General features: G+C 36.8%; 1 protein-coding gene across 5 annotated transcripts; it reads right to left on the bottom strand.

Annotated features, from left to right (window-relative positions):
• Positions 1-3,156: 3,156 nt before the first annotated feature.
• EML5 (EMAP like 5) lies at positions 3,157-105,515 on the bottom strand. Of its 5 annotated transcripts, none has more exons than XM_062638736.1 (42): positions 105,043-105,515; positions 84,903-85,062; positions 82,450-82,548; positions 81,819-81,887; positions 80,328-80,513; positions 72,477-72,612; positions 69,365-69,566; positions 68,353-68,490; positions 67,361-67,617; positions 65,433-65,645; positions 63,443-63,610; positions 61,193-61,299; positions 60,684-60,802; positions 53,991-54,177; positions 52,085-52,190; positions 50,763-50,856; positions 48,780-48,880; positions 46,725-46,927; positions 45,546-45,657; positions 44,402-44,529; positions 42,463-42,604; positions 40,908-41,060; positions 39,942-40,073; positions 38,878-38,966; positions 37,936-38,112; positions 36,799-37,000; positions 35,079-35,205; positions 23,528-23,606; positions 22,303-22,432; positions 21,880-21,978; positions 18,710-18,730; positions 15,696-15,869; positions 14,180-14,388; positions 13,113-13,270; positions 10,827-10,941; positions 10,155-10,343; positions 9,799-9,968; positions 8,471-8,633; positions 7,503-7,606; positions 6,168-6,321; positions 4,580-4,680; positions 3,157-4,266 (listed from the first exon to the last, which is right to left on the bottom strand). In XM_062638736.1, exons 1-42 carry the CDS (start codon positions 105,237-105,239, stop codon positions 4,230-4,232), a joined length of 5,907 nt encoding a protein of 1,968 aa, XP_062494720.1. In that variant the 5' UTR covers positions 105,240-105,515; the 3' UTR covers positions 3,157-4,229. The 5 variants fall into 5 exon arrangements, 4 of the variants coding, with proteins under 4 accessions (XP_062494720.1, XP_062494710.1, XP_062494728.1 ...); XM_062638726.1 differs by having other exon boundaries at positions 3,158-4,266; positions 9,799-9,971; XM_062638744.1 differs by lacking the exon at positions 18,710-18,730 and having other exon boundaries at positions 3,158-4,266; positions 9,799-9,971.
• Positions 105,516-117,935: the final 12,420 nt, after the last annotated feature.

Raw genomic sequence — 117,935 nt, 5'->3', positions numbered from 1 at the left:
GGGACGCTGCTGCACCTCGCACCGCAAGTTCAGGAACGGACTCCGATGCACAGGTCTGGAGTGAAATCCATGTGCAAGGGGAGATCTGAGCACTGCAGGGTGCAAACCAGAGGGAGCAGGGTAGGTGCTGCACAGATGGACACAGGGGTGGTTGGAAAAGGGCACCATTTGCCTGGGCAAGCCTGCAAGACCAAGAGCGGAGTGTAGGCAGCAGCCACGAGGAGTGGATCATGGTTTTAAACTAAGTCATTCCTGAATGCTACCCAAGCCCTGCTCTTGGTACTGAAGTCCTTTTTTTTGATCTAATTTCCAGATTCAGAAGATAACTGCAATGTGTCTGCTTTCTGATACTAAGAGTCCAGGTCAGCATCAACTGGACTTGTCCGAAGTTCAGAGTTATGCTGAAATGAATCTTGCTAATATTGAAACCCTGATACTGAGCAAAGTCAGAAGTTACTCTGAATGCCTGCCTGCCTTCAGCTGTCAAACTGTGATAAAGTAACCTTAAAACTTTCTGAAATGCTTTCTTTATCCTTAGTTTCACATCATCTCTTGCCTCCCTGTCATAATCAGAAAGTCAGAATATGCAATGACTGCCTCCTTAATGATAAAAAAAAACCTAAGATTTCAAGTCTAAATGATTGAATATATTTGGCCAATTTGTTCTCCCTGACCTAATCTCAATGATGCTCCTCAGTTCCTGCACTTAGAGCAACTTTCAGTTCTCAGTGTGCTTATTTGTAACTTTGGTTTGCTCCTAGGAACTGGATTTTCTGTCTCTCATTCTCTTTTTCCTAAGCATACTTCAGTAGCTTTCAAGGGCAATTTATTTCTGTAAGTGAGATGTCATTTTGCTTTTACTGTATCGGTTCTCTAGTTTCTTTCTTTTACACAAAAAAGACTGCTGACTAAAGATCCCACAGATGTCAGGAAGACAATTAAGCTAGAGAACAAAGTCATCCGTAAGTGGTTAAATCACACAAAGAGCTTTTGCCTCCCCTTCCTTTGTGCTGTATTATCACAGAAAAGGCTTTCTCCAGCTTCAGAGCAAGCCCTCCTGCCCCCAGTTCTTCTCTCTGATGCTCTGAAGGAAAGGCTGTCACTAGTCCCTCCACATCCCAGCTTCTCCCCTGACTTAGCCTACTGGGTTATGTCATCCTCTGACAGGAGCTCCTATGGCCCACCACAGCAGACAGTCTGTTCCTGAATACATGCGCTTCATGCAGGGATGGCAACAGTTAGCAGGTTACTACAGTAGCATTTAATGTAAACAGCAAAGGAGGCACAGTAACAAGCATCATCACAGACGAAGACCAAAAAGCCCACAAAGCGGCCACCTTTAACCACGTGCACAGCCAGCTGTTCAGCAGGGAATGCCACTTGTCCTACAGAATATGCTCCAAATTGTCCCCAGAAAGAAGGCTGCAACTGAGGCTGTACTCCCTCCTCTCAATGTACATGACCATTCCCAGCTGCTGACCCCATTTTACTTGGCAAACCACCAGCAGTTTGCCAGGAAAAAAACACCAGGTACCCATACCACCTACAACAGGAGGAACAAGGCTGGTAGTTTTGCTGTTAAATAGCTCCTCAGCTTCCAGCCATTCCAGTCCCCATTCCCATCCCTTCACCACAGCGGTGAGGTCTGGAAGGGAGTGGAGAAGCAAGCAGATCTGCAGGCTCAGACTCCAGCACTGCAGCTATCAGCCTTGCACTGAGACAAGTCACCCATCAGCTGTCCACAGGTATTTCACCGCTGGGGCGGTGGCATTTGAGATTCCTCAGGGCACAAGAACCAATGGACACATTATAGGTGCAGGGGCACAGCATTAGTGAAAGGCGTAGAGGGAGGAAGAAGAGGACATTACCAGTGACAGGCACAGAGAAACAAACCCCTTGACAGTCCACATATGTCCTTCATGGGGTAAAGGCCTATGGAAGATCATGAGGCTGGGAGACACTGAGTTTAGGATTTTGAGGGAAAAAAATAAATCAAAAAGAGGCAGAAAAATTTGGCCTTTGATCTTGCAGTCTGAGTAAGTAAGACCATGAGGGAGGGAGCTCTCAATAGCCATCCAACTTGAACCAATGAAAGGCAACCTTAAAAGAGGCAGGACAAATCTTACTGCGAGATAAGAAGTCCTGCAGAGATGTGTGTAATAAGGGATAGAATCACAGCTACCAAATAGCCTACTGCAACTGATTTCTCTGTCACAGGTAAGATTTAAGTGCTAGATAGTACTTTCCACACGAAACAGCTGGGCAGGCAGCAAGGTTACAAGATATATCAGGTCTAATCTCAATTCCCAAATGCAATTCTGCTAAAGTCAAAAACATAACCAGCAAGATCTCCCTGTACACTCCTGACCAAATCCACAGGTTTTGCTCCTGTAGCTCATGCAGCTGCACGACTGGAAAGAATGTGCTAAGAACCATCATGCAAAGAAACCTGATAATTGATTAGCTCTTCACTTCTTTAAAGTAAGTATTTGTTATAGCTTGATATATAGAATATACTATTGAAGACCATTGGGTAACTAGCTTCAAACAGAACACAAAAATTATTTTTAGACCTAGGAGAGCCCAGAAGGCTGGCTCATTAACTTTTCTCCCCCTTCCTTCCACACGCAAGCGCTTCCATTCCCTGTATAACCACCATGCACACAAGATGCTTACAAGAAGAGATGAAGTTTATTTCTTTTTTACTTTTATCTGGCATTGGAGAATGCAAGGGGTCGGTAACATCAAAGCCTACTGACTGACCTACATAAATGCCATTGTTAAAGCACTGCTGGCTTACACAGAGAAAAAGCTTTATGTTCACAGCAGAACATCATGATGAGAGTAGTGCTGAGAATTAGTGACTTCTGTTCCCTTCCACACTGCATGAACATGAACTGCACTGATTGAAAAAAAAGGTTCAGCCTGTAGTACATCTCTATGACATGATTTAGACAGACAGCTGAGATCTTCCTCACTTGTACCCAAAACACAGCTTTGTTCAGGTTTTCATTATCACTGAAATCTTTTTCTCAACTAAGAGGCTCAGTTACGTTGCAGGATAGCATAAATGCACTTACACTAGAGGTGACAGCAGGTCCATTTAAAGAAGCATATGACCGACACTTTTTACATCAGGAGAGACATCTGAGACATCTCCCAGCTAGTCCTAACTCCGTTAAAAAGTTCAAATGTACAAAATACAATGTTTGGAAAGTTTATATTTTCTCTGAATTCCCCCCCCCCCCCCCCGATGCTGAGAAAATAAAATCAATTCATATTGCTATGAAATTCTATTTTTGCAACTGGTGGCATCCCAAGCTTTATCTATGAGCTATAAAATCCTCAGCCTCATCCACATTTCCAGCACAGTGGCTAACAGCCCAGCCAAGTAACACAGCAATAATCTCTCTTCCACTGAGAATACTTTTATTCACAAGGCAAAAACTGGAGTTAGACTTTTAGGTTGTGGGCAAGGCACTCGCAAAGTGAGCAAATCTATTTTTGCTCACAGAACTAATTTAATGTTTAAGTGCAACAAAAACACTAAATTAGCCATGAAGATCATGCATATCCAACAGTTTTCACCAGACATGACTGTGACCCAGGCCTCTAAATACAGAAACATTAAAGTCCTAAGGAATCAGCTCTATTATTTTCTGCTTCACCAGGTGATGTTTCCTTTTGACCAGTCATAGAAATATAATTTCTATTATAATAATTAAACATTTAATAAAATACTATATATTTAAGAGTTAATAAATGGTTTCTTTCTGTAATAAAATATGGAATACTCTTTTTTCAATGATATTCAGACCCCAAGACTTAAAGGAGAAACATTCATGCTGAAAATGGATCAATGTACAGCACTAGGTCAGGAATCACATCTCTTGATTAAAACCCCAGGATCTCACTGTGAAACTGTACATTGATTAACAATTCACTGTTTCCTTTTATCCACGTGTTTCATTTTCAGCATCTGGCAGTGAGTGAAATACAAACCCAGATTATCCAACACTGAAGCAAATCTAACAGCCTCAGCATATTTGTTACGGTCCATCCTTTTGACAAACTCTAGACACTTGTCTTTCAGAGATAGATAGCTCTCTGTCTTGGATCAGCACCATTTCTTACTCATGCAGGGCACAGCAGAATGTCACATCACAATCCTGGGTTTTTCATGCCTGGTACTTCATTCAGTGTCCTCTTTGCAAGTCTCCATGTCTCTCTCAATGAGGCATATGCACACATTTCCAAACAAACAAGCTGTGTTCCCAAAGAGATATTAAATATGAGATATAAAATACCACAATATTGGCAAAAGAAATGGCCAAGAGTCAAAAGAAAAAATTAACCTCTATAATGTTCTGAGTACATATTTAAGCATATTTTCTTTTGTTAAATCTTAACTTGTTCATATTAACATCTGGGCTATTTATTGTGCTTCAAATACCCATTTCTTCATATGCAAACAGAAAAGCAAGCACACAGACAAAAAGATGAATACCCTGAACTTGAACTTTATACTGTTCTGGACTGTCCATGTCCACTGCTGTGTACTAACAGGAAGGATACGTACCTGCAGTCATCCCCTCCAGCACTGACCACGTATCTATCTCCACTTGTGAATCGAATATTGGTTAAGTGGGCAGAGTGACCTAAAAATCGTTTGTGTTTTGCCTGGAAAAAAGACACAACACAACAACAAAATGAGGGTCTAAATACTTCATGTCCTTCTCAGCCAAACAAGGCATGCATGTTTTTATCTACCTTTTTATTGCACATCATTCAGAATGTTATATAGGTTTTCAAACATGAAAGATCTCCTGAAGGAGAGCCATTACTGTGCTGCAGCACAGTTGAAATGTCACTGAGACAGCACCTGCAAATTGGGAACAATGCTCAAGCTAACACAGCAAAATGAAATATAGCTTGTCACAAGAAATATATCTTGTACAAACTCTAAATACTGTGCACAAATTCTTAACACTGAAAAAATTATTTTGATCCTAAGGTGTAAGGAGTTTATACTGTGCAGTCTCAAATCCTAAAACTGATCAGTGCTAGCGTTAGTGAAAAATCTGTAAACTCTCCATCCACGGAAATACACAGATGGGACTAAAATTACCAGCTGTCTTCCTTATCTGTCAAATGGAGACTGTGGATAAATAAAGCTAAGGGCTCTGAGATTTTTATTGTGAAGGCACTATGCTAATGCAGGCTGCCTTGTGAGGTGGGCTGATGACAACCTTACGAAGTTTAACCATGGCAAGTGCAAGGTCCTACACCTGGGTCGGAGCAATCCCAGGCACAGCTGCAGGTTGGGCAGAGAAGAGATTCAGAGCAGCCCTGCAGAGAAGGACTTGGGGGTGTTGGTCGATGAGAAAATGAACATGAAGTAGGAGTGTGCGCTTGCAGCCCAGAAAGCCAACCGTATCCTGGGCTGCATCAAAAGGAGCGTGACCAGCAGGTCGAAGGAGGTGATCCTGCCCCTCTACTCTGCTCTTGTGAGACCTCACCTGGAGTATTGTGTGCAGTTCTGGTGTCCTCAACATAAAAAGGACATGGAACTGTTGGAACAAGTCCAGAGAAGGGCCGCGAGGATGATCAGGGGACTGGAGCACTTCCCATACAAAGGGAGCTTATAGGAATGCTGGGGAGGGACTCTTCATTAGGGACTGTAGCGGTAGGACAACAGGTAACAGGTTAAAACATAAACAGGAAGTTTAGGCTAGATATAAGGAAGTTCTTTACTGTGAGGGCGGTGAGGCACTGGAATGGGTTGCCCAGGCAAGTTGTGAATGCTCCATTCCTGGCAGTGTTTAAGGCCATGCTGGACAGACCCTTGGGTGACATGGTCTAGTGAGAGGTGTCCCTGCCCAGGGCAGGGAGGTTGGAACTGAATGGTCCTTTCCAACCCTAACTATTCTATGATTCTATGATTAACACCTACAAGAGCTTATAGCTTATAGCAAGAGCTACTGCACAAAATAGCAAAAACTTAAGAGACGAAGCATACTTGTGAGACTACAGAGATGAAGTTACACAGGTGCATTAAAAAGCTACAAATTTAGAGAAGGAAGTATTTCCATTACAGGTCTTCTAGAGAAACAGCACAAGACCATAATATCAACAGTATTTGTAATAATTGAAAAACAAGTTCTTACAAATTTCTCAGGACATGGGAAGTCAAACAGTTTGACCATGCCAAAATCATCGCCTGTTACAAGATTGATTCCCGAGTGAGAGACACAGGCACAGTTCACATCAGCTTTTTCAGCATGCCTCGACCAGATTCCAATTACTTCATCCCCTAGAACACTGCAACAGAAGAACAACAGATTCTTCTTCTGAAAACTACAGCAAAAAGAATAGAGTAAGGAAACAGTGAGCAGCTCTCATGTTGTAACTGATTCTATAGAATTGTACTTTTTACATTTTATTCTTACACATACACATCTCAGACAGGCTTCACTCTGTAATTAATTTTTGTATCACTCCATAATTACTTCTGAAAACGATTCAGTAATATACTTCCCAAAATAAAGTGGCCCATAACGACACTAAGAAGCAGAGGTGAAATCAATGGTACTTGTATTATCCAGTGAGGTATTTGCCAAAAAATTGAATGAAGGAAAATTAAAAATCATCCTTCTTCGTTATAATCAGAGGCAGAGAGAACTGTTCAAACCAGAAAACATAATTATCTTAAGATTCCAAAACAGACATTTATAGAAAGTTTCTTTCACCAACTGTTGTGAAAAGTTGCTTTTTCATTCAGCTCTGCTTACAACGTATGTGAATACTTCCAGGAATGCACAGAAAAGAAGCACTTTATCATTGGTTAGAAGGTGAATGATTTGGGAATTCTTCTGCAACTCTTTCCTCCTGAATCAGAGCACAGTACACCACATTCATAAGGAATGATTTACTTCAGACTGAAATAAAAGTAAGATATAGCGATTTCTAAGTCTGTTTAAGGAACTATAACAACTTTAAGGTATTTAAAAGTACTTTTGTATATCTTTTGATATGCAAATGTTAATAACAACTTTAATACACAGATACTATTAGTGTAATACTGTAAATATAACCCGAATCATCACAGTCTTCCATTTTCTTTTCATGTTTTGATATATTTAATATTACTTGTACTCTTATCCCTATGTTGCCATTTTGAAGCAAAAATTCCAAGTATTTGTGCAGTGCCATGAAAAACTACTGAGGCTGCTAGAGATATAGCAAAGCAAGCCAGAGATAAACAGCAAACAGAAAGGCATATGTTGAAGAGATCAGTTGTTACCGGATGTGCTCACCAGTCAAATTCATGTTCTGTACTATCTTTTGCTGTACTGTACTTAACTGATCTGATGCCAGAGCAGATGGGTGCATTAAAAGAAATTATCTGGCTCAATGAAGGAATGAAATATGCTTTTAAACAGTAGGTGCTTCTCCTGGAAGTTACAAGTGTTTTAACAGGTACAAATGTGTGAATCATTTACCTTGTCCAAGTCGCCCATGTTATTCTGTCAATCACAGCCTGGTCCACAAGCTGTTTTCCTGAAGGCACTTCATAGACTTGCCTTTTGTAAGACCCAGTAGAGACCTTTGAGTTGATGACAGACAATTTAGAATACACAAACTTTTTTTAGAAGATGAAAATATAAATCTAAAGAGCTTTAAAAAGCATTTTCTTGATCGTTACCTTTTACTCTGTAACTTAGCTATTAATAAGCTTCCTTAATGAACTGAAAATGCTCATAACTCTGTACAAGCCTAAAGCAACAGTGAGAAAGTGTACGAAATCTTGAATTTTAAAATAATCAATTGATAAAAAATAATTGAAACATCTCACAGTCTGCACATGAATTCTATATATACAGATACTGTGTGCACTAGTATGTGTGTATGTAAATAAGAAAGGCAAAATAAACTCCTATTTTAAAACTGACAGAAAGATATTTCTTTGTTGATTTTATTGTAAAAGAAGCTTATTCCTCCTCCCAGATATGAACAAAATACATGTCTATTTTATTTTGTTTTTAAGAAATGTCTTAATCCCTGTGCCTGGGAATTGTAACACCATGATTCTGGTGCAGCTCTGCCAAGGCTAGCACCAAAACAGTGTGTAATGCTAGCATTTTGGTCAGGGATATAAAAAATTCCCATGTCCCTGGGGCTTACAGAATAACAGACTACTAATTTGTTTAAGACAGCCCATCAGCATCACAGAGGTAAAAGGGCTGGGAGACACGGATTTTGAAATCCGTTTCTCATTTCTGTGCTTATTCTTTGTATTTTATATCTAGGATAACTACTTTTATCACCCATTTATCACAAACAGCCCAGGGACAGTAACCTACTGAACATTTTATTACAAAATCTAGCAGTTGTCAAAGGAGAATACTTGAAGAATCTCCCTCATGAGTATGTTTTACATTCAGTAATTTGAAAAATTAATGACTGATACCTGGAGATAGGAGCTATCTGCAGAGAAGTCCATCTGGATCACAAAACTTGGGATATCTTTGCAATAGCTGACTCGATTCAGTGTGGGACCCAAAGTCAGATCATAAAAATCCACTGCGTTCTCACTGGAACCAACTGCCAAGTAACGAGAATCTGGGCTAAACCTGAAGACACAAAAGAGTCTGCTAAGCAAAACAGTTTCTGAAATAATTTTTTTTCAGTGAACATACATGCAACAGAATGTGGCAATAACTTTGGTACAGTTGTCACATATAAGGGAAATGGGAACACTTCTGAATAACTGTGTTCATTATCTGATCTCATTACCATTTCCATGGTCTAACTTAGTGACATGCCTTGACACCTGATTCTCTAATGCCATACTTATAAGGCTAAAAACCAGAAAAAACAGAAAAATTAATTGCTGTAAATGAAGAAAAGCCAGACCTTCTAGATGAAACATACTGAACAAAAATGTATGAAATCAAACCTTTCATCTGCCCAATGTATTTCTGCACAGTGGTTTCCTCCTTCCAGTTTTTCTTTCTAGTCTTGAAACTCAGCAGCTTCCTGAACTGAAAAAATTCCTCACAGCCCCTTTTGTGTTACTAAGGAAATACCTTTATTATCATTATCTCTGAGATATACACTGGGACAGGTTTCTGATTCCAGCAATCCCCTAACTGCTAACAGGGCTCTCCTGCCTCCTTGCAGCAAGGTCCTTGTTTGCTCATATTTCTCCCACAAATCCCTCTTTACCCTCCAGAATCTCTCAGCTTATCACAACCAATTTATCTCACAGAAGGAATCGTCTTGTTCTCCTCTCAGGAAATGGAAGCAAAATTTTACTTCTAACTCCTTTCTAACAAAACACAACAAAGAGCAAACTGACATACAGGCATTTCCAGTGTCTCTCACAATCCAGTCTGAATCTGTAAACTTCTGATCTGATTTTACACATCATCTCAACCTGCTCCTTTTCACACCTTCTCATATGCCCCTTGATTAGGACAGTCTCTTCCTATTGTCCATTTACTTTCTCATTCACTCTTCATTTTAACTAATTCTTGACAATATCATCTGAACCCCCTATGGTATGGCCCAGGTTTTGAGTGATTGTATTCTCATGTCTTCATGTACCTCCTCCTTCCTTTTTATTCTTGCTATCAGAGCAATCACACAAACTCCACAATTCACTTATTGATTCCATGACTCTGAAATATCATTGCAATGCTTCCCAGAACACAAACTTGTATTTTAAAAAATCAAAACATTACAGATTTCTAGAATACTACAATAGAAAAAAAAAAAAGCATTATATTTTCTGACCTTATATCTTGAATTGCTGATCTTCTGTCCCTTTTCTTCCCCCAGATTTTTAGAGAGGTTACAAGCAAGATAATAAATTCTCCATTTTTCATGCCAATAGCTACCATATCACCTTCTGGGCTGTAACAAACAGTACGAGCTGCATGTCCTAAGCTGACTTTGTTCAGCATCTTCTGTGAAGAAATAAAAAAACAGAAGAGTAAATATTTTTATTTGTTCATACTTCAAAAGAACCTTATGCTAACAGATTGGCATTATCAGATGGATTATTCTCAAAACACATTAACACCACCAAAAGTCTAGAATTTTTTTTCTTATAATTTTTTTCCTAAAAACAACTGTGCTCCAACACCTACCTTTTCTCCAATATCCCAGAGTCTTACTGTGCCATCTTCTGCAGCAGAAAGGAAAAAATCTCTGGAAGGATGTGCTGCTAGGCCCCAGATCGGTCCATCCATATGACCATTAATTAGAATGTTACATGCAGCATTTTTCTCTCCAACTTCGATTATTTCGGCATTTCTTGTCCCAACAAGAATTTTCCCCTTCAACAACAGTGAAAGAATGATCTCTGATGTAACACATTAACTACTCCTGATAAACAGTAATAAAGATATAATCCAAAGCTATAGTTCTGACAAGAAGGCTTGCTGAGATCCAATGATTATTTAATCAAAGATAATTTATTTCTTAAACTCATCTATGACTTATTCAAGTACAAAGCTGTACACAATCATAATGCCAGTTGAGCTACTGCTTGTACATCAGATATTTGAAGTGTGAAAACAGAAAAGAAATACTTAGTCTTTAATAAAAACATATAGAGAATATTACCCTAAGTAAGACTAGGACCTCCTGAAATACTTCTTTTTTTCTGCTGTAAAATCAGTTGCAGAAACCTTCTATCTCAAACTTTAATTTCAAATACTAATTATAGGAAAAAGAGGAAGCAAATTACCATATATTCAATGCTATAGATCAATCCACAAATTCTAAGCGTCCTTTTAAAGTCATGAGGCTTTTTTTACCTTGCCTCTGCAAACAGAGCGAACACAGTCCGTCATTTGTCCTGTCTCTAGTCTGAAGGCACGGCATCGTTTCAGCTCTTGATCCCATAGCTTAACTGCTCCTCCTTCCTTTGAACTATGAAGAAATCAGGAACAACCATGAGTGTAATGGCTGGTACAAAAAAAAAAAAAGATGATTAACGTTTGAAAGAACTGTATTACTTAACATAAAGTATTATAAATGAGGCATTTCAGTATGTTTTAAATCATTAAAGGCTCCATTTGTTTTTACTGAACATGTGATGTTAATATGCTGAGCCTCCTAGCCAAAGAAATTCTGATACAAAGTCCCCATTGTACTTCTTTACAGAGCAATTTGAAAGACGGTTGCTGCCAAGCTTGGTCTGAATTAGTATCTCTTAGGCAATTTGCCTAGTCAAAGGAACAGTAAGGTGAACAAACTGCCATATTATTAAGACAGGCAGAAATTATCAAAAATATAGTTGGGGAAACAGGAAAGATACAAGATCCATATTGTACTACTGTGAAATAAACAACAACAAAAAAAATCACTTTTGTGAAAATTTCACTGGTTTCATTGATGTGAAATAAATGACAAAGATATTGTAGAAAAAACACTCAATATTCATTGCACAAGATACCCAACTAATCAGTACTAATCATGAAAGCTCTCAGTATTTCCCACCCACTTTCAAGAGAACTCATATTTTGGTAAAGAACACATTAAAAGAAGTTTCTAAAAAGGAGATAATGTTTAATGAAACTGTTATAAATATGGCATTTCCAGTTGAGCAGGGACATGTTTTATCTGTCTTCAAAAATAATCTCCCCCAACAGGAAATACAATGTTCCATGACATTGAGCTGCCATTGTTACAACTTTGATTACTGATTGAACCCTGACAAAGAACTCCAGAAAGTTTAATCACAATTACTGCTTTTGTACTGTTATTACTAAAAGAACTGTAATGTATTATAAATTGTTAGTTCTTGCAGTGCAATATTCTTTGCTTCCCAACAGCAGTGCTTTCACATACTCAGCAAAAAAGATTTTATCAAAAGATGCTGGAGAACTGCAGTCAAGAATGCCAAGGCAGAAGCAAACATACAATTTTCCTAATTGTAGCTTTTGTTTTGCATATTTTCAATACTCCATTTTCTTACAGGGGATGGATTATTGTTTCTTACTGTTATTCATTACCCTTTCTTTCAGGTCAAATACTAACAATTTAAAGGCTCTGACAGTAAAATCATGGTGGCATTTCCTAAATACTAGAAGAAAATATTTCAAGCGAGAAATAAATTTTCAGCTGGGCTTGAGGATGTTTAAGGACTGTTTAAGGAAAAGGTAATAAGTGGCCAGACTCCTGCAAAATGTGGCATTATCATGCCATCAGGTGGACTGTATTGCAGCTTAATGAGGAAGAACTGTAATACAGTCCACCTGAAAGAAAAAATAGCTTTTTTTTTCCCCTTTTATCATCAGCAAGGCACTAAGAAAAAATTAAAATGCTTGAAGAGGTATTTTGCTTACAACCCCAGAAACAAAGGATGTTGCTGTACCTTAGATTTGAGAGAAGAGAGTTTGCCTCTGCCATCATAACTAAACAGATTTTTCCTTTAAAAGAAGTTGCGCATTACGATGTTATAATATTTATCATTCATTTATTTAACCACAATTGTGCAAATTACTTAACAACCCCAGCTCAACTTCAGAAAAAGAAGTAACCACCAAGGACTAGGTGACTTTTTAATGCTTAGAACTATATTTTAAACTAAATGTTTTTGCCTTCTCTTTCAAAAGTAATACTGTTGTGATAAATACCACTGAATCATTTAGTAGCATAATAACATGATCTCAAGGCTATTTTTTATTATGATAGTTCAGCCATTTTCAGCTCATTGATAACTGTGACTGAAGAAGCTTGTACACATGCTTTAGAAACATGACTGTTACCTAGAATTTAAAATTATGAAGAAGTACTTGTACAGCACTTAGATTCTGATTCATCCCCCTTGACTTTAGGTACTTAGGGTACCCACGTCACGATTGTAGTGACTTTAGGCTCTCTTAATCAATGGAAAAAAATAAGTAACCGAAGTTCATATGGACTTACCTTCTCTTTGGAGGTGGTGGCTACTTTTTTCCTACCTAATCAGGAATCACAAAATTACTACTCTTCTAACTTTGATATCTCAACTGCCTAGTGTTAGATGGGATGAGTCCAAACAATTTTTAAAGAATACATGTACATGCAGAAAAAAAACGGAACAAAAGATGACTCACGGCCTTTCTTTGCCTCCTGTAACGATCAAACCATCTCTTAACGTAGTATACATTGTGAAAACTGGTCCATTGTGAGCTTTGGCCACAATTCGTATCAATACATGATCTTTCCAAACACAAACATCTCCACTGATAGTACCTGTAAATGTCAAGTTATTCTGAAAAGGGGAAAAACATATTCATCATCTGATTCTGAGTAAGACAGGAAGAAAACCATTCAGATATAAAGATCATCACCATTTGCATTTAGGTTAGATTACTTTTATTTGCTGCTGTAGAGGAGCGAAGTGTAGAAGGGGTAATAACAACCTGTAGGGAAAAAACAACGAGCTACTATATTCTTTCTTGAAGTCCGAAACATGCTTTCCTGTAGTTAATAGGCTCTGCAATACAGGAAGAAAGGCAGCCACAGGGCTGTCTGTGTTTTCAGCCTACAAAGTGCACAAACTCTTGTGAAAAAGTACAAAAGCAAGAGCTTTGGCCCAGGTGAACAGAATGAGTGCTGCTCATACAGAGCACTTCCTGAAATGGCAAAGACATGGAATTTAGCAAAGAGGCCTGTATCTGTCAAAAAAAAACCAAAGCAAAACAAAACAAAACAAAATCCCACCGCGGTTATCTAACAGTCACAGACTTAACAAATGCCCCACGACAATGCTGTTCTTAGGTCACCCATGAGTAGTAAATGCATACAGATTATAATACAATCACACCCAGGCGGGCATAAAATTAGCCTCATTTCTACTCTTTGATTCCTGCAGTACAGCGTTGGCCTTGTTTTACCTGGGTTAAATACCAAGCAGTATATTATCTGTACAAAGCATGCACTTTTGTTTCTCTTGAAAAAAACACAAATCCACAGTCTTTTTCTTTTCTGCTCTAAAGAAAGCTGGTATTCATTCTAACTAGCAGGCAAGTATTAGAAACACTAAACTGAGTTTAATAAAACAAGCAACATATTCGTTGAAAAACCTCATTAAACTCATTGAATAAAAGCAGAAATGAAAAAAAAAAAAGAATAAAATATTATTTGCATGCATTCAAAAATCAGTTCTTAACATACATACCGCTCCAAAGGCCACAGAGAGCATCGTTTGCATTCGGGCATCTTCTATGGAGCTCAACAGCCCTTTTTTACTGAGAAGAGCTCGTCCAGCCAGTGTCCAGAACCTCACGTGTTTTACTCCCACAGAAACAAACTGGGTATCTGAATCTGGTCTGAATTCTGCTACAAATATACGCTGGTTGTGACCAGCTCGGCTGGCAATTTTGGCACCTGGCAGAAAGAAAATGGACATTCCGAATTCACTGATGAAAAATACACATTTATAGTTAAAAAATCCCTAGTTATGGGAAGAGTCACCCAAGACCATACAGGTCAGGAAGAAAAGCACAAACTGCTCCTAGTGAAAACTAAATCAAGATGCAGATAAAAAAACCAAACCAACAACCACCATATTAAATCAGTCCCTCTAGCAAGCATAGCACCTAATGAGTTAAGATCTCAGATCCAAGTTCCCATCTCCTCTTACACTCCTGTGACTCCTCTGAAAACCCCAAACTCTGGACAAATTATAGAGACTAATGAATTACTTCTCTTTAAATTTCGCCAAGGTTAGAAAACTTCCCACTTTCTGCAGGAAATTACTTGGTTACATATGGTCTTAGATTCAAAGCTAATGCTTTTCCAGTCTCTCCAAACACGTTAAAATCAGGCCTTTTGACCCATACGAAGATTCCTCAGTCTAATTCCTTAGCTGCCACATTGAATCTGTATAAACTCTTAAGGAGACTTCTGACTGACAGCAGTGAATTGCTGCATGACCTTTTACCACACATCCTCCATGCTACGTAAGATTGTATAATACACATTTGACATTGCATCCAGCTCAACAGGATCTAGCAGACAAGCTGTAAAGGATCACTTTTTCTTAACTTGGGAGCTGATCTTTAAACTTCTGAGAGATACTAGCTGATCAGTGGATATAGCCAAAGAGAGAGGAAATAAACCCCTAAGATTAGAAAATCAGTTTCATGGTCTGGGCACGGTTTTGCCAGACAGAAAGGAGATGAGGAAAGGAGCTGATCAAATTGCTTTAGCCTAAATCCTGAACTCCAATCAAAGCACATCTGAAAACATGCAGTGTTAAGACACCAACTATATAGCTGCATAAAGGAGCTATACGAGCATCACATTTCTGCAACTTGCAATTTTGCAGGGATAATTTTAGGAGCATAACAAACTAGTCAGCAACCAGACTTTAAAGAAGAAAAAGAATGGAGAAGAATTTCATAAGCAAAACAGATTTTATAAAGAGTTTTTACCAAGCAGCAAAGAAATGCCTGAAATTTAAAAAAAAAAAAAAAAAAAAAAAAGAAGAGTACAATTTTCTTTAATTATTCTACTAACTGGAAACCTTGGTCTTTACACAACAGTTCCAAAGGATATTTACTTAGCAGTTAGTAGAATGGGCAACTGCATTTATATTACCTCTCCTATATTTATGTTACAACTGCTCTTGTCTCAAGCTAACATTCCTCTAACAGTACAAACATATTCTACAGAAACAATTGCTTTCTTACCTTCCTGCCACTTCCAAATGGTAATGGTGTGTTCGGGATCCAGCCCTACTGAGAGCAGCAGTTTGCCAGTGGCACTGAAACTGACTGAGCACACGCCCTTTGAATGGTAGCACCGAAGCACGGACAGAGTCTGTTTGTTCATTGCATCCCACACATGAATAGAAGGAGCTGTAGCTACACAGATATAAAAACATGTAAGTGGCATGTGCTTTGAAAATGTCTAATAAAGTCTTACTGAAGAATTCTTATTGAAGCAGGTAACATTTTTTAATCAGACAAACAGAACTGTTCTGGGCAGAGAAAAAAAAAAGGAAACAAAAAAAAGGAGATTTTGGCCTTCCTTTGGCAATCAATTTAAGGCAAACAGGATCATTAAATAGGACTAAGAAGTTGGCTTTTGGCCTCCTTACACTACTGGAGATGAAAACTTTGCTTACCCTGTTACTGGACTTCTAGGCACAGCACACATAGAGGCTCTGAAAGCAAGCTGTCTTCTTGTTTTCTCCTAAGTAAAACTTAGTTCCACATGCTAACTCAAAAACCTTCATAACTATTGAACAGGTTATCAAGAATGTAACTTCTACATCAGGCTTTTGACAACTGGTAGCAACAGAGAAATTAGTTTACACTGCAAGGCCAGAATCTCCTTTTCTACAAAATGGCCATCTGTCTGAACTGCATGCTCTTAGAAGAGCGTCAGCTGAATAATCAGCTTGCTTACTGATGCAGAACTAGAGTATTTATTTTAGCTTGCGCTGTTTAGACTGCAAGCTCTTTGCAGTAAGAACCATTTTTCCATGCTATTAATATATGTGATTATATCTATTATGATGACAGCTAGGGTTTTTTTCCAAATGCAATTCCCTCTCCAACAGCCTTGCAATTCATGTATAGTTTGCAATCCCTAAATAGCATTTGGGGCATTTCCAGGACAGTACGATTCTCTCTCAAACTTCCTTACTTCTGATCTCTAATAAATGTGACTGCAGAGTCTGGACATCACTGATTATTGTTGTAGACCCAGATTCATTTAAACTAAATTCTATTTCAGCTCCATATTTTGTGTTTCTGATCAGCTAAACCTAGTCCCTCAAAGGCAGACATGTTATGGAAAACAGTAGGTGCTGGGGCCTACGTGAATTTTATCAGCATGAAGCTAAGCACAGTTCCACAGCTGTTCCAAAACAGTCTCTAGATAAATCTTCTCATTCCTATTGGAATTTCTTCTCATGATACCAACATACTGTTATTATCACCTTTCAAGAGGCACCATAGCACTGTACAGACATGCCATTAAAACAGAAAGGGCAGGGGTTGGGGATAACTGGCCTATGTCAAAATTGTTGTCTCCAAACTCCTTGCTGTCCTTATGGAAAGCTGAGGCAAGAAAGAGCTTTCTTACAGCTTTGAACTGTTTTTTCATCTTCAGCACTCCCCTGGGTAAAACTCTGCATTGCCCTTTACCTGTGCACCTCCCACATAACCTTGGTGAAAATTTATCTTTTGGGTGGCAAACAGAAATTTTCACATAGGTTTTATGAATAAGAACCAGCAAAATCTTTCAGAACAAGATTTGCAGGACAGCAAACATGGACTCTGTCCTGACACTGTGTCCTGCTTATGGAGTACTCCAGCTGCTCAACATCTGCTCTCACAAGAGAGATTTTCATCTCCTTCTGGATAAGTCAGCTACCACGGGCTGGCAGGACAAAAAAATACCTCCACTAAGATGAAGGAAATCTATACCAAGTCATTATGAAACTTAATTTGCCATTCCAGCCTATTGCAAGCATTACTGCTTCAAGAACCCCTGCATCACTGTAGGCAACATAAAATTGGAACAGGGAAAGTAAAAGCTGCTGGTGACCAAGGTGCCAAATAGCTATCAATAAATTTTAAGTGAAACTATGCAACTTTCTAATGAAGGCAGGCAGCAGCTTGGATTCCAGACTAGTGGTTCCATAAAGAATAAAGCAAGAGTGCCGGTTTTCAGGCAGTGACAAAAGAATTTAGTAACACATACAAGGTCAAACTAAACCTTCAGTAGGAAGAGGGCAGGCGAGAGAGGGAAAGTCTCTAGGCATTATATGCAGGACTAGAGATTTTCTTTCACATAAACAACCATATCACCACTTCTTCTTTTATACAGTTTAAAAGTGTGGGAAAAGGTACCTATATGCTTCCTACCATCCTTAAAGCAGGCACAATATGACATATTTAAAAGAAGTCAACACACATTAAAAATGCCATTGTACATTTGTTCTTCACAGAAAAAGCTTTAGATCCACATGAAGATTATTATACTTTCTAGGTATACATGAACACACATTTATGCATCTCTGGAAGATGTGTCACAAAACAATTATGGCTGTTTAACAATGAACTCACTCACACATGATGGTGATGAATTTTTTAAGATTGCAGTTCAGAAAACAGCATAGTAATAAAAAACGGCTCAGTCAAGACTGTCAAGCTGTCAAAGACCCAAAATGATAAAGAAAAAATTAAACTGACATCATAACCAGCATTTTGGATCAGTGGTAATAACTGCATGACAATCATACATAAATGTGAAAGGTGATTGTTTTTTTTTTCACTCAGTCACCTCGGCCTCCTCAATGGAATTTACTGTAGAAATGCATATTTAAAATTATACTCAATTGAGTGTCTTAAAAGAATGTTAGTTGTCAGCCCCAACATGTCTATAAAATCTGCAGGTGTATGTAGGAATGCTACAGCAGGAGTATATATTAGAACTCACTGATCACTGGGCAGCGAGAAGGGAATACGTTACAACAAAAGTAGTTTTTGAGTGTGTTCTAACATTTTAATTGGTTCTATACTTACAATCTGCTGAGCTGTTGTGGTTTATATTCAGTGCTGACAGTAATATGACTGATATAGGTTTTAATAAACCAAAAATGAACTCATGTCACTTATTGCTCTACAAAGCTGTTGATAGCTACTAGATAGGCTAACTATACCTGAAGATGTTAAAATTTTATTGCCCTTACCTGACATATCTGCTGAGTCTCCTGTAATGGAAAAGCAGCAGAAAAATAATTAGACCAGAAATAAGATTAGTTCTAAAGAAAATATATGGCACATTTAGTCTAATTTCTTAACACACACCTTGATGTCATCTCTTTGCATCACAGCAGCACCAGTACTGCTTTTAGTGTTGAAGATGAACAACTACTGATAAAAGGAGGTCACATCAGAAATAAAAATCCATAAAATATATTTTTATTTCCATTTTGACTTACAACATAAAAATCTAGTTTTGATGTATGTTAGGTGTCTTTCTGCCAAGCTAAATAAAAACATATTTAACATGTTACTGATATTTTAATAAATTAGGTGGAACACCCGCCCAGAAAACGCTGACAGCTACTTCTGCTAAGTATCACAGTATCACAGTATGCTAGAGATTGGAAGGGACCTCAGAAGATCATCTAGTCCAATCCCCCTGTCGGAGCAGGAACACCTAGATAATGTTACACAGGAATGTGTCCAGGCGGGTTTTGAATGTCCCCAGGGAAGGAGACTCCACAACCTCCCTGGGCAGCCTGTTCCAGTGTTCTGTCACCCTCACTGAGAAGAAGTTTCTTCTCAAGTTTAAGTGGAACCTCTTGTGTTCCAGTTTGTACCCATTACCCCTTGTCCTATCATTGTTTGCCACTGAGTAGAGCCTGGCTCCATACTCGTGACACTCCCCCTTTATATATTTATATACACTAATAAGGTCACCCCTCAGTCTCCTCTTCTCCAAACTATAGAGACCCAGCTCCCTCAGTCTTTCCTCATAAGGGAGATGCTCCACTCCCTTAATCATCTTGGTTGCCCTGCGCTGGACTCTCTCCAGCAGGTCCCTGTCCTTCTTGAACTGAGGGGCACAGAACTGGACACAATATTCCAGATGCGGTCTCACCAGGGCAGAGTAGAGGGGAAGGAGAACCTCTCTTGACCTACTAACCACCCCCCTTCTAATACACCCCAGGATGCCATTGGCCTTCTTGGCCACAAGGGCACAGTGTTGGCTCATGGTCATCCTGTCGTCCACTAGGACCCCCAGGTCCCTCTCCCCTACACTGCTCTCTAACAGGTCGTTCCCCAACCTATACTGGAACCTGGGGTTGTTCCTGCCCAGATGCAGGACTCTACACTTTCCCTTGTTATATTTCATCAAGTTATTCCCTGCCCAACTCTCCAGCCTGTCCAGGTCTCGCTGGATGGCAGCACAGCCTTCTGGCGTGTCAGCCACTCCTCCCAGCTTAGTGTCATCAGCAAACTTGCTGATAGTACACTCGATTCCCTCATCTAAATCATGGATGAATATATTAAATAATACCGGTCCCAGTACTGACCCTTGAGGCACTCCACTAGTTACAGGCCTCCAACTAGACTCCGCCCCATAGACTACAACTCTCTGGCTTCTCTCCTTCAGCCAGTTCACAGTCCACCTCACTACCTGATCATCCAGATCACACTTCCTCAATACTTCCTCAAAGTAGTAATGTCTAATCTTGTCAAGTGGCAAATACACCCAATGTTCTTCTGTAGGAGCATTAAGAAAGAAGGAATATAAAGGTTCAGGTACTGGGAAGTATTATCAAGACTCTGCATAGCAGCATTACAGTTTAAAAATGCTTGAAGTAATGTTTCTGTAAGTATTTTGAAGAGTCAAATCATGATGGTGAAGCTATGTTTGTGCCAGTCACATGAGTAGGAAAAGTAGCAGCAGTTAAGTATGTTCTTTATGGCATATTTACTCCTTAACATCTGTTCAGATTCTAAAAATAAGTGTTGTTTGAAGATATTTTGCTTCCAGCTCATTTTTCAGATTTAATTCTCTCCTTAAAAATGTTTTGCAGTCTACTTTTTACGTTTCATCTGCTCCTGATTTGTATGCCTTAATCCACATCACAAAGCAGTTAAAATTGTTCTAGTGCTATAGATGTAGAAATTATTATGAAATAAAAAAGCATTAAGGGTCCTGTGTTTCTTCTTGAGTAAGATGAACATAGAAGAAAATTCACAAAAACCCCACATTTTCACATTATGCCTACATTCTTCCCATATATTCTGTCATAGGAAAAGGCAAACAGGGCCAGATTAAGAAATAGGCTGAAAAAGCAAATTACTGAAGACAATAAAAGGTCTGTAATTCCTGCAAATGTTCTTTTCAACCAAAGCATAGGCAAAATCTGCTGATAGTTTTTTTCCATTTAAATAATTTCCATTAATGATTTATTTAAATTGATGTGAGGTAAGAAACTCACCAAGAAATGAAGCTATTTTAGCTAAGCAGTTACCACTATCAATGAGTTAATTTTAATGAGACATGCACCTAAAAATCCAAAACACAGAGGGAAGCAGGTAATAAACAAACTGACCATATTTAGATGAAACATCTAAAACAAACCTACAGGGAAAAAAACATATTCTGGCTAAAATGAACCAAGGGGTTTTGTATTCTATGCACTAAGGAAAACCATGTGGTTTTGAATCTGCTGAGAATCAAACAAAGATAAGAAAACTGCAGTTGAGTTGTAGGACTATAAAAACACACTGTTCTGCAAAATTTAGAATCAGCAGTATTAGTTCAGCTGTGGAGATGCACAGTGGGGATCTTTTTATCTTTTTTTCCTGGTTAGTCTGTAGATCAATTTTAATATTATTATGAAACATACATTTTTTTTGCCCCTAAAACTAAATTTTCTGTAGGGAAACAGCATTAGGGATTTAATTCAGGTTAGAATATTACAACTATGTATTATCAAAACACCAAGTGGGTATTATAAATCTGCCTGATGAGACAGAACCTACATAAAGTGGCATTTATTTTGGTCCATATAAAAATGAAGGATAGCTCAATTAAGCTTCAGCCTACTCAAGCTGATAGTTAAATAAAACCAAACTAATTTCATGGGGCTTAAGACTTGTATAAAAATATTTTTGATAACACTCCAAAGAAAAGATAAGCTTAATCTTCTTTCATGCCTTAATGTTTTTTGTTCAGCTTTATTAAATTACATTCAAATATATAAAGAGGACAGGTAACTGAGTAACACTCATACAAACGAGATAGCATAATCAAATATTTTTGTGATTTATCATGAACTCACACGGCCCTAATTGCATGCTCTTATGTTAATTTTTTTTTACAAATATTCAAACATACCTACTTGGCCAGTTGCCACTATGTTGGTAAACTTAGGGTGCTGATTTACAGTGAGGCACAAAATATCATCGTTGTGTTCCTGGTAAAAAGACTGAGAGCCTAAAAATAAAAAAAAAAGTCCAACCTTAGTTATAACACTTACATACACATAGACACGGTTAATGTTTGAAAAAGTTATCCAAGAGGAATTTTGGAAAGCTAACAACAAAATAATCAAATCTTTACTTCCCTCAAAATTCAGTCACTGGAAACATTTCAATATATTTAGTTTGCTTATGCAGCTATTACGAATCATCCCCACAGGATAAATTTTCAGCAACAAATACTAGTTTTCCCACATACTTTCATAAGACCTAAGGCATACCAGTTCTGTAATTCAAAGTGTATGAGGAAATACTTTTCCTCAAGTGCGTTTTCTCCTACCTGTTGCCACATTATACAAGATCCCAATGGACGCAGTATGGTATATTACATCAGCACCATCATTCAAGTAGTGCACATTGTTTCTGCAGTCCTTGCCTCGGTACCCAAATACCAGCTCCAAAATTAGGTCCTAAAAAAATATATTTACATCCATTAGACAGTCAAAACCTTAAAGCAATTATTAACTTTAATGTCTTTTCCAGGGTTTTATTTTCCAAATACATCTTTATGCAGTAAAAGAAAATATGTTTAATGATGTCTCAAACCAACAGAAACTGAGACTGTGCCTTCCCTATCAGCTTACATTGCTGCTTATTCTTATCAGACCCAGTCATGTCATCCTGTCATCTCTGTTTAGTGGATGCTGTAGAATACTTGTATACAAACATATATATACATACAGACAGATATTCAAAGACATGCATGTAAATAAATTACAGTGAGCAAAGAACACAGCTTTTTTGATGCAAAAGGTACCAAGAAACAAAGAATGATAAACACTGGTCCACAATTTAATTCCAGCTGGCCATTAAAAAAGCTCAATTGCAGCCTAAAACTTCTAGAACATTAATGATAAAAGGCCGTTTATTAACAAACAGCTACCATAGAACTATCATAGAAAATAAACATAATAACCATAGAGAATAAACATAATAAACAGCATTTTTCAAGGTTAGATGAAATTTCCACTTCAGATTAATCAAAACAAAGTATATTTATTTGAATAAGCCACATAATGAAAAAACACCAAATGCCCGAGCTAAGGACATCATTAATAGACTTTTAAAAAATATTTTATTTTTAAAGCTAGTAACAATGATAAACTTCAGATTAAGTTTTAAAGTCAATTTTTTAAAAACTGCTGTAAGAGATGCTTAGTTTATTAACGATAATACACCCATTAACAATTCAGTTATCTAACCAGCACATAATTGCTTTCTACACACTGTATTTAAAAGGTTTTATTGTTACTAAAAATTGAGTTGTGCTCCATTTCATTTGCAAGAAAAAGTAGTATCAGGCTTTTGAGATGAAAAAAAAAAAACAAAAACCCTCTGCCACTTTTTGGGCTATTTTCTCACTATTCAGTGTTTCCATCATTGATTACATGTAAAATGGATCAATCATTTAGTGTGCCCACAAGTGTGTCAATTTTTGGGGGGATAAGGGGAAGGGAAATAATAATCATAGAAGGAAAGGAAGAGGAGATCAATGTTTTTCTTACCTCTATAGGTCTCTTTTTTTTCCCAACATTATTTGTCTGAAGTTTCTCCGGCTGTGGCAATGCCCTACTAACTGGTGGTCTGAAATAAAGAACTGCGAATAAGAGAACGCTGTCCGTCACCCATTCCATACTAACACAGTACCTTCCAACGTGCTAATGCATATGGAAAACTTCTAGCCCTATCCTGCTTAACTGATATTTTCATTTATTTTTAAAAGAAACACCTCTGTCAAAGCAAAAAATAAAAATCAAAGAAAAAAAATCTTTGTTTAACATGCTAGGTTGTTTTTTTTTGTCAATTCTTCAACAACCCATGAGGTTAATACAAAAGCTTGTTTTACAATGAATGACCACTGATAAAATATTCTTCACTTATTCATGCTATGTTCTTCAGGTATTTCCATCTTTGTAGCAATTCTTATTGGATAAATTTTAAAGGCTTATCTGATTAATCTACATACTTGAGATAATCATTTTTGTTGCCACATGCCCTCAGAAGGCCCTAACTTTCCTATTTTTGTAATAGTTTGTAAAGGACTCAAGGGACACCTGCCCATTCACTTTTACATCAATAGAAACAAGTTACTGATCAACGCTTAGAAGTAAATTATTACCATGCAAATGCATGAATATCAGCCATAACTTCTGTTCCACTGTTCTGAATAACCCAGACTGAAGAAATATCAAAGAGATGTTTGATAAAGATCTGTAACATATCTTTCAGATTATGTTCAATGGGTCATATACAGAGAAATACACAAATAAGTTTTCTTTATCTAAGCCGGGCAATTATTTCAAGTGATTTGCAGAAGCATTAGTTATTGATTCTATAAATACAGCGTATGTGGCTATGAAAAGAAAACTCTAAGTTTGACCCATAAGAGAAAATTAATTTAAAAATAAATTCTATGTATATATTTAATGAAATACAGATGATTTAATCCAATAGGCAGCATGAGAAACTAGTATCACACTAGTGATACAGGTCAGCTCTCTTTCATATTCCCTTTTTAGTATGAAGTACTTTTAATTCTACCTCTGCTCTTGAACGATGGCTTTGACACAAAATAATCACCATGTCCTTTCTAAGAAGAAATAAGAATCATCCTATGATTCTAAGAATATACTGTGATTTGTTTGTACATTGTATATTTTGAATTACATCTGAAAAGTATGTAGCTCAAATACATACATATATTTGAATAATATTAAATTCTTCAAATAAAATACCATTTTCTGAGCTTTATTAATCCATTCTCCCTGACTAATTTTAGTACTATTTATAGATTTATGTCATATCCCCAATTAAAAGATTTGTACATATTATAACACAATTTTTTTCAGCAACTAACTATAGACTGTGTTCTGAGATACTTCAGTACTTCCTCTATGCTTAGATGCCTGTCAGGTACCTATGGACAAAAAAAATACAAAAAAATCCACACAGCTGAAAAATTTCTGTCTGGTAAAGCAGCCTGGCAGATGCCTGGATCATGCAAACATGATTAAGTTTATTAAAACTTAATATGGGCATTAAGCAAATTCTTATCAAAGCAAAGTATAAAATAATAATGTAAAGTTAAAAAGAAAACTAAAGGCATGAAGGACAATAATTAAGGGTCATATTTCATATTCATTCATAAATAAGTGCAAATTAAAACAGCGGACACTAACTGAAGTATGGAGAATGACTTTTATAACTTCACAAAGAATGGTAGTCTAACACTTGGTTTTTGCTACTCCAAAATTCTTACTCTTGGAAATAAGACTTCTAACAAACTGGCAGTAAAGGCAAAAATCTGGGGACACCAACCATATAGAGCAATGCAGGTGGGGATGTGCACTGAAGGTCTCCTTGCTCAGAAACAAATATTAAAAGATAGCAACTCTTAAATACACTGTCAGTCCTGCTTGAAATACGTCTGGTGGGAATGCAACCCCAGACTTCATTCTCAAAGGTCCTCAAGTTACAGATCTTTTTTTCCTCTATGAGGTCTCCAGTTACAAGGAATCCACACATCTCAAGACAGAAAAACAAGGCATTTGAATTTGTTTCTCAGTTATAACATGGACCAAGATCACAGTCATAGCATCCTGCCCCTTAGTTTGTGGAGATAAAAAAGTATTCTCCTAAATTTTGCAAAAAAAGGTGGAAAAGCACACCAAGCACGGTCTGGGCTGCCCTCCTCATTACCCATACAAGCATCTTGGCCAGTACAGGAATCAAGGAACACATCTGATTTCTGCCAGCAAACCTAACATCTGATTTTATGACCACTCTTTCAACCAGCTCTTTCCAGGTTTTATAGCTGATGGAAAAGTCCTCACCTCCCCAGCTATTTTTGAGGTCCTTTCTTCTCTTCAGTCTTATCAACTCCTAGCATCCTCTCATCTAGCCTGTCACATTACTAAAATAGTATCTCTAAGTATAATTAAAGATCTCACTTTTTCATTTTTAAAAATAAAGAAATCACAGTTTTACTCAGAAATTTCTAAATCATCAACAGAAAACACTCCTAACAGGTCACAATGTTTATCATATTAAATACATATGGAGAGAGGGTATCTAAAGTTTTGCAGAGGAAAAAGAAAATTACCATATTTGTTCCCCGCCTTCACAGTAGATGAGCAATTTCAGTTACAAATACGCTGATCAAGAGGTTAACAGGTATCTCCCAGTGCCACAGAAGCCTTCTTAACACTGTGTGCTACTCAAACTGAATCAACTCCAATCAAGTAAAACTACTGAAATTCATGAAAAAAACTGAAAGGTACAGATTCTCTATGGGGAATGGGCTATTTTAAGAAATAAAGCTTTGTTTGAGGTTTGGAGTGGTTTGTTTGGTTGTTGGGGTTTTTTGCATATGAATGTAAGTACTGCTTAAAACTGAACAAATTCTAGTGCTTATAGTGTCTGAAGTTAAATGGCAAAATAATAACCAGTTCCCTCCCTGCGCAATCAAAAGTCTTTGAAGAATAAATAGGGCTAACAAGTGAATTGAATATGCACGTACATACCCCATTATTTTATGGATAAGAATTATAGTTATTGAAATACATATAATAGCTGGTTTGTGTAATAGATTAATGATATTAAGAGTTACTAATGAATATTTTTCCTATTGACAGTTTATTGCTTTGAATTGTAATTAAAATTCTTTAATTCCTTTGATACGTCCATAAATAATTGCTACTCATTTATTAAATAACTAGGAGCACATTTACAAACAAAAGAAGTTCCTTAAAAAACACTTATTCTAAAGTGGTTCCTTAAAAAACCCTTACATAACACTGATTTTAAATCCTTTCTTAAACTAAGGAAACACAACGCGCACCTTTCTCTTTTTAAACATGGAAATCAGAAACAATGCTGATGTGCTGAAAATTGGAAGACTGTGTATCAGTGATTCTGTTAGCTTTCCTAATAATGGGGGGGGGAAGGGAAGGGAAGGGAAGGGAAGGGAAGGGAAGGGAAGGCAAGGGAAGGGAAGGGAAGGGAAGGGAAGGGAAGGGAAGGGAAGGGAAGGGAAGGGAAGGGAAGGGAAGGGAAGGGAAGGGAAGAAGGGAAGGGAAGGGAAGGGAAGGGAAGGGAAGGGAAGGGAAGGGAAGGGAAGGGAAGGGAAGGGAAGGGAAGGGAAGGGAAGGGAAGGGAAGGGAAGGGAAGGGAAGGGAAGGGAAGGGAAGGGAAGGGAAGGGAAGGGAAGGGAAGGGAAGGGAAGGGAGGAGGGAAGAGAAGGGAGGAGGGAAGAGAAATCTATAACTAGTTTTCCACTGTCATATTACTTCTTCCCTCATCTCATGCAGCAGCTATATTGCAGAAATGTGGGACTGGCATGCTGGTTATTGTGCATGCTGCTTCTACTGGCATGTTGTACAACTCTAAAAGAAATCCAGCTGTCAAAGATATGCTAAGGACTAAAAAGAAAATCAAAATGTGACTACTCAGCTGTGACGCCTCAACAGCCAAGATGCGATTGCCAGCCTACACAAAAAACAGCATAAAAATATCCAAATCTTCTTAAGGAAAGTAGAAAAAGACACACTCTTACAGTTCCAGAGAGCCTTCCTAGATAAGAGAGTAGCATAATTTCTAATGCTTTTCAGACAGCAAGGAAATCTTTCAATGTAACTTCCTCTAAATTGCAGTCAGCACATGGAACAAGAATGTCAATTTCTAGATTCAGTATTCATGCATAAATTTCTCTATCATTTTGAACAGCAGACTAAGAAGTGTATCAGTAACTAATGCTACTCAAAAAAACCCAAACAACTAGAACCAAAAAACACTGCAAAAAGTAGCTCAAGAGCAAATGAAGATTTCAGATCAAAGAGAGGAGACTACTACATTTCCATCAAGAAAATCCACCTGATTTGAAGCAAGCAGTAGAAACTGTAGGGAACTGAGTCCAGTTCTCTTGGGACAACTCCTAACAATCTATCCATAAAAATATTTTATGCCTATCTCAATTTAGAGATTCCAAGAAAAAGCAGGCATTCCCAAAAACATTACTGTTTAAGAGGAACAATGTGTGTTTAATTGGTTGTCAGAGGCTACTACTGTTTGACTACTGTTGCAAAGATACATAAAAATCAGAGACTGCATTGGTCAGGGGAGATTTAAGGAAATAAAAAGGATAAATCTAAACCAGCAGAGGAAATAAGTACCCCGAATAATTACACATTTGAGGTAAAGAAAATGAAAAGTAGATTCAACAACCTTTTCCCTAGGGAAAGAAAAGCAACCAACCATACAAATCCATACCACTAAAGCCAAGCTTAACAGAAGTAGGAAGTTCGATGACTATAGTTACTTAAACAGATCTACTGGCATAGAATTGAGAGACAATTCCAGTGGTGTAAAAGGGCTGTAGGCTCTATCACTGGAGATCAGTCCTGCTTCATGGATAGGCACAGGGAGAAGATTGAGCAAAACTGCACAATCCACCTTCTGATCACTCCAGAATGCTCCAAATATTTTATATTTTTAATTTCTAATTTGTCACAGTCAATCCTGGAAGTCTTATTACTGTTGTTCTAGAAATTGTTAAAACACAGCATAAAGAGCCCTTCTTCCACTTGTCACCCTCGCATTTGACACAGACTACACAAGCCTCATTTCTTCCTCCCTTTCTCCCCCCCATTTCATTTACGGAAAAGAAGGCAGAAGAAACAAACAGACCAGGAGCGCATATCTGATGTTTCATGAAAGCAGCAAAAACTGAAAGGACATGCTTCCGGCACAGGTTTATGTTATGGGAACTGAGCTGACTGAAAGTGAAGATTCCTCTGCTGCTTGGATGTAGAATGAGGCATTTTTATAATATGTCTGCTAATCCCTTGTGATCGAATGGCAGAAGAGGTAAAACTATCCCACATTATACCACCACCTGAATAGACCACCTATACTTAAAAAGACTATACAGATAAACAGATACAAATCTAGGTTGATATTCATCCTTAGCCAATCATTAGAGTATATTTATATCTGTACATTACCATACAAAAGAATCAAGTCAATGTACAATGGTCAGTAAAACCTGACTTGACAATTCACACTCTGCCATATTATCTCACAGGTCACCTATACAATTTATGCAAGTACTCACCTAAGAAAGGCTAAGTCTATACTAATTCAGAGCAGTGGAACTAGAATGCAAATTACAAGGTTTTTTTTAAAGGTGTGAAAGCTAAAGGTATTTTTCATTTACTATTTAATGTTCAGGCAAGTGAATAATGGCAAACACAACATGGTCATGTGCCTGCATGTATAACTGGTTGCATGCTCAAAAACTGCATGCAAAAAGATGGGAAGGAGAGCATGAATAACATTTTGGGATGAATGCACATATGGATGGGGTCAGTTTGCACAGGCACAAGGACAGTTCCAGCCATCTATCATACAGAAAATAAATACCTCAATATCAGCATTTCACTTTCAACATGAAAATAGACTTAGTGTGTATATATATTAATATATATATTAATAGACTTAGTGTGTATATATATTAATTTCTTGTTATAAGACTGTAAAAAAGGAATACAAGCACTTTGAAGTAGTTCGCGAAACAAAGAAAGCCTCATTTCATGGTTTGAGGCATTATTTCAGTATTTTTGACACTGCTACCCATATTGTCTCACATGCTGTTGTACTTCACTCCCTATTTTTAGTATTGATACTGAGTTTCTACAGTTATTAACAGAAAAAGGGATGGTCTTTTGTGGTTAATAGAAACTGACATCAATTCTTCAAGTTCCATGGTAACTTATGACAGTGTCAATCAACATTTAATTCTCTTTTAATAATCCAAGTGTTCTTTTGGATATGATTTTGCAGCTGTTTAGTACAAAAAAAGTCCCTTCCTGTGAGAGTCATTATAACTACACCTCATACTTTGGGGCAGTGGGAATTGATTTTGCACTAGCCTTCAGCATAAAGTGACTTTCAAGTCAAGTGTGGGCAAGCATGAACTGATTTTAAAAGGAAAAGGTCTTTCCATTTACTCTTGGCAAGATTTTCAGAGTTACTTGTTTAACTTCTTATGTCTGATTTCCATTAGAAGATAATGAAACCTGCTACTTTTTAAACACTGCTTCTTGACAGTGACTATTCATAATTATTTTCATATATCCTATGAATAGAGTGAAAGGTGCACAGTATAGCACCCAACATGACAGATGGCTTTTTAAGGAAAATGAGAGATGAGAGTAAAATACAGACTAGATAGCAAAATAAAAGCATTACCTGGAACCTCTTTTCAGCAGCAGGTGGGAAAGAGAAAAGGATTATTTATACAAATTTGGCTGAAAGCTAGGTGTCTGTGAATTATTAATAGAAATAATTATATTTGCTTTCTAGTTTTTTTACTTCTTTTTACAAGGGGATTATTCACAACTTCAGAGGTTATATAAATCTAGTATTCCTAGAGATTTAGGTTAGATATAAGGAAGAAACTCTTTACTGTTAAGATGGTGAGAAACTGGAACAGGTTAACTTCAGTGCTAGCCACAAAAATGACTGATACACAAATGTCCACTGCTCCTAGGGAAACTGCTGTTGTGAAGGGGAAAACAGTTGTTTTTATTTTTTTTTTAACTTCTGTTATTGCAAGGAAATAGAAAGTAATTTTATGAGCCAAACCAGGAAACCAAGAACAGGACCATACCTCCACTGGAGAGGTAGTATGCACATTCTAGAAACTGCGCTTACATTTTGAATTAAAGAAACACTGGCAGAAAATTATTATGCTACACTGAATGTAGAATCCCATGTTCCATACCTCACAGAGAAACTACTTGCTCACCAGACTACAGTGTTTTGCAGCCTTTTTTGCTTATTTTCTCTTTCTGACCCTAGGGATTCTTCCATTCCTTTCTGTAGAGCTTTAGCAAAAAGGAGTGACACTGTTTTGACCCAACTGGTGATGTGAAGTTTTGATGGACAAACCTAAGCCTCTGATTTCCTATGTCACCCTACCACTTACAAGGTAAAAGGCGAGATCAACTTAAGCTAATAACATTAGAATCAAAATAATCTTAGTGCATCAATTTTTGATACCCAGTTGAGTAATTTCTGACTCTCAATCCAGGCCATACTGTTGGACTACTCCTGGCCTCACAGATGTGCTTTTATGAGACAGAACTAAGAAAGAGACACGATTTCAGGTATGCTCTCATCTAATAATCTGGATACTAAAAATCATATTCCCTCTATACAGAGGGCACATCACTAATCAGTCTTAAGTAGTAACTACATTTTTGGTATTGTCTTTATTTCCATCTTCTCCCATAGAGAATGCACTCAGTAAGAAAAGAGATTCAGGTAACTTTCTGATAAGGAATCTTCTTTATACACAAACTCAAAATTACTTGAAAAACATTCTCAGAAGCACATTCTACACTAGCATGTACTTCTACACTAGCATGTAGCATGTGATCCTGAGAATACAAGGATTTTAATGAAGTGTTACTACATGAAACATATCTCTTCTAACGTCTGGCAGTGGTGGCCAGAGAGAAAATTGAGAATATGTGAGAGAAACAGCTTTGCAGACACCAAGGTCAGTGAAGAAGGAAGGGAGGAGGTGCTCCAGGCACTGGAGCAGTGATTCCCTGGCAGCCTGTGGTGCAGACCATGGTGAGGCAGGCTGTGCCCTTGCAGCCCATGGAGGCCCATGAAGGAGCAGATATCCACCTGCAGCCTGGGGAGGACCTCACATGGGAGCAGCTGGATGCACCCACAGGAGGTTGTGTGACCCTATGGGAAGTCCACGCTGGAGCAGGCTTCTGGCAGGATGTGTGGCCCCATGGAAGGGATCCATGCTGGAGCAGTACATGAAGAACTGCAGCCCATGGAAAGGACCCAAGTAAAAATTTGTGAAGAACTGTCTCTCATGGGAGGGCTCCTAAGCTGGAGCAGGGGAAGAGTGTGAGGAGTCTTCCCCTTTAGTAGGAAGGAGTGAGGGAAGCAAAGAAGCCTCACTCCCCATCCTCCTGTGCCACTGGGTGGGGAGCAGGCTGAGAAATTGGGAGTAAAGTTAAGCCCAGGAAGAAGGGAGGGGTGGGGGGAAGGTGTTTGAAAATTTAGTTTTTATTTCTTATTATCCTACATGGATTTTATTGGCAATTAAATAATTTTTTTTTTCCCAAGTTAAGCCTCTTTTGCCTGTGACTGAGTGATCTCCCTGTCCTAATCTTGACCTACAAGCCGTTTGTTAACATTTTCTTTCCCATGTTGGGCTGACGAGGAGAGTGACAGATTGGCTTTAGTGGGCAGTTGGTGTCCAGCTAGGGTCAACTCATCACAGCAGTATACCCAAAGAACCCTGTGAATGAACCAATGCAGAAGGAAAGTCTGTGTGAGTTATACACGTTCTGTATAACTTGCAAAGAAACTGACTTTACAGATACACATTTTTTAAAAAGCCCAAAACCAGAATTAATTTGAGATGGTGGTGTGAATGCTCCATCCCTGGCGGTGTTTAAGGCCACGCTGGACAGAGCCTTGGGTGGCATGGTTTAGCACAAGGTGTCCCTGCCCATGGCAGGGGGGTTGGAACTGGATGATCTTAAGGTCCTTTCCAACCCTAACTATTCTATGATTCTATGACTTAAAATTTAGATCAAGACTGTGGCTTTCTTCATTATGTCAAGTTGTCTGCAGAAGGATACACAGAGAATAACACAATTCTATCATCTATCACCATAGGGATGTGATTTCATTGTGGAAACAGGGTCCAGGTAGGTATAGGGAGTTCTCCTTTCTTAGTCTGTGTAGGTCCAAGTGTACTGGCAGCTTAGTCTACAAGTCTGAAGGGTGCCCTACAGGCTATGGATTTGTTCTACTACAAACATAAGAGTATTACTTATGAAACTTATTACCTACTGCTGGCACCCAAGCTAGTTACTCTGCATGTCGTTTGGATGATACTTGGACCCAGCAGATCAGACGCTTTAGTACACATGCAATGGCACGTCAAATGCCGCAGCCAAGAAAATAACACTCCTCTTGTCCCTGAAGCTTTATTAGCTCCAACACAGTGGTGCAGACATGCTGATACTGCTTATACAGCCACTTCAGGCATCTCCGCAATGTGCTCCCTGCACATCTTATTCCATGCTGGACCTCTAGACCAACACTGTGATACAGTCTTACAGAAGTCCACAAGAATTAGGCTTCTTGTTAGACTTTATAAGCTACTTAAGTGAAGCTGTTCCTTAGCCACTCCAAAGTCATGAGGAAAAGAGGAGGAGACTTGATTAACTTCCCCCAAAATACTCTATTTAGCACTCTTCTCACAGCCACTCAGACCAAGAACTGGGCTTATTCATTGTCCCTTATCCCTTTTCCACCCATTAACAAGTTACTATTTACTTGCAAAGAGTTAAAACCTTCATTTCTATTTCAAAGTATCACTACTTTTCCAAGCAGCTTAAGTTATTAAAGTGTGTTTGATCCTGGACTTTGTGTAAATGAACTTACCTGACTACCCCCTGCCTTCATATGAAGCAAAAGGGAAATAAAAATAAAATAAAATTAGTATCTATGAAAGCAGACTTATTAAAACCTTTCCTAAGCTTACACAGTATTAACATCAGCAGAACAGAAGTTAAAATGCACGCAGTAACCATATTCTGGTTCCAACTTTCACAAAAAACTTTTATTTCAAATTTTAGGGCCCAAACTTTTAAACAACGCAGGCAATGAAATCCTTTCATGAACTTTTATGTGTTCTGAATCAGAACCTAGTTACCTTACAACAGAACTTTCCTTAATATTTTTATGTGAAACTTAAAAACACAACTCACTTATCTTCCAGAAACAGTTACTGAAAGAAATACCAGAGGCTTATAATTTCACTTAAATATCACAAATCATACCTTTCATTAACAACAGCAAATATAAACTCAAAATATTGAGGGCATGTGCAGTATTTATTTTTGATTTCCACATCAAATAAATTATTTAATAAACAGAAAGACAGTTTCTAATTTTAAATGCAAAACAGGGAGCTACAGCTTCATACACAGGCATCCATTATCTCCTTCAGCATCAAAACTAAAAAAAAAAGATGCGATCAAAACACCTACATAAGTCATGTTGCATTTCTCAAAGGCATCACAGACTGTTAACTTCACTGTGGAAAGAGGCATGTACATTGTAACAGAAGCCCTCGCATTCTTGCAGGAAGTTTCCAACCCACTATTTCTCTATACTGTTACACCTAACTATACTGTGCAGTTTTCCACACTACCCTCTTTTTAATACTAATCTTCCTCAATTGCCACGGTATCATGTTAGGAATCCCTTTCCTTTTCCTTCACATACACTACCTACATTTATTTTGCTGACATCTTTCAAGGTCCTGTTCTCAGCTGCACATTCTACAACTGGTTATATTCTAGTGGTTATAAATAATTTCCCTTTCTCTACTCGTTGGTTTTATTCTACTCTGCTCCCCACCCCTTTCTCTTCTAAAGCATACAATAGCAAACCAAGCAATGCAACTAACACTGCAAAGCAGTCAACTTCATTTTCCAAGACTCATTAATAGTAAAGGCAGAACCACCATGGAAAGAATTTTTCAAAGAAAGGTAGAAGTTACCTAGAGACAGAAACAATGCAAGGAGCAGTTGAAGCTAAATTAGTCAAATTAGTTTGTTGCCAAAATAAGAAAACTGAGAGCTGTTTTTCAATAAAAGTTGTACACATTCATGCCTATAATGCCATTCCCTAGATATCACTTGTATTAAGTGTCAAAAAAAAAAGTATTAACAAATATCAGCAAATAACTCAATTATCTCAAGAAACTCCCCAACCATAATAATGTCTATACATCATTTGTAGTCTTTGGTGCTCTCTGAAAAAGATACAGCCTAGTCCTTTGGCAAGGCTTTTCCTAAGTTTGGTGGAGTTATTTTCCACCAAAGAAGCATTTCAATTCTTTTTATACACAACCTTTTAAGTTGTACATATATTCCAATATAATTATATTTTACTGTTAATCATCTTTTCAGATTGCTTTCTTGGCTACAATTGTAATTTAGCAATTACCTTTCATCTAAGGTTGGCTCCTTTTGTTGCAGGTGAGGCTTAATTCCAAACATTGGTCTAATGTTTGTTGATAAGGCTTTGATGGTGTAATTAATTTCATTTTCCCTTGTCACATCACTGTCATAACCTAACAAAATCAGAGTTAAAAGTACCAAAACAAGAAACCAAGAAAAAAAATCATAATTTGTTAATTTGTGCAGGTTTCAACAATGTACTGTAATACAGGAACAATTATACCATGTATTATTAGTAAATACACAACAGAAAGAAAGTAGCTGGGAATAATGAACATTGTTAATGAGACATTGTAAGAAAAAAATTCTCTACAATATTTTTGTGGAAAAAATTATTAACAAAGATTAAAGGGATACTCAAAGATACCCAGTTTCTGCTTGGTTGCCCTTAACTCAGGGTCACTAACAAAGGACCTCACTACATGACACCTGCTGTTAAATTCTGGAGGACCCAGCACCACATTGTTCTCAATTTCAGGATTCATCATTAGGATAGAATCTATAGGTCTGCACAGGTTTCCTACACAATGCTTAAGGAGGGACAGTCAGGCACATCCAGATGATGTTTACTAAATATGGCAAAAAAGCTAACAGGTAAAATAGTAACAGGATTGTGATCATCCTTTTGGCATGTTTCCCCCCCACAAACTCTGAGATTACTAATACCAATTTAAGAATAGCTCTCAACTCTTAACTGCAATTACTAGGACCTGATGAAGAGAATTTTTTGTGAAAAATATGTCAATGATGTCTTTTCTTGTAAAGATTCACTTCTCTCTCTTTTATAGTATTTTTGAATACACAGCCTAAGAGGGTTCTGTGTAAGGCACTAGAGCCTAGGAGAGGTTATTGGGCAAAGATGTGCTAACAGGTCACAGGCAGAAGCTGGACAAAAACTCTGAAGATTGCAATTTTTGATTCAGAAAGCTAAAGCTGACCAAGTCCCCCCTGTGGGCAATTACCTTGCAGATGTACTCTTTAGGATTTTTAAGCAGAAAGTGCATAAATTTTTCTCCAATGAAAGTTTAATATGCCTCTAATATTCAAAGTGTCTCTTAGGTCATCTAACAGGTTTTAGTGAAAACTGAAGTTAATTTATTATGCAGAATTATATAAAGAGTAGCAGTGACAGTTGAATAATGCTTGAAGACTGAGGAATTGACAAGGAGGAAAAACAGCACTTGGGAGCCAAGAGAACAAATTTGGAGGTTCATGAACCCTTGGAATTATAACATGAAAAAAAGCCCACAAACATTAAGTACGGCAAAACCAATAAAAGTTAATTCTACAAAATGTAATTACCACTTTATAACTACTGATATGATCTTGGAATAAATTTTTCCATGTTACGGAAACAGATGCTACAACATCAAGATAACTACAATCTTGCATTATACAGATTTCAACATAATTCCATTAGAACTAGTGCCCAAATCTAAACTGTAATTCTATAAAGATTTTTTTTAAGTGACCTGTAATCGGCACTCAATGTTTTTCCTTTTAAAAGATGTCAAAAGTCTTTTTATACACTATGAATCAAAGCAGTAAGTCACTTTATTATCATTTTCTTCACAACAGTTTATCAGTCCTTTGCTCAAAAGGAAATTTTACTTAACCTTTGAAGCATCTTCTCTACTTAAGATCGAAACAATCTCAAGTCTTCCTGAGACAGCATAATCCAGCTACCTTTATAAATTATTACTGACCTCCATCTTCTTCAGAATCTAGATCAGATTCTTCACTGTCACACTGCCTGCTATCCCGATGTCCTTCTATCTCATAAGTCCACAGCATTAAAGAGGTGTCTGCTCCTCCAACAGTGACCAACAAACTGTCATCATAGGTCCAGCGGACATTCGTTACATGGGTACTGTGAGCAACATATCTCTTAAATTTTCCAAACTTTCCCTAAGAAGGGAGAAGAAAAGGCACAGATCAAATTTAACCAGTCTACTAGATAAAATGGAAATGAATTGCCAGTGCACAAGCAGCATGTTCTTAATCTCTTTACAGTTAATGCACCAGCTGTTTTGCATTTGTATGTATTAGATGACTTGCCAAGTTCCTCTCCTATAGCAATCTCATGAAACAATAACCGTATTTCCATACCAAGCATGCAAGAATGTTTGTAAACAAATTCCAGCAATAAACACTGCATAATTTTTCCTAAGAGAGAAAAGAGTCTAACAGATTAAGAATAAAATGTACATAGAATATTTTGAGTCAACGCATGTGCATTGTTACCATCCCTAGCATGGCAAAATATTAAAAATTGAAAACGTTTGCTGATAAATATACAGGAAAACTAGAAAGGTTCAAAAAGAGCAATAAAAATATAATGTGCTTCTGGAATTGATTTTCTATGATACATGATTAAATAACATTAAAGCTCTTCATCTTAGAGAAAGTTGGCTGAGTTTGGACAGAATGAAAGCCTATAAAATTATGAGTGAAACGAAGGTGAGGAAAAAAGTGTTCATTGTGTTCAAAACAAGGGCCTAAGGGGCTAAAAAAGATGCTGATAAAACCATACCGAGAATATTAATGCCTAAGATATTATTAAATACTGCCTGTCCTATTCTCATTCTTACAGGTTTTCCTATGCATTTATCACTGTGAGTGATAGCACACTACACGAAATGGCTCTTTAGTCTGATTTGGAATGGTTATTATTAACTCAAAGCTTAATGCATTGCAAATTGCAGAGTAATATTAAATACCACCTTTGATCATAAGGACAAAATTATAAAAGCATTATTTTGTTCTGAGTGAGGAGTTTTTATAGTTTTGAAAAGACATTTTTATTAACCAAACTTCTGCATGAACAGCTGAAAATTACTTACTTTAGCAGGGTATCGAAAAAGTTTCACAAATCCAAAATCATCTCCTGTGGCTAATACTTTACTGTCACTAGTGAGGCATGAAGCAGTTACGTCTGTGACTTCACCTATTATGGGCCAGATTCCTTCACAGCAAGAGCCCAAAACACTTGTCCATGATGCCCAGCCAATCTTTTCTACCTACAAAAACAACCCATTTAAGACAGAGCATGCTTTTACCCAAGCAGTTTTCTTTCATATCTATTTTCAAGAAAAATGGATTTCTTGCACTGAAAGATACATCACATCTAAAAGATAATATTTAAACATATCAACCATTTATTTCCTGTCTATTCGGGATTTCATTTGAAATACTTAATTTCACCTCTCTTAACTTCCAAACCTCCTAAAAGTATTTAAAAAATGTTGCTCTTACCTGCCCTTCAGTTACATGAAGAAAAAAAAAAAATAAAAAAATTTACCTTTTTCAACCCTGCCTTTCAATCTCACAGAAAAAATTACTGGAAAGTTACCCATTTTCACTGTCTGCCCTACAACAATCCTCTATGTGTGAAAAAGCAAATTAATATTATTGCCAGAACATACTACCCTTGCCTATGCATATCAGGCTGTAATAAATATGACTGTATTTCATTGTATGTAAAGATAGACATGAGGTCTTCTGGGGCAATGTTTGGGCTAACTCATCTGCAATAGATTTTTAAAGGTGTTTAGGTACCAAAAGAGGCATACAGAAGTCCAATGAGATTTTTATGAGAGTTTAAGTCAACCAAATGTCCAAAAATATAAAATTAAAAAAAAAAAAAAAGACAGCAAATGCCAAACCAGAAGCTTTTTTCAACAGACTAGTTACATTTGTTACACATCATTCCCTCTTACGTGGCAAGACAGTTGTACCATAACTCTAATTTGCAAGCAAGTTAAGGTGGCGGTCTATTTCCTCACCTCCAAACTCGGAATTGTCTGTTTTTTCCCACGAGGAGCTTCAAAAAACAACTGCTCTTTAGCACCAGTGTTGACTTGCAAGAGCTTCCCTATAAAACATATTATGTATTGTATATTAACATTAAATAGAAAATTCCATTAAAACAAACAAAAACATTCTTTTGAAATTGTTGCTAATAACATTAAACAAATTATTTGTTTCCATTGGAAAAAGTTGCATATGTAAACAGAGGACCTGGAAGTATGCGCTTCTGAAGATCTGCATCCTTTGACCCTTTAAATTCACCGTCCTTCCTCCTCTCTTTGAAAACTCTCGCAATGCATCACTTTTCTCTCCTGTTCATGGTTGTCCTGTCAGATGGTATGTAAAATGTACTGGGTCTAATTCAGAGCTTGTTTGTGTCAACTGGCTGGCCAGTATGCATGAGCTTTTGGGGTTGCATGCACGCTGCCTGGCCAACGGCTGAAGCTGACTTCTGCTTGCTTTTATAGTAATACTTTTCTGAGGGAAATTCTCATTAATGTTTCTGTCCTCTTCCTGTTTTTAAAATTCTCAGAGGCAGCTAACTTGTAACACTCTTTCAAATTCAATTGGACTGTTTCAAAAGTGATTATGTAGAGGAATAACAGCAGAACTAACGGATTGCACAATTGCACTGCCTTGGTTTTGTATGGAAACAGAACTAAAGTTAGTGTTTAAATTAATCATGTATTAAGACCCAGTCTTTCTGCTGTTTTTGACAACGATGCACATTCCTGAGCTACAGATGCAACTGCATTACGCAGTGCATTATTCTAGAAGTCAGACAATAAACACAGAAGATGTGAAAAAAAAAACCAAACCCTCAAACCAACCAATCTGCAGAGACAGTTTTTCCTTGAAATACATCTTGTAATTATATAAATAGTAGTAAGATTCGCATTTTTAATGTTTATTCAGATGCTGTAAGCATATTCATAAACAAATCTGTCAGTGATAGCATAAATTCATACTGCAGATGTACCGTATTTAGTCTGTAATGTAATGAATCTCCCAGCAGATTTTCAGAATGAATGTTACTCACCTCTTATGTCCCAGTCCATATGTGTGATATAGCTGGAGGCTCCCTTGCATATTCCTACTCGTTTACTGCTCATTACATTGTAAATATCTACAAAGTTATCACAGGATGCCACAGCCAAGTACTTTCCAGCCCCTAGAACACATCAGTACAAACACAAGACATTTTCAAAAACTGCATGGCTCTGTATATTAAACACAAGTACATTCTGGAATTGAGCTATATACAACTCAGATTTCTTTGAAATGAGCTTGCTCATTTATACATAGTCCTTGACAGGCAGACAGATTATCACATAATCAAAATCAGTATGAAATATACAACCATTACATCTTCAAACAGTAACAATCTTTGATGAAATTTTAAACATTTATCACACTCAGAAAGTAGTAAAGCTTAGGTACCAGAAAGTAATGTTGCATGAGAAACGGTATCGGTAATTTGCATCACATTTCTTCTACAGAAAACTATTTTCACTAAAGCAGTATTATTAGTTTGTTTAGGCCATATATCCAAGTTCCTAAATAAGAGCTGTAGTGTTTACCTAACCTCAGTGAGACTGCTAAGCACTGCAGGGAGAGAAAGAAGAAAAAAGATGCCACCAGAACTTTCTGACACAACAGTTTCAAGCATTCTAATTAGCTAAGAGTAACCGCAGTGAAGAGCCAAATTTATGCAGCTCAAAGTGGAACCCTAGTTACCTAAGGAGGCTGCTGGATATTCATGTTTTAAAATTGAGTGTTGTATTCAGGAGGTTACTATGAGCAAGCTTATTCCAATAATCTCATCCTTAAATGAGGGACACAGTCCTTGAAACCCAGTATTTTTCAAAATGTTAATATTAACCTTGTTGGCTTGTTTGTTACATGTAAAAAAGTAATACAAATCTCTGCTTTTTTTTTTTTTTTTTAAGGTTACAAAGCGTGCTTAAGCTACCTTGATATAAAAATCTTCTTTTAAATCACTTACCAGGAGAAAAACGGATCTCTGAAATAACATCTTTCCTGTGCTGGAAAGAGACTAGATCCTCCAGGGTATCTGCATTAACTATCAAAAAACTTCCATCATTGAGACCAACAGCTAATGCTTTTCCATCAGGAGAAAAGCAGCAACATCTGCCTCCTATGAGAAATACAGAAATGGCATTCAGGTACATTTACAGTGCATGATTTCTCTTTTAGAATTATTTTTCCAATAGCAAAGGAAAGCTATTTTTACAGTATATAACACTTTTTAGAAGCTGTCAAGGTAATTTCCAAGTTCTAAATCTGTGATAGCACACAGAAGCTACTGTCAACTCAATACACAAACAACCCCAGATTCTTAGATTACATTTTATTAGCATACTAATTGACATATATTCTACTTTAGTAATACAGATTAATCACTACTGTCTATGTATTTTAAATTTTCTCTCCTTATTTCTCTCCTCTTTCTCTATACTTGACTTTCAGTTTAATTTCATTCAGTTGAACACAGATGAGAACTGTAGACCAAAAAAGATTCTGATTAGTCTCTTGTAAATAACCTGAACACTTCATTATGTGCTGGAAAAATACCTCACTATCACACATAATCGTCATCCTGCAATCAGCTGGATCATCCTGAGCTTTCTGCTCCTCAGCTACTCCTCAGCTACACAGACATTTTTCTTACAATTGGCAAGTCCTGCCTTTTTTCATTACCAAATATTATATTTCCATCACTGCAATCTGCAGAAGTATCCAGCTCTTTCTGTACAGTAGGCAGCTGCTTTCTAAGATTGTCAAAGCATCTCAGAATGTCTCATCAGCAAATTAAGTCATTGCAGTCCTTATTTTTCTGCCAAAACTACTTTTAAAAATATTAAGAAATATCAGTTTTAAGACTTGAGCAGACTTCACCAACTTGAAACTTTGTTTAATCCCTGCTTGTACCAGCTCACAGCTCTTCTTACATTTACCTTAATCAACCCAAATCATCTTCAACTAAGCTTCCCATAATGCTTTCCTGAACACCAAAAAGATAATGCCTATTGTATAACTTAGTCTAACACAGCAGTTATCATTAAAAGCTTGTTAAGGCCAGGTTTCCCACCTGTTAAAATAAAATCTAGTGATGTAGTATACAAGTAAGAATTTTATGACTTTTCTTTTTCCTTGACATTACAGATTTTACTAACATTTACAAAGAGGAATTCAATGTTACTTTAAAGATTTCTTCCAAAACTTTCTAGATTCGAAGTCCTCCACTGTTCAAAAAATAAGGTTGCATTACTACAAACACTGTGACAGATTTATGTAACTGACCCAACTTTCATTGGAAATTCTCTCACTTAAAAGAGCAGAATTGCAAATAATCCTAACAGTATTAGAAAGCATTCTTAAAGATTAATTAGCTTAAGGGCTACAAAACATTTGAACATAGCATCAGTAAAATAATTTGAGCAGAGAAAGGAATTTATTCAATCTTGCTTTTCAAAGATTCATAAACACTAGTGAACATCAACTGAATTCAGTTAAATTTTTCATACTAAGCATCTTACCCTTCTTCAATTTGCGAACAGCTAACATACAATGGCTAGGAGATAAATCCCATATTCTTAAAGTTTTGTCATCACTTACAGTGGCACAAATAGGTAAATGAGGATGAGTAGCTAGACCCCAAACTTCCCCCTCCATGTGACCCTGAAAAATACAATGAATAAGATGATTTTGTATTTTAAACTGAAATACGAAATAATAAATTTAAGGAAGTTAAAAACCCACCAGCACCAACAAAGAGAGAACATGAAGAATATGCATATCGTTAGAGGATTATAAAGAAGTATCTGAATAGAAACATAGAACACCTGAAAAAAAAACATTATCCTGCTACTTAAAGTGCAAATTACAGTAACTAGTACTAGAGAAAACTTTTACTGAGAAATAATTCTCACCCACATCTCTGCCAGTGACATAATGGGATCAAGTGCACTCTTAGCAAGTTTGCTGACGACACCAAGCTCTGCAGGAAGGCTGACATGCCTGAGGGATGGGATGCCATTCACAGGGACCAAGACAAGCTCAAGAAGTGGGCCCACACAAACTGCATGAGGTTCTACAAGGCCAAGTGCAGGGTCCTGCACCTGGGTCAGGGCAACCCCCAGCATCAGTAGAGCTGGGGGATGAAGGGAGTGAGAGCACCCTGCGGAGGGGGACTTGGGGGTATTGGTGGATGAAAAGCTGGACATGAGCCAGCAGTGTGCATTTGCAGCCCAAAAAGTCAACTGTATCCTGGGCTGCATTAAAAGGAGCATGGCCAACAGGTAATGGGATGTGATTCTGCCCCTCTACTCTGCTTTCATGAGACCCAACATGGGGTACTGTGTTTAGTTCTGGAGTCCTCAGTACAGGAAAGATATGGACCTGTTGGAGAAGGTCCAGAGGAGGGCCACAAAAATGATCAGAGGCCTGGAGTACCTCCCCCATGAATAAAGGCTGAAAGAGTTAAAGTTGTTCAGCCTGGAGAGAAGGCGGCTCTGGGGAGACTTTATTACAGCCTTTCAGTATATAAAGGAGCCTATAAATAAGATGGGGACTGACTTCTAAGAGGCTCTGTTGCAACAGGACAAGGGGTGATGGGTTTAAATTAAAAAAGAATAGATTCAGACTAGATATAAGGCAGAAATTTTATACTATGAGGGCAGTGAAACACTGACACAGTTTGCCCAGAGAGGTGGTGGATGCCCCATCCATGGAACATTCATGGTCAGGTTGGACGGGGTTCTGAGCAACCTGATCTAGTTGAAGATGTCCACTGCTAAGTGCAGGGGAGATTGGACAAGATGACCTTTAAAGGTCACTTCCCACCCGAACTATTCTATAATTCTACAATCCAGTGTTTTCTTTACCTTTGTTCTAATCTTTTCTTTAAAAAAAAAAAAAATCTAGTTCTTTATATAGTGTATTGGACGCTCAGAAGTGTGAATTAAAGATCCACAGATTTTTATCTAAGTGTGAAAGAAAATCACACAATACGATGTAAAAAAATCTGTTTTGTAGTCAGGCTTAAGAAACACGGTCTGTTTGGCATGGCAAAGAAAATGAAAATGTTTTTACATAATTACAGAGAAAATCTAAAAATTGGCCTCAAAGAGACAGCTTTTTAAAATAAAAAGAGTAATAAGTACTAAGAAAAATCTAGCAAGGATTTTGGTGAAGGATCCACTGTTTCATACAACTTGTTTTAACAGAAATATGATCTCTGTCTGTTTGGAAGGATGAACTTGTTGAACAAATCAGTACATGAAATTCTGTGATGTATTTTGCTCATTAAAGAGTCATAATGTTTTAGCCTAGCATTAAAAAAAAATAAATCTATAAAGTGATAGTAACATGCTAACTTCATTAGTAATTTAAATGCTTACTATTTCACAACAGTCTTTACTTGAAAAAGAAAACAGTGTTTGTGGTATGGAGTATTGACTGAAATTCAACACGTACCTGAACCAGCAGAGTTATTGGTCCACTTTTATCCACCTCTAATATTTCACCATTCTTTGTGCCCACTAAAATATGACCATGTCCTAAAGATATGGCACGTATAGAAGGATTATCTTCTAAGAGAAGACCTAGAACATTAGAATGTTAGAAGACAGAAGACTTTCAAGCATCCCTTAAAGTGGATTTTTCACATATTACATTCTCATTGTAGAAGAAGATACTCAGTATTAAGTAAGTAAAATCATTCCTGCATGGAAGAACTTAAATGTTGGATTCATTTGGGAGTATTTAGCAGTTACCCAACTGACACTAATCTTTCTTCTCAACTGAGTATCTCCAAAGTTTATTCAGCCTCACTCACTGGCAGCCTTTGCGAAAAACTGTGTATGTGAACTTATCAACTGTACTGCTATACCGCTGGTGTTTATGGTACCTTCTGAGCTAGATTTTTATTTTACAGATATGAGAATGAGATACTCTGTAGTAGAATGTTTTAGTTAATGGGTGTTTCCATTGATGATTTTTGAAAAATCAAACCACACACATTGGAAAATAGCTAATGTAAACTGGGGGGGCGGGGGGGAGAGAAGGCTATCCTGAATGTTACATAGGGAAAACTGTAAGCTAGCACCAAGATCAAGAATAAATGGTAAAAACAGAAACAATTATTAAATATTAAATATTTAATTTAATAAATATTAAATTATTAAATAATTTCAAAAGACATATGCATTTACAGAAAACTGAGACAGAGATGTACTAAGGCCTTACAAAACTGACCACAATTCTCCTTTCCATTACTCCTCCAAAACAAGAAAGATCAGACAAGATGATTCACAATTAGAAAAATAATAGTCACTCTGGTTGCTACTTAAAAATGAACCGCCTGGGTGGGGTAAGATCAACTAATCAAATAATAAGGTAAATATTATGATCTGCACCCACGCAAAGACACGGTAACATACCATTTCCCTCCCAACAGAAAACTGACTCATTTAGAATCAATCAAGCTTTTAAAAAAATAATTTTTAGTATTCATTATGTCAAATGTAGATTTCTTCCAACTGGTGAAAGCAACTCCACAGTTTGCAATTCCACAAAGTTTTCTAAAAAAGTATTTTAAATAGAATAAAGTCTCTGTTACCTTTAGACCCAGGGGCCAAAGCAGCCCTTTTGATGGCATAGGTTTTGAGACAACGTTCAAAGGTATCATCCCAGAGAGCTACTACCCCATCCTTTCCTCCAGTAACAAATCCCTGAGGTTAGGGGAAATAAAATAATAATCATTAAAAATAAATAAACCTCACAAGATACAATCAATCATTATCTTTCCTTAGTTTTTCAATGATTTCTGCAATACTGAAAATGAATTATATACAACACTGAAATGCACAGAACTACAGATGTTAGAAATGACTGGGGCAACAAAACGATTCAATTCTTCTGACAAAAGCAGCACAGCTCTGTACAGTCCAGGTACATGGGCTGGCTTTGGAAGTTCTAACTAATAAGCTTCAAAAAATCTTCTAACTAAATCTTCTAACTAAAAAGCTTCAAAATCCCTTTGCCATTTCACCTCATTGCTCCAAGCCAAACTTAGTGCCACTCACAAAAATTTGATTAGTGCTTGAATTGTTCAAATATATGCATATTTGTGCCAGTTTGTCTTGAAATTTATTTATAGCTATTTAATGAAACAACATGTATACCTCATACTGAAATCATTAGTATTTTCCTTTGGAGCACATAGTTCTGGCAATGAATAACATACGCTTTGGACAAAGCTGCTATACTGAAACTCAAATATTAGAAGGTAAAGTAACTTAGTCTAACCTAGGAAGATACAAACATATACATAACTTCAAACATACAAGTAATCTAACTGGAACACCCATTCACATTTGGGCACATGCTTAAAGGCTTTCCTGAGTCAAAAGATGTTGAGGATCAGGAGAGAGTGATTTGCAGACTGAATGCTGCTACTAGTAGAACAAAATTACACCATTAAAATAGTAAGAATATGATCTTCCCTGTCTCTTGCAAGCTCACATATTCCATTAAACTTACGGATGCTTAAATCAAAAAGTACTTTTACTTTTCATAAGTCACTATTTTTTCTTTAGCAAGAGGTCACGGAAATTACCGAATAAAATGTCACTTAATCACAAGGGTTTGAGACATGCAAAATACTGTTTTGAATGTGGGCCTCACAAGACTTTTCTGTAATGGAAATACAGCCATGGATTCCTGAGTCTGGGAAAGGCGTAACATCATAGACTTTTTTTTGGTCCAGACATCAAAAAACAACGAGCAGTTTATTTACTTTTTCCAATGCGTGCATGCTGAACACAGGACCATCATGTGCTTTGACAGTTTTTATGAGAAACACATCTCTCCAAATACACACATCCCCCGTGGAAGTTCCAGAGAATGCCATCTCTTCAGTCCAGCCATACACTGCACACATCATTGTATCCGTTCTTCCCAATGCACCTATGCAGCCCTTTCTCCCAATTAGTCCTCCACCTGGTTCAAACCAAAAACAAGATATCACATGTCTGCTTGGAACTATTTTCCAAAGGCTTTTCCAACCTTGCCCAAAGCAACAAGTCCTCTTCCCCTGGGTCACCCCTGCTCCCCAAAAAATTAAGCCCAAGTTCTCAGAAAATAAAGTTTTTGCACTGTCATCTTTCAAGAAAAAAGAGCATTATTTTTAACTTACTACTTGAACCTGGATCTGAACATGTGCATATACCTACATATAGACATACAAAGAGAAAGCTCATTTATAAACTCTCATCTAAACAAAAACATTAATATCTCCCACACAGTTCACAGAAATTCCTAATGAAATTAACTTGGGGAAAAAAAAGTTTAAATCTTGATATCCCACCCTTTTCACGATAACTTTTCAGTGAGAAATTTATTTTAGAGGTCTGCTGTACTGACCTCTGGATAGTAGAAATGATACAGCTTTACAAATTTTAAAAAACAGTATTGAAAATCATTTGATAAGTACAAAACATAGTAACTTCTGGCTAGAACATCAGATTTTTATTTTCACAGACATCAGAGAAACTTCATCTGTTATAACACAGAAGCCCCTCAGGAAATGACACTTCATACTGTTCTCATAATTACAGAGGCAATGTCTTTGAACCCCTCTGCCACCACTGGGCTCTGATGAAAATTTAGTCTAAACCATATACTTTGGTGTCACTTTTCACATCAAATGCACCTGCTCTAGTGCAGACTTCAGAGACTTGGCATTTATTAAGGTGCACTGATACTCTACTCCTCACATAAACACTGCTAAGTGTGCTTCAAGGCAACTGCCTTGCCAGTGTGCCATTGCAATTACAGACAGGCTGTAGCATTAGATAAATTTGATTCCTGCTGATTGAGCAATGCCAAAGAGGAAAGAGGCATTTTAAAAAAATTCATTTGATTTAAAAATCACCATCTCTAGGCTTTTACCATAGTTAAGATTTCTTTCTACAGAAGTTATAGTAATTTATTCATTAAATATTCTGACACAATTTGTTCTTTCTATAGATAGCAAGAACAATAGTTACAATTAATTATTTATATAGACTTCAACAGCTTGATCTCAGGCAATCTTGATTAATTTCTGTCGGAACCAGAACTGAGAAAACTAGTGTCTTTTTTTCCAGTCAGAGTTTTCTTACCACAATTAATCTTTATCACAGGCTCATGTGAATTGATGTGCATAAATAATTGTAACATTCTGAGCAGATAAGCTAGTCTTCCATAGCACGTATGTCTTCATATACTTTTTTGAGGTTTGAAACAATGAAGTTCACAGTAATATCAGGGAATGTATTTTTCACTCTTCAAAAATTTTTGAGCAGATAAAGCAAGCTGCTTTTCTTTGGCTTTTAACTTTTGACTTCAACAAAGGATTCTAAACAAACAGGCCTCAATTGGCACATGTATCCTCTTCAAGTACTTTGTCTGAATTCTTGTATGTGGATTTTTGTAACTTTAAATTTAACTTATATTTGTGCCTCTCTACAATATACCTCTTTTAAAGGTCCTTCTTCCAAATTATTCTACGACTTTAGAGCAGCTATGTAACAGTATCAGATATGCTACATTATTATTAGATAAAAAGAAACAAAAGCAGTAAATTCAGGGTCCTCTCTACTTGTATAGTTCTAGATCCATGGCAAATTGACCTTAAAAAGAATTCCCATTACTGCCATAATGCCAATTAATATGAATTTCTACTAGGCCAAAGCTAACAGAGAAGTACCCGGAGAAAACATTTGCCTTTAATACACAAAACATACTATAAGAGACTCAATGTTCATACTTGAAGTAATAGAAAATGCTTAATTCTGAAAGTTTTCCTTACCTGCTCTACGCCAGAATTTCATGTGTTTAATTCCAACAGTAGTCAATTTATCAGGCATATATGGGTTAATCTTAACAACAAAAATTTTATCTTTACTTCCCCTGAAATGCAAAGCAAAATATTCTTAAATAGGTTTTGGTTCGGGGTGTAATTTGGGTTTTCTTGTCCCATAATGTATACCTTTTCTATCTTGCTAACATTTACTTCCAAATCATTAACAATAATTTATTATGAGAAGAAAGCCAGAGAATTCACATACTGAGTCCTGCTCTATCTTCATTACCCTTGACTTTTCGAAGATACTAACTATGTCACTTCAGAAATCCACCAGGTGGCATTTTCTTTACAAAAGAATACACATTTGCACTAAGTTTAGGTATATAGCATTTCAACCTCCGACAGCTCATAATGAAGCTTAAAGATATAAATTTGCAAATCTTATTTAAAAGCCTTTCATAGTGAAAACAAACTGCCATTCTCATTCACCTTTTAATTTATTTTTCCATTTTTCTTGTTAGTACAAAACGTATGCTGCTGTATCAATTTTAAATGGAAATTTCAGTTGTTTCTAGAAACACTAAAACCTGTTGTGTGCTTTAGATTTCTTACTATGTTTCTGTAAAATCAACTCCTTGCTTCAGTCCTATAGTGTGGACACCACCCCCCCCAAAAAGAAAACAAACCCTAAAACAAACAAACAAAAGCCACCAAAAAACACATCCTCAGCTTTCAAATGTGTTTGCTATCTGTGCAAAGTAAGAAATGCTTACTAGTCAGGATTTTTTGTCTATAAAATGCAGAAGAGCCTCTAATCCCTAATTTTTGCTCCCTGTTCAAGAGTAGCAATAATCTTTTACCTCTGTCATTTCCAGACCTCTAAATGAACTAGTAATAAGAAGAATGAAACAGTTTCTTACCAAACTCACAGTTTAATCTTCAATGTGTATATGCTGCTCTCAAAAATTCTATTCAATTCTTCTGAGCAGGTAGGAAGAAAAACACTCAAAAAACTAAATCCAGTATAAACTGGTTAAATTTTGATTAAAAAAAAGGAATTAGTGAGATTGATGTGTTCAGAGAGTAGGGGGATTCAAGAAAAAAAATAAAGTAAAAAAGCACTAGGAAAGGAGGCAACTGAAAGGCCCAAATCAGCATCCTCAGAGAACCCAAGCTACCTGGGCTTCTAACAAAAAATAAATCCTTTTCAAATCTGCCTAGAACTATATTTAGCGCATACATACTAAATCCAGACAGAGTGGGGAAATACCCGCTCACTTTACTGCTGTATTTAAAGCAACAGATCCTTAGAAACAGCAAAGACAAAGGTTTCAAAAACCTTACTTAACATCAGAAATAAGATTTTTATCTTGTACATTACAACTACATTTCTTAAAATTACATTAAATATTCTGTGCAGAGGCAAAAAAACCCTTCCAAATTATTTAACCTTTGGAGGTTATTTAATCCAACTTCCCATTCAAAGCAAAGCTAACTTCAAAGTTGGATCAGGCTGCTCAGGACTCAGAAAAGAAAATGAAAGAATACTGAAGAAAAGACACCTGAGAAAAAAACACCACAGACTACTATCTCAAGACAGACAGGACCTCTGATGAAAAAGATTCTGAAAAGCAGAGCAAACATTACTATCTCTGAGAGGCCAACAAAAGTGTATGGAGTGAGTTTTAATGAAATTATTTCAGAACTCATCAAACAAAAGTAAACAAACTTTGCCTTCTACGTCTGCTTTCTTCACCAGTTGAGCTGTCACTGAAATATTTTTTGTTGACTCTCTGGGAGTCAAGTTTCTTCTTCCAAAGACAGTTTTAAATCTGTGCTAAATATGCTTAAAGCTGTGCTCTGTCACTGAAGTGACAGAAACTGCTAATTTATTAGAGAACTATTATTCTTCCATTAATATATTTTCTTTACTGTCATTTGAGGGTAAATCTAGGTACAAATTTTAAAATGGAGTTACATTCCTACCTTACTGCTGAAAGCTTTTCTCCTTTCTTCCAATCCCAGAGTACAATAGTGTGATTGTCATCTATTCCAACAGAAGCCAATCGTTTCCCATCCGCTAGAAAGATAAATTTATGATTAAGAGAGTAGATACATAACTATGCTGTAATAATAAGGAACCATAATAAAGAATATTATAACTTCATAAATATTATAAGAAGAATGTACAAACAGGTAAATAACCATGGGACATGTGCTTAAAGGCACTTCTGTCTGCTTTTAAACTTGAGTGGTCAGTTGGATGGAGCTTAGGACTTTAAGTCACCCTGTCTAAAAATTGTGCTTAGATCCTCTGTGTTTTTATCAAATCCTTTGCTTAGGTGGTTGCTGACATAGCTGCACAAAAATTTTAATCACAGGTTGTACTATGAGAATTTTCTGCTCAGTTTGAAAATCCGTGTTCATTTTTAAACAGGAAAGCATTAAAGCAGCGCCATGAAGTTTATGAAACATCCTTGAACTTAGTAACAGTGTGAAGTCTTTGAGAAGCTCTGACATGTACCCCACATTAACGTCCAAGAAAGAAGTTATTTGTGCTCTCTCATGATAAACAACTTCTGACATGTATCAATCTTTGAAATTGCTATACAGCCATGACAAAATTTGGGAAATCAGATTCACACCTTGAAAAGAACCAAAGGTAAGAAGCATCAAAGACCCTGAACTACTCATCTTTGGGATCACATGTTTTCAGTGTGAGGTTAGAGATCCTATCTAGTAAGTCCAAGTCATTAAAGAGTGAACAGAAATCAGTGGAAAAGAGGAAATTTAACACTGGTACAGGAATTCAGGGTATGGGGTGCAAAAATCTCTAAAGATGTAACTGACAGTCTCTTGTTAGTATAAGATGGAGAGAAAGGCTGGGTTTCTGCTCAGAACTCTTACATAACTGGACTTTATGAATTTACCAGTGTGCTACCCAATTGGCTTGCAGGATTTAAATTCTTCAAAACTGGACACGTGATAAATTTGCTTACACAGTTGTAATGCAGACATAACACTCAAGATCTGTGCGCCTGCCTCATACAACCAAAAGAGATTCCAAAGTGATCAACTCAGCTATTAAATAACACAGAACCTGTTCTTGCATTTCCTGATGTGCAAGACTCCACAGGAGCTTTTTGTAACCAATGAACACTGCCTTTCTCATTTGACATTGATCATTGGAGAAAACTTTTAATGCAAAATCTTCAATGTAAAGGAATTCCCAATTGCTCATTGCAACTGATTAGCTTTCATATAGAAAAAGAAAATTGTAAATAAATAAATAAATAAATACTTATTACCTGAAAAATCAACGGCACAAACACCATACTGGTGATAGCCCTTTAATACTGAGAGTGGTTTTATCGTTTCTGTATCCCAAATGTGTATTGAGGAATCTCGACCAACCTGAAAGTAAACATTTATAAGAAATTTTTTTTCATGTCTCTGTTACTTCACATAGTTGTTTAAATGCATAATATTTTAAAAGCATAATTCTTTAAAAAGTATTTGAAAAAATTTACAGAGATAAAAATTTTGCAATATTACTTTTGTCTGGCTAGCAGTATGTTATTCCTTCTCCTGCTTTACAAATACCACTCCCCAGTTGGCTCTTTCTTTCCTCCAAATAACTCAGACACATTAATCACAAGTAAATCACTCTCCGCTTGGGGGAAGAGAAGGGGAAGCAGCCCTTCATTGATTGCACTGTGGCATACTTATTCCATCAATTCTCTATCAATCATTCCCTGACTAAAAATAAAAGGTTATTTTTATTGCTAGTATGGAAGCTACTCTGTGTTTGAGAAATCAAGGTGACCTCCTGCTGCTTTCTGTTGTCATTACAAGTGCCTACAAGCCAGCTTTTAAAGCATCAATACCTATGGAGTAATATCCACAAAAATGGCACCAATGCAGGTGACTAGAACATGGTAAGAAAAGCAACATAGCTTATTCTTTTCAACTATATACAAGCATTATTAGTCAATCTTTACAAGATTATTTGCTATTCCAAAGATTTTGCACCTCAGTACACAAAAAGGACTGCAAAACCAGAACACTTTCCTGTGTTTAAGACCAGAGGCAGGACTCAAGAAAAAAGGATCTGTTTCTGGTTTTGCCACAAACATAACATGCGATGTTTGCAAAGCTCTTTGTAATATCCACCAGCAGGAAAATCTGAACCAGTGTTCCATGGGAAATTTGATTATTGCATTAACTAATTTCTGCAGGTAATGTAGTAAACAACAGTATATAATGTGCCTATATAAGCCAGTATGTAACACAGTATATCTTCCTGTTGATTGCATAAGGTGTTCTAAACCACAGCAAATTCAGGCATATTTTTAGTTTTAGTTACCACTCCAAAATTAAACAGAATAAATTCTCACATTTAGGTCTTTAATCTCTAGACTGACCTGCAAATTTATGTTAATCATAAATATTTTTACACAAATTAAGGGCATTATAAGCAAAAGTTTAATCCTATTAAAGACTTCAATTCACATATTATCCAATTTATATAACAACAGCAGCAATAATAACTTAAAAACCCTGAAACATCAAATCAAGCCTTCACATCCTGGTGTATAAACATTTAGGGGAAGAGGTATTTGCCTGAACACATGAATGAAAAGGATATACCTAAAATTACTGTCTCGTGAAAGATAAAATGAACTTCTTATAAATATTTTAGCAACATACACACCTGATTTGCATGTACAAACAGTAAATGGTTTGGCTATAAGTGATAACCGAAACCAGAACACATGAAACTGAAATGCCAGAATGTAGTAACAACAGCTAACTTCATGTTATGTAATAGTATACAAATGCATATATAACTAACTTCATAACTAAGATACTAAAAAAATTGTATTTTTATTGCACATTTCCTCCACTGTTATCATGAAGCAGCAATGTAATGAAAAAAAATAAAAAATGAATCCATTCTTAAATAAAAAAGATGTTAAAAAAAAACCAGATATTCACAAAAACCTATCCAGTAAAGGCTCTTATCAGAATTAATATGAAGAGCTGGGAAAAAAACACCTTATGTAGCAGATGGAATCATGTTAGAGAACTGCAACTTAAATGCAGTCCTTCACCTTAATAAATGTACACTTGACTTTCTTCCTTTAAAATAGGCTTTTCTAAACTCAATAGTAACAACTTCAGATTCTTACTGTAGATAAACATGCATCCTACCTGGCCTGTTGCCACATAGTCCTTTAAGGGATGAATAGCAAGGCAAAGAATGTCATCATCATGACCTAGATAAAAGCGCTGTGTGTTCTGCTGTCGATTGTACACCACTCCCACTGCTGCAACATGGTATACAATTTCGCCCGTCTGAGTGTAAAATAAATTGCTTCGGCAGTCGTAACCTCTGTAACTAAAGAAAAAAAGTTTGTTTTTCAAGGACATAACGATACACACTGAAACTTTGAGATAAAATAATGCAAAATGCATTTTGCATATGTGAAAATGCAATCACTTAACAATTGCTGTTTTGGTGTTTCAACATTATTAACATATTTTCCTAAAGGAGCACCAATTTATCAATTTCACTTACTATTCAGACATCAGTACTACTAGCATTAGTTTGAAAGTGTCTGCTATTTAATAGTAACTCTCCACAACTACTTTAGAAGAGAAAGTAATAGCAAGTCACTTTTTCAGACATCATGGAGAATTTGGGAATGCAATGTGTAATCAAACAAAAACAGCCAAACTAGTACTTTGGACATTTTCTATCTCTTACTGTTTGAACAACAGGCAGCAAAAAGTTTCCGTAAGAATGTGGACAACCCAAATTTCATAAAACTGAAAGTTTCTGGAAACTTACTAATACAAAATAAATACATAAATTTTCTACCAGATCAGTTTGTTTTGAAGGAAAATCCTGTATCCTTTCTGTACTGACACAGCAAGTGCATGAGTAGGACAATTCCCTACTGAGGTCTGCATGCACTATCACAATATATACATTTCTTCTTAGGCATGATTACAATTCAGTAACCCATAAGAAACAATGGTAGTAGCATTTTCAAAAAGGCTAGGGTCCTACTTTCAGAATTAATTTCAGAGGGTCAGAAACCTAAAATCATTAAACAACCAAGTTGTAAACTCGTGTTTTTAACAATGTGATCCTTGGCAGTCAAGGTAGATAACATTTAAAAATGTGTAACTTAAATCCATTCCTTCCTTTCCTCTGATATGAACAGTATTCCGTATACTCCTGACACATCCTGTTCCTATGCTATTAATTCCCCAGCTAACCTCTTTCTGTTTCTTCTTCTGTTCTTACAGATCTTCACTAAAATTTCAGAATTATTTTACAAAGATGCAGGCAAAATCTGGTTCCATTTCTAAATATACAGTTACATTTACAAGATGGGAATGACAAATGAATGTGTTTGAACTGGCCATAAGTTATCTTTATTTAGGAATCATAAGGCTTTACCCAAGTATTTCTGAACCCAGCTTCTAACTGAAAAATCCCTGACCACAGTAAGTCAGTCATAAGTCAGTCATTCTTGGCAAACAAAATAACTGAACTTTCAGCACTGGCAACTGCAAACTGACAGAAATCCCAAACGTCTGCTATACTTTTCATGATATGAATTGGTTTGCTTAATTGAAAGCATGTTTCACCAGAACGAATTGCATCATTTCAAAGAAGAAAACGAATGTCAGATCTTTTTGCAACACTGCAGGTCTTTATCACACAAGACGAAGATGCATTTGCACACATACCAGTAAGTAATCATACACAAAATTAATGGGATAGCATTAAGACAATTACTGCATGAGACATGTAAAAGGTTTAAATGACACAGGTAGAAAATTTTTCATAAAATTATATACAGCTTTCTTTGTGTAAACAGTGCACCAATACTAGACCAATACAAATACTAGATCTTTGCATTACTGCAAAATATCACAGCAGGTGATTACTGGAAAACCTAGAGCAGGTTTGAACAGCCTGTCCTTCTGTCTGCTCACCTACACTACTCTCAATGGTACTTAGCTCATATGTTATTAGAGAAAAATTGCTAAAATCGCCTCACAAAGCAGATAGTCCAGGTCCATTCCTTCCCAAATTCAGAATGTTGCATTTCCCCTTTTGGAAGTTCATAATATTTCTCCCTGCATAGTTCTCTAGCCTGTTCAGGTCCCTCTCAATGCAGCACAGCCATGCGGTGTACCAAGCACTCCCAGCTTCATATTGCCTCCAATACTATAAAGTCGAAAGCTGGATCTCATTAGATCATAAACAAGCAAGTTGAAATGGTTTAATGAACTTTTTAAACCAGCAAAAAGTGTGATAGCACAGAAATAACAGCTTTTAAATACACCTCACTCCAGCCCACTGTTTACATTGGTACTCACCCTCGGGCTCTTAACATCAGGTTTGGCACCAGTCCAGCAACTTTTCAAGTGTTTCCTGAGTTACCGTCCCTTCAAGGTCTCTAAAAAAATTTCTCTCTCCGTTAGGTCTGATACTCAGCTATATGTTTGCTTCCTGCTCTTCTTAAAAGTGACTAACAATTTAGAGTCACAATACAAGTGTAGGCTCTTCAATCATACTTCGCTCTCCCTCCACCCATATCCTTCCCTAACAACTTCCTCTAGCAGCAGCATGTCTGGGTGTTTTGAAGCTGATTTCTGCCTGACCAAAAGTGCTGCCTGCTTGCCCTGCCTGGCTCAACCTTCTTTGATGTCCAGCCACTAGTTTCTGAAGAGACATAATACAGAATGACCTACAGTAGCTGTGAAGAAAGAAAACCAAAATAACCTATCACAGTATGCAACATCAGCAGTTAAAGGACATGACAACATTCAGTGAGGGGGAGGGCACAGTGCCAAAGAAGATATTTGGACCTGTTGCTGCTTAGGCATCATTTTCCTGTACTTCACTCTGGACTGTGCTCTGTTAAAAACACTGGATTCCCTTTGCAAATGCAGAGTAATAATAACTTTTTTTTTTTTTAAAGCAGCTGAATATACACCCTGAATGAGAATATCTTGAAAGACAGCCACCAAAAATGTATGGTGAAAGAAATAATACTTTAAAAATACTGGACATTGAGCAATTTCATACAAGCTTAGAAGTCGCCTATAAAAGTAAAAAGCATTAGGACAGAAAAAGGGTCTCAGATCTTTCTACCTGTAACCCAAAAATTCAGACTTTTCCCAGTTCTTGTTCTAACAGTTGCCTATATACCCTAAGCTAAGCATAGTGGAACTGAGTATGTTAATGCCATATATCACTGTGCTACTCAAAACCTCCAAAATCTATCAAGGAAGCAGGAAAATACTTATTAGTACTCATGGCTATACTTTTTATGATAAGAAGTAGAGATTTTAGTTCATTTCTTCCATTATTAAGAAAGGTGTACAATCAGCTATTTACAACTATAATAAAACATTGTGTTGCCAAAATATCAAGCAGAACAAACAAATACATTTTGTAGCCCAGTTAAACCTATCTAGTCATTCCCATATGCCAGTTTACTAACTCCTTAACTATATAGGTACTTTTCACCAGAATGAATTGATGGGCTACCTAGTCCAAGCAGAGATACATTTTTCAGTGTAGAAGATCATTCCCCGAGTTCCAAAATACTTACATCTCCATTATTATGAAACCAATTTAGAACTAAGGTTATTAGCTAATCTCAGGAAAAAAAAAAAGAGAAAAATTTCTTTGCATGCAGAAAACAAACCACAGAAGTAAAATACAAGGCAACTCAATTAGCAGCTACAAACTAAATAAGCTCTGCATCATAGTTACTGGATAATATATAACAAGGCACAATAAAGATAATACTGCGTTCTGTTGATGACAACACTACAGTAGTTGTTTCCAAGTGGTCTTCAGAAACAGGTTATGAAACCATCAGTCCTGCTCCAGTTCAAGTAAATAGGACAGTAACTTTCAGACAAAAAGCCTCCTAATGCTAGTAGGAAAAAATTCTTGCCATTACCTAGGTCATGTAAAGGAGGGACTGGATTCAGTTTGAGATTAAGACATGTAAATGCAGGTGTTCGCATGTGCATTAGATATATTAACACCTATATTTTAATCAACAGTATTACATATAGTTACAATATAGTCCATGGAACCTGCAGGGCTATTCAGCTGATGAAACAGTCAGCATTCTACTTTACTTGAGCCAAATCACTCCTCATGCTTTGCTGACCACTGACTGGATCTCCATAGACTGCAACATAAGTTTAGACAGACACATAAAACCACCTGCTTTCAGGCACAGAAGTTGTTTCTTCAACTTGAAGCTGGATCCTACTCACAGCTGCAAATTATGCATCTAAAGCCATCTAAGGGGCAACTTCACAAGTACAGTCCACTCTGGGTAAAGCCTCAATGTCTATAGTTTGATTCTGTAAGGGCTTCAAAATTTGCATGTTACTCTTCAAAGCATATGTAGAAAACTTATAAATGGAGTGCAATCTCGCCCCAAAAATCTCCAGAAGAACCAAATGTCAAATAAACATAGTTGAGGTCACAGTCTTTAGCACAAAGGCAGAGATTATTTTCTTTTAAAATATTTTTGCATGACAATAGTGTTTTTTCTCAACAGGCCCCACTCATAGCTTACTCCCCTCAGATGCTGTTTGTATATATTTTAACCCTTTGGTAGGAATCCATGCAAGATGTTGTAAAGACTCTCATTTAAGGGCATGAGAAATCCCATGTCACCTTGAAAAAATAACCAAATTTCATCTTATTTGGTAAGGTCAGTTCAATGAATATCCTGAAACTCAAACTAAATTTTGTTTAAAACCTGCGAATAATTAAAAATCATTCTTGTGAGATCAGCAGAATAGCTTCATAGCTTTGAGAGAATACAGGACTACTATTCTTATTATATACTTCTATGAATATAATAGTATATTTGCATCCTTATTCCCTGCCAGCAGAAACTTCCGTAAGCATTGAGTCTGAGAAAGGGGTTCCTCTGAATATCTCTCAAAAGTAGTATCCTTTTTATGTTTCTGAACCACCAGCACTGTCAAAGACATGGCAGAAAGAAAATTTAGGCATAGTCAAAAAGAGGCCAAACTAGTACACCACTTTAATAACCCTGATGATGATGACTGCATCAGACCTCTTAGAGAAAGATGCACTTAGAGATTAAACTGTTAATAGAAGTTGCTGTCTCATCTGTATTAGTCAGTGGCTGGCTCACATACTCAGAATTATTATTTTTATCCCTTCCCAGAATGGGAAGTAAGCAGAGGTTTAAATGATTTCTTACAGGATATGAAGAGATTTTTAAAAGTTCATATTTCAAGGCAGTCGATAAAATCAAAACATAACCAACATGCCCAAAAACAAAGGAAAAAGAGCTTCCTATACCCCTAGTTCAAAAAAGCACCACTTTGCACACTTTCAAGGAACATCCAAGACATTTCCATTGCAGCTAAAGAAAGATGAAGCAAAGCAGACTTCCTGAATTAGAGAATACACCTATTACTCACTTGGATGTGGGTCACTTTAAAGTTAACAGCCTGGACATTGAGAAAAATCTGTTGTTCAGCATGGATTCTTCATTAGTTTCCTTGATGCCCATTGGGTAACCAGACAGAACTCAACTGGACATTCTACTTCTGGTCATTCCTGGATATTCTGGTCAAGCTTCACTTCTGTTGTGAAGGAAATAACAATAATCCCAAAGATCCAGGGCCCTTGCTTCTGCTACATCCTCTTCAGGATCATTTGGTTCGATTCCTAGACCAAATTTTAAAGACTATATAGAGCTACCCACCTTAATGCATTTTCTACACCAATATAAAAATCTTCAACTGAGAATTCTGGAGCATCAAAATAGAAATAGAAGACCCCAATTCTGTAACAAGCTTCCGAGTTGTCATTATTTCCAAAGCTATTCTTCAGACTCCATGTCCTTTACAGACAAAACTGCTGAGATGAAAAATTAACTATCCTTAGCCAATTAATTTGTTAAGCATTTCATACGGAGCCCTTCTAAAATTAAGTATCATCATAAAGAAAGACAGTACCAGTAACTTATCTGTGCATTTACTTATCCCTAACAAGAAGTTGTATTCCCGCAAAGAGGCACCTTCTTGAGAGGAAAACAGTATTACCCGATTTCCAGTGCCTTAATTTAATCAAGGCTTTGAGTATGTTTTGTATCAAGGGAATTTATATTCCATTATTTCATTATTCTAATTTAGTAACATCTACTGCCATTTTGCTTTAAGACACCACATCTTTGTTCTGATGAGAAAGTCTTCACTTACAAAGAGTTATGGGAGACTACCAACCCTAAAGATGAAATCATAGAACTTAAAGGACGCATCTGCAAGTCATTTTGGTACTTAAATCAGCCCTAAAAAGAGAATGAAACTGAATTTTAACACACTTGTAGGACCTGGTAAGAATTAAACTTAATTACTAAACTACCACAGAAACGTGTGAATTGTTTCAGATTAGGTACAAACAGATTTTGGTTTGTTTTTTTTTTGTTTGTTTTTTTTTTAATAAAATAGCAATAGAAACAACATTTAGTACAGAACCCAGCCATCTTCAACTACACCAGGCTTCCAAAATAATACACCAAAGAGAACTATTACTTTCCAAATGCTGAAAATTATGTAATAGCCAAATACTATAGTCACCTCTATTCAAATAATAAGTATCAGCTAAAGTTTCAGTGCAAATTCAATTCAGAATTCACACTTAAAATTCGTCTACTTTGGCATCAAAGGTTTCTATTAAATTAGTGAAAATTTATTTTTACATAAATCACAATGCAACTGACTTAAAAGTCTTTCATCAGATTCTTAAATGATCACCAACCTACAAAACACAGTCTGCTTGCGTATTTTAAAGAATCCTAGTTTTCATACCCATGAACAAAATGCAATCTTATACTGTTCCCCGGAGCTCGCTCTCGTCTCTTAGAAGCTGCACTTTTTCTTTTTTCTTTGCATTGCTCTTTAAGTTGAGGTAGATCTTCTTTGTAAACCTTTAAGAAAGAGCACACAATAAATTAAAAGATTCATGAGAAACATATATTTCTGAGAATTCAGCCACGGTAATCATCCATATAAATGAAATATTGACATAATTGTAAAAAATCCCCCAAGAACTGTAGCTGGTTATTGCACAGTGTAACTTGTTTTAAAATTACAACCAAAACTCTATCAGAACATGTTAAGAATACATGTACTTTTTTATATTTCATCTATTGTGTCTTCAGATTTTGAATACATCAGATAATAACAATTCTAACAGTTTTGGTCAGTTCCTGCTCAGACTTTAGTCTCTCCAGTTTTCAGACTTCAACAGGTATTCATAAAAGACCAACTTGAGCCCTGGGAAGCATTCCAACTACCATCAAAACCAGAATGTTTACCTGTCGACGATAGGTGATCTGTGTCTCTTGTTCAATTTCAGAGTCCAGCTCTGGAACATCAGACTGATCTGAATCTGAGTCATCACTATTAGAATCAACCAAACTCTCTGCCACCAAAAAAAAAAAAAAAAACAGAAAATGAAACAACCTAAATTACAAACAAGAAAGTGTTTAAAGTAACTGCTTAATGTTTCTGATTTGATATTCAATGCCTACATTAACTACACATAAATTGCTAATAATTAACAGGCTGAAAGAATCAGTTCCTCTGAAATTAGAGAAGTTTAGTAGAAATAAGACAATTTGTAAGTATGGTAATTTTGGGAGGGTTTGGGAGTGACTTAGTTTTATTCCTTAAAATTATTTCATTGACATTAATGTGAGGTGGAAAGGAAGAAATAAGAGAATGAACTAATGAGTATAAAGCAGAAAATAAGACTTGCAGAAAGGTAAGAAGAGAAGTAAAGGACTCCAAAGAGAAACATGGTTAAGTGAGCCATTCATCTAAGTAGCAATTCTCCAGGTACATTACAGGGAAAAAAGAAAAAATCATATGTGGAAAGGAAGTGGTAAAATTTTCCATGACTATGGAGAAAGAGTAGTCATTTAATGTTTCTGCATTACACCTGGGGAAAGCCAGATAATGTTATAGCACAGAATTTCATTCCAACAGAAACTGAAAAGAATGTCCTGGCTGATAAATTGTAATATATTTGGATCTTTCTTCAACCTTTGAGTGAATGTTGCACATTTATTGATTAAGCAACCAGACATAAAGTTAGTCTAGAACACAAATTATTTTAAAAGATCTCAAAATGTAATTGCAAAGACAGAATCACCACTCAGTAAGAAATGTTTCTAGAAATATGCAATAAAAAGTAATTTTTTCATCAGCGATCCAGAGAAACCCAATATAGCTACTGATAAAAGCAGCAGAGCACCTTTAGAAAGCCCATTATCAGGACAATTATCAATAGTGTGACAAAACAGATGTATGCTGCACTTAGCATCGGATAGCCAGAAGTAAGGTTATACATCTATAGACAAGAAATCTAAACACTTTCTATATAGATATTTTATCTTAGGATGCATTAGCTAATTAGAAAAGTTAACTGAAAACCGATTCATACCATAAAAAAATCAAACAGGGTTTTCAGAGGCTACATTAAAGAGATGAAGAAAACTATAGCTTCTTTCTGCATTTGGTACTGACAAGGTGTCCTGGGTTCAGCAGTAGCAGTCATTTTTTCTCCTTCTTAGTAGCTGGTGTAGTGCTGTGTTTTGACTTTCAGCTCGGGAACAGAGCTGATAACAAGGATGTTTTGGTTTGGCCAAGGACTTTGTGAGCCTCATGCTCTGCCAGGGAGGAGGGGAAGCCAGGAGGAAGCAGAGACAGGACACCTGACCCAAACTGACCAAAGAGGTATTCCATACCACAGCACGTCATGCCCAGGATGTAACTGAGAGTTACCCAGAAGGGCTGGGAGTCTGCAGGGCTGGAGGAGGTATGGGTCAGAGCTTGGTCGGGCTGGGGGGGGCAAGTTATCGATCGGCTGGTGGTGAGATGATGTATTCTCTTCCCTTGTTATTTCCTTTATCATTGTTATTATTGGTGGTAGCAGTAGTGATTTGTGTTATACCTTAGTTACTAAACTGTTCTTATCTCAACCCGTGGGAGTTGCATTCTTTTCGATTCTCCTCTCCATCCCTCCGGGAGTAGGGGGAGGGAAAGAAGGGGGGAAGTGAGTGAACGAGTTACCTGACTGGGTTTAAACCACGACACAAGGCCAGCACTGAAACAGCATTCATTTACCCAGTAGCTGGGTCTGCACTGATACATCTTCATATTAAACAAATCAACTACAATGCTTAAATTATCATCTAAATAGTTCAAAATTTTAATCAACTTTTTTTTTCCAGTAACATCTTAGCATCCAGTTGTTGTCAACTTAGTAAAGGATAATACATACAGAATTCATGAAGTTGTACCTATGATCCAACCTTTTGCATTTTCCCTGTGCACAGGTAACACGGGGGTTATTTTTATTTTTCCCCCAGAATCTTGATAAACTGCACATACAGGGTACAGGCAAGCATTAGTCAATGTTCTCAGGTGGCAATTCTGAATATCTCTTTCTGTACTTCCACCAAAGAATTTTACTTCCATTTTAGTCTCCCCTCCTCCTACCTTTGGTGTTTTGGGGGTCTTTCTGTTTGGTTTTTTTTTTTTTTTTTAAATAAATGACTTACCCTGGGGAGCTATATGAAGAGAATCCTTCAACTTCCGGTCAGGGACAAACTTCCACTGAAAGACAGAATGATCAGCCCCCCCAATGGAAACAACCCACTGGTGATCGTGTGACCATCTGACATTTGTCACATGAGCAGAATGACCAAGATATTTTTTAAACTTTGCTCCTAGAAGAAGAATGAAAATATCTGTCAAAGCACATGGAATAAATATTTCAGAAGCCCCTTAAGAAAAGACATCAAGAAACCCTTACGAAAAGTAACAGTTTAATTAAAATATTCCAAGTGATATTTTAATTAAAAATAGCAGCAACTTTTTGCAATATTTCCAAATTTAATGTCTTTAAGAAAAATTTTTAAATTTGGATTCCAGGACATAATATCTTCAACAAGTCAAACAGAAAGACAGAAATCATGAGATAGTGCTGTATGAGGTATACTAAAGGAAAATTTTCTTAAAACTTTGTTATATTAATCTTATATTTTTTTACAAACCAGGATTTTGTCAATTACTGTTTCTATAGTGAAAACATGCAGTTATTTAAATGTTAAATTATGTCTATTTGGCTCTGTGAAAGTGTCCCCAGTATGTGTGCTTGTAGCACTGGTTCCCATTTTTTGTAGAATTTGAGCACTATGCACTTCTAGTAATTCATATCCTCACACCATTAATAACAGGAGTAGTAACAGAACTCCATCAAGTTAATGTTTTCATTGACTAGTACATAATTACATTACAATCACTGGATCACTTACTAAAAAGAAGTTCCTAACAGTACTCCATTATTCAGATCCTTGTGCCTTTTCTTTGTTTTTATATTTTTAGTGAAAAAACAGGGGATAAAAAGGGATCAAATTCCAACTTCTTCAAAATGACAGAAGACTGCTTGCAAAAACGTATTTTTCAATTACCTTAGGTATCAGTAAAAGCCTTATCACTTTAAAACTGGAAAGATTAAAATGAAATGGTTTTTACTTTTCACAAAAAGAGTTGAAAAAACTCTTCATACCATTCATTAAAAAAAAAAGAAAAAAATAAAAGTAATTTCTTCAAGCACACACTGCTTGAAGACATATCGTAAGAGCCATCACAAAGATCATGTGGCTGTAGCCAGCATTAAACATGCAATGCTGCAAACTGCAGTGATACACCGGGGCAACTTTTTGTTTCCCCTTTCAGAACTTAGACATTAGATCTAGTCCCCAGGCAAACTTTTTAGGTTAAGGGGACTCTTCTTACAATCTAGAGAACATTTCACAGGCTTTCTCTGATTATCACCACATCACCAGCTTAAGACAGAGATCTCTGCTACTGATAATTCGTTACAGTTCAACTTGAATGGTGTCTTTAGCCTTTCCTGTCTAAAACAACATACATTCCTCCTCTGTTCTCTCAGTCCTCAACACTGAACTTGAAAATTATATTGCTTGATTTAAGCTTCAGTTTTAAAAATTTCACATGTGATTTCTCCTTATTACTAGCAAAAATTTGAGGAAAATGTCTCAGAAAAGTTCTTAAACTTCAAATGATATTCAGTGGCATATTCTGATTACAGGATCAATTTGCTGTTCACATATGTATTGCCTCTAATCATTTAGTAAAGTTATTTTTTCTAGTTCCTAGCCTAAATCTCCATCACTGATCCAGAGAAAGGAAGAAAAATACTTGAAGTCCAAGGTGAAATACTTAGGTATGTATACCACAGAAGGGTATATACTGCATCACCTCATGATATTCTGTTATTAGGAAAAAAAAAAAAGCTATTTTTTCAGCAATTTTTTAGGTATTTGGTTCAAAACACAAGTAGTGCTAGTATTACAGCTGTCAATACACAAGCCTATTATTTTTTTCCACCTCTGAACTCAAACTAAACCTCTAAGAATAAATATTGGTCATTTATATACTTTTTAAACACAGTTTTCTAAAACCTTTTTCTTGAATAACCAAAATTCTAAAATATATATTTGTAATTGAACTTAAAAGTACTACCTTTTCTTAGACATGGGTATCGAAAGAGCTTTACTATTCCATAATCATCAGCTGTGACCATAACTTGCCCAATAAAATTTGCATCCACAGAATTAATATCATTTATATCTGAATATTTGGGCCAGATTCCATTAACTTCAAGGCCAGAAACACAGGTCCATGATGCCCACTGAACACCTTTTAATTCCTCCTTGCTTGTTACTTCTTTTCCACCTAAGAACAAAAAAGAGCAATTTTTTTTAATATCCACTTATGTAATTTTAAAGAGTGTAAGATTTATCACTCTTCGGAAAACAAAACCAAGTGAGACCGAATTCAAACCTGACTTCTAAAACTGTCCTGATATTCTCTAGGACAGCATCAGCAGTAAGGCTTCTCAAGACAACAGAAGATCATGAGTTCGGTAATTTACAGCTTCTATTTTTTCTTGGTAATCTGCTTAAGGCTGTGTTATTTTTAAATGTTTATAAAAAAAATGCATGTAGCCAGTCTAAGAAAGCTTGGGAAAATCGTGTTGCTGAACTGCTTTAGAAACCTGGATTACTTAGAGCAAAAAGAACTCCACTGTGAATTACTGAAAACACCAACTTTATACTTAGATCCTTAACATTCTTTAACATCAGATCTACCTGTAATAAGATTGTTCCAGTCCCACAAAGTTTCATGTAAGACTTTAAGAACTGTGTCAAACTAAAAGCTCATTTAGGATAAGTAAATACTGTGTCCATAGAACTATAAATAATGCACAGCGCAAACTGTAAGCATTGTATAGCAAATGAAAGGAGTCTATAGTAAATGATGATGGTAATAGATAAATTCTACAAACACAGTGAGTAGGAAAAATATAGAATGATATTATGTAAAAAGTATATACACAGAAAAAACAAGTCAAAACTTGTGACAAACACTGCCTTTGACATACTGTAATCAGGACTTCAGAGGGAACTTGTCTTGATGAAAACTGTTTCAAGAGTATGGGACAGTTCAGTCAAGTTTTCAAACAGTGTTCTCTTGAAAATACTTACAATAATGAGGTTGCCACAAACAGAGGCTGAAAATTATATTTCAGTATTATGTAATATACTAATTTTCTCTAATAGTCACCTGCCATAAAAAAAGACACATTTGAATTTGCATTATCAGTAAAATTAATTTTGATATTTTTATTCATTTTGAAGGTTGCATGATTGAATCATATATATATTCCACTTCAATATTTCTTTTGTTTCCAGTGAGTTATTCCTGCATTCTGGCATCCTTACATCAGGTACTCTTTATTTTCTCTAGTTACCTTAACCCATTATACTTCCAAGTTAATATGCATTCTGATTCTGCTACAAATTTCTCACTGTAAAAGCTCTTTTAAAGTTAAATTCCTCAGTTCTACCGCAAGAATAGTTCTAGAATATCAGATGACTCTTCCAAGACACAACATACTGACTTTTCCAAACATTTTAAAAACACACAGTACAGATTGAAATCCATTTAATATGCAAACTCAGTAAGAACAAAGCTATTAAGCTAATGCAAAACTTAATTTGAATGCAGTGGGTTGTTTGGTTTTGTGTTTTTTTTGTTTGTTTTTGGGGGGTTTTATGGGGGTTTTGTTCGTGTTTTTTTTCTTTTGTTGTTGTTGTTTTTCTAAAAAGGTGGGAAAAAAGATCTAGTTTTCAGAAATAAATCATAAGCCAGCATCTCTACCTTGAAAACATACATTATAAAGAGTAAACACATAAAAATATTTAAATAGCTTTGTCAGAAAATACCGTACTTATTCAAATATAGCAGATATTCATAAGAACTTATGAAAAAAAATTCTGTAACCCAATGCTTTGAACCAGAACGTATACATGGCTGTTCTTACCAAACTACTATATGTTCTTTCTGTAACAAGTAACAGATATCATAAAGGCAACTCAGAATCTTACTTGGCATTCTGTAAAAAAGTCTCTTTCCATTGCCATCATTAGTCTGCAAGTATTTACTGTCTGAAGACCAATCCATATGGGTGATGAAACTTAAAGATCCAATACATTCCCCAACTTTCTTGTATCGCTGAACAACACCATATATATCCACAGAGCTGTCATTGGAGCCAACAGCCAGAAAATTCCCATCTGGTGAATATTTCAGTTCATGAATAGCTTCTTTCCTGTCTTTGATATGAACAACCTCAGTCATATCTCTGTAGTATAAAAGAAAGCATGTCATAAGTATAGAAGAGCCTTATCAATCTGTAATGTTCCCAGTTTTAAAAAACAGATAAAATCATGAAGTGAACTTTACTATCATATATGCAAACACAAAATTGCTGGTTTTAGAGTTCAGTAGAGCTTCATGGCCAAAAAAGAGAAGGGAACAGTGACACAAAAAGATGCTGCACTGGGCTGAGGAAGAGTGAACAAAAGGAACTCTTCAAATTGGGTCCACAAAAAAGTTAATCAAGTAGATTACTAGATCTTTATTCATTCGCGGAAGAAAACTTCACTGACATGAGACACGAATCTCATTTTCCCTTTAAAACTCTGGGATTGTAGGAACAAGGCACAATGATTTTGCATGCATGATGCGCTGACAGCAGCATCACAACACATGGAAACAATTTAGGGATTAATGAAAATTTATGTTTTAGTAATTCAAGAATAATTAGTAAAGCTAAAACCTAAAATAAAGCACTTCCTAGAACACTGCCATTCTTTACAAACATACCTGTACACTTTTTCAAATGTGTTATGGACAACGTGAACACATGTAGCACACACATTTAAAAAATCTGAGCACCCCAAGATCAGTAATTTAAAACAGCAATGTAAGCCATCTCATGTATGGTCAATACAGTGTCAATGTACAAACAGTTTATAAAAACAACTAGACACTATGCTTGAAAGAGTTAATGGTGTATCTAATTTTTGTGACGTACCTGACTCGAAGCACAGTGAAAGAGCCATCCTTCATTCCAAGCGCCAGATGGATTCCATCAGTGCTAACTGCAGCACAACGAATGGGCTCCTCCATATTGCACCGGGCAATCAGAGCATGGTCTATTAAACTCCAAATTCTAAAATAAAGCAATAAATACAAATGTAATGAGTGGTTTGTAGCCGTGCTACAGATAGCATGAAGCTTGTAATTTCTGCAGAACACTGAATATGATAGTGTCCTATTTTAGAAGCATTTTTAATATTTTCCATAAGGAAATATTTTTATATTTTTAATATTTCCATAAGGAAAATACTAGACAAAAGCACGAATTTTGCATACAGCAAAGAACTTTCTATATTTAAAATATAGAGAAAATATCAACAAGAAAATGAAGGCGCAGATTAATTTTGTTTAGCTTTCTGAATATAAAAATAACAACATCTGATAATACATACCAGGAACAGCCACTCTGAAAATTCCAATATTTTGCTAATTATTTTAGCCAAGAAAAATTCTTGGTTAAAAGACATTCTTTCCTATTAACAAGTCATTATCAATAAACTAGTTATAACTAGATAACATGTAAGTTTTTACTACAAGATACATTAGAACAGCTATCACTTACAAGACATATCTAGAATTCTAGAGCATTATTTCAATAGTCATAATTTAACTGCTTTTTTGCTTAACCACGTTATAGTAAAGATACTTAACAAAAATGCCAATTTTTCATTGTAACCTGTAACTCCTTAAAAGGAAACATAGAATACTTGCGTATGAGAGCTTAATGTTAGCCTAAATTAAATTTGTTCAGGTTTTGTACACTTCATTTTTTGTGAAATATACATTTCAACTATATTTTATTACTGGAGATTAAGTTACACTAATTTAATGTGTAACTTTACTGGATCAATGCCACATTTTTTAAATATCTACGTTTTTATCAGGTTATCTACAAAATGAGCTCTTTGTATAAAACTGTACAGTTAAACAAACAAACAATATTTAACCTGACTGATCGATCATCACTTCCAGTCATTGCTAGAGGTTTTGTAGGATGGACAGCCAAAGCCCAGAGCTCTCCTTCACAGTGCCCCTGCATTATCAGGAAAGGCTTATTACGCTCATGCACCACAATTTCAAAAATTTCACTGTCTTGTGTCCCAACAAGTATATGGTCTCCTCTCCAGCAAACACTTCTTACAGACAGACCTGTAGAAGAGATTGTTACTAAAAGATACATCCTGAGAATTTGTGAAACAAAGGTAATGTAGCACATGACAAAGCATAAAAGAAAGTAAATGTCAAGAAGTATCCATATACCTTCTCTTATTCCTCTATTTACTCCTTTTATGGATTCCACATAACACATACTGCCCTTGTAACATTAACTTTTTAAGCTTAGTATTACCAAAAAAATCTAAAATAAAATGTGACTCTTATTTTAATAAAGGACATGTAACCAATTCATGTATGACAAGATCTCTGACAGAGAAAGGTAATACTGACATTTGTACCTGGAATTACACATTACATGTCTTTAAATTTCAACAAAGGTAGCAGACAATATAAATAACAACTTCTGATAAAACCACAGACCTTAGTACTAGCTAGATGAACCTGTGTTTTATAAGTGACAAAAGCATCAGTGGAACATGTATTGTATGTAAGACAATCAGAAAGCCCAGTTCTCCCTAGGCTGTGCCTGAGATGCTCCCCCTAAAGCAAATCTTTGTAACATCTTCATACTATCCAGAATTATTTTTCTCACTAAATAGAAAACAAAACTAAATCAAAACAAAACAACATATAAAGAGATGAAAAGGGTTTATGATGGAATTCCAATGTGCATTTCTAGTAACTAATTCAGTTTACAGGCTTACAGTGAAAGTGAGCACTCAGAGGATGTACTTGTTTATAGATAAGGTTGAGAACAACAAAATGGAAGTTAGGACTGCTGTAACTGGGAATCCAGACTTGGGTGCCCAATTTTAGGAATATGCACCTTTTAAAACAGGCTGTGTTTGTTACACTTTGATAGTGCAACTTAATTTTCCCAGTTTCAGGTGCAGGTAACCAGATGGTAGCAATGCCTAACTTGATTCACTTTGCCTTACTTTTTGTGGAGAACAGCTCAAGAATGATATTTGAAAAACTACTCTGCATTAATACGAGACACTTTTACCTATCAGTTGGAAAGAATATTGTACCAATATGAATTGACATGCTTCTGAAAAATACTTTTAACTACATAGAGAAAAGAGCCGCCTTATGTTATTAAATTTACATTGAAGAAAAAGTTGCAACTCAGAACAGTGAATAGGTGGGTTAGCAGGCCAGTCTGTTGGATCTGCACCTATGTTTTAATTCTGACAAAGCATGCTTTCAAAGCAAAGCTCCTGATCATGCCTACTCAGCATGCTTTATATTACAAGATAGCATTCAAATGAACAAATAAGACCCCCTCCATACAAAACAAAACTGAAAGACGTGCTCCAAGAATGCACTTAGTACGCTCCAAGTGCAATAAAGTGTTCAGACCACTGAATCTAACTAGAGCTAACATCCCTCAAACACTCCTCAAAATGCATATATATTGTGCTACTTTAATCCTCCACACTGATTGTTCTTACAGATTTGTTCCTATTGTGCTGCACTGGTGAATATAGCCACCTCACCATTTAGCCCTATGATCTAGACATTATATGGCTACATTGTCTACAGTGATTTAAAAAAAAAAAAAACAAAACAAACAGAATCTCTGATGAACGATGATTAAGACATCTGTCTTAGTAATTTGGAACTTATTATGGAGAGAGATTTTTTGAGAAACAATTTGACTACTCGGAGACATATCAAGAATCAACTAATTGCTCTGCAAGACATTCACAGGGATACAGAACTTGAGTTTATGTTCACAGATAAAAGTGCCAAGAGGTGAGGTATAGCAGCAGCAGAAAATGCAATTAAGAAAAAAAGTAGGACAGGTCATAAAGGCAAACTAAGAAAAAAAACTGAAGTGAAAAGATTCAGGAAACTGAATTTATTAAAGATAGCATTTCTTAAAAGCTATTAGCTCTGCCAAAGCCACTTGAGAAGTTAAAAGATGAGGACAGAGTTCACATAAGTGATCAAGAACCAAGAGCTCATGGTAAGAGTCTTTTCCACCAAAAGTAAAGGAGACAATCTGGAGTGAAGAACAAGATTGAAAGAATAAAATGGGGAATAAAACACACATTCCAACAGAGCTCAAAAAAAAGCAGCTGAATAAATTTAAAGTCAAAACAAAGCCACTGTACCAAAGGGCATTTAAAATGAAACGTATTCCATCTTGTTGCAATACTTTACTATCTTGGTTGGAATGCCAATTCAATTACAGAATAGTAAGATTCAACTTGCAGTCAATTATTTATTGACCCTGAATATCTGATTGCCATCGGACACTGGACCACACTGTCAAGTTCTTTGCAAGATATTAGAAAATAATGAAGTGACTGTTGGCAAAGAAAACCAAATAGCAACAAAAGCAATGCTGTAAGTGACATTAGTGCTTTAGTATACTTTTGTGTTCTGTTCCTGAATCACTACACAAACAATATCTAGAACAGTAACAAAACATGCTATAGACTGCCACATTTAAAATTTTAGCATGACAAACTGTAATTGAAGATATAGGTATATGCAAGCAGCATTCTAAGTTCTATGAAACTAGATAACTTCTAAATAGTTTTTGCGAAAATTTAGATAACTAACAAGTGCAATTTTGTACTCCACTGTTTTACACTGTAGATCTCACTGTCTCTTTTAAGTTTTCTTAAGGTTTTACTGCTCCTTGTTAGAAACTCCTGTACTACAGAAAAGATGTGCATTTTATTGATTTAAAGAAAAAAAAAATCTGTGTCTACAACTTCACAGTATGTTTTGCAGTAACTCTGAAGGACTACATGACTTTCACACTAGTGGCATGATCAAATGTCTTTTCTAGCAAATAGTTCACAGTAACATACATGAAACAACCTTTTTGGTTGGTTTTTTTTTTTTTTGAAGAAGTCTTTTTTTGTTCAAAACACTGGTAAACTTCCTACCTTATTGGTATACCAAAAATCACAGACTTATTTTTACCTTTATATCCTTGGTCTGTTTCCCTGAGATCAATCACAGTAATTGGTTTAAAATTCAAGTCCCACAAGCGAACACAGCCATCCCTGCCACCAGTGGCAAACCCCTCTTCACATGCATTCATGCTGAAGATTCCTGCCTAAAGAGAGAAGAAAGTTATTTTTAACAGTATACACAGATTAGATACCTCAATACAGAAAATGGAATTCTTGCTCATGGTGGTATTGATTGTCTTCCCTCCTTCCTGCCTGTTATGCTGCTGACAATAGCATAAACATATTCAACTAATACAAGCTTTAAATGTGAGTCAAATAAATATAGAAACAAACTCAAATATGAGCAGAATTCACACTCAACGATAAACAATAAGATATGAGAATTTTTGCAATACTGCTTTTATCATGAGGTTGATTGTAGTGATGTTGCTTCTTATCCCTAGAGTTTACTTTCACATCCTCTTGCCTTAGGGCCTGGTCCACCTCCCACAAATGTCAGAAGAATGATCTCCACTGATCTCCATTAGGCTTGTTTCAGGGCCTTTGTTGCTATTACTCAGCTTCTATGGAACCAGGCAGAAAATATTAGGCATGTTTTATATTTTAAGCTAAGGAAGACGGATTTAATATTTAAGCTTAGAAGCAAAATACAGAGGAACACAGTGATCACTTTATGCCATTTAAAGCTACATAATATAAAGCTCTTATTTTAAAGGTAGACTTCAGGAAATCAAACCTAACACATTTTCTTTAACTCACTTGATATATGCTTTTTCAGGATAAAGACAAGGCAAGGATGATGTATCTATTATTAAAACAAAGATACTGTATCTACATAACCACTAGATTTGATGCATACATGATACCTCATCTAAAGAGCACACACCCTTTGTTTGGACTCACTAGTCTTATTTCCAGAAGTAGCTCACACATTTCGTGAGCAAAGATGCTGAAAAGGTAACTTTGGGTAATAAGCCCATTAGAAGTAAAAAAGAAAAAAAAAGTTCTGTATTTGTTCAAAATATTTAATATTCAGCTATGACAAAATAAAACAGGAGAGCATTAAAAACCATGGAAGGAAAAACTTGTCTCCGTACTCCTGTCTAAAAGAAGGTAGAACAGCCAATAACATGCGTATATCTTCCATAATTTCTGTTTTGTAAAGAAGTAAATGTAAAGTTCCAGTAGTCTGGTTGGGGTAATGAAGTACATTAACCCTCAAAGTGAATGCAATTAGCAAATGAAAGATTAGCTTTTGGGGGCAAATAAAGCTGTACGCTAACAGAACAAACTAGCACCTAGTGTTGTGGGTTGTCAGAATTCCCAGGAACTCATGACTCTTCTCTCCTACCAACTTGTTTTTTTCTACTGGGATTATAACTCAGGAAAATATCATCATGGACTGATCATAATGAAGTATGGACTGTGTTTGCTTTTCTAGCATCTGGTAACAAGTACATCATTTTTCAAGTTGAGAAAAAAAAAAATAAAAAAAAAAATCTCACTTTTCACAAAAAAAAATCCCGTATTATTACTAGAATGTCAAATGACAATCAATACTGAAAGACTAGGGTGACAACGCAGATTTTTTTGATGTGTCATGTCCATCCTTAGGATACAGACTTTTAAGGCAAGCCATATTTTGAGGAATAACATGTGCCTAAACAGAAATGTAGTGGAATTTTTAAGTCATAAGCAGATTAGAAGGCTAACTTCCATTATCTCCAACATCCTGAAAATCCTCTTTCTGTTTCTTCAGAAGCCTGGAGATCTTTTGAAAATACAACCCAAACTGTATTTGTTTCTGTGTCTGTGTGTGTGCTTGTGTTTTACTGCATTAACCTTTTAGTGCCACTGAGCAAATAAAAGTCTAGAGGAATTTTGGCACATTTTGTACCACATGCTGTATTCTGCCCAAGTTCTGGCATATTTAAATCTTCTACAGCTCTTTTTTGAATTCAACCTTGATAACAGAATTATTCTGTTTCCTCTAATTAACTCCTTCCGAAATCCATGATTTAATTAGTCAGTATTAAAAAAAGAATCAGACATTTGGCAATGTGGGAAGCTGGCTGAATGTTCTGAAGATAAGATCAAGTGGATCCAGGATTAATCTGTTTTCTATTTCACAGAATATCCCAGTCTTGAAAAGAACATGCTGGTTGTCAAGGAGATTTGGCAGATGTTGTGCTTGCTCAATCTCCTGAAATGCAACAGGACATTCTCATCTCAGACTATGTGGCACTGGAACAGAGAATTAGATGAAAACTAGAAAAAAGGTCCCTTATTAATGGAGACCGTAAGTACGTAATGGAAGAAGCTGAGCTTAGCTACTCTTCATGTAATTGATAGGCTGACACTTAATGGGGAAAAGACAGATTCTTTGCTCTCGTAGTTTAGCCAGCCATAATTCTTCCAGTAAATGTATCCTTTTGGAAACTGCAAAGATTGTTAATGCAAATCAATTTTGGAGTCTTCATGCTTCTCTTAATTCTTCAGCCTGAAACTGTCATAAAGATAATTCGATTTTTGATGGTCAATAGCCTCCTAGCAGTAATGAGAGGCAAACAATTACACTGACTTTTTGATCCAATTGAATAACATGAGCAACAAAGACTGACTGTGTTCGAAATTAAAAGTATAGATCAAAATCTTCAATCCTAAAAGTTACAAAGTTTGACATGAACTGCATTCTTCTGTTAGAAATTTTTCATTACATTTCCTAATGAACAGGAAAATTCTGGAAGTAACATCTCAAATTAATGAGCAGTTTTCTCAGAATGTAGAGTATTTCCTATTTTCCAGTAAGACTAGATGGTATCACACCAGTGCTCCCTCGAATTTTGAAAAAAAAAAACCAAAACCCAAAACAAAAACAAAAAAATATCTGAACAAGAGCAAATAAATAAAAAAATGCCAAGTTCAACCAGAGATGACAGTTGAAAGCTGGACAAGTACAAAAACAACATGACAAAGATGGTCTCTACTCCATGAATATACTGCCACTGCTTGTAGCCAAGAAGCTTGTAATAGTGAAGTCATCTCAGGTTTTCTATTGCTGCTGGACCTATCTTGCCTCAGAAACTTGATGGACAAAAATCAAGTGTTAACTTACCTAAATGTAGTAATTTCTATAAAATCCACCACACTTACTCTATGTGATTCCTAAAACACATGACTACAGTTAGCTATAATTAGGACAAAGCTTGACAGATCATATGGAAACTTCAGCAGCAACTGACTACTACTGAGCAGTATGAAGAATGGAAACATATCAGTTCAGTAAGAAGTCCATGCCTCCTTCTTACTCCTAGATTCAATCAGGACATAGATGCTAACATGTAAAGCAACATATGTTGAGCACTTACTCAAAGATATCATGTCTCCCAATATATATTTGCATAGCAAGGAAATGGATTGCAAACATTTAAGGATGGAATCAGAAAGCTTACAGTGGAGAGCCACTACTGTGAAATTTAATCTTCCTGTCTAACAAATCGCCAATAAAGCAGTTAAAAAATTGGCATATTATTTAAAATGATCTTATTATTTAAAAATTGAAAACAGTTGCCTATACGCCTCTCACTGGCTGAAGGGGACAGTTTCCTTTCAAATCTATGACTAGTCTAAGCAGGAGAAAAATACCACATAACTTAATGCCTTGGTACATGACACCAGCTTAAAACCATTCATTTAAGTTCATTATATTGTTTCCATCTATATTTAATTACTATTCAGCCAAGTGACATAGGCGTGCAATAGTTTTAACAGAATGCCTGTTATTTAACCTTGAGCCTGTTATTTAACCTCAGTTTCTGACATCAATCCACACAACTTTAACGTGTACCCCTGAAAGACTATCTCAAAATAAATTATTCAGCTGCTAACAAGGCATCTTATGTATATTCACTATGCAAGGCAAAGGCACACAAGAATCTTTAAAGAGTACAGTGTTTTAAAATAAGCATAACACTATTAATACCCGAGTAACATCTTGCACATACACCTTAACAGTCACAGACTACCTCGAATTTAGAACATGTAAGATGATAAATAAATAGAAGACTCTACATTCCCCAATTTGCACTGGCATAAAAGTGAGACATCTAATAAAAGGTTTATTTTTTTATTTAGTCAAGGTTTATATTAACTCTTCAGAATCAGATACACTGCCTACAATTAATCTCCTGAAGTAGTACTACCAGTGCCAGTGAACTTAAACGTGCTTTAATATTGGTGTTTTCTTTCTTCTTTTTAAAACTTTCATTTTGGCATTATTATTTAGAAGAGATCAGCAAAACTAGAATTTGAGTTTCCCGTTTCTATCCAGTGTTCCCTGCACATGAACTCTGTGCCTTAGCTCTTTCAACTGATCGTTTCCATCTTTTCATACTTTTCATTCCTACTTCCACATTAAGTGAACTCTCCATTCCTCTTCCAACTAATTCTCCAGTTATTACAACCTATTTGCTTTCAGCTTTTTGTTTCTACACAAACTTCGATAGAAATCTGACAGAAACTCTTCTTTCCTCCATCTACAGTTCTTAGGATTGCTGTGACAGAAGACAAATAATGTATTTTAGCTGTGAATTCTTATTTTGCTTGATAGTGTTAAAGTTGCTATCTCTTTCCTCAGCTGCTTACACTGGAACAGCTTGGTTTATTTTTCACATTGAATTACTCTTAAAATAAAAAACGCCTTTTCAGCAAGGTTAACTATAACAAAGAGTCAATCTTTGAAAAGAAGCTGTTTTCTGTACTAATGCAGACCGTTACCTCTGGATGGACCACATCCCCACATGACTAACATGCTTTTAAAAATGTTTTCCTGCATCTCAAATGCCTACTGTTTATGCTGCAAGAAATGAATACATGGTACTTTACGCAAACAACAGACAAACTTTCCTTTAATGAACGATAAGTTTAATGCAAGTCCATTGAGGAGTAATGACTCAGGATGATAAACAGGCAAGCAGGGATAACACCAGCATATTGAACAAAAATTTCTATCTATGGTCACACTGCTTTTAACAACATGCACATAAAAAAATGTTATCACCTACCCTTGTGTTTTCTTTTAAAAAAATCAACAAGGGCATGATTTATAAAATTATGTGCAAAATAACTATTAAGTATGATAATAATAGTTTAGTATGGCTGAAGAGACATTCTTATTCCAAGCTGCCATATTTTGTTCTTACAATAGTCTGACAATATTACCCTTTAAGGTAATATTTTACTGAAAAGCCAGGTTTCGTTTTGTTGGGAAGTAAGCTTCCAGAAGAGATTTTATTGGGTCTTTTTTTCCCCTGAAATTGGTGATATTTGTAGTGACACTAATCTCTCATGAAAATGAATTCCAGAGCCATGAATTACTGCCTCTACTTAATTTTCAGTATTGCAAAACACAATTCCATTGAGCCTAAAGGACAGAGCCAAAAATAGAAGGCTAGATGAGACATACTCCAAGGTCACCTGAGCTCCATCCACTGACGCTACTGAAGATAAGGACCACAGCACTTCAAATTTGATCTTGTGGTCAACAAAACTGACACAGCACATAAGTAATGGAGTAACAAGTGCTCTCCACATTTATCAGTTAGGTCATTTCACACTGAAAGGGTTGAAAAGCGCAGCATTCTTCTGCAATAAACTGTTGCAACTCCAAATAATCTAAGTACAGATATATGAATATACAGGATAGATGTCTCCTACAGCACCAAATAGGATGTGATGCTCTTTTCCTGATCAGTTTTGGATATGAGACAAAGTGCACACTCTCCTCTGGGAATCCAGTTCTGTATATGCAATATAAGCATTTTAGAAGTTTCTTTTAACTAACTTCAGCATCAAAGAGTAGATGTCCACATCACCTTAGGAAAATACAGATCAGAATAGAATATTATTGAATACTAAGTATGAACACTAAAACCAGATTTGAAGGTAGACAGTAACAATAAGGGAATATTTGAAGGTTAAAATATCCCTTTATACTTCTTGGCTTAGAATTTATGGCTTCTTGAATACATTTAATATTTCTATAGGTGCATAAAGGAGGGTATGCATGTGTGTGGGTATATATATTTTTTTTATACATACACTCATATGAATACAAAGAAAGCTCAAATGCAAAATAGTCTTACGCTTGTTCTTCATAACTTTTTCTCCTAATATGATACACTGTCATTATACTGCTGTCTGAACAAGCAGTCCAGTCACTTTTAAATTATTAGTTTAGCTGCCACTGTCCTGAATGCACATTTCTAAATCATCAATAAACCAGGAGTCTTCTTAGTACTGACTGACTGCAACCTCTCCCACATATATATATCATTCATCACTATTTGTCCCCTCCATTCTACCTGATCAAATCATAGAGTAATTTTAATACTTCAGTTACATACATACATTTAGTCATGCAAATTATTCTTATAAAAAAGAATAATTTACTTTTACCTAGATTTTCAAAGCTGCAATACAGGAACTCATGTGCTTGTATTTTCACACTATTTTAAATTGCTAATAAGGGATTTTTAAATATTATCTAGAAAGTACAATGCCTTTCCAAACAAAACAAACAAAAAAAAAGATCAACCTTCAACCAGCACATAATAAAGCTTCATAAATTTATGTTAGCAGCTTCATGACTCACAGGTTAAACCAACAACATGCTTTGGTTTTAAAGTGATACTTGGGGAAGTTAAAAGTTAAAACTTGCATTACATTACTGTATATAACTTACTACCATGAGAAGAAATGAGGACTCTCACAGATTGGCATAAACAAATCAGACTGCAAACCACTAAGTCTTTTTTGTTCCCTACTTTAATCACAAAACCATATGATTTGAACGAATATGGAAAATATAAACTGACATGCTAAAAATATAATCACTTCATTCTCACACTAAACACTTTGATTAAAAGAAAATCTCACCAAGCCCTTCCAAAAAGATTTAACTTTCACTAATGCCATCACTTTACAAAGCTGTATAATGTTCTGAAAAGCTGAATGAATACAGTAAAAGGCAGCAACACTGAACAAGAAAGAGGGATTGAGTCCAGCTAAAACAACTAAATGAATGTATCTACAAACAAGCTGGGAGTTTCTGCTTACATTACACTTCACAAAATCAGCAGACTTCAGAGAGCTATCAGACAACCAGCCAGTAGGACTCAATTCACAGAATGACAGAATAGCTGATGCTGGGGAAAACTCTGGAGAGCTTCTAGTCCAAACGCCTGCCCAAGGCAGAGCTGGAAAACAGCGCACTGCTCAAGAGTTGTGTCCAGCTATGTTGTACCTCCAAATTGACAGAGATGTAGAGGAAGCTTGAGATCCACTCTGGGGACCTGTTTATTTGTTTCAACACCAATTACCTAAATAGAGCAGTCCAGGCCTTCTGAGATGCTTCTGGATTAATGAGAACTCCATAAAAGAAAGTCAGATAAAGTAGATCCATATTCTTTGGGGGAGGCAGCTATGTACTCAACTCCGGTATATGAAATATCACTACATATACCTATGCATGGGTAATTGAACAGAGTAATACATGTCTACTGAAGGATAAATTTAAATGCATTCCAGGCTCTATTGATTACTAAGGCCCATCAATGATAAAGGAAGATACTATATACATAGACACCTAAATGTATATCTCAATCTAGCATTCACTTTCTAACACAACAGCAATCTTAAGCAACAGAGAGAAAGGACAGAAAAGGAAATATATTCAGATGAGACATACTGAGTCTCTATCATTGAAATAGTTTAGAAACACAGACTAAGTGATCTTGCAATGCCCTTTCCAGCTTTCCAGAAATCTATTTAACATTTTATATTAAAGAGATATACTTACAGCATGTGCTCCTTGTATTGTCCTTACAAGGTTGATTCCTTTCCATACATATATATCTCCATTCAGTGCACCAGAATATGTCACTTCATCCCTTGCACAGGCTAGGCACAATATAGTTTGGAGATCACCAGTTTTGCCAAAAACACCACGTTTTGGTGTCAAGGAATTGCCACACAAGCTCCAGAACTGCAACGGTTTAAGAAAAATATACATCAACAAAAATCTCTTGCCTGATCTAAATGCCTATAAATCTCTGGATTCAGATTTTCAGTTAATGCTTTCTCAGAGGAAACACCAATTATTTTTAAAAAGCTATTCTTATTAAGTTGTCACAGAGCCTTAAAAGTTGCTCAAATAAACTTTTGCTTATCTAAAAAGATGGTTTAAGTCATAAAGCCACCATAAATATATTAAATCGCTGCTGGCATAACATATTAGCTCACTATTGGCATAACGGTCCTGTAAGATCTTGAAGTAGGAAAAAAAAGATCATTATTAATCAAGCCTATGGAAATCTGTAAACGATCTGCTAAATGCTATGCTAAATCAAAGGCATGTGCAATCTAGCCAACACATGGAACACTTTCTTCAATAAACCATAAATACATATTAATCTAAAAATTCATTTTATGAAAAGCAAAACATTTTTCCCACTACAAGAACCTACACATAACAGCAGCACAGAACTTTCAAGCTGCCATCTACTGCTGTTATGTGGTAACACAGAAGACAGTGCATGGGAGAAGGTAATGACTTTAGGAAACATATTTGATGGCAATCAAACACTGATAATCCTGCTGACAGAAATGAGCTGTTTTTGCACAGCAGTTGGTACATGGATTTCATAGCATTTCATAGTATTCATAGTATTTCATAGCACACTCTGCTTGAAAAAGACATGAACTCTCTGAATTATGAATCTTGTAACTGGTAGATGCTCAAAATGATAAAGGTAGGAATAACAGCAGGGAAAAGTATTAACAGAAAGGACAAGCATTTCCATTTGTCTTTCCACTGTATTCCCATGCTCTCTCACACTGTAAGAAATGTTTTTTTTTAATTCATTCTACCTCTGAATTGTAACAATTCATTAACTGTTCAAGAATCAGAAACTTGATTACCTGAACTCACCTGAAACGTGTGCATCCTGCCTTGTGCTACTTGTGGTTTCAAACAGCATGTTTTAAGACAATCTGAATTTTAAATTCTATTACGATCATGACATACAATGCTACTGACAACTGTTTCATTCCTTCCACATTTCTTCTGCCAGGGCATGAACTCTGTCAAGCAGTGTTGGTCTGTTTTCTACTATATGTATATCTTGTCTAGTGTAGTCAGGTATGATACTTGATTGCAGTTCCTAAGAAGTAATATTACTCTTACAGAAGATCTTTTATATTATAATTATATATTTATTTTATGTTCTATTTTACAGGGTATAAACTACTACAGCTTAAATACTTTATGAGTTAACATTTATTTCATTACCTTGATGTGTTTCACACCACAGCTGACAAGCTTGTTTGGCTGGTACAAATCCCAAGAAATATCAAATATCTGCATGAAAAAAAAACAAAGATGTCAGCAGAGATCGCCCTTCTAGCATGGGACAGTTAAACAGTAAAAATTTGTAGCAATTTTCACAGTCTGAAATCCTTTAAATGGAACTATTTTATCACCTCATTCAATACCGAAACTGCAGCGTACATTAGTTCTGTTTGTTTTTTTGTTTTTTTTTTTCACTAGAGTAATTACATCACATGATAAAACAACATTAAGGTTCATTTACAGACCAGAAAAATTTAAGCAATTACTTGTATCTTGATTTCCCATGTGGGGATTAGGGTCTAGGAAGTGTCTTAATTTTGCACTTCCCCTACATGCTTAAAGTCTCAACAAACCACACACAAATAAATGGTGAGTTACGCATTTTATTTTAGAAATAAATGTGCATATCTAAAATATCTTCACATGTCTTAATACATATCCACACAATATACAAATTCAATTTCTAAAACATAATTTTTTTTTTTGTCCAGGCATAGCTCTAGTATGTCTACACAGACATGGTTTAACAAACTAAAATTACACTGACACCAAATTCTTTAGTTACACTTACTCTGTCTGTATGACCAGGAGCCATTGACAGTAATTTCCCTTTTCTCCAGTCCCATACACAAACTGTGTTTTTTGAATCCAAACCAACTGAGACCAAGCGCTAAAAAAGTCCAAAATAAGTAAATTTAAAAATTCAGTATATTAATGAAAACTAGAGTAATCATTTTGAACTGTAACAAATTCATGACATATTTGAGTTAGAAGAAATAGCTACATTTTGATATAGAAAAAAACTAAAGATACAACATCTTATGCCAAAGCTTCCATATACATAATTCTTCAGTTACAGTATCATGATCATAAAGATCTTCTCAGATAACAACATATTTAGGATTTATAATGTTTAATATATATAATTATATATAGCACACATGGCAAGCAGCAGTCAGAAGACATTTGCAAAAAGGAAGACTCACTGAAGTTAATGAAACTACTTGGGTTTACTTTTAATTACATTTAACTTGCAGAATTTAAGTATTTATTTCACAAGTTCAGGACATACAAAGAAAAATATTTTCTTCAATCTTCTTGAAACAAACAAAACATTTAAAAGCTATAAGAGTCTTTTGCTTGATTCTTCAAAACAACTGCACCAGGGAAGGTTTAGATTGAATATTAGAAAAAATTCTTCACCAAAAGGGTGATCAGGTATTGGAACAGGCTGCACAGGAAAGTGGTGGAATCGTCATCTCTTAAAGTGTTCAAAAACCATGTTGATGCCCTTAGTGCACAGCTTAGTGGTGGACTTGGCAGTCCTGGGGTAAAGGCTGGACTTAATGATTTAAACGTCTTTCCAACCTAGTTGATTCTGTGTACGAATAACTATTCCTTTCCAGATTTCTTGATACAAATCATTCACCACACTAGCCAACAGTACACTTTATTTGCTAACTAGTAAAAACGTTGTCTTTCCTATAGAAAGTCTCAACAGAAAGACTAACAGTATTAAAGAGCTGATAAAAAAAAAAAAAAAAACTCGGCAACTTTGAGTTTTATTTTTAAAGAAAATTAAGTCTTTTTGTTCAGTTTATGCATGAATTGTGCCATCTTAATTTTGATAGATGAAAGCTTTGCACATCTTTAAGGACAAAGTTTTTTCACTGTTCAGCAGTTAATACCTACACACATTAAAGACAAATTTAATTTCAATTTCTACATAGGTTATAAAACTGAGTTTGTAAAAGCAAAGCAAACCCCAAACTTAAGCAAATTTTTTCCCGAAGACAGAAACCTATTCCCAATAACATGTTTTCTTTACTGTTTGAAAAGCTTCAAAATTACATGAAGCAAGTTAAATACAATTGTTATTCATACTCCCTATTTATTAATGTCAATTTCAATCTTTCAGATATTGCAAAGTTCAACCTTTCTATTCCATCTTTGAAAATATTCTCAGAAGGAACATCAGATTCAATGTCAGGTATGCTTCCAAGCAGTTCAATTCCAGTCCTACTGCAGAATGAGAGGAGTGAATGCAAACTAGTTTTACACTTATTCTATACCCATCACCAAAAAAAGTTTGGTGATGTCTTTCCAGACATAACCCAATACAAAGGGAGATTAAATTATGTTCTCAGTTCTCCTAAGAACAAGAAAATCTTGTTACCAACCAGCAGACTTCCACAGTGGAGTACAGCTCAGAAAAAAAGCAAAAAATAACCCAGCATGCTCATGGAAGAACATATCACAAAGCTAGCTGAACTTCTCTCAGCACAAAGGAGAGAATCCCCAAGACAATTAACAAAGGACAATAAATACAGAATAAATTATGCCTTCCTGAGCTAGCCAGACCAGTTGGAGGTGGGGAGGAGAGCAGCTCTGTGGCATAGCCCAACATGAAGCATTAGAAATGAACAAGTAATAGAAAAAACTTGAAAAGTGCAATGGGCTTGACCTCACTTCAGTCTACATATTCCTTCCCAGTGATTGAAGATGACCAACATTTGTGATAGTGATCATGTGGAGACCAGTAATAGGAACCACATTTTTCTTGTGATTCATCTATATATTGCATATTTTTCTTCACTCTTAGGATCCAGGATACATGACTCCGAACAACCAAAATGTGGAGAGTCACCAACACATACAAAATGTGTAACAGAGAAGGGGATACTGCCTGAAGGAATTAAGGAGTCCAAGATAAGTAACATCAATTTGTGCACAAGACACAACCTGCACCACTAGCCCCACTATCTCCAGCCATTTAGTATAACCTTGCCCTGTGGCCCACAAACCGCAAGGATCTCCCTACCACCTCATCTTCATTAAACACTCTTTTGAAGTTATACTTGCCAAATATGAGTATTTGTCAGTAATTAGTAATGCCGACTTTTTTCTCCTCAACTTGAGAATAAGCAGATAAAACCTGAGGCAATACACATCCTTACAACACCACAAAGCTACTTAACAGGATGTGACAGATAAACAATTTGTTTAAAAAAATTAATTACATACCTGACCATCTAAATCAAAAGCCAAGCAAGCTATACCATGCGTGTGAACATCTTTCAGAACAGATACAGTCTGCACAGTGTATGAGTCCCACACGCAGATATACGGTTCTTTTCCAACTTGACCTGTGGCCACCAACACACGTTCAGGATGCAAAGCAAGGCTGCCAAAGAAAAATACATAAAATATTTTTGAATGAAACTTTTACATTTGCCTAGATTTTTTTTATTAATAGTTCTCCTTAATAATGATTTTATAATATTTTCCCACTGATAATAGATATTAACAAGTCCTTTTGTATCGCAAATTCCACAACAGCTCTAATAGTTGGTATTTAGCTATCTACAGATCTATCATCAATGGAGACATATGCATCTCCAGAACTACCTCATTCTACATACTATCTGACATCCTTTTTATGAGAGATCTTACAGCAAGCCAAAGCATGACTAGATTAGATAGATACTATTGCTAGACTTAAGATGTCTAAACTGAAGTGACATGAGATTATCTTCAATGTCTTAATTTTAATATCAAACAATTGGGAATAATTGATTTTGAATAATTATTAACTATTCATATTTCTAATATTGCAGAGTACTTTCTTATAGTTGATATTTCCAAATCTTTTATTAAAGTTGACAGCGGATCATCACAACTGTTTCATCAAATCTGGAACCAAGCTAGAAAGCAGGCTAGTAGCAAGACAGTTTTTTGTTTTCCTTATGCAAGCAAGCAGCAAGGGAGGACATGAGGTCTGAAGATTCATACTTTATAACACAGAAAAGTGAGAAAGAATATATTCTAATAGAAACCCAAAAAAGCTACTTCATTACATTCTACACAGACTAGGTATAGCAGTCCAAAATGATGTAGAAGTCCCACCATTAAGTCAGGGAGATAAAAATTTCAGAGGTTACTATTTAATTTGGCTAAAATATTTCCTCCCCTAACTCATAATATGGTAACGATCTTGAGAGACTGGCTGACAGAACTACTAACACAAAGATTACTTGTAAAGGAGAAAAGCTGAGCACTTTGCAATGGTAAAATGACCTTACACCTGAACAGAGATTTTGGTTAATGAAATTCCAAGGGTGAAGACAAGGGGAGTCTATAAACAGAAGCGGCAAGGAGAAAGCTAACCAGGAAATCACTAGGAAAAGAAAAAAAAAAAGAAATCTAAGTAAAAAGATCTATACATTTTCTATATACAAAAAGACTAAGAGAAAACTGTCAGCAGTTACTTAATATTTCATGAAGTCATACTACACTACATGATAAACTTTTGTATTTTTTTCTATTGTACTGGAGCATTTCAGTTGGTTGATATTGTTTGACAAATTCCACATGGACAGCTTTGAGAGAAACCTTTAACTTCAAAGTTTCTACAAAAGGTAAAGAGCCTCTGGACCTTTCAACTTTTTATGGGAATTCCTCCTCTTTGCTGCTCAGCAACCAACATTTACTCTCTTTGCTTCTCTTCAACTCCAGAGTTATTTCTCTGGTTCTTCCCTTCCTTCTTTATTTGAAAGACCAATTTTATAATTTAAAAAAAAAAAAAAAGTAGAAATGAGCTGGCAGCAAAACTTAGCACATTTCACTGTAGTTCTGCCATCTAATCCTGACCAATTATCTGCACATCTCCCAGGGCAAACACAAGCAGGTGGTGTATGCCTGGGGAAAAAGGAAAAGCATCTGGAGGGGGGGAAACCCTGCATTTGAAATTATCTGATTTTCACAATAACACCACAGAAAGGGAGAGATATGACCACGCGGACAATAAAGAAATTCAGGTAGAGAAAGGAAGTGAAAACTTTCCACGAAGGGAAAAAAAAAAAAAAAGAGAAAAAGTAGAAACAGAGCAGTCTTATGACTGATTCATGACCTCTTCAATCCTGTACTTAGCTCTGCTATTAGTGCATTGTGCAGTTTCAAGCAAGTGAAAACCACCCCATACTGCAGCTTTGACAAAACACTCAGGCACCACACAGGACACAGATACATGCAAAAGCACCCCCACATCACACCTTACAAAACACTTTCCAGCAACTAAAAATTACCTTAGCATGTTTTTGGTGAAAAATCAGAATAAACACAATGCATCAGAGATGCAAGGCACTACCAATGGCCAGGAAAACATTGCCTTAGCCCAAGTGTGCCAACCAATTCCACTCAAAGCACATTAGGCGAATATATATATTTCCTCTCTTTCCAATTAATAAATGGAAAATAATAAATAACAGCAACGTCATAGTATTAATGCTTTCTATATCATTATAGAAAATACTGGTTTGAACAACTGAGTTCAAATTCTGCCTTGAGATGAGATAATGCACCATAAATTAAGATCCAAATCATAACAGACAACACCATAGAACTACCAATGTCCTTCCCCTTCCACTTCAGTCTCTATAGTAAACTGCTAACAACCTTTCTAGATAGTCATTGAAAGTAGAAGAAAATTAATATACAATAAATATTTTAAAAGAGCAGGCTTTTTTAAAAAAGCCAGTATGCAGGGATTTTGGGGAAACTGAACAGCAGAACTATTGGCAGTGGCTGATGAAATACCCGAGAACACCTTCCCTCACCATTTCTTCCAGACCAAGGAGTGAAGGATAGGTTAAAGTACTGTACTTTAAGTACAAAGTGCAAGTATTTTATCCCACTGGCTATGAGGCCAGATGGAAAAGGGAAGTCTGGAAAGAGGTCAGGGACTACTGATTGTAGTACCAACATTAAAAAAAAAGGAAATGCCACACACATTCAAATGACTTTCATCTGAACTGTGAATGATAAGATGATGCCTTTCCTTAATACTCAAGCCTTGGCCATTGTTAAAGCCATGGGGTACTATGCAGAATTCCAGGTCTGAAATGTTAAATCCGATCAAAACTCGAGGATTAGACTCCAGTTTAAGCAATATGGAGACCCTTTGTAGTTCTTTAATTGGACTATGAGTGATTGAACAATCCTTACAGGCACAGCAATTAATACAAAAATACAGTATCTTGGTCTAGCCTCTAAAGTAAACACATTGGTAACACCTCACATATTCAGAAACTTTCATTATTAAAACAGTCCCAAGCAATGCATTGTAAATAGCTTCTTAGTGCAGGAAGAAAAAAAGTAACTAAAATAGATGCCCAGAAATGGATAACTATAAATGTTTACTATACAAGGACTATGCTGTAGTGGATACCACACCTAAGATCTCCAAGACACCTCTACACAGGTGTTAATAGTATGAAAACTATTGAAATGGTATTTGAAATAGTTGCTTAGTACCCATCCAGTCAGTCCCTGAGGACAGGCAGAAAAGCATGAGCGTGGCTCAGCTCTTAAGATAGCTTCCACATCTGTTGATGTGGGCTCTGTTAACTTGAGTGCACTGACACCCTCACACACATTTTCTTGCATTTTTTTTTCTCACAGGGAGAGTAAAGAGACTGATTAATGGACAAGACACTCTGCATTCAAGAGAACTTGAGTTCTGTTTACTGCTCTGCTAATGAAAGCTGGGATGACCTATTCAGATTAGACTGCTGAAACCATGCTTGCATCTAGCCAACACAGCTAGACAGTAAACTTGTGCTTGACTTTTTTCCTCTTCCTTGAAGGATGACTGAGCTGATGAATAAGGTAACACTTTTTGTCCAAAAAAGGAAACAAATATTCCCAATGAGACATGTTCAGGCCTTCTTGCTTGTCTCTGGCATTTCTGACCTCTGCTTTTCAAGAACAAACGTTGCATCTAACATAGTCTCTCTGAAGAGGCAGATACTAAGGAAGATGTCCAAAAGGCAAATGTGACCATGAAACAAAGCAAACAGGAATTTGGCTAAAAACCTGTTTCGTGGTTTAAACCCAGCCAGGTAACTCGTTCACTCACTCCCCCGCCCCGTTTCCTGCCCTCCCCTACTCCCGGAGGGACAGAGAGGAGAATCGAAAAGAATGCAACTCCCACGGGCTGAGATAAGAACAGTTTAATAACTGAGGTATAACACAAATCACTACTGCTACCACCAATAATAACAATGATAAAGGAAATAACAAGGGAAGAGAATACAACACCTCACCACCAGCTGACTGATAACTTGCCCCCCAGAGCCCGACCAAGCTCTCACCGATGCCTCCTCCAACCCTGCAGTCTCTCAGCCCTTCCAGCTAACTCCCAGTTACATCCTGGGCATGACGTGCTGTGGTATGGAATACCTCTTTGGTCAGTTTGGGTCAGGTGTCCTGTTTCTGCTTCCTCCTGGCTTCCCCTCCTCCCTGGCAGAGCATGAGGCTCACAAAGTCCTTGGCCAAACCAAAACATTGCTATCAGCTCTGTTCCAAAGCTGAATGTCAAAACACTGCACTGCACCAGCTACCAAGAAGGAGAAAAATGACTGCTACTGCTGAACCCAGGACAACCTGCTAAATCAAATTATTTTGAAATTGACTATAAAATTTGGTGCTTCTCAGAAGAGGTCAGAAATAGAAAATTAAAAAATTCCGCCTGTCACTACTGCAACAAAACGAAGTATCTGGACCTGCAGAGAACAGAGATTTCCACTGGTATCTCTGACTGACAGGCCTTTCCCTAGATAGATGTTCAAAGGAAACTGAAATACAGTATTACAATTTTAACAGTATACTGAAAATGGATATGTTTCTCAATTTAGTGCTCCTCTCTTCTACTTCATAGAAAAAGTTCTTTCTCCTTTTTAAGGCAGCATGTAAGCATTCCCACCATTTTGACCAAATCCACGTACTGTACAATACCTATGTTAGATTAATGATACTGAATTATCATTATTAGCAGCCTATGAAACATGTATAAAAGCTGTCCATACTGTGTCTGTTTGGGATGAGACCAAAGATATGGATGTGACCCTTCAATTTGTGTGAAATTTGCAGTGGCAGGGGATCCTGAAGGAGATGAGTCTATAATAAACTACTTCATTACAGAAATTAAGATTTTTTTTCATCTTTACTTGGTTTGTGCTAAGCATTAACAGGCACTGATTAATACAGACAAGCTGCAGACAAGGATACAGTATTAAAGATGATGTTTCCTTAGCAACAATATTGGATGAAAATCCAAGAATATATTCATGTGACTTCTCCTGAGCTTCATGAAACTAGGGCACCAGTAAAAATGCACAAAAAAAAACACTGCAGTAAAATAACAGCATCTCAGATATCTATTGATTGTTACTTCCAAGTGTGAAATCAATTCCGTGAGTAAATTCAAGCAAGTACTTTCATTGCGTGTTTAAAGACATTTTTATATAGTTGTATTTTCTTATTTGCTGCCATTTATCTGTATTTCCCCAGAAAGAATGACAGGAGAAACTACAAACCTGAAACTACAAATATGACTTTTGCCATATTATTTGTTAAAACAGAAAGAGCTGTAATCAGCAAACATCTCTCATCAAAGTTCAAATTGATCAAGTCAGAGCACACTTCCTTCCTGTAGCAAAACAAAGCAGTTCTCATCATGAAGCATCACTACTGGGTCTTCCACATAGTTACTGTCATATCACTAATAATGTCAAATATAACTTTCTGAAGATTAAGTTGTATGTACAAACATACAACTTAAAAGACCATCTGAATTGGAGACAGGGAGGGTGGATTAAAACCAAGTTGATTATTCTGAGCTGCAGTTTAACTCATTACAATTCCATATTCTCCCCTGTCGGATCTGACCGTTTTGAGATTAACAAAAAAATGTTTACAAACTCCAAAGAGAAGGAAAGAGTTTGAGAATGAGTACAGTAATACTGATAGAGATTTGCCAACTCATCAAATATAACTGAGGAAGCATATTTTGGGAACTATATGCCCCTTCATGCAGATGCTGTATTTGCCTTGCATAGTCACATCCTCCACTGAAGAGGAATGGATTAGCTTAAGCTTTCTAGTAAAAGAGTTACCATCTCTAGAAAAGCGAATAAAAATAAAGATACCCTTCCTCTTTTCAAATATGAGTGCTTTTGCCAGTGCCAATAGGAGAACCTGTGTTTTTACTAGGGGCGGGAGGTATGCGCGCTGGGGATTTTTTCCAAATTCTAAATGATCTTTATACTTTCATCACTGAGTTTTCACTATCTCACTTTTTCTGAGGAAAACTTCTTTTGTAACGTGTCCCTTCACAAAGAAAGCAGCAACATTTCTTGCATTTTCCCAGCAAAATGCTCTTCTCACTGAAAAGTCAGAAATACCATATATTCCAAAATGATTTGGAGGTAAATTTGCTAAGACAGTGTCCTATTATCTGTTACTAGCTATTCGCATGAAAGAAGCAATTCTGATTGCATTAATTCGTGGTACAATAACGTGACATATTAAAGCCTGAAGGCAAGCAAGGAATAGAATCCCACCTAAATAAACATTCAGGTTCCTTCTTTCCTCTTGAGATCATACAAGGACTTAAGACTTATTCTTTAAATCATTACATATAAACTGTCAAATATAATTCACACACAAACCAGCAAAGAAAAAAAAAAAAAAAGGAAAAAAAATGCAGAAGAGGAAGATCTGCAGAGAGCACAGGTACTGCAATCAGCTGTCAATAACTTAACTCTAGCAATTCATCTCCTTTGGGTCACTACATTTGATCATAGAATCCTAGAATGGTTTGGGTTGGAAGAGACTTTAAAGATCACCTAGTTTCAATCCCCCTGCCATCGGCAGGGACATCTTCCACTAGACCAGGTTCCTCAGAGGCCCATCCAGCCCGGCCTTGAACACTTCCAGGGATGTGTTCTCTGGGCAATCTGTTCCAGTGTCCCACCACCTTCACGGTGAAGAACATCTTCCTAACATCTAATCTAAATCTCTCCTCTTTCAGTTTAAAGCCCTTGTTCCATCACTATAGGCACAAGGAGTGCAAGCTACACATATACATGGGATTTTTTATCGGAGTACAACCCTTTTCCAGTCTATCTCCAATAGTGCCATTTCCCAAAAAACTTCACTTATCCTCAAGGAGGCTTCAAAATCCTCACCCACATCCTACCTCAGTGAGGGTGGAGAGGAAGGTCACCTTGTGCTGGTAGAACCAGGGTACACACTGGAGGGTGACTGTGAGCATGATGCCCAGGCAGTCTCTTCTGCTCTAAATCTTCTTTGATTGGTAATGAAAAACAGGTAACGATATCACAGACCCAAAAGAGATCCCTTAACAAATCAGCAAGCACTATTAAATGATTTGGTTAGTATCTGTCAGTCACAAATTTGTAAACTATTGTTCACTCCTGAAAACAGCTGGTGAAAAGTACACAAACCTACAAAATGATCACAGCTTAAAAAACTGAGGCCACCTAAAATTCAGCAGAAATACTGATTTTTCCATTCTTACTAGTTTAAAAGCTAAGGAACTACCCAATTAGCTTAAGTAAAGATTATCATGCTGTGGCCACTTAATTATGTGGACACTGAGACAAGGATGGCTATAGACTTAGCACAGATTTAAAGTAAAGTTTGCAATGAAATGCAGGCTTAGAAAGGGAAACTGAATGACATAAATTCTTGTCACAGTTATAATCACTCTCATTTTTCTGTGCACAAAAATTCATTGCACTGTTTGCTGAATTAGAAATATACAGAATAAATGACGTAAAGTCCAAGAAGCATTTAGTCCAAATCTTCTTGCCAGGAAAATTTTGAAAATTTCTTTCCAGAAAAAAGGCTATTTTGGATGCTTTGGACCTCACAAGTTTTAACTAAACCTGCTTGAGGTACAAAATTTTCTAGTTTCTTAATCTTTTACTATTATGGTAAAACCCTTTAAACAATCTTTCATCAGTCACTACTGTTTGCTTCTTCTCTATGAGAAGTTTTTAACTACTAGATTAATCTTCCATTATTTTTTTAAATTTATACTAGATCTTCTGATATTGCACACACACAAAAAAAAAAAAAATAACCACAAATTGTGCAATTTTATTTCATATTTCTGAACAAGTATATTAAACAGCAATTCAGTATTCTATGAGATATATTAGGAAAAACTTATCTGTGAGAACTTCTCATCTGAATATTCAAGAGTGGAGTCACAGAATAATTAGTGACAACTTTTGAAAGGTTTTTCTTTTATATAGAAAGGTCACCCTCACAAAATTAGAAGTTGGCTCAAAACAAGGAATGTTAGGAAGAAGGCAGTGGCAGAGATGCTATGAAATAAGCTGAGATAAACACAGTATTCTGTGATTCAACAGGCTGAGTTTCATTACGGACAAAGAAGGTTTAGAGCTGAAGAGAGCACTAAGCCAACCTTCATGTTGCCAGCACTGGAGACTGCAGATACTTTAGATTTCTTCCTGAGCTCTTGAAAACATCAAGCCTACAAACGTTCCATAGGTGTTAGTCAAAGGTATTTTCCTACAGAAAACAAAAGCCAATAACTAGCAACTTGTCTCAAACTTACTATCCCAGCATTTGATTTCATGCCCAGAAAGGCAAAATGAGCCAGGATACCACTTAAAGTTGGAACAACATGTGAAACATCATTTAGAAAAACTACATAAATGTGATTGAGGCCACAGAATGGAAATATATACATGTGAAAGCCTGTCTGCTAAAACAAACAAATACTCCACATGTACAAGAACCATTAAAAAAAACAACAAAAAACAGGAAAGAAACATGGGAAAATGCAAGAATACTAAAGGCACTTCAAATCAATGTGCGCTTGGTAGGCAGTGAAAGCTGTCAGATACACGGGCTCACAAAATTAATTACTAAAAACCACTAAAAAGGAGAAGATGGATAATGAACATTCATGAGCAACAATTTCAAGAAAATACAACACTTCTCTAAAATTTTTTTATCTCACGAATACTGATCCAGATTACTATTCCCTATGAGCTAATGTAATGTATACTCATAAGCATATGCTGTAGCCTGCAAAAGTTAAAATCTCAATTACTTATAAATTCATTTATTACTGAATAATGTTCCAAAGACTATTCATTTTTATAGTATTCATTTCTATGGTAGAAGAAACAACATTAATAAAGCAGTAAGTGAAAGTGGAACATGGAACTAAAAAATTTAAATACCACTAAAGTGCAACCTCAATCTCAAAACCACAAAACCAAACATTTACCAGTTCCTCAATTTTTCCTATTATTTCCCCAAATACTCTGGAAGACTATCTAGCTTAAAATGTCACATTCACCACAATAAATCTTCAGGCAATTTCCAAAGGCTGTCAGATGTCTTTGCTTGATCTAAGATAAAGCATCATTCACCTTGCTTGCTCTTGTAGAGTGATTATAAGCAGGGAATGAGGATTAACACAGTTCTGAAAGTCAGGAGGAGGTTTATACAGCTGTCAGCTAACCAAAACATAGAATTAATCCACACATTCTACATGCATGCTGTCTTGATAAAATGGAGAATGACTATAATGCATAAATATTTTTCAGTGACTTCTACCCTGAAGTACACTTTGGATTTTTCCCCACATCGTATGCAGGTATAATGTTTGTATGCACCTATATTAGTCTGTCATTTTCAGGAGCTTTATTATTTACCCTATAATTCAGAAAATTGAAGGGTTACTGTTATTTTTATGTACTTAGGTGAGGATTTTCTGAAGACGGGGTCCTGGTTCTGAGACTAAAGCATATGTTTATGACTCTTATTTCTACGTATCTATCTTAAAACCTAGTAATTCTGATTATATCTGGAAGGTATGAAGCAAAAAAAAATTACTGTGAACAAACTGGTGTACCTCAGCACAGAAAAGGAGGCATTTCAATTCAAAGCTCTAGAGAAGATATTACTCCCACTGTACGAATACACTGCTTTTTAGCGTAAGAACATCATTCTGATGCAAAACAGTGCAAATAATACCAAGATCCCTCCAAGTAAGTGAGACAGTAAAAATATTTTTCAAAGATGACCCTGTGAATATTTAAGCAATAAGAAGTTGAACATTACTGTTGATAAGAGTACTTGGTGGGTTGGGTTTTTTGAGAGATGAAAGGAAGTAACACGTGTTTTTAAAGCAGAAGAATCAGACTGATCTGGGCATGCAGATACAGGTCTTGATCCATCCTGTCTGCAAGCCAAAGCAACAGGCACTATAAAGAAAATTCCAAGCAAAAAGTTTGGAAAATCAAGCAGTGACATGAAATTAAAAAAAATGTGAGAAAGGGCTGTAAGGGTTGTCAACTGTATCTTCTGAAGCAATATCTCAATACCCAGAGTTTTCATAGAAGGATAAGCATCAGGCACCATCATACAGATCCTATTTGAAACAAAAGGAGTCTAACAGGAAGCCTCTCAACAATAACGAGGATTTCTAGTTAAGGGACAGTCTTTTTCAAGTAGAGCCAAGGAAAATTATTCTGAAGAAGAGATGCAAGATTTCTCTAGAGATTTAATAATATGGGTATCCTCTTGCAGCTAGGTAAAATAACAAAAAACAAAACAAAACAAAAACCAAAAAAGACCCCCAAAAAGTAAACCTGCTATTCTAACAGAAATGGTCACACAAAAAAACATCTAGCTTTAAATGCAGTCTAGAAGTGGAATTTCTCACCTATTGCCAAAACAACAGGTATGTCATGTTGCAGACTTCAAAGGACAGATTTTCTTCAAGTTCCCAGGCTAATGAAGATGTTTCCAGAAGTGATTTTGCTCAACTCAGTTACCAGCTACTACTGATTATCAAAGTTTGTCTTCTTCCTTGGCATATCATTTTTTGCCATTTTCATCACCGAAATTGAAGCGGAAAGACAAAAACTTGAATGGAAAGTAAAGGTGGTCAACACCAAAAATGTTCCAGGGATTTCTTATCATACAGTTCATGCAGAAGAAATCTTCATGGTTTCTGTTTTTTGCAATTCATAACAGATAGGAATCATAAACCTGGCTTAAAAATTCAATCATATCTTTTGCCATCAAGAGTTAAGGCAATCTCGCTGATTCTGACCTTTTTTGTGCAAATGAAGCCCTGCATTTCCAAAGTCTATTACTATTGTAATAGCTACAACAGCAACACAAATAATGACATCTGTTATCTCCTGAAGAAATTGAAGTCTTTTATAGCCACTGGAGTAATCAGAGCAATCTGCACCCTAATGCAAGTAATTTATATGTACCTATAATATTCTGTAAGGTGCTTAACTGATGCATATGGGGAAATTCATACTACACCAAATGGCACCCACACCAGAATGACACCGTGTAGAAAATCTTGACTACATATATTTTCCGAGAGAACAGTTAACAGCATCTATGTTGAACACTCTACTGAATTATTAAGATGGACACATAAGTTCAGGGAATATTTTATCCTTTTTTTTTTTTTTTAAGTTATTTCAAGTACTCAGTAACTTGGTCTAACACACAAAAGTACTAAAAGCAACAGGTTATTCCATGTCAAATAAATATACAGTGAATAAACCAATTTCCTTGATAATACTGTAAGAACATTATAATTCTAAGGGTATCGTAAGAAATCAAAATTTTAAATCGAGCATATGACTGACCCTCATTGGTCCAGATTAGACAGTTTTATGAATCAAATTATTTTTCTTTTAAAATCCTTAACGTGAACCAAAAGTGCTGTTCTAAATCACAAATGTAACTCTGTAAGTGACACAATAATACTTTGAAAACTAGGTAAACTACATTTTGAAGAAAAACCCTTGAGATATTGTATAATGTAAAACTAAGTTCTCTGGCATTTTACTTTTATGTTACTATCAGCTTAAAATTTTAAAGCCCAAAAATTGTAGATGACATAAAACTAGATATAACTTCTTATAATTTTTGTTATTCAGGAGAGGTTTTACAATTATTTCAGGTCTTGTTTCAAGCAATGTATGCTTTTTAAAAAGCCTATCATGCATGTCTCAAGAATTACAGTAAAATCCAAACTCTTTTTTAGATCTATCAGACAGATCTAGTATACTATGTTTTTCAATATAGAAGGGGGATAATTCAACTCTTAAATAATTAACTTTTAAACCAGAAGCTAATTTTATGCCTTGACTGAAACTTTCTATTTTGTATTGATAAAAACCCAAACATCTGACTTCAGACAAACCCTTCAAAAGAATTATTTTATTCAAATATGCTAAGCTCCTCCCTACCATAATCATAGTAACATTGTAAACGCAATAATAATTTAACTTCATAATGCTGTTAAAAAATCAGCCAGGAACATAATCTACTTTCCTACCTCATCAAGAGGATGACTAACAAATTAAAACATCAGAGCAAAACATAGGTAAGCAGAAACAGAATTGATTTGACTGCAATTTGGAAAAGAGAAAAAAATTAGTGCAGACCTCAAAATTTCTGCAAAAAATCCTGTAAGTTTTTTGATGATCATACATTATTAAGCCTTCGGTTGTATTTCCTGCTCTTCTCTGTTTGCCCTAGAGCCTTGTGTTGTCACATTAGGTCTGAGGAAAAGTGCCAACTACCAAATCATGAGAAGTGTTCCTACAGCACCAAGATGTTTTCTCATTTAAGTATTGACCTGATCTGACCCCAACTCCAAGTGCTGACAGAATCAGATCAGAAGGTGATGTGACTGCTGGCTATGAAAAGCATGATGCATGAAGGCAAGCTCATAAGCCTGTAGCTCCTTGCTGTGTTGATCTACTTTAACCAACTTCTAGTGTGTTTTAGACAATCCATTCTGGTTGGATATTTTTGGTATTTCTATTTATGTAGTTTTAACTAGGAAAAATAAAGTTTTCAATGGTATGAAGGCATATTAAACAACAGGTGTGCTCTAATCCCATTTCAAAACTGAGTCTAGGAAATATTTTTTTCTGTAATCCTAAAATATTGCATTTTATCTAACTGAATCCAAGCAAAGGACATTTTTAAAAGATGACACACAAAGCTCTCAGTTAAAAAAAAAAAAAAAAAAAGAGCTTGTAATGAAGATGTGATAATAAATCCATAAATCCCTCAAAGAACATCTTCCAGCATGGTACAACATGTGTTCCAGAACAGCTTTAGAACTATCCAGAAAACCTTGCTTTCCTCAGGGAAAAAGCAGATAATTCTCCTTCCCCTCTCCCTCTGATCTATGCAAGACATAAACACAAATCTTCCCTCCAGACTTTTACATATTTGACAGTTTGAGATCACTTAACACGAAAACCTGGACAGAACTTAACTGCACCTTTGTCCTCATGAACCATGGCATAAAATGTCATGCCATTCTGCTGTAAAAAATGCCATAGACAGCAAAAAGATAGTTGAGCTAGAGGCTCTTAGGAGGACTGATCAGATTAATTATGACATAATTTAGGTCCTATTAAGTTATGAGTTCTTTAATGCAGGGAAATAAACTGATTATCCCCTTAAAGATCACCTGGAGATGACAAAGTGATAGTAGATGGATTTACGCTTAGTATAAATAAAATAGTCTTGGCACCATGTAAGCCTAAGTATAAGCTAAGGAGACTTGATTTTTTAAGTTTCAAATCTAAACTTTCTAGAGTAAAAAAAAACAACAAAAAAAAACACAACAAAAGAAAAACAACAACAAACAATCAGTCCCTAAAAATACTGTATTCAGGAAAGGAAAATGCCTTATTCAGAGAAGTACATTAGCTTAGTGATTTAATCTTGTAAAGCGATTTAGGTTGCTGTAATAAACCTCTCAGAATGGTGCACATGATATGTTTTCAGCATTACATTGCTTTCATCCTTTGAAGGTTTCCTCATCAAGTGTGAATGAAGAATGAACTCCAATGGCCAGGGACACACTGGCACACCTGCTCCTCTTTGCAGAAAACAATTAACACTATTAGATTTCACACCAATCATTGCACAAAAAAAAACCACAATCTATTCTCAGTGTCTAATTTTCTTAAAGGAAAAATCATTTCAGAAATATCTTCCCTCACTACAGACTTACATGAAATTACTTTATTTGAATTTGCATATGGAAAGAAGATCATAACTGAATTTTTGAGATCAGGATCCTGAAGCTTTAGAACTGAACTTCCAATTCTGGAAGTCCCCACTTTTCAGCCTGGGGCTCCAAATTTGGTTTTTGATTGGAAAGTCACTTCATCTGTCACTTAGCACCACTGAAAAAGAGCCTGGCTCCATTACATTTATAATTTCTCTACAGGTATTTATATACATTTATAAGATCTCCTCTGAGCTTCCTCTTCTCTAGGCTAAATGGTCCCAGCTCTCTCAGCCTTTCCTCAGGAACTTGAACTATTTGTTGACGGGCTTGAGAACTAGGATGGATCTTAGGGTGTCAGTCAACTGGAGGAATAGAAGAGATGGAAATAATTCTCTACATTCTTGTGAATGGGTTTGGTTCTTTTCTGAGAAAAAATACTTCGTGCAAAGATTTTTTCATGGCACAGATCTACTGAAAAGTGAGGCAAAATGATAAGGTGCGGTGGCAGAAATGCACAGCACCTTTACAGAAAAGGTCCAACAGTTAGTCACACACAGCCATAACAATGCATGGTTAACAAACAGAGAGGAGGAGGAAAAGACCAGTCATCATTCAAAACTAGGATGTGACTATTCACTGCACTGCTAGAATTTCTGTTTGCAAACCACAGCTGACAGCCACACAGGAAGCCTGGCCCCAGACCTGCTCTTGGAGAACATTATCTAACAGCAGTCAGACGGAATGAGCGAGTGCAATTCTTAGGTGCTGATGGTCAGACTAATGTTGAGGGAGAAAAATTTCATTCAAGCAGAGATAGTGTACAGCACTAACATCTGGGAGCAGACATGATTTTAGTAATTTTTGGTTTTCACTAGAACCTCAGAAATATTGACATTAAAAAGAAATGGCCCATTTTGCCTCGGAATACAGGAGTAAGAATCACAGAATGTCAGGCAGGACAATCTCCTCTAGATTGAGCCAAATTCTGAAATAAGATGATGACAGTCTTAAATAAAGTGCCCAGAAAGACCACAGTTCTGACTGACCAGAGGTCTGCCTGCTGCTTTTTGTTCCTTGGTAAATAAAAGTCTAATATGATTCCTATAGAGTTTGCAGGAAAAATAAGAAAAAATGCCTTGACAAAAGATGTGACTTAGACAAATACACTATTTTCCTGAAAACAGCTAAACACTGTTTCTGAAAAAAGTACAGAGAAATGATTTGTCAGTCTTTCTACCTGTCTTGCATATGCCTTTGCTTTCTCCAAGCATGCAATTTACCTCTCTACAGTCTTGGCTACAGAGGGGCACAAAGAGGAAAAAAAAAAAACACACATTTTTAACCACTCTAAAGGTAGAATTCTTTCTCCTCTGACTTTGTAGCAGGGGATCTGTTAGTTTCTGGTACTAGACCTCATAACAGTAAAGAATTTTAATGTTTTCTGAATAATTTTTAAAGTTTTATCTATCCTAAAAACAGACCTCTGCATGAGTCCCAGGGCAGACGATGCATGATTTCTTTCCGTAAACTTAGCCAAGACAAGGAAAGACACAGACTTCCAGACAAGTAGGGAAACGAACTTATTAGACACAGCCTATTGTTGCTCTACAGCAGATAGAGAAAGCATTATCAGCAGAAATTCAAGCTTTTTTTCTAGCAGAAGATGTTTTGTTTTTAACAACAAAACCTAAACATAACACAAACATCTTAATCAAACAGTCATTGTTTACTGGTGATAAAGTTGTAGGAAGAATATACAAGAGCACAAGAGCACTATTACTTGCCAGCCAACTCACACAATGGATATTAAAAAAAATGGGAGAGGGTTAACAGCTCCTCCTTATTTCTTTCCCCTTGACAGAAAAACATAGTTCCTCTTTTCTTTCTTTGGCCTGCTTGGTTGCGTGGCTGTTTTGCGCAAACATAGAGATAATGGTGCAAAAGGACTGACTTACAAAGAGTGCTGAAGTTTGCATTGAAGAAATGTCATGGAAAACAAAATATGCATTTTTGCCAAGTCCACTAAAGAACTCAAAAAGATGCACTGGTTTAATCTTAGGTTGTGCTTTTGCGCTTCAGTGGCATCATCAATGCCAGGTGAAAATTCCAATACTCTAAAGCTCACAAAAGATGACAATCATAGGGCTAGTATTAAGGAAAAACTGAGGAGAAAAAAAAATAAAATAAAAATGCATTAAAAGGAAAAATTATTCTAAAAGTCTTCTTGGAGCAGGTCGGCATAGAGAATAGTCCTAGTAACATCAAAGGCTTCTGTCAGCAGCCAGCCATTTATTAATGTGGATGAGTTCAGGGTTTCCAATTTTCCTACCTTGCATCAGAGAAAGTACATAAACACATTTTAGCTAGCCCAGACAAATAAAGAGCCTCAACATGAGCATCAGTTTCCCAGATGATAAGCTAATACTCTGAGGGAGCATCTTCTGAAATCTTTGTATAATCTCTGATTTGTATAATCAGGATTAAATATGATCCCCCTAAGGTGTCTCAGACAGAGGAAGGACAGCCTACATTAATTAACTCATGTTCCTCTAAAACACTAAAATTATTGATAGAGAGCAAAGGAAAGATCTAACCAGAACACACCAAGATACTGTTTCTTCCTCTTCTACCATAAAGTAAACCAATCTACACCTCACAAGCTAGTCTGGTGATTTATTAAATCCTACCAAACACACAGTAAATATCAGTAACTTTGCAGAAATAATTCACATATTCATTCAACATTAGTATCTCCTACATACACACAGCCCAGGCTGGACAGGGCAGCTATCTGCTGCCAAAACAGTCAACATCCAAGTTATGCTGGTGGCAATGGACAGAACTATCAAGTGACCCAAGATTTCAGCTACAAGATTTTCCTCCTTATTTACTCCTAAAAAATACAAGAAAAAAACTCAGTTATCAGCACTCCCAAAAGATGCAAATTTCCAAAGCACTCCTGCGTCTGAGTGACATGTTCCACAAATGCCTGCACACACCCAGAAGGACATCCACAATAAAAATGTGAGGATACACAAGAAATGGGAGATAAGATTGAAAACATGATACTCTCTGCCCTACAGAACACTAGGTTGGTTTCTGGAAAGCAATTCTCAGGAGAGATAACAAAAAAAAACAACATACAAAAATCAAAAGCTTACAAGAAAGCAGAAGAAGTCCTTTTAAAGACAGATTGGAACTGAATGACTGAAGTTGTTCAATTCTAAAAACAGACTAATAAAAGAGGCCCCAAGTGATCCTAACTACCCTCTTCTATTTCAAAAAACCTGTTTGATAGAACCAAGGGACAGAACACTGAAAAAGAGCTCTCATATCTTCAATACAGAGTTAACTGAGGCTGAGGGACGGGAGAGAGGGAGTGTGGAAACTGTGATTAAAATTAAGATTATACATTTATACTGGAAATAAGTTATGTTTAAACATCTAATCATATAAAGAAATCTTACAGAAGGTTTGTAGATTTTTGTTCAGCAAAAGGAGGTAAAACTTCACAGCAGAAGACAAACTAACTGCTAGTTGTAGAAAGAAATTTTCTAAATGAAAATTAGCTGTCCATTAATCTAATACTGGTGTCTATTATTATAGATAAAGAACTGGTCTCTGCCTTAAGAACTGCAATTCCTTTCTTCCTGACTGATACTTAAAATTAGAATGTCATTCAAAGCATGCTAATGATATAAAAGTTCTCACAATGAAAAGTACTAATAATATCGCCATGTAGCATGCAATATATACTGCTTAGTCTTTGTAGCTATGGAGCTGGGCTCACAGAAGTACGATTCTTTAAATATGTCAGATTTTCAGACACAAGACCTGCTTTCACAAATGACATCCCATACTTGTAAGAAGACTCTCAATCCTCCCCAAAACATCACAAATGCCTCAGCATTCGGACAGTACTTGCTGAGCCTATTAAAACACAAAACATGATTTTTTTTTTATTTTTTCTTTTGCAGTACAGCAACTGAATTTGCTATCTTCAGAAAGAAAATTTAGTAACACCGATTACTGTATTATATAATCCCACTTTTGCACCTGCACTCTATTTTAAAAATCCATTTTCCTATTACTTCACCTTCCTACTATGACTGCTTTAAATATTGAGAACTGACATGCCTAGGTACCCAAGTTTAGTCAGGAAAAGTATGGGATGATGACATTTAAATGGCACCATGCTGCTTTTAGAAAAAGCAGCAAGTAAAACACTGATCACTGCAAATCTAATCTTACTATTAGAAATAGCCATGCTGCTTTTAAATCGAGCACTCCTCTTTAAGCATGCTAACATTTCTGCATAGCTTTTGCATATAAGCAGCATGCAAAATTCTAATTGAATAAATCTGTAATGCTTTAACATACTTAGAACTATATTCAAAGCAGGAGAAACTCCAGTATGCTGGGTTACTGTACCATACAAATCAAAGTACATACTCATACAAATCAGATAAAGTCATTATAGTCTTTCTCTCTGGTTTGCTGACTTTTGACACATTGTTTGTTTTAGTACTATTCTGAATAATGAGTTCTGTCACATTTTGGCCAAATGTAGCACGTTGTAACAAAACTGAGAACAGAGTGAGCAAAAAACTGTTACCACGGGAAAACATAAACAACTTCTCCACTTGCAGCTCAAAACACATTATTCTTGTACCATAAGGAGTCATACTGAAATGAAGGGTGTCACTCAGAAGCACTCATGAATATATGGCATTAAATGTGTAATTATGCTATGGCAGTCTTGGACTTCACATTAAAACTAGTTGTGCTTCCTTAGCACAATGGGAAGTTGCGGATTTGGACTTCCTGCAACACCTGACATTAGACACGGCAAACACTTCTTCAGAAACACTTTTCCTGGACTAAAATGACAATTTTAAAGCATTAAATGATGCAAATAATAGTGATTCAAACTTCTGATTCAACAGCCCTAGTCCAGCAATCTGTAAAGGTACATTGCCTGCCCACCTTTTCATCACATTTTTAGCACCAAGGCAAAATACACCATAGACATGATACCCTTCTAAGAGACTTTCACAGCCACACTGCAGAAGAAGATTTAAATAAAGAAAAATGTGGCCATTATCACTAAGTTTTCTATTGTGTCTAAGAACTTAAATGAGAGACATAGCATATGTTCTGCTCTCCACAGGTAATACCTGTTACTCATATGAGTAACACATACCTTCTAAGATATGTCTTGGAGCACTAAGCATTATAGAAACAAATTTTGTGCTGAAAATTGACTACCAAATTGTCTGCTGCTACCTCTTACCCCAAAAGGAAGAGCAAAAGGAATCAGAATTTAAAATCCATCCGCAATGACACCTACTGGAAGGGACAGGATTGATGACTCAGGCTCAAATCTGCCCTTCATACTCCTCAAATTCTCTCACTGATCTCACACCACCACTAGGCTTATAAAAACATCCTTAGGCTGAAAATACATTTAAGAAATGTCACCAGCACATTTGTTCTGCAACATCACTCTGTAATTATTTTTCTTATGTTAGCACCTGCTAACATTCACTGCCAAGTGAATTACTGAGCTACAGAAGAAACCTCAATTCTGCAAAAAGGGCTTATCTTTTAAGATCATCCTAAAAGTTGTGCGAGTTACAGGCAAGCCACTAATTCCCCACGTAATAGACGCCTTTTAAATGCGAGCCAAAGGTCTACCTGCTGCAGATTAACCTCCTCCGCAGCCCAAGCATTTCAGGGCACACACGAGATTACTCTTTCTCCTCTCGCTGGCCCTTTGACATTCAAGGGTGGCCGAGCACCGAGCCTCGGCCCTCAGGCTGTGCCGTGCTGTGCCGGGCACACCAGCGCATCAGCGCCTGGACAAGTTTCGGCACCGCGCACCGGGTGGCGACGGGGACACACACGACATGGACCGTTAAACCAGACAGCCAAAAGCCATTTCCAGGCTGCTTCTGCCCACGGCGAAGCCCAGCGGGAGGCGGGGGAATGTGGAGGAAAAGCTGTCCTTGATATATTTCGATGCGCTCCCCGGATCCGCACAGTGCTGGCCGGACGCAGGAGGCGGACTGCCGAAGCAACCCGGGACGGCACCTGGGGCAGGTGGCGACGGCCAGGGGGCCACTCGCGCCTCGCTCCAAGGGAGCTTGAAGTGCGGTCGGGGGCCGAGTCGGGCCGGGGCGCCCGGAGGGTGCTGGGACCCGAGGCGGGATGCGGCCCGACGACCCGCTTTGGAGGCTGTACCTGATGATGTCGTCCTGGTGCCCCAGGTAGAATTTCTGCCGGTGCTCCCTGGGGCTGTAGACCACGCCGACCCCCGCTACGAAGTAGACGATCTCCTTCGCTGCCGTGTAGTAGAGGTTGTTGCGGCACTGGTGACCCCGGTAACCATAGACCCACTCCAGCCGCAGGTGGCAGCTCGGCGCGCTCCGGTCAGCCATGTCCCCCCGCCCCCGCCACGCGGGTACGGCTCTCTCAGGCCGGAGACCCCGCGGGAAGGGGGCGACGAGTCGGCCGCCCCCTCCGCTCGGCTGGGTGTCCGCCGCGCTAATCCCTGGCCGCCGACATGAATGCCCGCCGCCGCCGCTCGTCCGCCGCCGCCTCACAGAGGGCGCCGCCGACCGAGCCCGCCTCGCAGCCTCGCGCCGCCAGACATGGCTGCACTGAAACACCGCCCGGGACGCGGCGCGAGGGCGCGGCGCCGCTCCGGGCCCCGGCCCCCCCCACTCAGCCCCGCACCCGAGCCGGAGCCTGAGCCTGAGCCTGCGCCTGCGCAAAGGCAGCGCCGTCAGGCGGCGGGGCGGACCGGGTCGGCAGGGCCTGGGGAGCTGCGAGGAGATGGCGGCGTGCGGGCGGTGTCGTTGGTAGGTGCAGGATGTAGCGGGCGGCTTGCGGGGCTGTTATTTGCGTGTGCTTGTTTGTTTCCAGGCGAGGCTGTGCCTTCTCCCTCTCCCCCAAGTTGAGTTCGTATTTTCACTGCTCCTTTGGGGAATATCTTGGCTCCCCACCTTTCCGTCTGACCCTCGCTGTGTGTGTGGAGCACCCCTCCCGGCCCGCTCTCCGCGTGGCCCAGCTGCACGCCGGCTCCGTCTCATCCAAGAAGAGAATTTCAGCTGTCGTTTTAACGACTTATATTCAACCCTCGAGCCCACCACCTGGCTCAAACACCACATGCTTCCCCGTCCGTGCCTTAGCTTCGTTATCACACAACTTTTCACCCGTGGATCTCAAAGCGCTTTACGTGGGAAAGTCACCGTTTCCCTATGTCCCAGGTGGGGAAGTAACTTCTCTGTGTTGCATGAGGCCGCAGTGTGCGGGAACCTCTCGTCACGACCCGAACGTGTTTCCAGATTTGTCACCCGGTGGATTCCGTAGGCGGCTAAGTAATGCACGTTATGTGGTCATGCAAACACCTTTGCACCATGAACTTGAATACTTGCTCTAAAAGCTCCTGGATAACTAGCCTGGTTTGACAATTGGAAATAACATCAACCATTTTCCTGTTACTTTCAACACAGATTTGGCTTTCCGAGTGCGTGTATTTTGTCAGGATTTATTTGTAAATCTCAATTTGTTTAACTTTTGTTTCTCTTCTACTATTTCCTTAGTCATATTGACATTTCATCCACAAAACATCTAATTCTAACCAGTTACTTCATGTTGGAGGCATTTTTCCGTGTTACTCTATTTTCATTTCAATTAGTGGGAGTTTTTCCTCTTAAATCTTTCTTGAATAAAATTAAGATTATGTTGTTCCCTTCATTGTTTAGAAAAATAATTCTTTCATAAAAACATGCATTTGAGCATTCCAGTCAATTAGCTTTATATTAACATTTTCTTACAGTATAGAACACCAACAGATTGTATTTATCTCAAGCTCTTACAACAAAGATTTTCATGACACCAGGATCAAATGCAGCTTTCAGTTCCGTACGTTTACTGAAAACAACACAAAGTGCATATAACAGAAGTCTGCAGAGAGATTCATGCAGCCTGAAACTGGCATCAAATATACAGCCAATGAAACCTGTCCTTCCATAAATATTTTTTTTTTTTTTTTAACAAAAAAGAAAGGAAAAGACTTCTGTCCCTAATCGGTGCTGTTGGTGAATATATATTTACCATCAGATAAACCAAATGTTACTTCCACAAAAATCATAAGTAGTCTGTTTCCCTTCTATTTGCTTCCTAAACAGCCAGAGCACCTTGGAACTTGAATAGCCACAGTTTCTCAGGAGTGCCTAAAATGGGAGACTGGAAAATTCCCAACAAATCATCTTAAGAAGTACAAAACATACTCTTCTTTCTGCTGCATAGCTGTTCTGTGTTGCTGTCCCAGCTCTTTTCATGGGAAAGGTGGTTACAGAAAAAGTTTATAACAATGCTTAGTCTCCTTCTGGAAATAATATGGAAAAGAAATGAACAGTCTTTCTTTTGAAAAACAAAACCCCCAAAATTTGCATTTCTTCCCCTTGAACTCCACTGATTGTTTTGAATGTTGATATACATTTAATCAAACTGCTAGTAAGATTTTTTGCAGTTCCATAAAGTTACAGATATATTGAGGCTAAAAATAATATTACAACTGTAAGACTCCTCCTGCATTTGCTAAAGCTTATAAGAAGGTAAGTTTGAAAAATACTGAATGTACATTATGACTGAAGTAACTTGTTTCTAGCTTTTAGATGTTAATTGGTTGGATTATCAGCAGAGAGGCATTTGATACATATTTGGTCTCTGTTGTTGCAAAAGCTCATTTAAAAGTAGAAGCGTTTTTGTGATACAAATTAAGAATATATTTTTACTACACATTTATTGCATGTTTAAACATGAATGTACAAAAAATACGTAATTGTGGTGTCTCTACTTTCTTCTACTCTATATAAATATGTACTTTTGTTCAGTTATTAAGGTGAAATTCTGGACCTCTTGAGATCAATGCTACATGGGGTATTAACCTCAACAGAACTAAAGTTTTAATCTTGTGCTCTTATTTACAACTCAGAAATTAGAGTAAGAGAGTATTTGGTTAGTGAAAATGAACAGGCTGGTTTGAGCCACATATTCCAAAACCACTGCTAGTAAAAGGGAAAAGAGAAAACAGAAATCAGGGAGAAACTTCAAAGTGTAATGATATTGGCTGTATCGGGAAGTTGCGGATCATGTTTCCTGTAATGAATGGGAGAACCCAAAACCGTAGTCATATGTGTGCAATGCAAGGAGGATGGAAACAGCTGCATGGCACACCCACACAGCCAGTATTTCCTTTTGATTGTTCTGGAACTGACTACCATCTCTACTATGAGGGAATGTCTGAGAGAAAGTTCCAAGAAGAAAATTGTTCATTGTCATATTTTACTAACCTGCATAAGGGGTGCAAGTGAAATTTTACACACTCAGCATCTGTTTTTGACAGGAATAGGAAACAGTATGGTATCACCTTATCCTCTACCTTTACTCTGCCTGGTTTTATCACTGGGCTTCAACACGCATAATTCCTTTAGCTTCTACTGGCCTGGATACCTCCACACAGTAGGACTGACTGGTGCTGGGCAGTCTTCACATCTGTAGTCACTAGGACCCATGACATCCCTCCGCCAGCTGTTGTGTGCATTGCAGATGTGCGCTAGGACTCTGACACCAGCTCCGTTATCTTCCTCGGCAGGCACACAAACTGCGGTGGCCTGGCCTTTCCAAGCTCTCCCCGAAGCGCACGACTCCCACACAGCTGCCCCGCGAGCTGAGCCTGGCGCTGTCCTTGGTGCTGACCGGGGTAGGCGGGATCCGGGAGGGCAGAGGGTACCTACAAGGAGGGGAAAGGTATGACTTACTAGACCGGTGGTTACAGCGGGAAGTAAACGACCTTTTAGCCATATAATAATTTTATGTGCTTCCAGTAAGATATTTTACAAGTGAAACATGGTGTTTAGTTGTTTTGCCTCAGCTCCCTATGATGTCAGATACATCACTGCAAATTGTATTTAATTAGTATGCACTGACACCAGTACATCACTTCTCTAAATAAAATCAAATAAGTGGCTATTTTATGTCTCACAATGTGTGCTTATAAGAAGATGTACTTGCTAGCATATTGTAAATATATTTACAATGTATCTCATGTTCTGCTAAATGGAACAAGGCTTAAAGATGTGATTTCTTAAACAAATACTCTTGGAACAGCTAATTCCAGAGAACACAAGATGAGGGATTATTCTGTTAAATCCTAAGTAACACAGAGTAGCTGGTTCAAGTAGTAATTATATAATATGAAGCAGATGAGCAACAGTGACAACATTAGTTTCAACATGCTTGGGGACAAAAAGGTCTCAGTTTATTATGGGAACACAATGTCTGAAAATAATATAATATATTGCAAAACTAAGAAACCTATTTAAGAGAGAAAGTAATGAGAATTACCTGCTACAATTTCATAGCACCAAGGCAAACACTAAGGATCACAGAGGCCTTTTACTATTGGATAAAAATAGGAAGTCCAGGAAAAAAGACAGCATTGCAAACTCAAACACTATTTGAATTCAGTTCACTATTTCTACTTCAGAAAATGGAAAATTTAATGGGAGATTTTTTTTACCATATCAGACAACACATAAGATGCAAATTAGTAAGAAATTTTAAAGGACTAAGTTACATTATTAAATTAACAGTAGAGTTGGGATTGTTTTTTTTTTCTTAAGTAACATTAAAAGTAGAAAGCCTTGGAAATAATCAGTAGGTCTACTGCATCATCAAGAAGCAAAGAAACACATGAAGGTTAAGAAAATGGCACAGAAAAATAGTTATTGATTTCTTCACATCACTGCTCAACACAGAAGAATCTGGGAAATGCAAGATGGGAGCACGTACAGGGTATGGTCACAGAAAGATATATCTTTGTAACAGGGTGCTGGAAAATTGTTACACTGTACCTCCAAAAATTCTGATAATTTCAAAATGTAGCTGACATGCTCTGAAGAGAAAAATGCGATTGCTCTTTAAAATCATGTCCTGTGTTAAAACATCATCCAGTATGTAACCATTTTAAAAGCAAGTTCTATTATAAACTTGGTAACTCCAAATACTTATATTTTCTTTTGGTACTGATTGATAAACTACAGACAGTGGTTGAAATGAAAATGAAACAACTGTATATGCATGAAATTAAATATTACAGACATTAATTTGTCCTTCTGCAAGATAAATTACACCTTGATGATCACAGGAATTGTATTCATTTGGTAAACATTCATTCTGGGCACTGGCAGAAATGTGCACCCTATTGAAAAGACAATGCAATGTAATTTTCACAATGCAGACAGCAACTGAGGCTGCAATACATTTATTCATGGAAATTTGATTTAGAAATGTCCTCACATAATGTTTCCTAACAGGGCTGATAAAGGATAGACAAGATACAGATGTTATTGAAATTAAATTCATCATCATTAGTATAGAAAGCAACAACTTCTGGATGTTCTAAAGCAGAAATAAATCTGGTTATGACAGAAAGTGATGCAAGTACATCCATAAACAATACCAGCTGAAACTGCAGAAGGCATACACTTACCATAAACTGTATACTGGCTTATTTCACTATGACATTTTTTGCCAAAAGATCTTGTTTTATGGTCTCCCCTGTAATCCAAAGTTCAGATCTTCTCTTTTGAAACCGAGAAATGGGTTTGTACCATTCTTTCAATGGAAAAAAATTCAGGCTAAGAATTTCCATCGCAACACATATCTTTTTCCAAGTAAATGCAAAAATTACCTTACACATTTAGTTCTAAATTTGAAGTTGCTGTAGTAAAATTATTTGTAGTATTAGTCCCAAAAGTAAGGTACTAACATTTGTGTTCTTTCTAAAAATGTCTGTCACAAGCTTTAAAAACCAGTCCTAAAATCTGTGTTAGCACATGGGAATAGTTCACTAAAAAAAAATTCTTCTTAGTCTATAAACAATGAAAAAACTACTGTGTTTCAGACTGCCAGCAATCTGACACCAGAATGCATTTTGAAGTCACTCAGTGGAGCATTCAGTTTCTTTCAGCAATGACATTGTGTTTACACAACAGGGCTCTAGTTGCCCCACACACTTGTATCTAAATAGCTTTTTTCAGCTTGCATTTCATGTACAATTATATGTGTACTGAAGATATTCATCTAGGTGATTTGAAGAACTTGTATCAAGCACCAGCACTTGATATGATAACCTAAATAGACTTAAATGCAGCACATAAAGAGAAGCTGATTAAATCCCAATGCATTTTCTATCAATAGACGTGATGAAAATCTGATATTGAACTCTCAAAATCAATTGATTTCAACTGTTGAATAAACTAAATATAGAATGCAGTTATGTGACAGCTGTCTCTGGTTCTATCTTATGATCAAAACCAACGTGAAGCAACACCTTGTTTACATGCAGTGATAATTTTTTGACCTGTTCTCAATTTTTTCTTTACAGATAGCATAATGGTATGATGATCAACCCCAAAGCTTGTTAATATTGGGTTTTGGAGGTAAATTAAAATTTCACCTGGCTAATGTTAATTATTAGATTTAAAATTGTCAGGTCAAGATGACATCTTTTTATACAGAAGTTGACAATGTTTCAGAATATAATACACAATACTGACTTTGCAAAAGCTCTTGAAAAGCTCAGCTGTCAAAAGGAATCATAAAAGAGCTTAGCCATAAGTCACTACTTAGAATCAACGTACAATAATGCAGGTTTATCAAACATGACATAATTTGCCAGTGATAATATCCGGAAGAACTGAAGGAAATAACATATTTAAACTTTTAAAAAAGTAACAGTATTAACTATCACAAGGCTGAGAAACTAAAAAAAAAAACCAAAAAAACAGCATAGCACTATTAATCCAGCAGTGGAATGAAAACATTGAATTAATTTCATTGTATGCCTCCATACTATCAGATTTGACTAAGTACTGGAACAGACTGGTTAAGGACAGAATAGATGGCCCAAAGAGGCTGTGGATTCTCCATCCTCAGAGAGTCTCTAATCTCTGCTGGCCAAGAGATTAGAGCAACCTGAGCAACCTCATCCAACTTTGAAGTTTACCCTGTTTTGAGTGAGAGGTTGAATCAGCCTTCAGAGATCTCTTCCAACTTAAATCATTTTCTGATTTAGGTACTCATTTGTGTAGGCTGGTTCCCTACAGTATATATTCAGTGTACCAAATGAAGTAAAGTAAGCCTACTTTAGGGACAGCAAATACTTCATTTTAAGTGATTCCAATTGTAATAGAAAATATGGGCAAAAGACTGCTACACAATATAACTTTTTAGTGTAATTTAGTGTACACAATCCTCTATAAAATAGCCAATCCTCACACCAGGAAAAATAGATCTTTTTCCCACATTTTTGCTCTAAAAATGATAAATTACTAACAGAACAGTTTAACACTCCTAAAAGGATGAAAGTAGATTTGTGGTGTACCTACAATGCTTTTTGGTGGGAGCTAACAGGTATGTAACAAATGTTGATGATGGAATGGCTTTGTAGACTAAGTACCAAGTCTGTATTCTCTCTCAAGTGCTTTAATATATATATTTATAGAGATAGATACGAGCAAACCCATTTATATCAAGCTTTTCAGATATGACTGTTAGTATTATTACCAGAGTTCCTACTTCGATACTTAGGGTCCGCTGCAAATAAGTGCGCTAGGCTAGCTGCTCTAAACTTGAAAAGACAGAGTCAAGCCCAGGGGTGTTTTAAGCTAAGTATCCAGTCATCAGTGAATCCTTTGCAATTTTTTGCAACCTATCTTTAAATGGAAATAACATACCAGCCTTTTCATAGGTAGCTGTTTATTTTTATAGCTGCATTGATTCCTGTTAGTGTGATGAACACCAATGTATATTCAGTGCAGCCTGCAGAGCATCTGCATCAAACAAGTAGTGCCTCATATGAGCCACCGAAGATAAAAAAGAAGGTAACAGTAGCACTTGAAAAACATCCTTTTCATCCTGCACACTGAAGGAGGTGTGCATTCAATCACAAAAGTTGTATTTGGTCCACGCATGAATAGAACAGGAAAAGTCTAAGGTCAAATGAAATTTAATGGCAGGGGACCCGAACAGTACTGTCACCTAAGTTCTGTTACCAACTGCTGGGTCATCCTTTTTCAGCCAGACCATGGTAATCATGGTTAGGTTATCATGTATGATCAGCAAGAAGAGGCAGTATTCTTATTTATGATAGCAATAATTGCTGTTGAAGTTTATTGTTATCTTGGCTGGTCACAGAATTAAATCTGCAGCTGCTACTACAAATTACTTTCCCCAGTGCTGAATCTAAGCCTCAGACAAAACTCTGCTCTTAATGCAATTTCATTTGCATGATCTCCTAATTTTCTAGCCAGTAAGAAATGGGTTCTGAAAATAGCATGTAAAGATGGAAGTTCCTCTTTGTACTCTTCTGCCACAGCTGCACACCTTCCCAAAAAGCAGGCAGTCGGCATGGCCTGATCTGTAGTCATGTCTGGGTTCATTCAAAGCACACAAAATAAACCTCACTCTATGCTCTGTTGCTCTCAGTTCTCCCAATGCCAAATGTATCTGAATCATTAGAATGAACCCTTTTTGCATGTCATCTTTCACAATGCCAGTTCTTTTTCAAAGGCAAGCCAGATGTCTCTAGCTGAGGCAATCTTCAGGTAGATATGTGGTAACATCAATGTTAATTTTTAAGCTCTTGTTAATTGTATTGCCCAGCAAATTACATCTTTCTTCTGTCTTCTTATGTCTTGAGAGAGATGAGTAACTGACAGAAGCAGTAGCCTGCATCTGAATGCTTTAGCTACTGAGGGATGCAAGACATTTCTCCACAGGCTTGCATAAGAAATATTAATATACCAGAAGAATTTTAGAAACTATTTTTAGGTCCTGTTCTTGTTTTTTATCATAAGAATGTGAGTTCATGATGAGAGATAAGGCCTGAGAATCAGCATTCCTAGTTCAAGAAATAAGTATGATTACTCTATGCATAGAAGACCTGCATGGGAGACTTATAGAGAAAGGCAAAGTCAACCTATAGCATGTGTTTTTAAAATGAAAGGGGTCCTAGATACCAGTGGGTCGTGTCCTACTCTCCTCTTCCATATGCACATTGTAAGAAACTAATTCATGTATCTCATACTCACAGTTTAAATATTAAGAGACTGATGCAGAAGAATCATAAGAATATTTGAAAAAATGCAAATCATTTTAGGCATACCAATAGTTTATTCAGTAGGAGTGTGTACAGGAGGAAAACATTAAATGCATCTATCCTTTCAGACCCATATTCAGTATCAGTGCAAAGTACCCTTGTCAGTAGGAAGAAAAAAACTTTATCAACATAAAAGGTGAAAATGCAAAGCAGATTTAAATCTCTAAGCAACATTTATTCTTGACAAGTAATTGAACAATTAATTGAAACATGAGTGAAATCCAGTACACAGATATAGATGTCAACAAAACCTACATTTTATAAAAATCAATTATACAAATCCATGTTTTATTAATAAAGATAAATAATAAGGGATTCCTGATATTCAGTAGAGCTCCCTGATACTTTCATTTAGAAATAATTATAAGGATTATTTATTGTAGCCTGTCTCAGGGACATCTAGTTTTCAAATGAACAATAAACCACAGGCAGAAGAGGCTTCTTGAATTGTCTGTTCTTGGTTCAATTAAATGAGTGCAAGATTCAAATCACTCATGAAACAGTGATACCATCACAATACTCCACATGTAAATAAAGCAGTACCACTGAATTTCCTCTCCTTTCACAGAAGATGAGAATTGTCTCTCTAAACATACCAGCTAAGGCCAGGTTGCTTCTAATACAATGAACATGCATAGTATTGGGGTAGCAAGTATTAGAAATACTTGCTGGACTACCAATCTTGCTTCTGTGCAGTGTTTGAGAAGTATATGAGTGTGCAAGAATGCCTCTATATGTGCCAGAAATAAGTATTCAGATCCAGATTTGTCTGGAAATAAATATAGGCAGATGGTTAGGTTGAGTTGCTCAGTTGAACAGGTTCTCCCAGTTTGATGTCACCTGACTTCATCTGCATCAGATCACATCTTTTTATTTCCATGCAGGTAATCTGGTCATAGGCTATGACTCTAATTCCTGACTTTTTAGTTTTGATGTAGTTACATTGGAGGGGTACTGCCATACAGAACTCTACAAAGCACAGGAAGAAAGACAGAGGGACTGTCTTTCAAAGGTTCAAATTTGGGGATTTTGATAATCAAGACACAGAGAGCTCCCATATTAAAAAAAGCTCAGAATGCTCCCCAAACAGGAAGTGAAAGCTAGCATTTTCAGTGGGAAAGGCTTCAAAGATTATATGTGTAGGATTATCTCTGTGCCAATACCAGAAATAGGCCAGGAGGTAAGCATGCCAAGAAAGCACACTTGGGGATTTGGCCTCCCCTAGTAGCAGCAGCAGGCCGTGCCAGAGAATGCATTTTTATGCCTGCTGCTAGACTCCAGGGATGCAAATAGTGTCTCACCAGGGGACTGGCTTTACTTGAAAGGTAGGACAGGTAGAATTGTGTAATTTTATGTCTAAAGGCTCTGCTCATACAGGAATCTGTCAATATCGGGTTGAATCTTCTGTGCAATGTTCCTCCAGGATCAGGACATACTGTTTTCGACAGTTGTTCCCAAGAATAAAACAGTGCCACAGTTTAGAGAGCTGACATTCTCTCAAGACTTATGGAGAATGAACATAGATATTCTCACATCTACATCCCCTGAATAGTGCACAAAGAGAGCCCAAATGTGCTGAATTACCTAACATGGTAACAGCCAGCATTTAAAAAAACAAATCATCTCACAAATGTACACAAAAGTGGAGGAGCTTCAAGTTAGTATTTTTAATAACTGTTTTTTGACCATTGTTCACAATTACTCTGAATAGCACATCCCACTCATTGTGCTAACACTGACCATAAAACACATGCTGAAGGACTTGCCATTTAGAAGAATTTATAAACAAAATGGGGTAATACCATACAGCTCAAAAGTTACTCAGCCACAGCAGTACAACTGCATAGCAGTATCACAACAGATTGTCTGACAGAGGAACAAGAGATACTGTTCAGTCTTCTGACCAACCTGAGGCATACAGTGAGTCTCTTGTGCAAGTCTTCTACGTGCTTTGTGGGAATACAGCACATACAGACTCCCCAATAACTTAAAAGCAGATAAGGGACAGAAACTATTGTACCATTCTTTCCACCCTTCTTAACTGGGGGTGGCATGGGTCCCAGAAAAGACTTCACTCGTATCACTGTTTCGCTGTGTAGTGAGTTGACTATGACTGGATGCCAGGTGCCCACCAAAGCCACTCTATCACTCCTCATCAGACATGGCAAAGAAAATAAAATTTAAAGCTTGTGGGTAGAGATAAGGACAGGGAGATCACTCAGCAATTACTATCACAGGCAAAAAAGACTCAGCTTGGGGAAATTAGTTTAATTTATTACTGATCAAATCAGAGTAGGATAATGAGAAATAAAAACTAAATCTTGAAACACCTTCCCCCTACCTCTCCTTTCTTCCCAGGCTTAACTTTACTGCTGAATTCTCTACCTCCAACCCCACAACAGCACAGGGGAATGGGAGTTCCAATCAGTTCATCACGTTGTCTATGCCATTTCTTCCTCCTAAGGGGAGGACCCCACACACTCTTCCCCTGCTCCAGTGTGGGGTCCCTCTCACAGGAGGCAGTTCTCCATAAATTTCTCCAGCATGTGTCCTTCCCATGGGCTGCAGTGAGCTCCTCCAGCATGAGCTCCCTTCCACGGGGTGCAGTCCTTCAGGCACAGACTGCTCCAGTGTGGGTCCTCCCATGGGGTCACAGCTTCTGCTAGCAAACCAGCTCTAGTGTGGGCTCCTCTCTGAATGGGTCCATAGGTCCTGCCAGGAGCCTGCTCCAGCGTGGGCTTCCCAGACTGTCTCAGCATCCTTCAGGTGCCTCCCCCTGCTCTGTCATGGGGTCCTCCCCAGGCTGCAGGTGGATATCTGCTCCACTGTGGACCTCCATGGGCTGCACGGGACAGCCTGCCTCACCACGGCCTGCACCATGGGCTTCAGGGGAATCTCTGCTCCAGTGCCTGGAGTACCTCCTGCCCCTCCTTCTACACTGACCTTGGTGCCTTCAGAGCTGTTTCTGTCAGATATTCTCATACCCCTCTCTGGCTGCTGCTAGTCTTGCACAGTTTTTTTCCACCTTCTTAAACATGTTATCCCAGAGGTGCTACCATCATCACTGATGGGGTTGGCCTTGGGCAGCAGCAAGTCTGACTTGGAGCCAGTTGGCATTGGCTGTACTGGGCATAGGAATGCTTCTAGCAGCTTCTCACAGAAGCTGCTCCTATGCCTGCCCCCTCCTCCCTTTGTCATGCGAACCCAGTACACCTGTGCACTCTCCATAAGAGCAAAACCCATTTGCCTATAGCTGCTAGTTCAGTTCAGGGCACTTACTCCCATATTAGAATAAACTGTAGTCTTGGGATTGGCATTTCTGTTTCTCCATCTTTCCACCTGACATTGATCTTGCTAACCTGCACATCATGTCATGGATCTCGGAGAAAAGCTAATATTTAGGTGAGACAGAGACAATATAACCAGAGTGATCTGCTAAAATGCCAATGACATTATTTTAGCTATCATATTTGTGTTCATCCATCAGAAATTTTCACATCAAAAACTTACTTTTTTGTAAGTAATTTGTATTTTACTTAGACAAAACTTACTTTGTCTAAGCATCCCTAGATATTCCTCCCCCACTTTTTCTTGGGCTCATGGGTGCAATCAGCATCTTACAATACAGAGAAAGTAAGAATAGATGTATTACAGCTTTTTTCATCACGTATCTCAGTCTTACTGCTGCTCTGCAAGAACTAATGAACTAAAGGAACTAATGGAGTCTGCAAGACTCAAAACAGTGATGCTCACAGAAACCCGTACTTTTCTCAACCAGGACACCGGGTACTCTAAAGGGCATTTTACCCAAGTAAGAATTAAAGGACTGTATTCTTCTTGTTAGGCATATATTCAAATTCGAAATGGCTCTTGATGATAGGGCAGGAAATAACAGGACACT

The sequence above is a fragment of the Pezoporus occidentalis genome, unplaced genomic scaffold (genome assembly GCF_034315485.1).
Source record: "Pezoporus occidentalis ecotype Australia unplaced genomic scaffold, CSIRO_AGI_Poc_V1 ctg115, whole genome shotgun sequence".
In the NCBI taxonomy this organism is placed as follows: Eukaryota; Metazoa; Chordata; class Aves; order Psittaciformes; family Psittacidae; genus Pezoporus; species Pezoporus occidentalis.
This window is presented reverse-complemented; position numbering and strand designations above follow the sequence as displayed.

Excerpts from the sequence above, each read along its gene's own strand:
- EML5 (XM_062638726.1), bottom strand. The coding sequence starts at position 105,239 with ATGGCTGACCGGAGCGCGCCGAGCTGCCACCTGCGGCTGGAGTGGGTC. Across the intron at positions 68,491-69,364 it reads AGTGATGATCGATCAGTCAG|AATTTGGAGTTTAATAGACC; the intron begins GTTAAATATTGT and ends GCTTTATTTTAG. Across the intron at positions 38,967-39,941 it reads TATGGACTGGGACATAAGAG|GGAAGCTCTTGCAAGTCAAC; the intron begins GTGAGTAACATT and ends TATGTTTTATAG.